Source organism: Dendropsophus ebraccatus, chromosome 6 (assembly GCF_027789765.1).
Source record: "Dendropsophus ebraccatus isolate aDenEbr1 chromosome 6, aDenEbr1.pat, whole genome shotgun sequence".
Taxonomy (NCBI): Eukaryota; Metazoa; Chordata; class Amphibia; order Anura; family Hylidae; genus Dendropsophus; species Dendropsophus ebraccatus.
Genome location: NC_091459.1, coordinates 149,853,188 through 149,975,083, shown reverse-complemented (window position 1 = coordinate 149,975,083; position 121,896 = coordinate 149,853,188). Strand labels below are relative to the sequence as shown.

Here is a 121,896-nt window from a genome sequence, read left to right as displayed (position 1 = left end):
ACAGATAGGGGGAGGAGCTATCATACTGTGGGCTGTACCACTATATACGGATAGGGGGAGGAGCTATCCTACTGTGGGCTGTACCTTTATATTCAGAAGGGGGAGGAGCTATCCTACTGTGGGCTGTACCATTATAGACAGAGAGGGGGAGGAGCTATCCTACTGTGGGCTGTACCATCATATACAGAAGGGGGAGGAGCTATCATGCTGTGGGATGTAGCGTTATAGACAGAGAGGGGAAGGAGCTATCATACTGTGGGTTGTACCATTATATACAGAGAGGGGGAGGAGCTATCATACTGTGGGCTGTACCATTATATACAGAGAGGGGGAGGAGCTATCATACTGTGGGCTGTACCATCATATACAGAGAGGGGGAGGAGCTATCATACTGTGGGCTGTACCATTATATACAGAGAGGGGAAGGAGCTATCCTGCTGTGGGCTGTACCATCATATACAGAGAGGGGAGGAGCTATCATACTGTGGCCTGTACCATTATATACAGGAAGGATACTTTGGGCTGTGCTATAGACATAGGCTGTACCATTGCTCAGTGATGGGGGGGGCTATCCTCAGACATCCTCTGATATGTAATGGAGTTACTCTGACTGGTCATTCCTCTTTCTGTCCCCAGGTGGAGCTGTTGGCCGCCCAGCATTGTCTTGGTTTCTCCACCGGGACCAGTCGGGTGTTAGAGGATGGACACTTTTCAGCGGGTAGGTTACCCGATGGTGGAGGACAGCCCCAATAACAGCTTCTGGAGACAACAACAGAGTCTGCTGGGCGGGGCTTATGTTCCTGTGTAGGTGTTGCTGGGCGGGGCTTGTGTTTCTGTGGTGTTGTCACTGGGTGGGGCTTGTGTTTCTGTGCTGTCACTGGGCGGGGCTTGTGTTTCTGTGCTGTCACTGGGCGGGGCTTGTGTTTCTGTGGTGTTGTCACTGGGTGGGGCTTGTGTTTCTGTGGTGTCACTGGGCGGGGCTTGTGTTTCTGTGGTGTCACTGGGCGGCACTTGTGTATCTGTGTTGTCGCTGGGCGGGGCTTGTGTTTCTGTCGTGTTGTCGCTGGGCGGGGCTTGTGTTTCTGTCGTGTTGCTGGGCGGTGCTTCTGTTTCTGTGGTGTTGTCACTGGGTGGGGCTTGTGTTTCTGTGGTGTTGTCACTGGGTGGGGCTTGTGTTTCTGTGGTGTCACTGGGTGGGGCTTGTGTTTCTGTGGTGTTGTCACTGGGCGGGGCTTGTGTTTCTGTGTTGTTGCTGGGCGGGGCTTGTGTTTCTGTGTTGTTGCTGGGCGGGGCTTGTGTTTCTGTGGTGTCACTGGGCGGGGCTTGTGTTTCTGTGGTGTCACTGGGCGGGGCTTGTGTTTCTGTGGTGTTGTCACTGGGCGGGGCTTGTGTTTCTGTGGTGTTGTCACTGGGCGGGGCTTGTGTTTCTGTGGTGTCACTGGGCGGGGCTTGTGTTTCTGTGTTGTCACTGGGCGGGGCTTGTGTTTCTGTGGTGTCACTGGGCGGGGCTTGTGTGTTCTGTGGTGTTGTCACTGGGTGGGGCTTGTGTTTCTGTGGTGTCACTGGGCAGGGCTTGTGTTTCTGTGTTGTCACTGGGCGGGGCTTGTGTTTCTGTGGTGTCACTGGGCAGGGCTTGTGTTTCTGTGGTGTCACTGGGCGGCACTTGTGTATCTGTGGTGTCACTGGGCGGGGCTTGTGTTTCTGTGGTGTCACTGGGCAGGGCTGTGTTTCTGTAGTGTCACTGGGCGGGGCTTGTGTTTCTGTGGTGTCACTGGGCGGGGCTTCTGTTTCTGTGGTGTCACTGGGCGGGGCTTCTGTTTCTGTGGTGTCACTGGGCGGGGCTTGTGTTTCTGTGGTGTCACTGGGCGGGGCTTCTGTTTCTGTGGTGTCACTGGGCGGGGCTTGTGTTTCTGTGGTGTCACTGGGCGGGGCTTGTGTTTCTGTGGTGTCACTGGGCGGGGCTTCTGTTTCTGTGGTGTCACTGGGCGGGGCTTCTGTTTCTGTGGTGTCACTGGGCGGGGCTTGTGTTTCTGTGGTGTTGTCGCTGGGCGGGGCTTGTGTTTCTGTGTCGGTGTCACTAAGCTTTATTAACACCCCTGACCAGACGCGCTTCTCTCTTCTCCAGGCCGCGGTGTCCTTCTCAGATGTGGCGGCCTCGTTCTCCTCAGAGCAGTGGGACGTCCTGGAGGAGTGGCAGCGTACGCTGTACGGGAACGTGATGCGGGACATCCACAATGTGCTGCATGATCTCGGTGGGTGCCATGTGGGGAGGGGCTTCCTGGAGCAGCCAATCAGATTAGTGCTTTAACTTAGATCAACAGACACATTTGAGAGTAGAGATGTTACTGGAGCATGCTGGGAGTTGTAGTTATCTACAGGTTGTTGCTCCTCTCATTATCTTCTTAGGGTATCACATCGAAAACTCTGAGGTCCTGATCCGAATCATCAGCCAGGAGGAAAGCGGCAAGAGAGGTCGCTGCCAGGAAGGTGATAGCATGTCCTGTGGGGGGAGGGGGCAGCTGCAGGGGGAGGGGGCAGCTGCAGGAGGAGGGGAGGGGGCAGCTGCAAGCGGGTGGGTGTAGAATCTGCTTCGGTTTTGGGGTGCCGTATTAATTGATCAAGGACAACTAGATCTTTAAGGGGTTTATTACAAAGAGGAAAACATAAATATCTATAAAGGGAAGACTAAGGGTGGTATTACACGGGCTGAGCAGGGCCCGATAATACCTGTAAACGAGCAGCGATCTGCTAGATCGTTGCTCGTTTACTGGGCCTATTACACGGCCCGATAATCGTTTGACAATAGCTGCAAGGACATCGTTAGCGATGTCCTTGCAGCCCTTGCTAAACTGGCATACATTACCCATCCACGTTCCAGGGCTGCTCCTGCGTCAGCTTCTCCCGGGGGTCCCGCGCGCTCTCTAGCGTCACAGCAGCCTGTCAGCTGGTAGGCCGCTCAGCCAATCACAGACCGGGACCGCCGCGGCCTGTGATTGGCTGAGCGGCCTATCAGCTGACAGGCCTCTGTGACGCTAGAGCGCGCGCGGGACGCAGGGAGAAGCGGATGGCAGGAGCAGCCCTGGAACGTGGATGGGTAATGTATATCGTTAGTCGCCGGCCACGCACCGCTATTACACGCAGCGGTGCGCGGTCGGCGCCCGACGAAAATAGGTTCTAACCTATATCAACGATCAGCCGATGATCGTTGTCATCGGCTGATCGTTGCATTTATTACACGGAGCGATAATCGGCCGAATCGGGCCAATTCGGCCGATTATCGTTCCGTGTAATACCACCCTAAGGGATAGGAATATAAGGGAAGGGAGAGGGGGGTAGGAAGAGATGGTGGGAGATAGGAAGTGCCTAACTATTCATCTGTGTACAACCTTATATACCAGTCACACAAACACTCATAGCCCACACATGGCCCCTCCCTGGAACTCCTCCAAATACTGTCTCAGCCAATCATCACAGTTCCTTTTATGTTTTAAAGACAATGATGCAGAGGTAAACATGTTCCTCTAGGTGGCGTCCTTTGGGTACAGTAAGGTCCTTGTCCTTCGGATGACTCTTTTGGGCGTGTTATGCCCATCCACAGGTGACGCTGATAAGGAGGCTTTGAAGTAGCCGCAGGGGCTGGTTTATGGCTTCACCACAGCAGGAAAGATCTCCTACTGTTTGCCGCCAGTGTTTTCACTTAAATGCAAGGATTGTCCAGTGTTGTCCAGCGTTGTCCAGCGTTGTCCAGCGTTGTCCAGCATTGTCCAGCATTGTCCAGCGTTGTCCAGCGTTGTCCAGCATTGTCCAGCGTTGTCCAGCGTTGTCCAGCGTTGTCCAGCATTCTCCAGCGTTGTCCAGCGTTGTCCAGCGTTGTCCAGCGTTGTCCAGCGTTGTCCAGCGTTGTCCAGCGTTGTCCAGCGTTGTCCAGCGTTGTCCAGCATTGTCCAGCATTGTCCAGCATTGTCCAGCATTGTCCAGCATTGTCCAGTGTTGTCCAGCGTTGTCCAGCATTGTCCAGCGTTGTCCAGCGTTGTCCAGCGTTGTCCAGTGTTGTCCAGCGTTGTCCAGCATTGTCCAGCATTGTCCAGTGTTGTCCAGCATTGTCCAGCGTTGTCCAGCATTGTCCAGTGTTGTCCAGCGTTGTCCAGCGTTGTCCAGTGTTGTCCAGCATTGTCCAGTGTTGTCCAGCGTTGTCCAGTGTTGTCCTGCATTTATGACTCTCCATTTCATTGTCTTTGGAAGGACCTTCATTTAAATCAGGGGTGGGGAACCTTTTCCATGTCGAGGGCCGGTCAGGCATTAATAAAATCATTCGAGGGCCGCATACCGTGTGCGGCAGTTAGTAGCGGGGGTTTGCAGCACCCAGGGCAAGGCACAGTATTGTTCCCCTAGTTCCCCTGCTATTGTAGTTAACCCCCCAGTGATGCCCCTTGTAGTCTAGTTAACCCCCAAGTCATGTCCCTGGTGGCCTAGTTAACCCCCATCAGTCATGTCCCTGGTGGCCTAGTTAACCCCCATCAGTCATGTCCCTGGTGGCCTAGTTAACCCCCATCAGTCATGTCCCTGGTGGCCTAGTTAACCCCCATCAGTCATGTCCCTGGTGGCCTAGTTAACCCCCGTCAGTCATGTCCCAGGTGGCCTAGTTAACCCCCATCAGTCATGTCCCTGGTAGCCTAGTTAACCCCCATCAGGCATGTCCCTGGTGGCCTAGTTAACCCCCATCAGGCATGTCCCTGGTAGGCCTAGTTAACCCCCATCAGTCATGTCCCTGGTAGCCTAGTTAACCCCCATCAGGCATGTCCCTGGTGGCCTAGTTAACCCCCATCAGGCATGTCCCTGGTGGCCTAGTTAACCCCAATCAGGCATGTCCCTGGTGGCCTAGTTAACCCCCATCAGGCATGTCCCTGGTAGGCCTAGTTAACCCCCATCAGTCATGTCCCTGGTGGCCTAGTTAACCCCCATCAGTCATGTCCCTGGTGGCCTAGTTAACCCCCATCAGTCATGTCCCTGGTGGCCTAGTTAACCCCCATCAGGCATGTCCCTGGTAGCCCTAGTTAACCCCCATCAGGCATCTCCCTGGTGGCCTAGTTAACCCCCATCTGTCATGTCCCTGGTGGCCTAGTTAACCCCCATCAGGCATGTCCCTGGTAGGCCTAGTTAACCCCCATCAGTCATGTCCCTGGTAGGCCTAGTTAACCCCCATCAGTCATGTCCCTGGTAGGCCTAGTTAACCCCCATCAGGCATATCCCTGGTAGCCTAGTTAACCCCCATCAGGCATGTCCCTGGTAGCCTAGTTAACCCCCATCAGGCATGTCCCTGGTGGCCTAGTTATCACCCCCATCTGTCATGTCCCTGGTGGCCTAGTTAACCCCCATCTGTCATGTCCCTGGTGGCCTAGTTAACCCCCAAATAAAAAAAATAAACATCCCTCTCACCTTTCCTCCGCTCCCACGCTGCCCATGTCCTCTTCTGTCCCAGGTCCTCTGTGCCGGTCTTTCTCCTGCAGGCGGCGCGCGATGAAATGACGTCATCGCGCACGGCCCGCAGGAGACTGAAGACACGCGCCGCTCTGCTGGGGAAGAAGCCGGTATAGACAGCATCCTCCTGTGTCCGCCAGCTGTCACAGACACAGGAGGATGCTGTGTATGCCGGCTCCTTCCTCCTCCAGAGCGGCGCGCATCACAGGGGAGCTGCGGGCCGCGGGCCGCATCGGGAGGTCTCAGGGGCCGGATGCGGCCCGCGGGCCGGAGGTTCCCCACCCCTGATTTAAATATACTCAGTCCATTCATCATCTTCTTTTTGCCTTCTGCCAGTGACCTGAGACCATGAAACTGTATCAGATTTATACAGGGTGTGGTCCATGTTGGTTCCAACAGTGGGGGGGGGGGGAGGGGGCAGCTGCAAGGGGGTTGGGGGGGGGGAGGGGGCAGCTGCAGGGCGGTGGGAGGGGGCAGCTGCAGGAGGGTGGGGGCAGCTGCAAGGGGGTGGGGGGGGGAGGATGCAGCTGCAGGGGGGGGCATCTGCAAGGGGGTGGGGGCAGCTGCAAGGGGGTGGGGGGTGGGGCAGCTGCAAGGGGGTGGGGGGGGGCAGCTGCAAGGGGGTGTGGGGGGGGAGGGGGCAGCTGCAGGGGGTGGGGGGACAGGGCTTTCCTTCTAGTATTCTCTGTTATCAGCCGTCACTTGTGTCTCATCATGTTGATGTCTCGCACTTTGCAGGACTTGGACCTGATATCATTCTGCAGATAAATTACCAGGGGCCGGGGGACGTGTGTGATGAGGGGAAGCAGAGGGCCAAAAAGACTGAGGCAGGTGAGTGTGGTGAGCGGGGCTCCTGTCTCTCTGATAGCTCTCAGCTGCAGCGGGGCTCCTGTCTCTCTCATAGCTCTCAGGTGCAGCGGGGCTCCTGTCTCTGATAGCTCTCAGGTGCAGCGGGGCTCCTGTCTCTCTGATGGCTCTCAGGTGCAGCGGGGCTCCTGTCTCTCTGATAGCTCTCAGGTGCAGCGGGGCTCCTGTCTCTCTGATGGCTCTCAGCTGCAGCGGGGCTCCTGTCTCTCTGATAGCTCTCAGGTGCAGCGGGGCTCCTGTCTCTCTGATGGCTCTCAGGTGCAGCGGGGCTCCTGTCTCTCTGATGGCTCTCAGGTGCAGCGGGGCTCCTGTCTCTCTGATGGCTCTCAGGTGCAGCGGGGCTCCTGTCTCTCTGATGGCTCTCAGGTGCAGCGGGGCTCCTGTCTCTCTCATAGCTCTCAGGTGCAGCGGGACTCCTGTCTCTCTGATGGCTCTCAGCTGCAGCGGGGCTCCTGTCTCTCTGATAGCTCTCCGGTGCAGCGGGGCTCCTGTCTCTCTGATAGCTCTCAGGTGCAGCGGGGCTCCTGTCTCTCTAATGGCTCTCAGGTGCAGCGGGGCTCCTGTCTCTCTGATGGCTCTCAGGTGCAGCGGGGCTCCTGTCTCTGATAGCTCTCAGGTGCAGCGGGGCTCCTGTCTCTCTCATAGCTCTCAGGTGCAGCGGGGCTCCTGTCTCTCTCATAGCTCTCAGGTGCAGCGGGGCTCCTGTCTCTCTCATAGCTCTCAGGTGCAGCGGGGCTCCTGTCTCTCTCATAGCTCTCAGGTGCAGCGGGGCTCCTGTCTCTCTCATAGCTCTCAGGTGCAGCGGGGCTCCTGTCTCTCTCATAGCTCTCAGCTGCAGCGAGGCTCCTGTCTCTCTGATAGCTCTCCGGTGCAGCGGGGCTCCTGTCTCTCTCATAGCTGTCAGGTGCAGCGGGGCTCCTGTCTCTCTGATAGCTCTCAGGTGCAGCGGGGCTCCTGTCTCTCTCATAGCTCTCAGGTGCAGCGGGGCTCCTGTCTCTCTCATAGCTGTCAGGTGCAGCAGGGCTCCTGTCTCTCTCATAGCTCTCAGGTGCAGCGGGGCTCCTGTCTCTCTGATGGCTCTCAGCTGCAGCGGGGCTCCTGTCTCTCTGATGGCTCTCAGGTGCAGCGGGGCTCCTGTCTCTCTGATAGCTCTCAGGTGCAGCGGGGCTCCTGTCTCTCTGATGGCTCTCAGCTGCAGCGGGGCCCCTGTCTCTCTGATAGCTCTCAGGTGCAGCGGGGCTCCTGTCTCTCTGATGGCTCTCAGGTGCAGCGGGGCTCCTGTCTCTCTCATAGCTGTCAGGTGCAGCGGGGCTCCTGTCTCTCTGATAGCTCTCAGGTGCAGCGGGGCTCCTGTCTCTCTGATGGCTCTCAGGTGCAGCGGGGCTCCTGTCTCTCTGATAGCTCTCAGGTGCAGCGGGGCTCCTGTCTCTCTGATGGCTCTCAGGTGCAGCGGGGCTCCTGTCTCTGATGGCTCTCAGGTGCAGCGGGGCTCCTGTCTCTCTCATAGCTCTCAGGTGCAGCGGGGCTCCTGTCTCTCTGATGGCTCTCAGGTGCAGCGTGGCTCCTGTCTCTCTCTCATAGCTCTCAGCTGCAGCGTGGCTCCTGTCTCTCTCTGATAGCACTCAGGTGCAGCGAGGCTCCTGTCTCTCTGATAGCTCTCAGCTGCAGCGGGGCTCCTGTCTCTCTGATAGCTCTCAGGTGCAGCGGGGCTCCTGTCTCTCTGATGGCTCTCAGCTGCAGCGGGGCTCCTGTCTCTCTGATAGCTCTCAGGTGCAGCGGGGCTCCTGTCTCTCTCTCATAGCTGTCAGCTGCAGCGGGGCTCCTGTCTCTCTGATAGCTCTCAGGTGCAGCGGGGCTCCTGTCTCTCTGATAGCTCTCAGCTGCAGCGGGGCTCCTGTCTCTCTGATGGCTCTCAGGTGCAGCGGGGCTCCTGTCTCTCTCATAGCTCTCAGGTGCAGCGGGGCTCCTGTCTCTCTCATAGCTCTCAGGTGCAGCGGGGCTCCTGTCTCTCTGATGGCTCTCAGGTGCAGCGGGGCTCCTGTCTCTCTGATGGCTCTCAGGTGCAGCGGGGCTCCTGTCTCTCTCATGGCTCTCAGGTGCAGCGGGGCTCCTGTCTCTCTCATAGCTCTCCGGTGCAGCGGGGCTCCTGTCTCTCTCATAGCTCTCAGGTGCAGCGGGGCTCCTGTCTCTCTGATGGCTCTCAGGTGCAGCGGGGCTCCTGTCTCTCTGATGGCTCTCAGCTGCAGCGGGGCTCCCGTCTCTCTGATAGCTCTCAGGTGCAGCGGGGCTCCTGTCTCTCTGATAGCTCTCAGGTGCAGCGGGGCTCCTGTCTCTCTCATAGCTCTCAGGTGCAGCGGGGCTCCTGTCTCTCTGATGGCTCTCAGCTGCAGCGGGGCTCCTGTCTCTCTGATGGCTCTCAGGTGCAGCGGGGCTCCTGTCTCTCTCATAGCTGTCAGGTGCAGCGGGGCTCCTGTCTCTCTGATAGCTCTCAGGTGCAGCGGGGCTCCTGTCTCTCTGATGGCTCTCAGCTGCAGCGGGGCTCCTGTCTCTCTCATAGCTCTCAGGTGCAGCGGGGCTCCTGTCTCTCTGATGGCTCTCAGCTGCAGCGGGGCTCCTGTCTCTCTGATTGCTCTCAGCTGCAGCGGGGCTCCTGTCTCTCTGATAGCTCTCAGGTGCAGCGGGGCTCCTGTCTCTCTGATAGCTCTCAGGTGCAGCGGGGCTCCTGTCTCTCTCATAGCTCTCAGGTGCAGCGGGGCTCCTGTCTCTCTGATAGCTCTCAGGTGCAGCGGGGCTCCTGTCTCTCTCATAGCTCTCAGGTGCAGCGGGGCTCCTGTCTCTCTGATAGCTCTCAGGTGCAGCGGGGCTCCTGTCTCTCTGATGGCTCTCAGGTGCAGCGGGGCTCCTGTCTCTCTCATAGCTCTCAGGTGCAGCGGGGCTCCTGTCTCTCTCATAGCTCTGACGTGCAGCGGGGCTCCTGTCTCTCTGATGGCTCTCTGCTGCAGCGGGGCTCCTGTCTCTCTAATAGCTCTCAGGTGCAGCGGGGCTCCTGTCTCTCTGATAGCTCTCAGCTGCAGCGGGGCTCCTGTCTCTCTGATAGCTCTCAGCTGCAGCGGGGCTCCTGTCTCTCTGATAGCTCTCAGCTGCAGCGGGGCTCCTGTCTCTCTGATAGCTCTCAGGTGCAGCGGGGCTCCTGTCTCTCTGATGGCTCTCAGCTGCAGCGGGGCTCCTGTCTCTCTGATAGCTCTCAGGTGCAGCGGGGCTCCTGTCTCTCTGATAGCTCTCAGGTGCAGCGGGGCTCCTGTCTCTCTGATAGCTCTCAGGTGCAGCGGGGCTCCTGTCTCTCTGATAGCTCTCAGGTGCAGCGGGGCTCCTGTCTCTCTGATAGCTCTCAGCTGCAGCGGGGCTCCTGTCTCTTTGATAGCTCTCAGGTGCAGCGGGGCTCCTGTCTCTCTGATAGCTCTCAGGTGCAGCGGGGCTACTGTCTCTCTGATAGCTCTCAGGTGCAGCGGGGCTCCTGTCTCTCTGATGGCTCTCAGCTGCAGCGGGGCTCCTGTCTCTCTGATAGCTCTCAGCTCTTTTGTGTTCTTACAGATTTCGTGCCCTGGATTAAGCAGGAGGAAAATGTAGATGACAGCAGGGTCTCCAGCACATCCCTTGGGCTGAACGGGAGACCCCACTGCCCCCCAGGTATGTGACAGCAGAAGACAGAGTTGTGCCCCTCGTCACCTGTATTCACCCACCCATGAGCACTCTCATTGCACCCAGCCCCCTCCTTACATTTGTACTCAGTTGTGATCTTTGCCCCCAGGTCTTGTGCTTGACCCGCTTTACCCTCTGACAGGGAAGAAGGAGGCAGAAAATGGTGGTGCCTTCAATCTGACAGGTAAGGCAATGGCAGCACCATATACAGTGTGATTTCAGCTCTGGGGCACTCAATGGTTACCGCTGCTCTGGACACTGAAAATTTTTTTGTTCTTTTCTTTTTACTTTCTATATCAGAAAACAACAGTGAGTGGACGATGAGTAAGTCCAGGCCTCTGTGTAATAGCTGGACCCCAGGACACGCCAACCCCGAGCAGCTCGGCATGGATCGGACCCACAGGAGGAAAGGAATCGCCCGACAGATCAAGTCTGTGTCAGCATTACACGATTCTGACCAAAACAAACAGACCGAACCCAAGGAGAACGAGGCCCCGCGACAGGCGCGCCTCTTCCGGGAGTGTGAGGCCAGCTTCCCAGGTATAAAGCCTCCGCATGTGGTGGAGGAGGAGGAGATCCGTCCCATCAGCGTCCGGCAGCAGGGGCAGACCTTCCTCATCTGTAGCGAGTGTGGTAAGACATTCTGCAATAACTCCAGCTTCCAGGCGCATATGAGGACGCACACGGGGGAGAGACCCTACAAGTGCACCCACTGTGACAAAACCTTCATCCGTGGCTCCCACCTCAAGATTCACCTACGGACACACACAGGAGAGCGGCCTTACAAGTGCTCCCAGTGCGACAAGAGCTTCCGGGACAACTCCTGCTTCGCTCGGCACCAGAGAATCCACACCGGGGAGAAACCATATCAGTGCACCACCTGCGGGAAGTATTTCCGGAAAAAGTCCAACCTGAAGGATCATCAGAGGACGCACACAGGGGAGCGGCCATACAAGTGCAAACACTGCGACAAGACCTTCCACCAGAGGTCCAACCACAGAGTCCATGAAAAGAACCATCACAGAGACTAGGGAAGAACCCATACAAGTGTAAGTACTGCGACAAGACCTTCCACCAGAGGTCCAACCACAGAGTCCATGAAAAGAACCATCACAGAGACTAGGGAAGAACCCATACAAGTGTAGGCACTGCGACAAGACCTTTCACCAGAGGTCCAACCACAGAGTCCATGAAAAGAACCATCACAGAGACTAGGGAAGAACCCATAGAAGTGTAAGCACTGCGACAAGACCTTCCACCAGAGGTCCAACCACAGAGTCCATGAAAAGAACCATCACAGAGACTAGGGGAGAACCCATACAAGTGTAGGCACTGCGACAAGACCTTCCACCAGAGGTCCAACCACAGAGTCCATGAAAAGAACCATCACAGAGACTAGGGGAGAACCCATACAAGTGTAAGCACTGCGACAAGACCTTTCACCAGAGGTCCAACCACAGAGTCCATGAAAAGAACCATCACAGAGACTAGGGGAGAACCCATACAAGTGTAAGCACTGCGACAAGACCTTCCACCAGAGGTCCAACCACAGAGTCCATGAAAAGAACCATCACAGAGACTAGGGGAGAACCCATACAAGTGTAAGCACTGCGACAAGACCTTCCACCAGAGGTCCAACCACAGAGTCCATGAAAAGAACCATCACAGAGACTAGGGGAGAACCCATAGAAGTGTAAGCACTGCGACAAGACCTTCCACCAGAGGTCCAACCACAGAGTCCATGAAAAGAACCATCACAGAGACTAGGGGAGAACCCATACAAGTGTAAGCACTGCGACAAGACCTTCCACCAGAGGTCCAACCACAGAGTCCATGAAAAGAACCATCACAGAGACTAGGGGAGAACCCATACAAGTGTAAGCACTGCGACAAGACCTTCCACCAGAGGTCCAACCACAGAGTCCATGAAAAGAACCATCACAGAGACTAGGGGAGAACCCATACAAGTGTAGGCACTGCGACAAGACCTTCCACCAGAGGTCCAACCACAGAGTCCATGAAAAGAACCATCACAGAGACTAGGGGAGAACCCATACAAGTGTAAGCACTGCGACAAGACCTTCCACCAGAGGTCCAACCACAGAGTCCATGAAAAGAACCATCACAGAGACTAGGGGAGAACCCATACAAGTGTAGGCACTGCGACAAGACCTTCCACCAGAGGTCCAACCACAGAGTCCATGAAAAGAACCATCACAGAGACTAGGGGAGAACCCATAGAAGTGTAAGCACTGCGACAAGACCTTCCACCAGAGGTCCAACCACAGAGTCCATGAAAAGAACCATCACAGAGACTAGGGAAGAACCCATACAAGTGTGAGCACTGCGACAAGACCTTCCACCAGAGGTCCAGACAACCCCTAGATCGTCCGGGTGGCCCATAGGAGATAGTCCGGCAGTCTGCTGCCACTGCTTCTATTACACAGAGCGTCGGCCAGCAGGCTATTGTTGTCATTTTAATAGAACATATTTTAAGACAACGATCAGCTGACATCATGAAAGTCGGCTGCTCGCTGCCTTTAACATCATCTATTACACCAAACGATTATTGGCCTGAACGGACGGTAATTGGCCAAATACGTCCGATGATGGTTTAGTCCAATTTCAGCACAGCGCATACTCCTCTCTGTCACACTATGACATATTGTTGGAGAAGGTGAACTGGACTGAACAGGCTGCACTGTGCTGGGGGGAACACCATGGTATTTGCTAAGAGGTCAGGTGCCCAGAGCTCTGTGGCTTTCTCCCTCTGATCTACCTGTTACTACCCACAAAGAGCCTAACAATAGGCAGCGGACAGCATGGAGGGGTATGAAGACTGTTTTCTAATCATCACCCAGTACCCCCATCCACCTCAGTTCCTGTACAAGTATAAACAGGTGCAAAATACAAATCTAACTACATGGTGTAAAAATAAATGTTTGCTCTTTTCCCTATCTACAGCCTGTGTGTACTCTTCTCCCTATATGCAGCCTGTGTGAGCTGCCTCCATGTATACTCTCCTTCCTGTGTGGGCTGCCCTCCATGTATACTCTCCTTCCTGTGTGGGCTCCCCTCCATGTATACTCTCCTTCCTGTGTGGGCTGCCTTCCATGTATACTCTCCTTCCTGTGTGAGCTGCCTCCATGTATACTCTCCTTCCTGTGTAGGCTGCCTCCATGTATACTCTCCTTCCTGTGTGGGCTGCCCTCCATGTATACTCTCCTTCCTGTGTGAGCTGCCTCCATGTATACTCTCCTTCCTGTGTGGGCTGCCCTCCATGTATACTCTCCTTCCTGTGTAGGCTGCCTCCATGTATACTCTCCTTCCTGTGTGGGCTGCCCTCCATGTATACTCTCCTTCCTGTGTGGGCTGCCTCCATGTATACTCTCCTTCCTGTGTGGGCTGCCTCCATGTATACTCTCCTTCCTGTGTGGGCTGCCCTCCATGTATACTCTCCTTCCTGTGTGGGCTGCCCTCCATGTATACTCTCCTTCCTGTGTGAGCTGCCTCCATGTATACTCTCCTTCCTGTGTGGGCTGCCCTCCATGTATACTCTCCTTCCTGTGTGGGCTGCCCTCCATGTATACTCTACTTCCTGTGTGGGCTGCCCTCCATGTATACTCTCCTTCCTGTGTGAGCTGCCTCCATGTATACTCTCCTTCCTGTGTAGGCTGCCTCCATGTATACTCTCCTTCCTGTGTGGGCTGCCCTCCATGTATACTCTCCTTCCTGTGTGGGCTGCCTCCATGTATACTCTCCTTCCTGTGTGGGCTGCCCTCCATGTATACTCTCCTTCCTGTGTGGGCTGCCCTCCATGTATACTCTCCTTCCTGTGTGGGCTGCCCTCCATGTATACTCTCCTTCCTGTGTGGGCTTCCCTCCATGTATACTCTCCTTCCTGTGTGGGCTGCCCTCCATGTATACTCTCCTTCCTGTGTGGGCTGCCTCCATGTATACTCCCCTTCCTGTGTGGGCTGCCCTCCATGTATACTCTCCTTCCTGTGTGGGCTGCCCTCCATGTATACTCTCCTTCCTGTGTAGGCTGCCTCCATGTATACTCTCCTTCCTGTGTGGGCTGCCCTCCATGTATACTCTCCTTCCTGTGTGGGCTGCCCTCCATGTATACTCTCCCCCCTATATACAGCAACTCAGGTGTGGCAGGATTCTCTCATATCCAATAATGGTGCGGAGCTTCCTTGGTATTACACGTGAGTGTCCACACAGGGGCGTCCTCCAGATGAGGTGTGATCCCGGGGCTGTAGGGGGCGCACTCCTGCCCATCCTCCTGGGCTCTGCGGCTGACACTCCTTCCCTGCATACAATGGCGCAGCACAACAATCATTCCTTGATATCCTGTGACTACAGCTGCAGTAACGCATCCAGCGCCGCCATTAACTGACAGCCGCTTCCAGGATCCGTAACCAGCAGTTACCATATGAAATGTTTCTGGGCAGATGATTGTATGTCATGGGATTACAGCTCCGGATGCTGCCGAATGTTTCCCTGAGCTATTAGACGCCCAGACATTGTGCGGATGGCAGAGGAAGCGGCTGTCCGAACAATCATTTGGATTATTTGTGCGTCCCCTCACTTTCATCCCCCATCGCTCCCCTATTACACAATACATGTATGAGCGACGGGCGATGGTCAAAACCAAGCAACCAAACAACGATATTACACGGGCCGATTATCGGTGTTTGGCTTAACAAACCGCTGATAGTCGCCCTGTGTAATAGGCCCCTAACTGTATTGATCACTGGTAATTGTCTCTGAAGCCACCAAATAAGGAAACAATGGATCCTAAAGAAGAATGAGCAGGTAAGTAACACAGATAAAGCAAATACATATAAGAAAGAGCTGCTGGAAGGTGGACATCAATGTGATGAAGCTGCAGGAGGGTCCTGATCAATGTGATGAAGCTGCAGGAGGGTCCTGATCAATGTGATGAAGCTGCAGGAGGGTCCTGCACAATGTGATGAAGCTGCAGGAGGGTCCTGATCAATGTGATGAAGCTGCAGGAGGGTCCTGCACAATGTGATGAAGCTGCAGGAGGGTCCTGCACAATGTGATGAAGCTGCAGGAGGGTCCTGCACAATGTGATGAAGCTGCAGGAGGGTCCTGCACAATGTGATGAAGCCGCAGGAGGGTCCTGATCAATGTGATGAAGCTGCAGGAGGGTCCTGCACAATGTGATGAAGCTGCAGGAGGGTCCTGCACAATGTGATGAAGCTGCAGGAGGGTCCTGATCAATGTGATGAAGCTGCAGGAGGGTCCTGATCAATGTGATGAAGCTGCAGGAGGGTTCAGTACACAGTGAGCCAGAAAAATAGCCACCCGTCCATCCAAGGAATTGACATGTCAATTCTTTGGGCGGACGGTGGAATCTGCCCGACAATAGAATGAAGTCTATGGCAGGACTTGAGCTGCATGCAAGTGGGGGCGAGCAACAGAATCCACAGCGGGTTATCTGCCCGGATTCCATAGTGTGAATGCACGCTAAAGTAACGCCCCCTAATGTGCCACCGTGTTCTAATGAACTGTTACTGACCTCCTCGTGTACTGTGCTGCTGCCTCCACCTCTTGCATTGTGTCCCCCTCATGTACTGTGCTGCTGCCTCCACCTCTTGCATTGTGTCACTGTGTCCCCCTCATGTACTGTGCTGCTGCCTCCACCTCTTGCATTGTGTCACTGTGTCCCCCTCATGTACTGTGCTGCTACTTCCACCTCTTGCATTGTGTCCTCCTCATGTACTGTGCTGCTGCCTCCACCTCTTGTATTGTGTCACTGTGTCCCCCTCATGTACTGTGCTGCTGCCTCCACCTCTTGTATTGTGTCACTGTGTCCCCCTCATGTACTGTGCTGCTGCCTCCACCTCTTGCATTGTGTCACTGTGTCCCCCTCATGTACTGTGCTGCTGCCTCCACCTCTTGCATTGTGTCACTGTGTCCCCCTCATGTACTGTGCTGCTGCCTCCACCTCTTGTATTGTGTCACTGTGTCCCCCTCATGTACTGTGCTGCTGCCTCCACCTCTTGTATTGTGTCACTGTGTCCCCCTCATGTACTGTGCTGCTGCCTCCACCTCTTGCATTGTGTCACTGTGTCCCCCTCATGTACTGTGCTGCTGCCTCCACCTCTTGTATTGTGTCACTGTGTCCCCCTCATGTACTGTGCTGCTGCCTCCACCTCTTGCATTGTGTCACTGTGTCCCCCTCATGTACTGTGCTGCTGCCTCCACCTCTTGCATTGTGTCACTGTGTCCCCCTCATGTACTGTGCTGCTACTTCCACCTCTTGCATTGTGTCCTCCTCATGTACTGTGCTGCTGCCTCCACCTCTTGTATTGTGTCACTGACCTCCTCATGTACTGTGCTGCTGCCTCCACCTCTTGTATTGTGTCACTGTGTCCCCCTCATGTACTGTGCTGCTGCCTCCACCTCTTGCATTGTGTCACTGTGTCCCCCTCATGTACTGTGCTGCTGCCTCCACCTCTTGCATTGTCACTGTGTCCCCCTCATGTACTGTGCTGCTGCCTCCACCTCTTGCATTGTGTCACTGTGTCCCCCTCATGTACTGGGCTGCTGCTTCCACCTCTTGCATTGTGTCACTGTGTCCCCCTCATGTACTGTGCTGCTGCCTCCACCTCTTGTATTGTGTCCTCCTCATGTACTGTGCTGCTGCCTCCACCTCTTGCATTGTGTCACTGTGTCCCCCTCATGTACTGTGCTGCTGCCTCCACCTCTTGTATTGTGTCCTCCTCATGTACTGTGCTGCTGCCTCCACCTCTTGCATTGTGTCACTGTGTCCCCCTCATGTACTGGGCTGCTGCTTCCACCTCTTGCATTGTGTCACTGTGTCCCCCTCATGTACTGTGCTGCTGCCTCCACCTCTTGCATTGTGTCACTGTGTCCCCCTCATGTACTGTGCTGCTACTTCCACCTCTTGTATTGTGTCACTGACCTCCTCATGTACTGTGCTGCTGCCTCCACCTCTTGTATTGTGTCACTGTGTCCCCCTCATGTACTGTGCTGCTGCCTCCACCTCTTGCATTGTCACTGTGTCCCCCTCATGTACTGTGCTGCTGCCGCCACCTCTTGCATTGTGTCCCCCTCATGTACTGGGCTGCTGCTTCCACCTCTTGCATTGTGTCCCCCTCATGTACTGTGCTGCTGCCTCCACCTCTTGCATTGTGTCACTGTGTCCCCCTCGTACTGTGCTGCTGCTGTGTCCCCCTCGCCATGTACTACTGCACCCACCATTATAGTTACTGCTGTGCCCCCTCCCTCATGTTCTACTGCACCCACCATTATACTGTACTGCACCCCTCCCTCATGTACTACTGCACCCACCATTATACTGTACTGCACCCCTCCCCCATATACTACTGCACCCACCATTATACTGTACTGCACCCCTCCCCCATATACTACACCCCCTCCCCCATGTACTACTGCACCCACCATTATACTGTACTGCAGCCCTCCCCATGTACTACTGCACCCACCATTATACTGTACTGCTGTGCCCCCTCGCCATGTACTACTGCACCCACCATTATACTGTGCTGCACCCCTCCCCCATGTACTACTGCACCCACCATTTTACTGTGCTGCACCCCTCCCCCATGTACTACTGCACCCACCATTATACTGTGCTGCACCCCTCCCCCATGTACTACTGCACCCACCATTATACTGTACTGCACCCCTCCCCCATGTACTACTGCAACCCACCATTATACTGTACTGCTGTGCCCCCTCCCCCATGTACTACTGCACCCACCATTATACTGTACTGCACCCCTCCCCCATGTACTACTGCACCCACCATTATACTGTACTGCACCCCTCCCCCATATACTACACCCCCTCCCCCATGTACTACTGCACCCACCATTATACTGTACTGCACCCCTCCCCCATGTACTACTGCACCCACCATTATGCTGTACTGCACCCCTCCCCCATGTACTACTGCACCCACCATTATACTGTACTGCACCCCTCCCCCATGTACTACTGCACCCACCATTATACTGTACTGCACCCCTCCCCCATGTACTACTGCACCCACCATTATACTGTACTGCACCCCTCCCCCATGTACTACTGCACCCACCATTATATTTAGTGCTCTGCCCCCTCCCCCCATGTACTACTGCACCCACCATTATATTTAGTGCTCTGCCCCCTCCCCCCATGTACTACTGCACCCACCATTATATTTAGTGCTGTGCCCCCTCGCCATGTACTACTGCACCCACCGTTATACTGTACTGCACCCCCTCCCCCATATACTGCACCCACCATTATACTGTACTGCACCCCCTCCCCCATATACTGCACCCACCATTATACTGTACTGCTGTGCCCCCTCACCATGTACTACTGCACCCCTCCCCCATGTACTACTGCACCCACCATTATACTGTACTGCTGTGCCCCCTCCCCCATGTACTACTGCACCCACCATTATACTGTACTGCACCCCTCCCCCATGTACTACTGCACCCACCATTATACTGTACTGCACCCCCTCCCCCATGTACTACTGCACCCACCATTATACTGTACTGCACCCCCTCCCCATGTACTACTGCACCCACCATTATACTGTACTGCAGCCCTCCCCATGTACTACTGCACCCACCATTACACTGTACTTCACCCCCTCCCCCATGTACTACTGCACCCACCATTATACTGTACTGCAGCCCTCCCCATGTACTACTGCACCCACCATTATACTGTACTGCACCCCCTCCCCATGTACTACTGCACCCACCATTATACTGTACTGCACCCCCTCCCCCAAATACTGCACCCACCATTATGCTGTACTGCACCCCTCCCCCATGTACTACTGCACCCACCATTACACTGTACTTCACCCCCTCCCCCATGTACTACTGCACCCACCATTATACTGTACTGCACCCCCTCCCCATGTACTACTGCACCCACCATTATATTTAGTGCTGTGCCCCCTCCCCCATGTACTACTGCACCCACCATTATACTGTACTGCACCCCTCCCCCATATACTGCACCCCTCCCTCATGTACTACTGCACCCACCATTATACTGTACTGCTCCCCTCCCCCCCATGTACTACTGCACCCACCATTATACTGTACTGCACCCCTCCCCCATGTACTACTGCACCCACCATTATATTTAGTGCTGTGCCCCCTCGCCATGTACTACTGCACCCACCATTATACTTTACTGCACCCCTCCCCCATATACTGCTCCCCCTCCCCCATATACTGCACCCACCATTATACTGTACTGCTGTGCCCCCTCACCATGTACTACTGCACCCCCTCCCCCATGTACTACTGCACCCACCATTATACTGTACTGCACCCCCTCCCCCATGTACTACTGCACCCACCATTATACTGTACTGCACCCCTCCCCCATGTACTACTGCACCCACCATTATATTTAGTGCTGTGCCCCCTCCCCCCATGTACTACTGCACCCACCATTATGCTGTACTGCACCCCTCCCCCATGTACTACTGCACCCACCATTATACTGTACTGCACCCCTCCCCCATGTACTACTGCACCCACCATTATACTGTACTGCACCCCTCCCCCATGTACTACTGCACCCACCATTATATTTAGTGCTGTGCCCCCTCCCCCCATGTACTACTGCACCCACCATTATATTTAGTGCTCTGCCCCCTCCCCCCATGTACTACTGCACCCACCATTATATTTAGTGCTGTGCCCCCTCGCCATGTACTACTGCACCCACCGTTATACTTTACTGCACCCCTCCCCCATATACTGCACCCACCATTATACTGTACTGCACCCCCTCCCCCATATACTGCACCCACCATTATACTGTACTGCTGTGCCCCCTCACCATGTACTACTGCACCCCTCCCCCATGTACTACTGCACCCACCATTATACTGTACTGCTGTGCCCCCTCCCCCATGTACTACTGCACCCACCATTATACTGTACTGCACCCCTCCCCCATGTACTACTGCACCCACCATTATACTGTACTGCACCCCTCCCTCATGTACTACTGCACCCATTATCCTGTACTGCTGTGCCCCCTCCCCCATGTACTACTGCACCCACCATTATACTGTACTGCACCCCCTCCCCATGTACTACTGCACCCACCATTATACTGTACTGCAGCCCTCCCCATGTACTACTGCACCCACCATTATACTGTACTTCACCCCCTCCCCCATGTACTACTGCACCCACCATTATACTGTACTGCACCCCTCCCCCATGTACTACTGCACCCACCATTATACTGTACTGCACCCCCTCCCCATGTACTACTGCACCCACCATTATACTGTACTGCACCCCCTCCCCCAAATACTGCACCCACCATTATGCTGTACTGCACCCCTCCCCCATGTACTACTGCACCCACCATTACACTGTACTTCACCCCCTCCCCCATGTACTACTGCACCCACCATTATACTGTACTGCACCCCCTCCCCATGTACTACTGCACCCACCATTATATTTAGTGCTGTGCCCCCTCCCCCATGTACTACTGCACCCACCATTATACTGTACTGCACCCCTCCCCCATGTACTACTGCACCCACCATTATATTTAGTGCTGTGCCCCCTCGCCATGTACTACTGCACCCACCATTATACTTTACTGCACCCCTCCCCCATATACTGCTCCCCCTCCCCCATATACTGCACCCACCATTATACTGTACTGCTGTGCCCCCTCCCCCATGTACTACTGCACCCACCATTATATTTAGTGCTGTGCCCCCTCCCCCATGTACTACTGCACCCACCATTATACTGTACTGCACCCCTCCCCCATATACTGCTCCCCCTCCCCCATATACTGCACCCACCATTATACTGTACTGCTGTGCCCCCTCCCCCATGTACTACTGCACCCACCATTATATTTAGTGCTGTGCCCCCTCCCCCCATGTACTACTGCACCCACCATTATATTTAGTGCTGTGCCCCCTCGCCATGTACTACTGCACCCACCGTTATACTTTACTGCACCCCTCCCCCATATACTGCTCCCCCTCCCCCATATACTGCTCCCCCTCCCCCATATACTGCACCCACCATTATACTGTACTGCTGTGCCCCCTCACCATGTACTACTGCACCCACCATTATACTGTACTGCTGTGCCCCCTCCCCCATGTACTACTGCACCCACCATTATACTGTACTGCACCCCTCCCCCATGTACTACTGCACCCACCATTATACTGTACTGCACCCCCTCCCCCAAATACTGCACCCACCATTATACTGTACTGCACCCCTCCCCCATGTACTACTGCACCCACCATTATACTGTACTGCAGCCCTCCCCATGTACTACTGCACCCACCATTACACTGTACTGCACCCCTCCCCCATGTACTACTGCACCCACCATTATATTTAGTGCTGTGCCCCCTCCCCCCATGTACTACTGCACCCACCATTATGCTGTACTGCACCCCTCCCCCATGTACTACTGCACCCACCATTATACTGTACTGCACCCCTCCCCCATGTACTACTGCACCCACCATTATACTGTACTGCACCCCTCCCCCATGTACTACTGCACCCACCATTATATTTAGTGCTGTGCCCCCTCCCCTCATGTACTACTGCACCCACCATTATACTGTACTGCTGTGCCCCCTCCCCCATGTACTACTGCACCCACCATTATACTGTACTGCACCCCCTCCCCCAAATACTGCACCCACCATTATAGTTACTGTTGTGCCCCCTCCCCCATGTACTACTGCACCCACCATTATACTGTACTGCACCCCTCCCCCATGTACTACTGCACCCACCATTATACTGTGCTGCACCCCTCCCCCATGTACTACTGCACCCACCATTATACTGTACTGCTGTGCCCCCTCCCCCATGTACTACTGCACCCACCATTATACTGTACTGCACCCCTCCCCCATGTACTACTGCACCCACCATTATACTGTACTGCACCCCCTCCCCCAAATACTGCACCCACCATTATACTGTACTGCACCCCTCCCTCATGTACTACTGCACCCATTATCCTGTACTGCTGTGCCCCCTCCCCATGTACTACTGCACCCACCATTATACTGTACTGCTGTGCCCCCTCCCCCATGTACTACTGCACCCACCATTATATTTAGTGCTGTGCCCCCTCGCCATGTACTACTGCACCCACCATTATACTTTACTGCACCCCTCCCCCATATACTGCTCCCCCTCCCCCATATACTGCTCCCCCTCCCCCATATACTGCACCCACCATTATACTGTACTGCTGTGCCCCCTCACCATGTACTACTGCACCCCTCCCCCATGTACTACTGCACCCACCATTATCCTGTACTGCTGTGCCCCCTCCCCCATGTACTACTGCACCCACCATTATACTGTACTGCACCCCCTCCCCCAAATACTGCACCCACCATTATAGTTACTGCTGTGCCCCCATTATAGCTACTGCTGTGCCCCCATTATAGTTACTGCTGTGCCCCCCATTATAGTTACTGCTGTGCCCCCCATTATAGTTACTGCTGTGCCCCCATTATAGTTACTGCTGTGCCCCCCATTATAGTTACTGCTGTGCCCCCCATTATAGTTACTGCTGTGCCCCCCATTATAGTTACTGCTGTGCCCCCATTATAGTTACTGCTGTGCCCCCATTATAGTTAGTGCTGTGCCCCCATTATAGTTACTGCTGTGCCCCCCATTATAGTTACTGCTGTGCCCCCCATTATAGTTACTGCTGTGCCCCCCATTATAGTTACTGCTGTGCCCCCCATTATAGTTACTGCTGTGCCCCCATTATAGTTACTGCTGTGCCCCCCATTATAGTTACTGCTGTGCCCCCATTATAGTTAGTGCTGTGCCCCCATTATAGTTACTGCAGTGCCCCCCATTATAGTTACTGCTGTGCCCCCATTATAGTTACTGCTGTGCCCCCCATTATAGCTACTGCTGTGCCCCCAATTATAGTTACTGCTGTGCCCCCATTATAGTTACTGCTGTGCCCCCCATTATAGTTACTGCTGTGCCCCCATTATAGTTACTGCTGTGCCCCCCATTATAGTTACTGCTGTGCCCCCATTATAGTTACTGCTGTGCCCCCATTATAGTTACTGTTGTGCCCCCATTATAGTTACTGCTGTGCCCCCCATTATAGCTACTGCTGTGCCCCCATTATAGCTACTGCTGTGCCCCCCATTATAGTTACTGCTGTGCCCCCCATTATAGTTACTGCTGTGCCCCCCCTTATAGTTACTGCTGTGCCCCCCATTATAGTTACTGCTGTGCCCCCATTATAGTTACTGCTGTGCCCCCATTATAGTTACTGCTGTGCCCCCCATTATAGTTACTGCTGTGCCCCCATTATAGTTACTGCTGTGCCCCCCATTATAGCTACTGCTGTGCCCCCCATTATAGTTACTGCTGTGCCCCCATTATAGTTACTGCTGTGCCCCCCATTATAGTTACTGCTGTGCCCCCATTATAGTTACTGCTGTGCCCCCCATTATAGTTACTGCTGTGCCCCCATTATAGTTAGTGCTGTGCCCCCATTATAGTTACTGCTGTGCCCCCCATTATAGCTACTGCTGTGCCCCCATTATAGCTACTGCTGTGCCCCCCATTATAGTTACTGCTGTGCCCCCATTATAGCTACTGCTGTGCCCCCCATTATAGTTACTGCTGTGCCCCCCATTATAGTTACTGCTGTGCCCCCCATTATAGTTACTGCTGTGCCCCCCATTATAGCTACTGCTGTGCCCCCATTATAGTTACTGCTGTGCCCCCATTATAGTTACTGCTGTGCCCCCATTATAGCTACTGCTGTGCCCCCATTATAGTTACTGCTGTGCCCCCATTATAGTTATTGCTGTGCCCCCATTATAGTTATTGCTGTGCCCCCATTATAGCTACTGCTGTGCCCCCCATTATAGTTACTGCTGTGCCCCCCATTATAGCTACTGCTGTGCCCCCATTATAGTTACTGCTGTGCCCCATTATAGTTACTGCTGTGCCCCCCATTATAGTTACTGCTGTGCCCCCATTATAGTTACTGCTGTGCCCCCATTATAGTTACTGCTGTGCCCCCCATTATAGTTACTGCTGTGCCCCCATTATAGTTACTGCTGTGCCCCCATTATAGTTACTGCTGTGCCCCCATGACATTTCCCTGCAGAGAGAAGCAAACTTGTGGCAGCCCTAGAGACCATCCAAGCGAAACGGAATAACAGTCACGTGACTTGAGGAAGTCATGTGACCTGGTGACGTTACAGTGTGGGCGGTGGACATTACCAGCCTCTTCTATCAGGTCCGGGCGGAAACAAGAGAGGCACCGCCCAGTACGGGCAGTCACGTGGTCGGTCCCCGGCTTCTCTAGTGTAATGCGCAGGCGCCAAATCCTGAGTGCATTTCCGGTTCCGATGTCAGGCGGAGAGGAGACGCCGGGGTCACCGCGAGCCGGGTGAGTGCAGGATTATACAGCCAGCGTTACATTACAGTGTGATACCGGGAGCTTGTCACAGGGGGCGCCACTTATCCTGGGGGAGGAGCTTGTCACAGGCGGTAAGGGGAGGGGCGCCACTTATCCTGGGGGAGGAGCTTGTCACAGGCGGTAAGGGGAGGGGCGCCACTTATCCTGGGGGAGGAGCTTGTCACAGGCGGTAAGGGGAGGGGCGCCACTTATCCTGGGGGAGGAGCTTGTCACAGGCGGTAAAGGGAGGAGCGCCACTTATCCTGGGGGAGGGGCTTGTCACGGAGTGAGGGGAGGGGCGCCACTTATCCTGGGGGAGGAGCTTGTCATAGAGGGTGAGGGGATATTGGGGGGGCACCACTTGTTATGGGGGGGTGATGGGGTATTGGGGGGCACCACCTATTATGGGGGGTGATGGGGTATTGGGGGGCACCACCTATTATGGGGGGGGGTGATGGGGTATTGGGGGCACCACCTATTATGGGGGGGTGATGGGGTATTGGGGGGCACCACCTATTATGGGGGGTGATGGGGTATTGGGGGGCACCACCTATTATGGGGGGGTGATGGGGTATTGGGGGCACCACCTATTATGGGGGGGTGATGGGGTATTGGGGGCACCACTTGTTATGGGGGGTGATGGGGTATTGGGGGCACCACCTATTATGGGGGGTGATGGGGTATTGGGGGCACCACCTATTATGGGGGGGTGATGGGGTATTGGGGGCACCACTTGTTATGGGGGGGTGATGGGATATTTTGGGGGTACCACTTGTTATGGGGGGGTGATGGGATATTTTGGGGGTACCACTTGTTATGGGGGATGATGGGGTATTGGGGGCACCACTTGTTGTTGGGGGGTGATGGGGTATTGGGGGGGCACCACTTGTTATGGGGGGTGATGAGATATTGGGGGGCACCACTTGTTATGGGGGTGATGAGGTATTGGGGGGCACCACGTGATGGGATATTGGGGGGGGCACCACTTGTTTTGGGGGTTGATGGGATATTGGGGGCACCACTTGTTATGGGGGGTGATGGGGTATTGGGGGGCACCACTTGTTATGGGGGGGGTGATGGGGTATTGGGGGGCACCACTTGTTATGGGGGGGTGATGGGGTATTGGGGGGCACCACTTGTTATGGGGGGGTGACGGGGTATTGGGGGACACCACTTGTTATGGGGGGTGATGAGGTATTGGGGGCACCACTTGTTATGGGGTATTGGGGGGCACCACTTGTTATGGGGGGGTGATGGGGTATTGGGGGGCACCACTTGTTATGGGGTATTGGGGGGCACCACTTGTTATGGGGGGGTGATGGGGTATTGGGGGGCACCACTTGTTATGGGGGGGTGATGAGGTATTGGGGGGCACCACTTGTTATGGGGGGTGATGAGGTATTTGGGGGCACCACTTGTTATGGGAGTGATGAGATATTGGGGGCACCACTTGTTATGGGGGGGTGATGAGGTATTGGGGGGCACCACTTGTTATGGGGGTGATGAGATATTGGGGGCACCACTTGTTATGGGGGGGTGATGAGGTATTGGGGGGCACCACTTGTTATGGGGGGGGGGGGTGATGGGTTATTGGGGCACCACTTGTTATGGGGGGTGATGGGGTATTGGGGGCACCACTTGTTATGGGGGTGATGAGATATTGGGGGCACCACTTGTTATGGGGGTTGATGGGGTATTGGGGGGCACCACTTGTTATGGGGGGTGATGAGGTATTGGGGGCACCACTTGTTATGGGGGGGGTAATGGGGTATTGGGGCACCACTTGTTATGGGGGGTGATGAGATATTGGGGGGCACCACTTGTTATGTGGGGATGATGAGGTATTGGGGGGCACCACTTGTTATGTGGGGATGATGAGGTATTGGGGGGCACCACCTATTATGGGGGGGTGATGGGGTATTGGGGGCACCACTTGTTATGGGGGTGATGAGATATTGGGGGCACCACTTGTTATGGGGGGGGTGATGGGGTATTGGGGGCACCACTTGTTATGGGGGTGATGAGATATTGGGGGCACCACTTGTTATGGGGGGGTGATGGGGTATTGGGGGGCACCACTTGTTATGTGGGGATGATGAGGTATTGGGGGGCACCACTTGTTATGTGGGGATGATGAGGTATTGGGGGGCACCACTTGTTATGTGGGGTGATGGGGTATTGGGGGCACCACTTGTTATGGGGGGTGATAGGATATTGGGGGGCACCACTTGTTATGAGGGGGTGATGTTGTATTGGGGGGGCACCCCTCTTAGTTGTGTCTCGGTTCATGTGTTGCCCAGAGGGGCGGGTGGCGCAGGAGCTGACACTCTCTTCTGTATTTTCAGGCCTCCTCCATGTGGAGATGGAGAAACCTAGAGAGCAGAGGACGGGCAGCTCCCTGTCTGCCATGGTACGCGGCGCCCGCTGAGTGTGCTGGGACTTGTAGTTCAGCAGCAGTGTGTGATGGTTGTTCTCCTTCGGTGTCTCTAGGTGGCGGTGACGTTCCGTGACGTAGCGGCATGCTTCGAGGAGGATGACTGGGCGGTGATGGAGGAGTGGCAGCGGGAGCTCTACCGGAGCGCCATGAAGGAAATCCACCGCGCCCTGCGGGACCTGGGTAAGAGACCCCTCACATCCGTGGCCCCCTGCTGACTGCCATGTGCTGCCTCAAATCACCACTACAACTCCCAGCATGATGAGAGCTGTGGTGTCCCATCCAGAGCGTCGCCGCCTTCTCGCGTCCCCCGGAGCAGCGCTGGCCTCTCCCCTCTCCCGTCCTCCGGAGCAGCGCTGGCCTCCCCCCTCTCCCGTCCTCCGGAGCAGCGCTGGCCTCTCCCCTCTTCCGTCCTCTGGAGCAGCGCTGGCCTCTCCCCTCTCCCGTTCTGCGGAGCAGCGCTGGCCTCTCCCATCCCCTGGAGCGGCGCTGGCCTTTCCCCTCTCCCGTCCTCCGGAGCGCCGCTGGCCCCTCCCGTCCTCCGGAGCGCCGCTGGCCCCTCCCCTCTCCCGTCCTCCAGAGCAGCGCTGGCCTCTCCCGTCCCCTGGAGCGCCGCTGGCCCCTCCCCTCTCCCGTCCTCCGGAGCAGCGCTGGCCTCTCCCGTCCCCCGGAGCGGCGCTGGCCTCTCCCGTCCCCCGGAGCGGCGCTGGCCTCACGCCTCTCCCGTCCTCCGGTGCAGCGCTGGCCTCTCCCGTCCTCCGGAGTGGCGCTGGCCTCTCCCGTTCCGCAGTCACATCCCTGACCCCGATTCTTCTTGTCTGCAGGTTACAGAATATTGAACCCTGAGTTGCTGGTGAAGTTAGAGAAGCCGGGCGAGCGCAGTAACGTTACTCCATCAACAAGTGAGTGGCAGCCGCATCCCCGCGGTCACAGTGTAGTGGAGACACGAGGAAACGTGGCCGGCCATGTGACCGCTTCATACAGGTGTCTCTCGTGTCGCACTGACAGGTGGCGGCGTCCTGGTCCCAGACATCCTGCTGAGGATCCAATGTAAAGACCTGGAGGAAAGAGAGACGGCAAGGAGACACCCAGCACGGGACTGCAGCCGAGGTGACCGCCATCATGTGACCTGAGGTCATCTCTGTGTCCCATCATGTGACCTGAGGTCATCTGTGTGTCCCGTCATGTGACCTGAGGTTATCTCTGCTGTGTCTCCCATCATGTGACCTGAGGCCATCTCTGCTGTGTGTCGCGTCATGTGACCCGATGTCATCCTCTTCCCGCAGGCAGTCGAGCGAGAAAACCAGAACATCCAATGAAAGTCGAACAGGAGAAGAATGTTTATTACTCCGAGACTGAGTCAGAGGACCGAGGTCAGTGGCGGCTGTCCAGTGGTCCCTGTCCCCCCTGTCTCTTGTACCTCTCTTTCCCTAATCTTCAGCCTCTCTCTCTCCGCACTCCCCCCCCCCCCCCCCCCCCCGCCTCTCTTCAGGCCCCGTCTCTGACCTTTCGGCACATTCCTTGTCGTGTTTATGTAGTGTCCTCTGCTCTCTGTTATCAGCCACATCACCGGCTTCCCAAGAACTTGTGGTTGTTGTGAAACAAGAGGAAGCGGAGGAGGATGAGGAGGAGGATGAGGAGGAGACGGCACCGACCCCCGAGAGTGACCGGCAGTCTGAAGATGACACAGAGCCACCCGATCCTGCTGCTGGTGAGTGATGTCATCAGTGCTTCTCCTCTTTATTGGGGGTCGGGATGTTACAGGGATCGTCCTGTTATACAGGGGTCACATGTCCTGCACAGGTCCCCCCTTCCCCCACCGGAACCCAGTCGAGGGCGGCTCTGGAGGTGGAGTCTGGCAGAATGGGGAGGGGGCTCTGGAGGTGGAGTCTTGCAGAATGGCGAGGGCGGCTCTGGAGGTGGAGTCTGGCAGAATGGCGAGGGCGGCTCTGGAGGTGGAGTCTGGCAGAATGGGGAGGGCGGCTCTGGAGGTGGAGTCTGGCAGAATGGGGAGGGGGCTCTGGAGGTGGAGTCTGGCAGAATGGCGAGGGCGGCTCTGGAGGTGGAGTCTGGCAGAATGGCGAGGGCGGCTCTGGAGGTGGAGTTTGGCAGAATGGCTAGGGCGGCTCTGGAGGTGGAGTCTGGCAGAATGGCGAGGGCGGCTCTGGAGGTGGAGTCTGGCAGAATGGGGAGGGGGCTCTGGAGGTGGAGTCTGGCAGAATGGCGAGGGCAGCTCTGGAGGTGGAGTCTGGCAGAATGGGGAGGGGGCTCTGGAGGTGGAGTCTGGCAGAATGGCGAGGGCGGCTCTGGAGGTGGAGTCTGGCAGAATGGGGAGGGGGCTCTGGAGGTGGAGTCTGGCAGAATGGCGAGGGCGGCTCTGGAGGTGGAGTTTGGCAGAATGGCAAGGGCAGCTCTGGAGGTGGAGTCTGGCAGAATGGCGAGGGCTGCTCTGGAGGTGGAGTTTGGCAGAATGGCGAGGGCGGCTCTGGAGGTGGAGTCTGGCAGAATGGCGAGGGCTGCTCTGGAGGTGGAGTTTGGCAGAATGGCGAGGGCGGCTCTAGAGGTGGAGTCTGGCAGAATGGCGAGGGCAGCTCTGGAGGTGGAGTTTGGCAGAATGGCGAGGGCGGCTCTGGAGGTGGAGTTTGGCAGAATGGCGAGGGCGGCTCTGGAGGTGGAGTCTGGCAGAATGGCGAGGGCAGCTCTGGAGGTGGAGTCTGGCAGAATGGGGAGGGGGCTCTGGAGGTGGAGTCTGGCAGAATGGCGAGGGCAGCTCTGGAGGTGGAGTCTGGCAGAATGGCGAGGGCGGCTCTGGAGGTGGAGTTTGGCAGAATGGCGAGGGCGGCTCTGGATGCGACTAGAGTAACATGACACCATTTTATTTTCCTATCATCAGGGATGGACCAGGAGAGGAGCCTTGAGGATCGGACCCCCGGAGACACGCCCAAGCTGCTTAGCCCCGCCCCGCTGATGAGCCCTGAGGGGGAGTTCCTGTTTTCGGAGGCGGGTCTGAGCAGGCCCCTCCCCTCGGCGTACTCTCTGGAGAACACTCTGGAGTTTGAGAAGTATCTGAGCAGCCTAACCCACCCCGCCCTCCTGATGCGGGAGCGCCCGGTGCGCAGCGAGTTTGACTGCGGTTTCTACGAGAATTACAGCGTCCACAGCAAACAGCGTCTGATGCTGATGGGGGAGAAGCGTTACCGCTGCGGCGAGTGCGGCAAAGGCTTCACCAGGAACTCCCACCTGAAGGCGCACCGGCGGATCCACACCGGGGAGAGGCCCTACCAGTGCTCCGAGTGCAGCAAGAGCTTCAGCGAGAACTCCCACCTGACCGTCCACCTGCGCGTCCACTCCGGGGAGAAGCGCTATAAGTGCACCATGTGCGACAAGAGCTTCAGCGAGAACTCCAACCTCATCGTCCACCAGCGGATCCACACCGGCGAGAAGCCCTACAAGTGCCCCGAGTGTGAGCTCTGCTTCAGCCAGCACTCCAGCCTGGTGCGGCACCGACGCAAACACTCAGGGGCCCGACCCTACAAGTGCGGCCACTGCGAGAAGACCTTCAGCCAGAAGGGGCACCTCAGCAACCACATCCGCACCCACACCGGCGAGCGCCCCTACAAGTGCCCCCAGTGCGCCAAGTGCTTCAGTGAGCATTCCCACCTGACCGGCCACCAGAAGATCCACACCGGGGAGAAGCCCTACACCTGCGACGTCTGCCACAAAGGCTTCAGCAAAATCTCCAACCTGAAGGCCCACCAGCAGATCCACACCGGCCACCGGCCCTACACCTGCCCCCAGTGTGGCAAGAGCTTCACCCAGCACTCCACCCTGGTCCGGCACCAGCGGGTTCATGATGGCAAACTGGACTCCTTCTGGAGGAAGCTCTACCAGGTGGAGGGGCCCGAGGAGCCCAGGAGGAACTGTCCTGCCCCCCCTGACCTTCTGGGGTCCCACTGTACTATGGCCTATGAATGTTAGGGGGCTCCCAACGGTCTGTCTGCTTGGGAAAGCTGGATGACAACTTCTATAGACATCACTACAGAGCATCCAGCTTCCCCAGGCTCCTGAATAGAAGCTTGTTCTCTACATTAGGGGAAAGCTGGATGACGACCTCTATAGACACCACTACAGAGCATCCAGCTTCCCCAGGCTCCTGAATAGAAGCTTGTTCTCTACATTAGGGGGAAGCTGGATGAGGACCTCTATAGACACCACTACAGAGCATCCAGCTTCCCCAGGCTCCTGTATAGAAGCTTGTTCTCTACATTAGGGGGAAGCTGGATGACGACCTCTATAGACACCACTACAGAGCATCCAGCTTCCCCAGGCTCCTGAATAGAAGCTTGTTCTCTACATTAGGGGGAAGCTGGATGACGACCTCTATAGACACCACTACAGAGCACTCAGCTTCCCCAGGCTCTTGTATAGAAGCTTGTTCTCTACATTAGGGGGAAGCTGGGTGACAACCTGTATAAGCATCACTGTAGGGCACCCTGCTTTCCCAGGCTCCTGACCAAAGAATATTTTGCTGACCTGACATTGGTGAAGAGTCACATGTTCACAATCCACTTAAGAAAGCCAGGTGCTGCCCCCTGGAGGCCACAGCCTTACCCAGCTTTCCTAAATGCAGATATAAGGGGGGGGGGGGGGCGCCTCCCAGATTCCTGATGGCGGGGGTGGGGTGGGCACTCTCTGTGTAAATGTGACTTTTCTGATTTCCTATTTATTTCAGTTTTTGTATTGAAGCCGCATTCTAATTTATTCATCATCCCGGGCGTTCTGAAGAGGGAGGGGCTAACTGGACGCCATGTATGTAGAGCCGCCGCCCACACTACATCAATATAACAATGTTTGGCTCTGCTGAATGTCTGGTGATTCCTGGGGGGGCGCACACTCTCTTCCTCTGAGCACTCTCTCCCTCTCCCTGCGCACTCTCTCCCTCTCCCTGTTCTCTGAGCACTCTCCCTCCATTCTCTCTCTTCCTCTGAGCACTCTCTCTCTCTCTCTCTCTTTGTTCTCTCTTCCTCTGAGCCTCTCTCCCTCCGTTCTCTCTCTTCCTCTGAGTCTCTCTCTTCCTCTGAGCCTCTCTCCCTCCGTTCTCTCCCTCTCCCTGCGCACTCTCTCCCTCTCCCTGTTCTCTGAGCACTCTCTCCCTCCATTTTCTCTCTTCCTCTGCGCACTCTCTGCCTCTGTTCTCTCTCTTCCTCTGAACACTCTCTCCCTCCGTTGTCTCTCTCTTCCTCTGAGCACTCTCTCTCTGTTCTCTCTCTTCCTCTGAACACTCTCTCCCTCCATTGTCTCTCTGCCTCTGAGCACTCGCTCTCCGTTCTCTCTTTCTCTGGGCACTCTCTCCCTCTGTTCTCTCTCTTCCTCTGAGCTCTCTCGCTCTCCGTTCTCTCTTCCTCTGAGCACTCTCTCCCTCCGTTCTCTTCCTCTGAGCACTCTCTCCCTCCATTGTCTCTCCCTCCGTTGTCTCACTCTCTCTCCGTTCTCTCTCTTCCTCTGAGCACTCTCTCCCTCCATTGTCTCTCTTCCTCTGAGCACTCTCTCCCTCCATTGTCTCTCCCTCCGTTGTCTCACTCTCTCTCCGTTCTCTCTCTTCCTCTGAGCACTCTCTCCCTCCATTGTCTCTCTTCTTCTGAGCACTCTCTCCCTGCTCTCTGGCTCTCTCTCCCGTTATTCTCTGGTGACGTATAACACATACTAGAGCTGCCGGCACTCAGCAGCATCTCGGTGTCTCCCTCCGATATAGACATCTGGTGTCAGCCTGGAGGACATTATAGAGCAGTACTGAGTAGTGTGTAACACCAGGTAGTGGAGTCTAAGTGCCATCTAGGTCTTTACCCTTTATCCCACTCCAGGATGTGGAAGCTGGACGTCTGCGGCCAGAGGTCACCAGGTCCTGTTGTCCCAGCGAGAACAGGACCTGGTGCCCAAGAACCAAAAAGGGGAACGGCCAAATAAGCCGTGTCAGCAAACCGGGCGCCAACAAGAGAGTCTGACCAGGACCAGAGGGGCAGGCGGCTTCAGAGGCAGGTCAGACATTCTGTGTCAGCCACCCGTACAGATGGGGATTGTGGGAAGTGTAAGCTCAGAGACAGGTCAGGATGTACGGGATCTCAGCACAGGAACACGAGGATCCGACAACACTCAGGGAAGCACAGTCACTGTAAATAGGATTAGTAGGGAGAAGGCGAGGCAAAGTCACACTGGCCCTTTAAATCCCAGACCAGAGGCAGTGCAGAGACCGGGAGGAGCGTGGACCCCGACCAGCAATGGGTGTGGGGAAGGGAGGGGGCAGAAACCTGGAGCATAATACAGAGAGCGTCACACCTTCTACTATTACTACTGACACCAGCCTGTATATCATGTATAGAGCGGTAGTCACAGCCCCGCCCCCTGGATGACATCACTGATACATGGGGACTGGCTGTAATGGATGGATTGTGAAGGCTTCTCCTCGGCCCCGCCCCCGAGTTACCCCTCCTGACCAATCACATAATAACGTCCCCACCACAAGGAGCAGCTGTATCATTTCTCTTTATTGATCAGTAGTTAACCCTCGAGGCTCGTCTCTGATCAGTCACATGATGATCAGCGGTTGTGCCCAGAGAGGCCGCACCTAGGATTCGACTTCTCGTTAGCTTGAGCTTAGATACAGGTAGATACGTCACCACAATGGAGGGAGACACCACTGACCTCCTGAGAGATACATGAGATCCCCTGGGGAGAACCAAGAAAATTACCTAAATAAACCATACAGTGAGTGCACGGAACGTGGGAGAACGGCCGTATACTCCAGTCACCTCCAGAGCTCCACCACACCCTCCTGTGATGCAACCTGGGAGCTGATGGGTCATGGCAGCCTATGACTGCAGCTCTGGATGTGACTGGAGGACATCATTACGTGTGGAGGTATCACTATTATGGGCACACTGGATGGTGCTATTATAGGGGCACTGATATAGTGACTGGCAATGTAATGGGGGCACTGCGGATGGCGGTGTTACAGGGATCTATGGATGACAATGTTATGGGGGCACTGCGGATGGCAATGTTATGGGGGCACTGTGAATGGCAGTGTTATGGGGGCACTGTGAATGGCAGTGTTATGGGGGCACTGTGAATGGCAGTGTTATGGGGCAATGTTATGGGGGCACTGTGAATGGCAGTGTTATGGGGCAATGTTATGGGGGCACTGTGAATGGCAGTGTTATGGGGCAATGTTATGGGGGCACTGTGAATGGCAGTGTTATGGGGCAATGTTATGGGGGCACTCCGGATGGCAGTGTAATGGGGGCAGTGTGGATGGTAGTGTTATGCGGCCACTGGATGGTAGTGTTATGGGGGCACTGGATGGCAGTGGTATGGGGGCACTTTGGATGGCAATGTTATGGGGGCACTGTGGATGGCAGTGTAATGGGGGCACTGTGAATGGCAGTGTAATGGGGGCAGTGTGGATGCTAGTGTTATGCGGGCACTGGATGGCAATGTTATGGGGCAATGTTATGGGGGCACTGTGGATGGCAGTGTAATGGGGGCACTGTGGATGGCAGTGTTATCAGGCAATGTTATGGGGGCACTGTGGATGGTAGTGTTATGGGGGCACTGGATGGCAGTGGTATGGGGGCACTGTGTGTGGCAATGTTATGGGGGGACTGCGGATGGTAGTGTTATGGGGCAATGTTATGGGAGCACTGTGTATGGCAGTGGTATGGGGGCACTGTTTATGGCAATGTTATGGGGGGACTGCGGATGGCAGTGGTATGGGGGCACTGGATGGCAGTGGTATGGGGGCACTGTGGATGGCAGTGTTATGGGGGCACTGGATGGCAGTGGTATGGGGGCACTGTGTATGGCAATGTTATGGGGGCACTGCGGATGGTAGTGTTATGGGGCAATGTTATGGGGGCACTGGATGGCATTGGTATGGGGGCACTGTGTATGGCAATGTTATGGGGGGACTGCGGATGGTAGTGATATGGGGCAATGTTATGGGGGCACTAGATGGCAGTGGTATGGGGGCACTTTGGATGGCAATGTTATGGGGGCACTGTGGATGGCAGTGTAATGGGGGCACTGTGAATGGCAGTGTAATGGGGGCAGTGGATGGCAATGTTATGGGGCAATGTTATGGGGGCACTGTGGATGGCAGTGTAATGGGGGCACTGTGGATGGCAGTGTTATCGGGCAATGTTATGGGGGCACTGTGGATGGTAGTGTTATGGGGGCACTGGATGGCAGTGGTATGGGGGCACTGTGTATGGCAATGTTATGGGGGGACTGCGGATGGTAGTGTTATGGGGCAATGTTATGGGAGCACTGTGTATGGCAGTGGTATGGGGGCACTGTGTATGGCAATGTTATGGGGGGACTGCGGATGGCAGTGGTATGGGGGCACTGTGGATGGCAGTGTTATGGGGGCACTGGATGGCAGTGGTATGGGGGCACTGTGTATGGCAATGTTATGGGGGGACTGCGGATGGTAGTGTTATGGGGCAATGTTATGGGAGCACTGTGTATGGCAGTGGTATGGGGGCACTGTGGATGGCAGTGTTATGGGGGCACTGGATGGCAGTGGTATGGGGGCACTGTGTATGGCAATGTTATGGGGGGACTGCGGACGGTAGTGTTATGGGGCATTGTTATGCGGGCACTGGATGGCAGTGGTATGGGGGCACTGTGTATGGCAATGTTATGGGGGGACTGCGGATGGTAGTGTTAAGGGGCAATGTTATGGGGGCACTGTGGATGGCAGTGTTATGGGGCAATGTTATGGGAGCACTGTGGATGGCAGTGTTATGGGGCAATGTTATGGGAGCACTGTGGATGGCACATTTTTCCAGGTTTAGGCGGTAAGAAGCGTCCTGCCTATGAATAGCAGAAGGAGTCCAGACCGAGCACTTACTGTACTGAGGACTCCTTGGCTGAGAAGATGAATGATGTTGGGAGTTTTCTGGCCCAAATCTCAGTGATGTCGCTGCCTGCTCTGTTGTTGCGAAAGGAGTTCAGCTCCGCCATGAAGATCCCTGCACTGAAATGTCCCAGCGGAACCCTGGACCTTCACTGAACAACCTGCACAGCCCCTCCTAGTATCACTGCTCGCAGGTAATAATCGTCTTCACAACGCTCCCACCAACAATGGCGGCACCGACCACATACTCCTGGAACGTTGCCGGACATTTCGGGATATCACGGAACCTAAAGGCAAACCTGGAACCACAACATCCATATGCTGATCAGAACAACCACCCCCCAAGTGACCACATTACCATTAGGACGATTGAGGGTATGTTCACACAATAGGATAGGTTGAAATTCCTCACCTATAAATGTCTTTCCACAGAATGACACATAAAGTGAGGACTTTTACTCTCTGGGGGTCTTGTAGGAGCTTTAGACATCTGGTGCTCACTCAGAACTGCAGTTTATAAATTCACTGACGGATGAGATGGTTCCGCAGTAATGTCCGCCCATAAGGACAGGATCTCTTCACAGTTCTAGACGCACATTAGACAGAGGATCTGACCTGTTCCGAACAGCCCCGTTCTACTTCAGATATGTCTAGAGGATTAAGATCTGAGTAATATTAGGCCAGGGAAGGTAGAAAACTCACTGCCATGTTCCTGTAGCCCAGATATCAGAGGAGCCAGGGTGCACCAATAAAACCTCCCCCCCCCCCCAACTAGTACACCTCCTTAACCAACCTAAACTGTTCACACCTCTCAGAAATGTTAGCCAAATCCCAACCCAGCACAGCGCCACAAAGATCTGGTGAAGACATTCATCTAACCAGGCAACATTTCTCAAAAGAGATCTGGATCCATCTGACCATCTATTTTTCTCCAAAGAGATCTAGATCCACTTGACCATCCATATTTACCCACAGAGATCTGGATCCATCTGACCGACCATGTTTCTCCACTGAGATCTAAATCCATCTGACCCGCCATGTTTCTACACAGGGATCTGGATCCTTCTGACCGACCATGTTTCTACACAGGGATCTGGATCCATCTGACCGCCCATGTTTCTACACAGGGATCTGGATCTATGTGACTGGGCCATGTTTCTACACAGGGATCTGGATCTTTCTGACCGCCCATGTTTCTACACAGGGATCTGGATCTATGTGACTGGGCCATGTTTCTCGATCCATCTGACCTACCATGTTTTGAGCAGTTGACGTTTCTTCACAGAGATCTAGAATCATCTGTCCAGTAGATTTTTCTCCACAAAGATCTGAATCCATCTGGCCGGCCAGGTTTCTCCACAGAGATCTGCATCTATCTGGCTGTTCAATCACCCCCCCCCATCCCCTCCAAATACTCTGGACCACACAAGGTTGGCAGTGAGATCCGACCTGGCTAGCCTAGCCCCAAAGACCAGAATTTGTTATGATTGATGAATTTTCCCATTATTTGTCAAGAGACTCAGAAAATCATCCACAGAAAACTGATCACTGGATTTTATGTGGCTCTTTAGGGTCATGGATGTGGAGAAGAGAGGGCTGCGGGCTCTGATAAAGGGGACATTCAGTGTATGACTAGTTGCCCACCAGACCATAGTCAGACATTATTACTGTCGTGTATCAACCAGGTGCCAAACATTGTAATAAGACCAGATTGGAAACTGTTCCAACTAGGGGGATACATTTCTACTGGTTGTGTCTAATCCCCTAAACATGTTAATGGTTCTTAATGGTTACGGGGTGTAGTTACAATCCCTAGTTTTGGTATATTACAGGTGATCACTCCTCCTCTTCATGATCTTTGGCTTTGGAATCCTTCATCCTATCTCAAATTAAGGAACCTCCTATTCACTTAATGTTTCCATCACCCCCATCCCCTCAGAAGTCTGGTAGTCATGATGCCCATCTAGAAGTTCTGCATCCTGCCGCCAAGGTGCGTCCGCTGGTGAGTCTTCAGATGATGGGACTGGACAAAGCTCTTGGAGCAGTGGGTGCACTTGTAGGGTCGCTCTCCTGTATGAATGCGTTGATGGACCTTCAGGATTGAGTTCTTGATGAACTTTTTGCCGCACACGTTGCACTGGTATGGCTTCTCCCCCGTGTGAACTCTCTGATGCACCATGAGCTCATAGGGTTGTCTGAAGGTCTTCACGCAGTGTCGGCAGTGGTATGGTCTCCCCCCGGTGTGACCAATCTGGTGTCTAAGAAAACGGGACACATCTGAGAAGGTTTTAAAGCATTCGTTGCACTGGTATGGACGGTCTCTTCTGTGCTGGGGCAGAGGTGACAGGATACCAACATGATTGTGCCAGTTGTTCCATCTATACAGTGAGCCGTTAAGGAGGCACTGTGCCCCCGCTGAGCTGTCGGCCGCTGCCATCTCTCGTCTATTCTCTGTAAAATGAACGAAAGTAAGATAGTGTTACAGAAGAGACACTCACACCATGGGGACCCCTACTCAGGACCCTTAGGCTACCAAAGACCTAGCTAGTAGCATTGTTGGGTACATATAGGTAAAACTGATCACAGTGTAAGCATATTATGGCACAGTATGGTTAGTAAAAAAGAATCAAGGGCATGGTTAGGACAGACTCGGACATGCTATGGGCAAATATGGGCTGAAATAGTCAGGTCTACCACTTATGGCCAGACCCGTCCATGGGTTAAACCATTCCTAAACGCTGCCTGGAATTCTCTCATGTTGGTTGGTGTGAAGTCTCTCCATTCACCTTGGTTGGAGCGCTCAATGGTTTCCGTATCTCCAGTCGTCTGGTTTATCCACATTTCCTCTTGTATCCTGGATGCTGCAGAACTGTCTGTTTAGCGAGAGAGAAGAGGAGACGGTGAATTATCTGCAGTGTTCTGTGTCCTGTTATTTGTACCACTTCACCGGGCACTGCCAAATCAATACAATCTCATTCCTATATGTAAAAGGTCGGCACGGTTTAACCTGATTAAGGGTATGTGCACACTAAGGAAAACACACAGAGGCCGCAGATGGCGGAATCTGCCTGACCATAGAATGGAGTCTAAAGGCCCTATTCCACGGAACGATTATCGGCCGATATCAGACGTTACAGCCAATAATCTTGCCGTGGAATAGAAGGCAATGATCAGTCGACATCGTTCATGTCGACTGATCGCTGCGTCGTTTGTCTTTCAAACATGTTGAAAAACAAATGACTGTGTTAGCAGCGATCTGCTGCTGTCGCTCCGTGGAATGGGAGGCAGCAGACCGCCACTAGCCTCTATGGGCTGCCTGGACGATCTAGCAATCACCCGGGCAGCTCCAAGCGGCCCTCCCGCACTTATCCGCTCGCTGCCTCCACATGGAATAGCAGTGAGCAGGGAACGGACGCAAACATGATGCGCTGATAGCGCTCGTTTGCTCCTCACTGTTGCCCCGTGGACAGAGCCTTAAAGGGGTAGTACGGCGGTAAAGAATTACTCACAGAATAACACACATTACAAAGTTATACAACTTTGTAATGTATGTTATGTCTGTGAATGGCCCCCTTCCCCGTGTCCCACCACCCCCACCCGTGTACCCGGAAGTGTGGTGCGCTATACATACCTGTCACGTGCCGACTCGTCTCCGATCTTCAGTCAGTGATGTCGTCTTTGGATGGCCGGGCCGAATCCCTCCGACCGTCCCAAGTGCCGGCCGCCCTCTTCAGCGTCATCAGATGCTTAGCCGCGATTGGCTGAGCACAGTTTGGCTCAGCCAATCGCGGCTGAGCAGCTGATGACGCGGCCGCACCACACTTCCGGGTACACGGGTGGGGGTGGTGGGACACGGGGAAGGGGGCCATTCACAGACATAACATACATTACAAGGTTGTATAACTTTGTAATGTGTGTTATTCTGTGAATAATTCTTTACCGCCGCACTACCCCTTTAAGGCACAGGTGGAGAGTGAAGTGGGAGTGCGTGGGCACGAGTGGTGGAATCTGCGGCAAGTCCTCTGCGTGTTTTCCTCAGTGTGCACATACCCTTACAGGAACTCTCCTGCCTTCTCATTTTATATCACTAAACATTTAGGAGATCTGAAGACTGTTGTCACCCATCGATGTCGCAAACACAGGGTCTGCCATCTGCTTCCACAATAGTGGAATAGTAGTAGGATAGTAAAGTTGCCGAAACGTTATACAAACACCTTTATGTAAACAATTTTCAGACCTTCTTCACAATATACCGAGGCACAACCCACCAACTATTGCAGTTTATATGTGAAGCCACTGAACCACATCCCAAAGGTTATAAACTCCATCCCATGAAGAATCATACCCAGTAAGGGTTCAAACCTCACCCTCTAAAAACGTATGTCCATTTCAAGAGGACTCGAGATGAGCACAGCTGGAGTATACCTGAGTCTGATCATTCTGCAATACAATATCGGTGGCTAAAGACGTTCGATACGACCTTAGGGAGTCCGGAAAAAAATAGATATAGCCATAGGCTGTACCCATGTTTTTCAGACAGCAATTGGACTTGAGCCACTACGAGTGGCGTTTATCTCTGAGGACCTCACTCAGTGAGGGACAACTCAACTTCAAATGCCACCCATAAGGAACAAACATAATGAAGAACTAATCTGTACCCCAAGTGGAAATAAACCTCACCCATAAAGAACTACACCCAATGAGGATTCAACCCCCACCACATCTAGCCGGGCTTCACAGTTCCAGTCCTCATGGCCCACCAAGTCATGTTTTGAGGATATCCCTTACAATGATGCACTGATTATAACTATATCACCTGTGATAATACCTGATGCACTGAGTATAACTATATCACCTGTGATAATACCTGATGCACTGAGTATAACTATATCACCTGTGATAATACCTGATGCACTGAGTATAACTATATCACCTGTGATAATACCTGATGCACTGATAATAATTATATCACCTGTGATAATACCTGATGCACTGAGTATAACTATATTACCTGTGATAATACCTGATGCACTGAGTATAACTATATCACCTGTGATAATACCTGATGCACTGAGTATAATTATATCACCTGTGATAATACCTGATGCACTGATAATAATTATATCACCTGTGATAATACCTGATGCACGGAGTATAACTATATCACCTGTGATAATACCTGATGCACTGATAATAATTATATCACCTGTGCTAATACCTGATGCACTGAGTATAACTATATCACCTGTGATAATACCTGATGCACTGAGTATAATTATATCACCTGTGATACTACCTGATGCACTGATAATAATTATATCACCTGTGATAATACCTGATGCACTGAGTATAACTATATCACCTGTGATAATACCTGATGCACTGATAATAATTATATCACCTGTGCTAATACATGATGTACAGAGTATAATTCTATCACCTGTGCTAATACCTGATGCACTGAGTATAATTATATCACCTGTGATAATACCTGATGCACTGAGTATAATTATATCACCTGTGATAATACCTGATGCACTGATAATAATTATATCACCTGTGCTAATACCTGATGTACAGAGTATAATTCTATCACCTGTGCTAATACCTGATGCACTGAGTATAATTATATCACCTGTGATAATACCTGATGTACAGAGTATAATTATATCACCTGTGCTAATACCTGATGCACTGAGTATAATTATATCACCTGTGATAATACCTGATGCACTGAGTATAATTATATCACCTGTGATAATACCTGATGCACTGATAATAATTATATCACCTGTGCTAATACCTGATGTACAGAGTATAATTCTATCACCTGTGCTAATACCTGATGCACTGAGTATAATTATATCACCTGTGATAATACCTGATGCACTGAGTATAATTATATCACCTGTGATAATACCTGATGCACTGAGTATAATTATATCACCTGTGATAATACCTGATGCACTGATAATAATTATATCACCTGTGCTAATACCTGATGTACAGAGTATAATTCTATCACCTGTGCTAATACCTGATGCACTGAGTATAATTATATCACCTGTGATAATACCTGATGCACTGAGTATAATTATATCACCTGTGATAATACCTGATGCACTGAGTATAATTATATCACCTGTGATAATACCTGATGCACTGATAATAATTATATCACCTGTGATAATACCTGATGCACGGAGTATAACTATATCACCTGTGATACTACCTGATGCACTGAGTATAATTATATCACCTGTGATAATACCTGATGCACGGAGTATAACTATATCACCTGTGAAATACTAAGGAAATCCCTAATATGATCGCTTGGTGACCACGAGGACTGGAATTGAGAAGCACTCAGAAACAGAACTTAGCTCCATCTCGTGAACAAACAATCTCCACCCCATTAGGAAATAAACATAACCATACGGAACCGGACTACATCACATTAAAAAACAAACTTTTTTTTTAACCATTTCAGTGCTCCACCTTAATTAGTGAACAGTCATAGGATAAATGTTGAATATCTTGGAATGTCCTAGACTCGCTGTGCACCAGCTCTGGGCGCTCAGCGGATCATCATCACCTCGATTGGCTTATATTGTGAGGACTGAGCAGAGATTCATCAGAATTTGGACTATGGGTGGGCCCAGGCTACGGAATTCTCGCTGATAAATTCTGCCGAATTCCGTTGCCTGTACGCGCTCACAGCCTCGCGCCATAGACACCATTCTATGCACGGGCGGATTCCGCATTCCGTCACTTCTTTCGGCGGATAGCGAAATCAGCCGGCCCATAGAATGGTGTCTATGGAGCCGGCGGAAAGGCGCGCGGTCATGAGCGCATACAGGCAACGGAATTCAGCTGAATTTATCCACGAGAATTCCGTAGTCTGAACCCGCCCTATAGCTGTAACCCAGGCTTGGCAATTTCCATTTACCATCTCCATCCCCATCCATGGGCCAAACACTATCCATGGTGAAGCAGGGAACAATCATGGTACCTGGAGAGGAATTTGGGGGACTTGTCGGCACAGTATAGGGGGGATCAGGTGCCCAACTGGGGAGGAATTCGGAGAACACGTCATATCGGTCTGCACATGATCCACAGTACAGCAAGAAACACATAACCAACATCCCAGTATCAAGAAAGCAATTTGGGGGTTTGATGGCTCAGCCCACACATCATCTACAGTATAGAAGAGAACAGGAGTCTACCATCATAGTCACTGGGGAGGAGTTTAGAAGAGAACAGGAGTCTACCATCATAGTCACTGGGGAGGAGTTTAGAAGAGAACAGGAGTCTACCATCATAGTCACTGGGGAGGAGTTTAGAAGAGAACAGGAGTCTACCATCATAGTCACTGGGGAGGAGTTTAGAAGAGAACAGGAGTCTACCATCATAGTCACTGGGGAGGAGTTTAGAAGAGAACAGGAGTCTACCATCATAGTCACTGGGGAGGAGTTTAGAAGAGAACAGGAGTCTACCATCATAGTCACTGGGGAGGAGTTTAGAAGAGAACAGGAATCTACCATCATAGTCACTGGGGAGGAGTTTAGAAGAGAACAGGAATCTACCATCATAGTCACTGGGGAGGAGTTTAGAAGAGAACAGGAGTCTACCATCATAGTCACTGGGGAGGAGTTTGAGAGACTCATCCGCTTGGCCCTCACACCATCAGCAGTAAAGTGATGAACGCACGTCTAACACCCTAGTATCTGGAGGAATTTGGGGGTCGCCAGCTGGATCCACTGTACAGGTGGTCAGATGTGGGGAACATACGTATCATCACGTTACTGTCGGAGAAATGTGTACAGAGTATAACAGGTCACAGCATCCGGGGAGGAACATGGGGGACGTGTCAGCTCATCCATCACCCTAAGCTTAGCGGGAAACGGGTCTAACGTCAAGAATATGCTGTGGGGGTCTAGACAGCTCACTCACCATCTACAGTACAGTAGAGAACAAGTGTTAACCATCATATTAGAGTTTGCCAGACTCATCGGCCCTCACACCATTGTCCGGACAAATAATCTCTGTGGGTAATCCCAATACTGTATACCTCCCCCCCTCTGCAGTTAGGCCTCCCATACTGTATACCTCCCCCCCTCTGCAGTTAGGCCTCCCAATACTGTATACCTCCCCCCTCTGTAGTTGTTCCCCCATACTGTATACCTCCCTTCCCCTCTGCAGTTAGGCCCCCCATACTGTATACCTCCCTCCCAATACTGTATACCTCCCCCCCTCTGCAGTTAGGCCCCCCATACTGTATACCTCCCTCCCAATACTGTATACCTCCCCCCCTCTGCAGTTAGGCCTCCCATACTGTATACCTCCCCCCCTCTGCAGTTAGGCCTCCCAATACTGTATACCTCCCCCCTCTGTAGTTGTTCCCCCATACTGTATACCTCCCTTCCCCTCTGCAGTTAGGCCCCCCATACTGTATACCTCCCTCCCAATACTGTATACCTCCCCCCCCTCTGCAGTTAGGCCCCCCATACTGTATACCTCCCTCCCAATACTGTATACCTCCCCCCCTCTGCAGTTAGGCCTCCCATACTGTATACCTCCCCCCCCTCTGCAGTTAGGCCCCCCATACTGTATACCTCCCCCCCCTCTGCAGTTAGGCCCCCATACTGTATAACTCCCCCCCCCTTTGCAGTTAGGCCTCCCAATACTGTATACCTCCCCCCTCTGTAGTTGTTCCCCCATACTGTATACCTCCCCCCCCTCTGCAGTTAGGCCCCCCATACTGTATACCTCCCCCCCTCTGCAGTTAGGCCCCCCATACTGTATACCTCCCTTCCCCTCTGCAGTTAGGCCCCCATACTGTATACCTCCCCCCTCTGTAGTTGTTCCCCCATACTGTATACCTCCCTCCACGTCTGGCCTAATTGGCTGATGTTTAACCCCCCATTGTCAGGGATCTGGTCAGCTGATGGTAACTAGGGATTATTATTGGGGTAGGGCTTATTATTGGGGTAGGGCTTATTACTGGGGTAGGGCTTATTATAGGGTTAGGGCTTATTACAGGGGTAGGGCTTATTATAGGGGTAGGGTTTATTATTGGGGTAGGGCTTATTATTGGGGTAGGGCTTATTATAGGGGGTAGGGCTTATTATTGGGGTAGGGCTTATTATAGGGGTAGGGCTAATTATTGGGGTAGGGCTTATTATAGGGTTAGGGCTTATTATTGGGGTAGGGCTTATTATTGGGGTGGGGCTTATTATTGGGGTAGGGCTTATTATAGGGTTAGGGCTTATTATTGGGGTAGGGCTTATTATAGGGTTAGGGCTTATTATTGGGGTAGGGTTTATTATTGGGGTAGGGTTTATTATTGGGGTAGGGCTTATTATAGGGTTAGGGCTTATTATTGGGGTAGGGCTTATTATAGGGGTAGGGCTTATTATTGGGGTAGGGCTTATTATTGGGGTAGGGCTTATTATTGGGGTAGGGCTTATTATTGGGGTAGGGCTTATTATATTTTAAACTTACTCCAAAAAGCCTGAAAAATGACGCCAGGTCTTATTTTGTGAGAAGCGCAGGAACCCGTGTGTAACGCTTTATGTGGGATTGTTGGCCCATCCAGCAGAATCCGCACAGATCTACCATCACGGTGTCGGGGGAGGAACGGCTTGGGGTCACCCAACATTTTTTCTCACATTTGTTCCTCACAAAAAAGAAAAAGTCTCGAGTTGTTTGAAAACTTTTTTTTCTTTATTTAAAATAATATTCAAATATTTTATACTAAGAGACGATTTCTAAAAAATAAAAATTACCAGGACCCAAAAACTCAATAGAAGCCGCACAGATGTAAGTCATGGGGGGGGGGGGACTATGTTATTTTTCTTTTCGGAGGGACCGGCTGATCGGCATCGCTCACACTCTTCACCTGCCGCCGCAGTCCTGTGTGGACGTTGGGGGTCTCGGTGGTCCGATCATTGGGTGTCATACCCGAGTGAGGACGGATGACCTCGATGCCCCTCTGGATGATGCTGCCCAGGGTGGCCAGTCCATCTGTCTGCTGGATCTGCAGCAGGTTGAGAGAGTACGCGATCTGAGACAAGATGGCGTTCTGCTCCTGCATGAGAAGGTTGGACTCGCGCTGGTGTGAGGAGAGGCTGTGCAGGGTGCTGCTTATGGCAGAGAACTGGTGCTGCTGGCTGGACGGCTCGGAATCAGACTCCGGAGCCGCCTCTCTTTCTTCTGTGACGTCTGAGGGATGAGGCCGCCTGTCGGGTGAGATGATGGACGGTTCTTCTGAGGAGTCTTTGCTGGAATCCTCGGCTGCGTCCTGGCAGAAGCTGACGGCCGCCTCTCGGTGGCCGCACTCCGTGGACTCTAAACACAGGAAAATACGCATGTTAATGGCGGTAATGTTACATCAATCTACACAATTACTGGCTCCGACATACAGTCCTCGAATCTCCAACATACAGTCCTCAAATCTGCCAGGATCAGACGCCACTGCATGATTAGAAAACCTCCCTGGCTGTTCCTATAATCCTCCACCAATCCACCCCCTTCCCTCCTCTCAGATCCCAGTAACACAGACCGTGAGATATCTGGGTGCGGCACACCACCTCCCATCAGACCCGTAATCCCGGCTCTCCTGACTCCTTCCGTGGACTCACAGTCCTGACTCCTTCCGTGGACTCACATTCCTGACTCCTTCCGTGGACTCACAGGCCACGTTTACTGGGCGTGACAACCAAGTACGGGAGACTGGCCGATGAATCAGAAGAGTCAGAGAACTCATCACCAGTGAATGAAGAGGACCTGAGAGGAGACTGCAGTGCTGCCCCCCGTCATCATCTATTGGATTCCTCACAGATTCTTCCATTACCCAATAATTACCAATAATATCTTGTATATCCTGCATCTTATAATCCACAGACAGAGCAGCCGACAGTGTCCGACCACCCCGACTCCTTCGCTGGTGGTCGGGCACACTGCTGGGTGGTCTCCTCTGTGTGTGTGATGTGATATAGCAGAGCTGTGTGTATGATGCAGAAGAACTGGGTATGTATGATGCAGCAGAGCTGTGTGTGTATGATGCAGTAGAGCTGTGTGTGTATGATGCAGCAGAGCTGTGTGTATGATGCAGAAGAACTGGGTATGTATGATGCAGTAGAGCTGTGTGTGTATGATGCAGCAGAGCTGTGTGTGTATGATGCAGCAGAGCTGTGTGTGTATGATGCAGAAGAACTGGGTATGTATGATGCAGTAGAGCTGTGTGTGTATGATGCAGTAGAGCTGTGTGTGTATGATGCAGCAGAGCTGTGTGTGTATGATGCAGAAGAACTGGGTATGTATGATGCAGTAGAGCTGTGTGTGTATGATGCAGCAGAGCTGTGTGTGTATGATGCAGTAGAGCTGTGTGTGTATGATGCAGCAGAGCTGTGTGTGATGGAGCAGAGCTGTGTGTATGATGCAGAAGAACTGGGTATGTATGATGCAGCAAAGCTGTATTTTTCAATGTAGCAGAGCTGTGTGTGTGATGGAGCAGAGCTGTGTATGTGATGGAGCAGAGCTGTGTGTGTGATGGAGCAGAGCTGTGTGTGATGGAGCAGAGCTGTGTGTGATGGAGCAGAGCTGTGTGTGATGGAGCAGAGCTGTGTGTGTGATGGAGCAGAGCTGGGTGTGTATTGTGCATGCAGCAGAGCTGTGTGTGATGGAGCAGAGATGTGTGTGTGATGGAGCAGAGCTGTGTGTGATGGAGCAGAGCTGTGTGTGATGGAGCAGAGCTGTGTGTGATGGAGCAGAGCTGTGTGTGTGATGGAGCAGAGCTGTGTGTGTGATGGAGCAGAGCTGTGTGTGTGATGGAGCAGAGCTGTATATGTGATGGAGCAGAGCTGTATATGTGTGTTAACTTGGCCCTGTCATTTCAACAAACTTTGATCCCTTCACTGCATTAACCCCTTCACTGCCATAGACCACCTGAGAAGTTTATTAACATTGTTTTCCTGTTTTCAGTTGCCAGGAATTATTCTTATAAAGCGAATAATACCAAACAAAAAACAACAACTCTAAAGTCTTGGTCATTAAATGTTTTCATTCTATGCAATCTGCTGTCTCCTGCCTGTTGTTAAGGGAAATCTGTCTCTAGTAACAGACACAGTATGACGTGGGGGTGGAGCTTAGCATGTGCAATGAGGAGAACATGATCATGATGCACACTGTACCTTAAAGGTAAATCAAGGCTGCCCTCTGACCTATCACCACTCATAAAGCTCAGAACAGCTGTCCCTTAAATACCAGTGTAGCTACGGCCGCACCCCTCTCCCCCCCCCCCCCCCCAGCTGCAGTGTAATCGCTCCCCTTGTGTCGCTGTCGTTATAACTTTCAAAATCTAAATCAACAGTAGATGAGATATAAAGTAAGTCTGCAATTTACTATTTATTGTTTATTTTTTTACTTATCAGAACAGTTATTGAGCTGTGACTCTCTGTACTGGACGGATTTCCTGGGTTTAGTCTGTTTTTTTCAACCAGCACAAGTCAAAAAATCTGCCTTCAGGAGACTGGACCTGGATACAGTAAGTATAGCTGGTATATAGTTGCCTTCAGGAGACTGGACCTGGATACAGTAAGTATAGCTGTTATATAGCAGCCTTCAGGAGACTGGACCTGGATACAGTAAGTATAGCTGTTATATAGCAGGAGACTGGACCGGGATACAGTAAGTATAGCTGTTATATAGCTGCCTTCAGGACACTGGACCTGGATACAGTAAGTATAGCTGTTATATAGCAGGAGACTGGACCTGGATACAGTAAGTATAGCTGGTATATAGCAGCCTTCAGGAGACTGGACCTGGATACAGTAAGTATAGCTGGTATATAGCAGCCTTCAGGAGACTGGACCTGGAGACAGTAAGTATAGCTGTTATATAGCTGCCTTCAGGAGACTGGACCTGGATACAGTAAGTATAGCTGTTATATAGCAGCCTTCAGGAGACTGGACCTGGAGACAGTAAGTATAGCTGTTATATAGCTGCCTTCAGGAGACTGGACCTGGATACAGTAAGTATAGCTGTTATATAGCAGTCAGGAGACTGGACCTGGATACAGTAAGTATAGCTGTTATATAGCTGCCTTCAGGAGACTGGACCTGGATACAGTAAGTATAGCTGTTATATAGCTGCCTTCAGGAGACTGGACCTGGATAGAGTAAGTATAGCTGTTATATAGCTGCCTTCAGGAGACTGGACCTGGATACAGTAAGTATAGCTGATATATAGCTGCCTTCAGGAAACTGGACCTGGATACAGTAAGTATAGCTGATATAAAGCTGCCTTCAGGAGACTGGACCTGGATACAGTAAGTATAGCTGGTATATAGCAGTCAGGAGACTGGACCTGGATACACTAAGTATAGCTGATATAAAGCTGCCTTCAGGAGACTGGGCCTGGATACAGTAAGTATAGCTGTTATATAGCTGCCTTCAGGAGACTGGACCTGGATAGAGTAAGTATAGCTGTTATATAGCTGCCTTTAGGAGACTGGACCTGGATACAGTAAGTATAGCTGGTATATAGCTGCCTTCAGGAGACTGGACCTGGATATAGTAAGTATAGCTGGTATATAGCAGCCTTCAGGAGACTGGACCTGGATATAGTAAGTATAGCTGTTATATAGCAAGAGACTTGACCTGGATATAGTAAGTATAGCTGGTATATAGCAGCCTTCAGAAGACTGGACCTGGATACAGTAAGTATAGCTGTTATATAGCAAGAGACTTGACCTGGATATAGCTCGAATTTACTCACCGAAATTTCTTCTTTCCATGAGTCCGTAGGCAGCACAGAGACATAAGGGTTAACTAGATTATCCCATACTGCTAGGCAGAAGAAACAAGATTAATTAATCATGGTAATTAACTCATTAAACCATTAGGCCAACATCATAAAACCCCACCACAGACAAGGAATAGACGTGTAAGTACTGCAGCAATAACATAATTTATTAGGGTGGGATGCTGTGCTGCCTACGGACTCATGGAAAGAAGAAATTTCGGTGAGTAAATTCGAGCTTTCCATTTCGTCCTACGGCAGCACAGAGACATAAGGGAAAGCAAAGCAATGCCAACACAAGGGAGGGTAATATTAGCCAGAGAACGCTTTTTCCAGCACCTTTCTGCCGAAGGCCACCCTATCATTGGAGAGAACATCCAACTTGTAGTGTCTCATAAACGTAGTAGGGGAGGACCACGTAGCAGCTGAACAAATCTGTTGCAAGGAGACTTGAGCCAGTTCAGCCCAGGATGTGGATGTAGAGCGTGTAGAATGGGCCCTGATTCCCATTGGTGGAGTTAAGCTTTTTAACTTATAACACTCTGCGATGACATCCTTGATCCATCTTGAAAGGGAGGCTTTGGAAGCTGCTCTACCTTTATTTGGACCCTGAAATTGTAGAAAGAGAGAGTCTGATGATCTTATCTCTTCTGTACGAGACAGGTAGGTCAAAACTGATCTTTTAACATCCAACAGCTGGAGTCTGTCCTGGTCGCTATCCTGAGGTTGGAGACTTGGGAGAATTATCTCCTGGTTAAGATTAGCAATAGAAGGCACTTTTGGGAGGAAACCTGGTCTGGTACGTAGAATGAGACAGTCATGCTTAATAGAAAGATATGGCTCTCTGCATGAGAGAGCTTGCATCTCACCGACCCGCTTGGCTGAGACTATGGCCACCAAAAAAAGTGTTTTCCATGATAAAAACTTCAGGGAAATTTCATTCAGAGGTTCGAACGGAGGACCAGACAAGACTTCGAGAACTATGGAAAGGTCCCATGTGGCTACTGGACTTTTGACTGGAGGGCGAAGGTTCCTAATAGCTTTGAAAAATCTTCTTACTAAAGGTTGATTTGAAAACTTCCCTTCAAACACATAATTAATTGCCGAGAAATGTACCTTGAGGGTATTGAATTTTAGCCCTTTAGCGAATCCTTCTTGAAGGAATTTTAGCACATCTGGAAGAGAAGGCACGGACACCGACTGAGATCCACACCAAGATCTAAAAACCTTCGCCACTCTGTTATAAACTTTCATAGTTGCTGGTCTTCTTGAAGACAATAGGATATCGGCCACATCGTCCGAAAACCCTTTTTCCAGAAGGTTTAACCTGTCAGCTTCCAAGCTGTTAAATGTAGATTCTGGGGGCAAGGATGAAGAAATCCCGCTTGGGTGAGAAGGTCCGGGCGGACTGGAAGATTCCTGTAGCAACCCTTCGAAAGCCATAACGCGAGCGGGAACCAGGCCCTTCTGGGCCAAAACGGGAGAACTGCTATGACCGAGGCATGATCGTCCAGAATCTTCTTGAGAATTCTCGGGATCATCGGAAACGGAGGAAAGAGATAAATCAATCTGTTCTTCCAGCTGATGGATAGCCCGTCTATGTAATCCGGATGGTCTTGTTTGTAGATTGAACAGAAAGCTCTCACCTTCCTGTTCTCTCTTGTTGCCATCACATCGATGTCCGGATGACCAAAGATGCTGGTTATCCATGAAAAAACCTCTGGATGGAGACTCCATTCTGATTGACATAGCTGATTCCTGCTCAGCCAGTCCGCTGCTGTATTCAGGACTCCCCTGATATGGACTGCTCTCAACTCCTGCAGATTCTCCTCTGCCCATGTCATCAGACACCGACATTCCTTGATCAGCAAGGGGGATCTGGTACCCCCCTGCTTGTTTAGATAGAACACGGTTGCTGAATTGTCCGACTGGATCAGGACGTGTCGGCTTTGGACATGATGTGAGAACGAGACCAGGGCACGATGCACTGCTCGTAGTTCCCTCAGGTTCGATGAACTCTGACCCTCCTCTGTGGTCCACGCCTGCTGGACCCACAGTTCTCCCATATGTGCTCCCCAACCCACCTTGGAGGCATCGGTGGTGATCAATACCTGGGGGGCACTGAAAAGTGATCTCCCCCTGCAAACTTTGTCCCGTCTCAACCACCACAAGAGGTCCTGCCGGGTAGCACTGAGGAGAGACAGAGGCTGGTCTAAGCCTGATTGGAGGCGGTTCCACCTGGAGAGAATGTTCTGTTGGAGCAATCTCATGTGTGCCCGAGCCCATGGCACGGCCTCCAGTGAGGCAGTCATCGACCCTAGAACTCGCATGCCCATTCTGATTGTTATTTGGGGACAGGAGAGGAGAGACTGGACCTCTGACATCAGCTTGGATGTTCTTTCTTCCGTCAGGTAGAGCTTCATTGCCAGTGAGTCCACGATGAAGCCTAGGAACTTGCATACTTGGGAAGGGACTAGGTTTGATTTGTCCAGGTTCAGGATAAATCCATGACTCTCCAGAACTTGTCTGGTCATCTGGATATGAATCAGAAGACTCTCTCTGGATGAGGCTTTGACGAACCAGTCGTCCAGGTAGGGGACGATAAAAACTCCTTGAAGCCTTAGGTGTGCTGCCAGGATGACGATGATTTTTGTGAAAACCCTTGGTGCTGTAGATAGGCCGAAAGGAAGGCATCTGAACTGGTAGTGGAGAGTCTTTTTCCCTTTGCGTATAGCCACCCGAAGGAACCTGCGATGGGACGGCAGGATGGGGATGTGGAGATACGCATCTTTTAAGTCTATGGTGGCAGCAAAATCGTTTTCTTGGAGAATGGCGATAACTGATTTGATTGTTTCCATTTTGAATCTTTTGCAGGTGATAAAACGGTTCAGAAAAGACAGATCTATCACTAGACGCCAGTTGCCTTCCTTCTTCGGTACTGCAAAGATTCTGGAGTAGACCCCTCGGCCCTGTTGGTGAAGAGGAACTCTCTCCAATGCATTCTTCTGTAAGAACTCTGATAGAAGCGCATGAAGTTTTGGGCTGTCTTTGTTGCGCAAGAACACATTCGGGGGAAAGTGAGAGAATTCTATGGAGTATCCTCTCGAGATTACCGAGTTGGCCCATGCGTCCGAGGTAGTTTTTTCCCATACTGATGCGAAGAGGCTGAGCCTTGCCCCTACCGCTGTGGGAAAACATCTGGCGTCATTGTTTTTTATCTTTGTCTTCAGGAAATGGCTTTTTCTTAAAGCTGGAATTATCTCCTCGTGGCCTGAATCTGTTTTGTCTCCCTTGGGGAGCGGTTCTCTTGCCTGCCGGTGATCTTCGGAATGTTTTACGAAAGGAACGATTTTGCCTTCCTTTAGGATATGGAAAGGAAATTCCCTTGGATTCATTGAGGGATTTCAATATGTCCTCCAACTGTGGCCCGAATAGGCCTTCTGGCTGGAATGGAAGGGAACAGAAATGAGTCTTGGATGACAAATCTCCAGGCCAGTCTTTCAACCACAAACTTCTTCTGGCAGTAGTGGCCATAGCCATGACTTTAGAATTCAAACGCAGAGAATCTAAAGGAAAGTCTGCCAGAAAATCCGAAGCCAACTTCATGGTTTGAACGTCCTTCAGCAGATCCTCCCTTTTAACGCCTCGTTCAATATCTCTTGATAACTCACTAAGCCAGACTCTTAGAGCTCTTCCTACTGATACTGCAGACAATGCCGCTTTAGCATTAAAAGTTGATGTAGAATAAATCTTTTTGAGAGTAGAGTCCGTCTTGCGATCTAGAGGGTCTTTAAGTAAAGCGGCTTCCTCAGTGGGATACAGAGCTTTTTTAGAAAGTCGGGCAACCGCCAGATCTATTTTTGGTGGGCTATCCCATGACTTGGAAGCTTCTGCTGAAAGACTGTATGCTGCCTTGAAACGTGAACTTGGATCAAACCTTTTCTCAGGCTTTTGCCAATCTTGCTCCATAAAGTCCTTCAGGAGCTGATGGGAAGGAAGCACCGTGTGATCGGTCTTAGGAAAAAAGAAAAGAGCTTCTTTCTTTGGTAAACTGGAAGAAGAGGGTTCTCCTTCCAAAGTGCTTTTTACTGACTTAATGAGTTTCCTGGTGCCTCTTGCAAGATGGCGCTGGCACTTCCGGTCCGGCTAGCGTGCACACGAGATGCTGGACGGGAGATTCGGGACCCCAGTGAGGCCCGCGAGCTACCGTGCGCCATACCAGGAGTGAATAATCTGCAACTCCCCCTGGTAGGCAGCCATAACGGAGGACACACAGAACCCTGTGGTCAGTGCCGTTCGGCCTCCCTGCAGACGAGGTAAAAAATAGAGCAGGGGATGAGGCTGACTACCTCATAGAATCATGGAACAGTCTTTGTAGAAAAAAAGCAACTTCTGCCTGCAGAAGAAACAAAACACGTCTATTCCTTGTCTGTGGTGGGGTTTTATGATGTTGGCCTAATGGTTTAATGAGTTAATTACCATGATTAATTAATCTTGTTTCTTCTGCCTAGCAGTATGGGATAATCTAGTTAACCCTTATGTCTCTGTGCTGCCGTAGGACGAAATGGAAAGTAAGTATAGCTGGTATATAGCTGCCTTCAGAAGACTGGACCGGGATTTCTGGCAAGTTCAGCTTTGTTTTACAGCATGATAACAACAAAAAAAATATTGAATATATATTGTGAACTTGAGTTATATCACATCTACTGTTGATTTAGATTTTGAAAGTTATTACGACAGAAACACTTTAACTTCACAGCAGAATCAGCAGCCCCTTCATTGCCTTTTGCTTCTCCTCCCCAGGTCATCTATAGTACTGTGTAAATTATCAGCCCAGCACCAGCCCTATGTCATGGCGTTGCAGAGAGGAGTATGTAAGTGAAGGACCTGTGCGTCTCTCTGTCCGAAACGGACAGAGAGACCAGTAGTTGTGCATCATGGACAATCGGGGGCCTTAAAAACAGCAGCGAGAGCCACAAGATACCAGGGAGATTATTACTAACCACAAGATACCAGGGAGATTATTAGTAACCACTAGATACCAGGGAGATTATTAGTAACCACTAGATACCAGGGAGATTATTAGTAACCAGTAGATACCAGGGAGATTATTACTAACCACTAGATACCAGGGAGATTATTACTAACCACTAGATACCAGGGAGATTATTAGTAACCACTAGATACCAGGGAGATTATTACTAACCACTAGATACCAGGGAGATTATTACTAACCACTAGATACCAGGGAGATTATTACTAACCACTAGATACCAGGGAGATTATTACTAACCACTAGATACCAGGGAGATTATTACTAACCACTAGATACCAGGGAGATTATTACTAACCACTAGATACCAGGGAGATTATTAGTAACCAGTAGATACCAGGGAGATTATTAGTAACCACTAGATACCAGGGAGATTATTAGTAACCACTAGATACAGGGAGATTATTAGTAACCAGTAGATACCAGGGAGATTATTAGTAACCACTAGATACAGGGACATTATTAGTAACCACTAGATACCAGGGACATTATTAGTAACCACTAGATACAGGGAGATTATTAGTAACCAGTAGATACCAGGGAGATTATTAGTAACCACTAGATACAGGGACATTATTAGTAACCACTAGATACCAGGGACATTATTAGTAACCACTAGATACCAGGGAGATTATTAGTAACCACTAGATACAGGGACATTATTAGTAACCACTAGATACCAGGGACATTATTAGTAACCACTAGATACCAGGGAGATTATTAGTAACCACTAGATACCAGGGAGATTATTAGTAACCACTAGATACAGGGAGATTATTAACCCTTTAGAGACTAGGTGTCTTGTTTTTAAACAATCTGGCTCACGACTTGTGGAAACTGGCGAGATGGGGCCATACAGTAAGCCACTAATCAGTGTGTGTCACCCCGGCGTCTACAATAACAATTTACACAATACACAAATAAGACTATTTACCGGCTTCCACCTCTTCGGGGACGTCTTCTTTGTCTTGGTTCCAGTCAACCTCTTTGCTGTATTCAGGCTTGAAGAAATCTCTCAGCCTCTGCTCATACGGTGCCAGCCTAAGGTGTGGTGGCGGCCGGCGGCCCGTCTCAGCAACATGAGCCGCAGCTTCACTCAGCTTCTCATTCATTTTGCGCTTGGCATCCTTCCACCTCTTCTTGACTTTGTCGCTGGTACGTGAGGCCACTCCCACCGCGCTCACCTCATTGGCTATGGCCTGCCACATGGAGTTCTTGGCCACACTGGGAGTAATGTCTGCTTCATTGCCAAACAGTTTAGAGTAATTCTCGATCACCAGGTCAACCAGGACATCGAGTTCTTTCTCGGTGAACTTTACGATTCGCAGGCGCGGGACTCCAGGAGAGGGGGATGAAGTAGACTGAGATCCGAGAGAGTTAGAGACCTGAGTCACGGGAAATTGCGAGGGCGACGCGGTATCACAGATATGTACGATCGGCTCACCCGTATCTGTTATTATGGCACAGAACAAAGTAAAGTTTAGAGGTGGCAGTCACGCTGTGTCGGCACAGAGGACAATCACTACAGAGACCACCGATACAAGAAATGTAAACCGAGGGAGGTGGCAAGGGTTAAATCTGTGACCAGAGAACAGACCCCCTTCTAGTCATCCTGTAAGGTCAGATAGGCGGAGGTCACACAGTGGTAACACAAGGATGGAACAACTCTCCGACCCCCTTCTAGTCATCCTGTAAGGTCAGATAGGCGGAGGTCACACAGTGGTAACACAAGGATGCAACAACTCTCCGACCCCCTTCTAGTCATCCTGTAAGGTCAGATAGGCGGAGGTCACACAGTGGTAACACAAGGATGCAACAACTCTCCGACCCCCTTCTAGTCATCCTGTAAGGTCAGATAGGCGGAGGTCACACAGTGGTAACACAAGGATGCAACAACTCTCCGACCCCCTTCTAGTCATGCTGTAAGGTCAGATAGGCGGAGGTCACACAGTGGTAACACAAGGATGCAACAACTCTCCGACCCCCTTCTAGTCATCCTGTAAGGTCAGATAGGCGGAGGTCACACAGTGGTAACACAAGGATGCAACAACTCTCCGACCCCCTTCTAGTCATCCTGTAAGGTCAGATAGGCGGAGGTCACACAGTGGTAACACAAGGATGCAACAACTCTCCGACCCCCTTCTACTCATCCTGTAAGGTCAGATAGGCAGAGGTCACACAGTGGTAACACGAGGGACACCACTGGGCCCTCTCCCCTGTATGGGGGACACAATACAACAACACAATACAAGTCATAGGTTCACGTTGACCAGGAAAACAATTAAAGGGGTACTCCAGTCCAGTGTTGCTGCCCATGGTGAGACTAACAATTCCTTCCATACTTATTACTATTGATTCAGTCTCCCCCAGTTTTCAGCTGCTCCCTTCTGCTGAAGACACAAAAATTTGTGTATAAGCTTCCCTTTCTGTCTCCCCCTCCTCCCTCCTGAGACAGCTGATGTAAACGAGTCCCTGGCCGGCTGTATCTGCAACTTTGTAGCTTCTTTGTAATGCTGGGAGGGTTAATCTAAGGTCAAGTTGGCAATGAACTCGCTGTGAATAACCCTCCCAGCATTATAAAGAAGCTACAATGTTGCAGATACAGCCTGCTAGAGACTTGTTTACATCAACTGTCTCAGAAGGGAGGGGGAGGAGGGCAAGACAGAGAGAAAAGCTCACACACAGATTTCAGCAGAACTGGGGGAAGGAGACTGAATAGATAATAACAAGTATGGAAGGAATTGTTCGTCTCAACATGGGCAGCAACATATTAAAAGTTAAAGGGGTATTCCGGGAAAAATTTACTTTTCCTCAATCCACAGAATAGGGAAAAAGTAGGAGTAGGTGATCTCAGTTATGAATAGAGCCCTGGGTCGGCACATGACCCGCGGCTCTATTCATTCCTATGGAGCGACAGAAAGTGCCGACAATATCGTTCCCGGAGTTTAGCGACTCCTACAAGAAGTAAGCCATCAGCTCTAGAGCCTGACGGGAGGGGGGTCTGTCCCCAGGCTCGTCCCGCCACACTTATTGTAGAGAGAAGCGCTCGCACACCACGTCCCGACACAACGTACCGACACAACACACACTGGTTCCTACCGCTTTGACGCTACAAGAAGAGCTCTATCCCCTGTGCTGGACAAGTCACCGTAAGAGTAGCTACTTTTAGGGTTAATGAAGAACACTGGTGACAATTTTTTTTTTCTTTCAAATCAACTGATGTCAAAAAGTTATACAAATCTGTAAATTACTTCTATAATATTCTCCAGTACTGCTCCAGCCTTTCAGTACTTATCAGCTGCTGTAGGTCCTGCAGGAAGTGGTGTATTCTCTCCAGTCTGACACACTGCTCTCTGCTGCCACCTCTGTCCATGTCAGGAACTGTCCAGAGCAGCAGCAAATCCTCATAGAAAACCTCTACTGTTTTTTTCTTTTTGCTTATATTTTATGTTTTTGTTATGTGTTTATGATGTTTTACTGCTTAGAGATCTCTGGATTCTGACCCCTATAGCTTCTATAGTTCTCCATCTACACAGCTGGGTCACATCTTGTTATTTGCTCTGTAGTTCTTCTAAAACCATGTTGGGGTACACAAAGCGGTGACAAAAACAGCAAATTTGGCCTTATTTTTGTTTTTGCTTATATTTTATATTGATTTCATAGAATAGCGCCCCCCATGGGACCACTGTACCGCAGTAATGCCATTGCCAGCTGCCATTGTAACCATACTGCATGTTGGGAAGGGTAATGCCGAGGAAACCCGCTGAAGCTGCCGACCATCTAATGTCTATAAGACCGGCGGCTGAGGAAAGGATCGGGGCAAATGGATTCTAGCACAACAGATTATTTAGTTCTCAAGGACGATAAGTAGGAGAGGGAGGGGTCTGGAGGAGGAGGAGGAGGAGGAGGAGGAGAAGGACAGAGGGAGGGGTCTGGAGGAGGAGGAGGAGGAGGAGGAGGAGAAGGACAGAGGGAGGGGTCTGGAGGAGGAGGAGGAGGAGGAGGAGGAGAAGGACAGAGGGAGGGGTCTGGAGGAGGAGGAGGAGGAGGAGGAGGAGAAGGACAGAGGGAGGGGTCTGGAGGAGGAGGAGGAGGAGGAGGAGGAGAAGGACAGAGGGAGGGGTCTGGAGGAGGAGGAGGAGGAGGAGGAGGAGGAGAAGGACAGAGGGAGGGGTCTGGAGGAGGAGGAGGAGGAGGAGGAGGAGGAGAAGGACAGAGGGAGGGGTCTGGAGGAGGAGGAGGAGGAGGAGGAGGAGAAGGACAGAGGGAGGGGTCTGGAGGAGGAGGAGGAGGAGGAGGAGGAGAAGGACAGAGGGAGGGGTCTGGAGGAGGAGGAGGAGGAGGAGGAGGAGAAGGACAGAGGGAGGGGTCTGGAGGAGGAGGAGGAGGAGGAGGAGGAGAAGGACAGAGGGAGGGGTCTGGAGGAGGAGGAGGAGGAGGAGGGGTCTGGAGGAGGACGGCAGAGGGAGGGGTCTGGAGGAGGACGGCAGAGGGAGGGGTCTGGAGGAGGACGGCAGAGGGAGGGGTCTGGAGGAGGACGGCAGAGGGAGGGGTCTGGAGGAGGACGGCAGAGGGAGGGGTCTGGAGGAGGACGGCAGAGGGAGGGGTCTGGAGGAGGACGGCAGAGGGAGGGGTCTGGAGGAGGACGGCAGAGGGAGGGGTCTGGAGGAGGACGGCAGAGGGAGGGGTCTGGAGGAGGACGGCAGAGGGAGGGGTCTGGAGGAGGACGGCAGAGGGAGGGGTCTGGAGGAGGACGGCAGAGGGAGGGGTCTGGAGGAGGACGGCAGAGGGAGGGGTCTGGAGGAGGACGGCAGAGGGAGGGGTCTGGAGGAGGACGGCAGAGGGAGGGGTCTGGAGGAGGACGGCAGAGGGAGGGGTCTGGAGGAGGACGGCAGAGGGAGGGGTCTGGAGGAGGACGGCAGAGGGAGGGGTCTGGAGGAGGACGGCAGAGGGAGGGGTCTGGAGGAGGACGGCAGAGGGAGGGGTCTGGAGGAGGACGGCAGAGGGAGGGGTCTGGAGGAGGACGGCAGAGGGAGGGGTCTGGAGGAGGACGGCAGAGGGAGGGGTCTGGAGGAGGACGGCAGAGGGAGGGGTCTGGAGGAGGACGGCAGAGGGAGGGGTCTGGAGGAGGACGGCAGAGGGAGGGGTCTGGAGGAGGACGGCAGAGGGAGGGGTCTGGAGGAGGACGGCAGAGGGAGGGGTCTGGAGGAGGACGGCAGAGGGAGGGGTCTGGAGGAGGACGGCAGAGGGAGGGGTCTGGAGGAGGACGGCAGAGGGAGGGGTCTGGAGGAGGACGGCAGAGGGAGGGGTCTGGAGGAGGACGGCAGAGGGAGGGGTCTGGAGGAGGACGGCAGAGGGAGGGGTCTGGAGGAGGACGGCAGAGGGAGGGGTCTGGAGGAGGACGGCAGAGGGAGGGGTCTGGAGGAGGACGGCAGAGGGAGGGGTCTGGAGGAGGACGGCAGAGGGAGGGGTCTGGAGGAGGACGGCAGAGGGAGGGGTCTGGAGGAGGACGGCAGAGGGAGGGGTCTGGAGGAGGACGGCAGAGGGAGGGGTCTGGAGGAGGACGGCAGAGGGAGGGGTCTGGAGGAGGACGGCAGAGGGAGGGGTCTGGAGGAGGACGGCAGAGGGAGGGGTCTGGAGGAGGACGGCAGAGGGAGGGGTCTGGAGGAGGACAGAGGGAGGGGTCTGGAGGAGGACAGAGGGAGGGGTCTGGAGGAGGACAGAGGGAGGGGTCTGGAGGAGGACAGAGGGAGGGGTCTGGAGGAGGACAGAGGGAGGGGTCTGGAGGAGGACAGAGGGAGGGGTCTGGAGGAGGACAGAGGGAGGGGTCTGGAGGAGGGGGGCAGAGGGAGGGGTCTGGAGGAGGACAGAGGGAGGGGTCCGGAGAAGGGGGACAGAGGGAGGGGTCTGAAGGAGGACAGAGGGAGGGGTCTGAAGGAGGAAGCCGTCCTATCATAGTGAATCATTTGGACACTGTAATATCGCTTTCACTATAACTATAGTAATGGAGAATGATGTGTGAACGGGACCTGAAGTCACAGTAACATGTCACTAACCTCTGAAGTCCACGATCTGTGGCCCTCACCTCACCCGGGGCCCCAATACTAATGTAAGAGAGCCCCACTGAGATAGTCCTGGTGGTCTCTTACCTCTGGACAGTGCTGTAGTGGTGACCGGACCATGACCTCCCACTGACACCTTGATGTACTCCGGCTCCTCTTGTTTGATCAGCTTGGTGGTCACCTGACCTGGAATCAAACAATACGTCAGGGGAGGCAAACACTGATGAGGGTCTACATCACTGGGGAGGGGGGTACACACTGATGAGGGTCTACATGACTGGGGAGGGGGCACACACTGATGGGGGTCTACATCACTGGGGAGGGGGGTACATACTGATGAGGGTCTACATCACTGGGGAGGGGGGTACACACTGATGAGGGTCTACATCACTGGGGAGGGGGGTACACACTGATGAGGGTCTACATCACTGGGGAGGGGGGTACACACTGATGGGGGTCTACATCACTGGGGAGGGGGGTACACACTGATGAGGGTCTACATCACTGGGGAGGGGGGTACACACTGATGAGGGTCTACATCACTGGGGAGGGGGGTACACACTGATGAGGGTCTACATCACTGGGGAGGGGGGTACACACTGATGGGGGTCTACATCACTGGGGGGCCACACACTGATAGGGGTCTACATGACTGGGGAGGGGGCACACACTGATGGGGGTCTACATGACTGGGGAGGGGTACACACTGATGGGGGTCTACATGACTGGGGAGGGGGAACACACTGATGGGGTCTACATGACTGGGGAGGGGGCACACACTGATGGGGGTCTACATGACTGGGGACGGGTACACACTGATGGAAGTATACATCACTGGGGAGGGGGGTACACACTGATGGGGGTCTACATGACTGGGGAGGGGGGTACACACTGATGGGGGTCTACATGACTGGGGACGGGTACACACTGATGGAAGTATACATCACTGGGGAGGGGGGTACACACTGATGGGGGTCTACATGACTGGGGAGGGGGTACACACTGATGGGAGTATACATCTCTGGGGAGGGGGGTACACACTGATGGAGGTCTACATGAATGGGGAGGGGGTTACACACTGATGGAGGTCTACATGAATGGGGAGGGGGTATACACTGATGGGGGCCTACATGAATGGGGAGGGGGTATACACTGATGGGGGTCTACATCACTGGGGGGCCACACACTGATGGAAGTATACATCTCTGAGGAGGGGGGTACACACTGATGGGGGTCTGTGTACAGAGAAGGGGGGCTGTAGGGTGCTATCTACACATATCACAATTTTACTGTTTGCCCCTTGGAAGAAGCCTCAGCTATAACAGAGATATCTGGCCTGATGACATCACCGCCTGTCTGTAATAACATCACTATGTAACCAGACAAGTATATTTGACATCACACATCTCTATGTAACCAGACGAGTATATATGACATCACACATCTCTATGTAACCAGACGAGTATATATGACATCACACATCTCTATGTAACCAGACAAGTATATTTGACATCACACATCTCTATGTAACCAGACGAGTATATATGACATCACACATCTCTATGTAACCAGACTATGTATGACATCACTCATCTCTATGTAACCAGACAAGTATATTTGACATCACACATCTCTATGTAACCAGACGAGTATATTTGACATCACACATCTCTATGTAACCAGACAAGTATATTTGACATCACACATATCTATGTAACCAGACGAGTATATATGACATCACACATCTCTATGTAACCAGACAAGTATATTTGACATCACACATCTCTATGTAACCAGACGAGTATATATGACATCACACATCTCTATGTAACCAGACGAGTATATATGACATCACACATCTCTATGTAACCAGACGAGTATATATGACATCACACATCTCTATGTAACCAGACGAGTATATATGACATCACACATCTCTATGTAACCAGACGAGTATATATGACATCACACATCTCTATGTAACCAGACGAGTATATATGACATCACGTCTTCTGCTGATCCCCCAGATGTCACATGCTCCACTCTACCACAGCGGGGTCTCCCTGCCATCACTGTAAGGGGGACCACCGGACAGAACAGACAGCAGCAGCAGGGCGCGCAGCGGATCTTACCTCTACATGTGGCTCCTGTGCTGTCTGACCCCACCGACACCTTCATGTAGTCCGGCTCCTCGTACCTCATCAGCTGGGAAGACGAGCGGACTGTAAGAAGAGCAGAAGGGGGAGTCCTACAGTGCACCCCAACCTAACAGTGGCAGCAGGGGATGATGGGAGTGATGATACACTGTGTGTGATAGGAGATTAGAGTGTCAGCTCCTGGGGTCAGGGAGGATGATGGGAGTGATGATACACTGTGTGTGATAGGAGATTAGAGTGTCAGCTCCTGGGGTCAGGGAGGATGATGGGAGTGATGATACACTGTGTGTGATAGGAGATTAGAGTGTCAGCTCCTGGGGTCAGGGAGGATGATGGGAGTGATGATACACTGTGTGTGATAGGAGATTAGAGTGTCAGCTCCGGGGGTCAGGGATGATGGGAGTGATGATACACTGTGTGTGATAGGAGATTAGAGTGTCAGCTCCGGGGGTCAGGGATGATGGGAGTGATGAAACACTGTGTGTGATAGGAGATTAGAGTGTCAGCTCCTGGGGCCGGGGAGGATGATGGGAGTGATGATACACTGTGTGTGATAGGGGATTAGAGTGTCAGCTCCTGGGGTCAGGGAATTGGCTATCACCTGACATTGTGTCCGCTTTGCATCACCAGCCCTCACCTGTAGGTGTCACCGCCGCACCCTCTGACCCATGGCCACCAACAGACACATTGACGTATTCCGCCTTCTCTTGTTTGATTGTCTGCGAGACGACCCGCCCTGAAAGGAGAAGCAAAACAAAGAACCAATCACAGGGAGGAGCCAATCAAGGAACCAATCACAGGGAGGAGCAAAACAAAGAACCAATCACAGGGAGGAGCAAAATAAGGAACCAATCACAGGGAGGAGCAAAACAAAGAACCAATCACAGGGAGGAGCCAATCAAGGAACCAATCACAGGGAGGAGCAAAACAAAGAACCAATCACAGGGAGGAGCAAAACAAAGAACCAATCACAGGGAGGAGCAAAATAAGGAACCAATCACAGGGAGGAGCAAAACAAAGAACCAATCACAGGGAGGAGCAAAACAAAGAACCAATCACAGGGAGGAGCAAAATAAGGAACCAATCACAGGGAGGAGCAAAACAAAGAACCAATCACAGGGAGGAGCAAAACAAAGAACCAATCACAGGGAGGAGCAAAACAAGGAACCAATCACAGGGAGGAGCAAAACAAAGAACCAATCACAGGGAGGAGCAAAACAAAGAACCAATCACAGGGAGGAGCAAAATAAGGAACCAATCACAGGGAGGAGCAAAACAAAGAACCAATCACAGGGAGGAGCAAAATAAGGAACCAATCACAGGGAGGAGCAAAACAAAGAACCAATCACAGGGAGGAGCAAAACAAAGAACCAATCACAGGGAGGAGCAAAACAAAGAACCAATCACAGGGAGGAGCAAAATAAGGAACCAATCACAGGGAGGAGCAAAACAAAGAACCAATCACAGGGAGGAGCAAAACAAGGAACCAATCACAGGGAGGAGCAAAACAAAGAACCAATCACAGGGAGGAGCAAAACAAAGAACCAATCACAGGGAGGAGCAAAATAAGGAACCAATCACAGGGAGGAGCAAAACAAAGAACCAATCACAGGGAGGAGCAAAATAAGGAACCAATCACAGGAAGAAGCAAAACAAAGAACCAATCACAGGGAGGAGCAAAATAAGGAACCAATCACAGGGAGGAGCAAAACAAAGAACCAATCACAGGGAGGAGCAAAACAAGGAACCAATCACAGGGAGGAGCAAAACAAAGAACCAATCACAGGGAGGAGCAAAACAAGGAACCAATCACAGGGAGGAGCAAAACAAAGAACCAATCACAGGGAGGAGCAAAACAAAGAACCAATCACAGGGAGGAGCAAAACAAAGAACCAATCACAGGGAGGAGCAAAACAAAGAACCAATCACAGGGAGGAGCAAAATAAGGAACCAATCACAGGGAGGAGCAAAACAAAGAACCAATCACGGGGAGGAGCAAAACAAGGAACCAATCACAGGGAGGAGCCAATCAAGGAACCAATCACAGGGAGGAGCAAAACAAAGAACCAATCACAGGGAGGAGCAAAATAAGGAACCAATCACAGGGAGGAGCAAAACAAAGAACCAATCACAGGGAGGAGCAAAACAAGGAACCAATCACAGGGAGGAGCAAAACAAAGAACCAATCACAGGGAGGATCAAAACAAAGACCAATCACAGGGAGGAGCAAAACAAAGAACCAATCACAGGGAGGAGCAAAATAAGGAACCAATCACAGGGAGGAGCAAAACAAAGAACCAATCACAGGGAGGAGCAAAATAAGGAACCAATCACAGGGAGGAGCAAAACAAAGAACCAATCACAGGGAGGAGCAAAATAAGGAACCAATCACAGGGAGGATCAAAACAAAGACCAATCACAGAGAGGAGCAAAACAAGGAACCAATCACAGGGAGGAGCAAAATAAAGACCAATCACAGGGAGGAGCAAAACAAGGAACCAATCACAGGGAGGAGCAAACAAAGAGCCAATCAGAAGGCGGGGCAGTCCCATGTAACACATACACACATTATATGTAACTATGTGTTAGCTGATGTTCAGCTCTGAAGGTATGAAGAAGTAAATACAGAAGTCGCAGTCCTGGGCTGGATCTATAGTTATTATCAGCTGGTGTTGTGGCCCCTGAGGGTCGGCTCTGTGCTGATGTCACTTCTATATACAGACTAGACAGGAACACACGAGGGAGGTCTCAGGAAGGTCTGGGGCCAGCCCTCCTCCTAGCGCTTAGGCCCTAGATGCCACCCCCTCTCTCCCGGGTGTTTAGACTTCAGCTGCCCCCTCCCCCCGGGTTGTAAAGCTCTGAGATAATAAGTGATAAATACACCCTTGAGAAAACTGCAAAAATATCCGTACAGCAAATGACATCTCTGATAATACCGGCTGTGCTGTGTTACATTATAGGTTGTGTCTCATGTTACACCATAGGATATATCACACTACACCGTATCCCACTACACCATAGGATATATCACACTACACCGTATCCCACTACACCATAGGATATATCACACTACACCGTATCCCACTACACCATAGGATATATCACACTACACCATAGTATACATTATGGTATATAAAATAGAAAATATCACCATATCACACTACACCAAAGGATATATCACACTACACTATAGTACACATTATGGTGTATAAAATAGAAAATAAGTCCAAGCACTCACCGGATAAAGTGATCTCTTTGTGCGTTTATTCAGACATCACAGTGAGAAGCGGTGGCAAGGGTGCGGGAGCGTGTAGCAGACAACAGTTGTCTGCTACACGCTCCCGCACCCTTGCCACCGCTCCCTCACTGTGATGTCTGAATAAACGCACAAAGAGATCACTTTACCCACTGCTGTCACTCGTGCCGCTCACCCGTGGCACCCCCGCGGGTCACTCTATCTCCACCGACAGCATCTAAGCTTACCAACCCCGCCACCCACCCACTGGGCTCATCTGCAGCACCTCCCGTAGCCGCTTACCAACGGAGCTTACCGGCGGCACCCCAAATCCCCCCACACCCTGCTGGGCTCAATCGTGGAACCGGCACCCCCCTCCCCTTATGGTTGTGCTTACCCGCGGCACCACCGAACCCCCCCCTCCCTATCACCTGCTGCCCCCCAACACCCCTGCAGCTCACCCATGCATGGCGCTCATCTCAGTTCTGCTATACCATCTCAGCTCTGCTACACCATCTCAGCTCTGCTACACCATCTCAGTTCTGCTATACCATCTCACCTCTGCTATACCATCTCACCTCTGCTATACCATCTCACCATCTCAGCTCTGCTATACCATCTCACCTCTGCTATACCATCTCAGCTCTGCTATACCATCTCAGCTCTGCTATACCATCTCACCATCTCAGCTCTGCTATACCATCTCACCATCTCAGCTCTGCTATACCATCTCACCTCTGCTATACCATCTCAGCTTTGCTATACCATCTCACCTCTGCTATACCATCTCACCATCTCAGCTCTGCTATACCATCTCACCTCTGCTATACCATCTCAGCTCTGCTATACCATCTCACCTCTGCTATACCATCTCACCATCTCAGCTCTGCTATACCATCTCACCTCTGCTATACCATCTCAGCTCTGCTATACCATCTCACCTCTGCTATACCATCTCACCATCTCAGCTCTGCTATACCATCTCACCTCTGCTATACCATCTCACCATCTCAGCTCTGCTATACCATCTCACCTCTGCTATACCATCTCACCATCTCAGCTCTGCTATACCATCTCACCTCTGCTATACCATCTCACCATCTCAGCTCTGCTACACCATCATCATCAGGCATAAGCATTGCATGATGGGAGATGTAGTTTTCTATCTTGATAATAGACCATCTTTTAGAAAAACTTGTAACTCAGGAACGGCAGCAGCTAGAAAGATGGGAGACAGCTCAAAATACTCAAGGGGACTTGGTAAGAAAGACCAGATTTGGGAGCATTAAATTTTTTTGGTTTTGGGGGAAATACCCCTTTAACCCCTTAAGGACAGAGCCAATTTCGATTTTTGTGTTTTCGGGTTTTTCCTCCTTGTGCTTAAAAGGCCATACATAGCACTTGCATTTTTCCACCTAGAGACCCACATGAGCCCTTATTTTTTGCGTCACTAATTGTACTTTGCAATGACGGCTGAATTTTTGCATAAAGTACACTGCGAAACCAGAAAAAAATTCAAAGTATGGTGAAATTGAAAAAAAAAAACGCATTTTGTTTATTTGGGGGAAATGTGTTTTTACGCCATTCGCCCTGGGGTAAAACTGACTTGTTATATATGTTCCTCAAGTCGTTACGATTAAAACGATATGTAACATGTATAACTTATATTGTATCTGATGTAAACCATTGTCAACAAATATACGTTACTTAAAACCGCTCCATTCCCCGGCTTATAGCGCTTTTATCCTTTGGTCTATGGGGCTGTGTCAGGTGTCATTTTTTGCGCCATGATGTGTTCTTTCTATCGGTACAGTGATTGCGCATATACGACTTTTTGATCGCTTTTTATTACAATTTTTCTGGATTTGATGCGACCAAAAATGCGCAATTTTTTTGTGCTGACGCAGTTTACCATGCGAGATCAGGAATGTGATTAATTAATAGTTTGGGCGATTACGCACGCGGCGATACCAAACATGTTTATTTATTTATTTACTTTTATTTATAACCTGGGAAAAGGGGGGTGATTCAGACTTTTATTAGGGGAGGGGGCTTTTTACTAATAATGACACTTTTTTTTTTACTTTTACACTTATACTAGAAGCCCCCCTGGGGTTAGGGTTATTTCCCCTGGGGTTAGGGTTATTCCTCCTGGGGTTAGAGTTATTCCCCACTGGGGTTAGGGTTATTCCCCCCTGGGGTTAGAGTTATTCCCCCCTGGGGTTAGAGTTATTCCCCCCTGGGGTTAGGGTTATTCCCCCCCTGGGGTTAGGGTTATTCCCCCCCTGGGGTTAGGGTTATTCCCCCCCTGGGGTTAGGGTTATTCCCCCCCTGGGGTTAGGGTTATTCCCCCCCTGGGGTTAGGGTTATTCCCCCCCTGGGGTTAGGGTTATTCCCCCCCTGGGGTTAGGGTTATCCCCCCTGGGGTTAGGGTTATTCCCCCCCTGGGGTTAGGGTTAGTCCCCCTGGGGTTAGGGTTAGTCCCCCCCTGGGTTAGGGTTAGTCCCCCCCTGGGTTAGGGTTAGTCCCCCCCTGGGTTAGGGTTAGTCCCCCCCTGGGTTAGGGTTAGTCCCCCCCTGGGGTTAGGGTTAGTCCCCCCCTGGGGTTAGGGTTATTCCCCCTGGGGTTAGGGTTATTCCCCCCCTGGGGTTAGGGTTATTCTCCCTAGGGGACTTCTAGTATAAGTGCTTTGATCTCTCAGAGATCTCTGCAGCATAGATATGCTGCAGAGATCCATGAGATCGGCACTCGTTTGCTTTCGGCTGCTGCAGCCGGAAACAAACGAGTGCCGAGCCGGGGACGGCGCCATCTTGGAGCGGTCCCCGGCCGGCTTCAGAAACGGATATCGCTCCTCGGGGATAACATCCCGGAGGAGCGATCTCCCCACTAGACACCAGGGATGACGCTGCGTCCGGTAATCGGATGCAGCTGTCATGTTTGACAGCTGCATCTGATTACTGTATTAGCGGGCACGGCGATCGGACAGTGCCCGCTAATACCTACGGTCCCGGGCAACAAGTGGCACCCGGGACCGCCGCGGTTCAGAGCGGGGTCGCCGCGCGGCCCCGCTCTAAACTCCCTTACCGGCATCAGGGCGTAAATTTACGTCCGATGTCGTTAAGGGGTTAAATAAAGCAAGTTCAAACTGAGAAAAAAATAAAATTCACAAAGCTGCAGGTTACGGTCTGTAAGATTATTAAACTGTTTAAATTTAAATTATTTCAAATATTAAAAATTCTTCAAAAAGGGTCAAATCAAAGTCTCCCCTACATTTATAAGGGGAAGGGGGGGACTCCGGCTCTCGCACATCATATGTTACCGTGTGTGCATGAGGCCTCCTTTATGCATAATAAGGGCGTATAGGGTCTCTCTTTCCTGCAGATTTCTGGCAGCCCTTAGGGTCCTATTACACAGAGCGATTTTTAACGATTAACGGCTAACGATAAATGATCGCAAACAAGACTGTTTATCGTTAACCTGAAATCATTCACCATATTACACAGGACTCCGCCCACTGGACTCCTTAACACAGAATGAGCAGGGATTCCAATAATCTTGTTAAAAATGTTTTAGAAAGTTAAATATCAATCTGCTCAGCTCTTCCTGATGGTGATAGATTACATATAGATTACATACATTACATATAGATTACATACATTACATAAAGATTACATACATTTCATATAGATTACATACATTTCATATAGATTATATATCAATCTGCTCAGCTCTTCCTGATGGTGATAGATTACATAAAGATTACATACATTACATAAAGATTACATACATTACATATAGATTACATACATTACATATAGATTACATACATTAGATAAAGATTATATATCAATCTGCTCAGCTCCTCCTGATGGTGATAGATTACATATAGATTACATACATTACATAAAGATTACATAGCATTGTCAGGGGACATGTTCTATTAGGTTGGGTGCCCAATATTGTCAGTCTGTAAAAGTGGTGTAATACAGTGATCAGGGAGTCTATACTGCGTCCCCGCTCCCCCCGCTCTGCCACTTCCATCTTTGTGCTGTTTCCATCGCTTTCTTGGTTTTTCAGGTGACAAGACCCCCCGCCCCATTAATTTTAATGGGGTTTGTTATTAGAACTGAGGAGTCATAGTACTCAACTCCAGTTCTATCACCTGACACTATAGGTTACGGCCCTCATCTACCCTGCAGGGGACAGGACTCACTGTGTGCGGGGACGGCTCGGCCCTCATCTACCCTGCAGGGGACAGGACTCACTGTGTGCGGGGACGGCTCGGCCCTCATCTACCCTGCAGGGGACAGGACTCACTGTGCGGGGACGGCTCGGCCCTCATCTACCCTGCAGGGGACAGGACTCACTGTGTGCCGGGACGGCTCACCCCTCATCTACCCTGCAGGGGACAGGACTCACTGTGTGCCGGGACGGCTCGGCCCTCATCTACCCTGCAGGGGACAGGACTCACTGTGTGCCGGGACGGCTTGGCCCTCGGTGCTGTCCGCCGGGTGAGGCTCCTCTTTATCCTTCTGTAGTGAGAAGACGGAGGTGACGATGGGATCAGCTGTGTACAGAGGAGACACTGTGTTACTGCGCAGGATCTACGGCCACTTCATATAAGGCAGCAAGTATACCAGTACAGCGCCACCTCTGGGAAGGTGAATTATTACATGGAGCCTGTTAAACACCCCCATTATCTGTGTATAGTAATGTCCTGTATACACCCCATTATCTGTGTATAGTAATGTCCTGTATACACCCCATTATCTGTGTATAGTAATGTACACTACTGTTCAAAAGTTTGGGGTCACCCTGATGTATGTACACTACCGTTATAAAGTTTGGGGTCACCCAAACAATTTAGTGTTTTCCATGAAAAGTCACACTTCTTCACCACCAGACGTTGTGAAATGAATAGAAAATAGAGACAAGACATTGACAAGGTTAGAAATACTGATTTGTATGTGAAATAACATTGTTCTTCCATCACACTTTGCTTCCGTCCCAGAATCCTCCTTGTGCAGCAATTCCAGCATTGCCCACCTTTGGCATTCTAGCTATTAATCTGTTGGGGTAAGCTGGAGAAATTGCCCCCCACGCTTCTAGAAGCAGCTCCCACAAGTTGGATTGGTTGGATGCACTTCTGGCGTACCATACGGTCCAGCTGCTCCCACAATGGGGTGGTGATCTGGTGACTGCGCTGGCCCCTCCATTCCCTATGATAGAATACCAGCTGCTGCTTCTGCTGGAAATAGTTCTTGCACAATTTGGAGGTGTTTAGGGTCATTGTCCTGTTGTAGGATGAAATTGGCTTTAACCAAGCGCTGCCCACTGGGTATGGCATGGCGGTGCAGAGTGATGGCCTTCCTTATTCACAATCCCTTTTACCCTGTACAAATCTCCCACCTTACCAGCACCAACCCCAGACCATCACATGACCTCCACCATGTATAACAGATGGCGTCAGGCATTCTTCCAGCATCTTCTCATTTCTTCTGCGTCTCACAAACCTTCTTCTTTGTCATCCAAACACCTCAAACTTGGATTCATCCATCGTCCACAACACTTTTTTCCAGTCTTCCTCTGTCCAATGTCTGTGTTCTTTTGCCCATCTTAATCTTTTTCTTTTATTGGCCAGTCTCAGATATGGCTTTTTCTTTGCCACTCTGCCCTGAAGCCCAAAATCCTGCAGCCGCCTCTTCACTGTAGATGGTGACGCTGGTGTTTTGCGGGTACTATGTAATGAAGATGCCAGTTGGGGACCTGTGAGGCGTCTGTTTCTCAAACTAGAGACTCTAATGTGCTTATCTTCTTGCTTAGTTGTGCAACGCGGCCTCCCACTTCTTTTTCTAGTCTGGTTAGAGCCTGTTTGTGCTGTCCTCTGAAGGGAGTAGTACACACCGTTGTAGGAAATCTTCAATTTCTTAGCAATTTCTCGCATGGAATAGCCTTCATTTCTAAGAACAAGAATAGACTGTCGAGTTTTAGATGAAAGTTCTCTTTTTCTGGCCATTTTGAGCGTTTGACCCCACAAATGTGATGCTCCAGAAACTCAATCTGCTCAAAGGAAGGTCAGTTTTGGGGCTCGTTCACACAGAGCAAAAGCAGCTGAATTTCTGCGCTGAAATTTCAGCCGTTAAAATAGGTGCAGAGCTAATTTCCATTGTGTTGAATGGAAATTCTGCTCTGCAGTTCACACGGTGGAATTTCTGCACTGAACGTTCCGCGGCTAATCCGCTGTCTGCCAGAAGAATGAACATGTTCATTCTTCCGCTAGCGGAAACCTATACAAACCAATGGGGCTCTGATTTTCTGTTTCAGCGCGGAATACAAGAGTAATACAAGCGAAATGGGGTAAAAAGGGGGGGAGGAGGATTCTAGTATGTATTCTGGTATAGTCTAGTTTACTCGCCGAATACTCGCTGAATTTCAGCGCTGAATGCATGCGGAATCAGCGTGGATTCCTCGAGTATTCCGCGCTGAATTTGTCAAGAGCTGATTACAAGCTGAACACTTTCCTAGCGGAATACTCAGGGATTCCGCTTACATTCTGCTTATATTCTGCTCGGAATTCAGCGTCAGTTGATTTCAGGCGGAAATATTTCCTTGCGTAATCCGCCCCTTTTGCTCTGTGTGAACGTAGCCTTGTAGCTTCTGTAACGAGCTAGACTGTTTTCAGATGTGTGAACATGATTGCACAAGGGTTTTCTAATCATCAATTATCCTTCTGAGCCAATGAGCAAACACATTGTACCATTAGAAGACTGGAGTGACAGTTGCTGGAAATGGGCCTCTATACACCTATGTAGATATTGCACCAAACACCAGACATTTGCAGCTAGAATAGTCAGTTACCACATTAGCAATGTATAGAGGGGATTGGTTTAAAGTTAGGACTAGTTTAAAGTTATCTTCATTGAGAAGTACAGTGCTTTTCCTTCAAAAATAAGGACATTTCAATCTAACCCCAAACTTTTGAACTGTAGTGTACCTGTATACACCCCATTATCTGTGTATAGTAATGTTCCTGTATACACCCCATTATCTGTGTATAGTAATGTCCTGTATACACCCCATTATCTGTGTATAGTAATGTCCTGTATACACCCCATTATCTGTGTATAGTAATGTACCTGTATACACCCCATTATCTGTGTATAGTAATGTCCTGTATACACCCCATTATCTGTGTATAGTAATGTCCTGTATACACCCCATTATCTGTGTATAGTAATGTCCTGTATACACCCCATTATCTGTGTATAGTAATGTACCTGTATACACCCCCATTATCTGTGTATAGTAATGTACCTGTATACACCCCATTATCTGTGTATAGTAATGTACCTGTATACACCCCATTATCTGTGTATAGTAATGTACCTGTATACACCCCATTATCTGTGTATAGTAATGTCCTGTATACACCCCCATTATCTGTGTATAGTAATGTCCTGTATACACCCCATTATCTGTGTATAGTAATGTACCTGTATACACCCCCATTATCTGTGTATAGTTATATACCTGTATACACCCCATTATCTGTGTATAGTAATGTCCTGTATACACCCCATTATCTGTGTATAGTTATATATCTGTATACACCCCATTATCTGTGTATAGTTATATATCTGTATACACCCCATTATCTGTGTATAGTAATGTCCTGTATACACCCCCATTATCTGTGTATAGTAATGTCCTGTATACACCCCATTATCTGTGTATAGTAATGTACCTGTATACACCCCATTATCTGTGTATAGTAATGTCCTGTATACACCCCATTATCTGTGTATAGTAATGTCCTGTATACACCCCATTATCTGTGTATAGTAATGTACCTGTATACACCCCCATTATCTGTGTATAGTAATGTACCTGTATACACCCCATTATCTGTGTATAGTAATGTACCTGTATACACCCCATTATCTGTGTATAGTAATGTACCTGTATACACCCCATTATCTGTGTATAGTAATGTCCTGTATACACCCCCATTATCTGTGTATAGTAATGTCCTGTATACACCCCATTATCTGTGTATAGTAATGTACCTGTATACACCCCCATTATCTGTGTATAGTTATATACCTGTATACACCCCATTATCTGTGTATAGTAATGTCCTGTATACACCCCATTATCTGTGTATAGTTATATATCTGTATACACCCCATTATCTGTGTATAGTTATATATCTGTATACACCCCATTATCTGTGTATAGTAATGTCCTGTATACACCCCCATTATCTGTGTATAGTAACGTTACTATACACAGATAATGGGGTGTATACAGGACATTACTATACACAGATAATGGGGTGTATACAGGACATTACTATACACAGATAATAGGGTGTATACAGGACATTACTATACACAGATAATCTGAGAATTGCGCCCCCTCACCCCAGGGAGCCCACTCACCGCGTGCCGGACTCTGCTGGGCCGGAACATCCTGCTTGATCCTCAGAAGTAAATCAGGATTACATACTGTTAAAGAACAAGGATAACATCTTAGGCAGGGTTCATACTTGCAATCAGTTTTTTCATCCGTTTTTGTAAAAAACTGATGAAAAAAACAATGCAACTGTGTGCATCCGTTGTGATCAGTTTTTCCATTGACTTCCATTATAAAAAAAATGGATAAAAACGGATCTATTTTTTTGACGGACACAACCTCATTTTTTTGTCTGTCCAAAAAAAGAATCCATTTTGATCCATTTTTTTTTATAATGGAAAACCGGATCAAAATGGATGCACACAGTTTTTCATCATTTTTTCATCAGTTTTTTTGCAAAAAAAAGAATGCAAAAACGTCGTCTGAACTCAGCCTTAGACATCCGCCCATACAGGAGACATATATAATCTCCCGGACATCTGTATATACAGGAGACATATATAATCTCCCGGACATCTGTATATACAGGAGACATATATAATCTCCCGGACATCTGTATATACAGGAGACATATATAATCTCCCGGACATCTGTATATGCAGGAGACATATATAATCTCCCGGACATCTGTATATACAGGAGACATATATAATCTCCCGGACATCTGTATATACAGGAGACATATATAATCTCCCGGACATCTGTATATGCAGGAGACATATATAATCTCCCGGACATCTGTATATACAGGAGACATATATAATCTCCCGGACATCTGTATATACAGGAGACATATATAATCTCCCGGACATCTGTATATACCGGAGACATATATAATCTCCCGGACATCTGTATATACAGGAGACATATATAATCTCCCGGACATCTGTATATACAGGAGACATATATAATCTCCCGGACATCTGTATATACAGGAGACATATATAATCTCCCGGACATCTGTATATGCAGGAGACATATATAATCTCCCGGACATCTGTATATGCAGGAGACATATATAATCTCCCGGACATCTGTATATACAGGAGACATATATAATCTCCCGGACATCTGTATATACAGGAGACATATATAATCTCCCGGACATCTGTATATACAGGAGACATATATAATCTACCGGACATCTGTATATGCAGGAGACATATATAATCTCCCGGACATCTGTATATACCGGAGACATATATAATCTACCGGACATCTGTATATGCAGGAGACATATATAATCTCCCGGACATCTGTATATACAGGAGACATATATAATCTCCCGGACATCTGTATATACAGGAGACATATATAATCTCCCGGACATCTGTATATACAGGAGACATATATAATCTCCCGGACATCTGTATATACAGGAGACATATATAATCTCCCGGACATCTGTATATACAGGAGACATATATAATCTCCCGGACATCTGTATATACAGGAGACATATATAATCTCCCGGACATCTGTATATACAGGAGACATATATAATCTCCCGGACATCTGTATATACAGGAGACATATATAATCTCCCGGACATCTGTATATACAGGAGACATATATAATCTCCCGGACATCTGTATATACAGGAGACATATATAATCTCCCGGACATCTGTATATACAGGAGACATATATAATCTCCCGGACATCTGTATATGCAGGAGACATATATAATCTCCCGGACATCTGTATATACCGGAGACATATATAATCTACCGGACATCTGTATATGCAGGAGACATATATAATCTCCCGGACATCTGTATATACAGGAGACATATATAATCTCCCGGACATCTGTATATACAGGAGACATATATAATCTCCCGGACATCTGTATATGCAGGAGACATATATAATCTCCCGGACATCTGTATATACAGGAGACATATATAATCTCCCGGACATCTGTATATACCGGAGACATATATAATCTCCCGGACATCTGTATATACAGGAGACATATATAATCTCCCGGACATCTGTATATACAGGAGACATATATAATCTCCCGGACATCTGTATATACAGGAGACATATATAATCTCCCGGACATCTGTATATACAGGAGACATATATAATCTCCCGGACATCTGTATATACAGGAGACATATATAATCTCCCGGACATCTGTATATACAGGAGACATATATAATCTCCCGGACATCTGTATATACAGGAGACATATATAATCTCCCGGACATCTGTATATACAGGAGACATATATAATCTCCCGGACATCTGTATATACAGGAGACATATATAATCTCCCGGACATCTGTATATACAGGAGACATATATAATCTCCCGGACATCTGTATATACAGGAGACATATATAATCTCCCGGACATCTGTATATACAGGAGACATATATAATCTCCCGGACATCTGTATATACAGGAGACATATATAATCTCCCGGACATCTGTATATACAGGAGACATATATAATCTCCCGGACATCTGTATATACAGGAGACATGTATAATCTCCCGGACATCTGTATATACAGGAGACATGTATAATCTCCCGGACATCTGTATATACAGGAGACATATATAATCTCCCGGACATCTGTATATACCGGAGACATATATAATCTCCCGGACATCTGTATATACAGGAGACATATATAATCTCCCGGACATCTGTATATACCGGAGACATATATAATCTCCCGGACATCTGTATATACAGGAGACATATATAATCTCCCGGACATCTGTATATACAGGAGACATATATAATCTCCCGGACATCTGTATATACAGGAGACATATATAATCTCCCGGACATCTGTATATACAGGAGACATATATAATCTCCTGGACAGTCCTGGGTCCAATCCTGTCTCCGTATCCTCATCATCTTCTCACCATGGTGGTTGGGGCCCTTGGCTCCCTTCTTCTGGCAGGAGTCCAGGCGGGGGCCCCGCTCCTGCTTCAGACTTGGAGTCCTGGCTGGCTCTCTGGGGCAGGAGGCTGCAGGAGACACAACACACATTATCACCTAGAGGACACCTCCTCCCGCCATCCTCAAGGCCTGAGACTGCACTACTGAGACGCTGAAGATATCACACCCTGGTCTCAGTGGTGCAGCCCCAGGATTTCGGCCTATGATCAGAAGATAGAGATATCAATAATGACAGTTAACCCCATCTTTACCCTGACTTTTGGGTTGTGTGTACATTACTGTGGACAGCAGAGGCGGCCATGATGTCTAATCCCGGACACCCCCTTTAAGTTTCCCTTCTCACCCTGGCTGCTGATGGCTCGGTTGCTCTCACAGATGTCGATGTACAGGTCCTTCACCTTCTTTATGCAGAACAAGACATCACGGTTAAGGATCTCAAAGCCTAAGAGAGTGGGAGACGGGTGAGTGATGTGACATGGGGCCCGACCACACACCGCTGCACTTTATATACAAAAAATATTGTGTCTTCTTTATGGTGTTGACTGGGTAAGGTAACATGATGATGTGGTGTGGGTCCTGACGGACTCCATTACTATGTTTTAATAATAGTGCTATGCCGGATGGGATCACTGTGGAGCTCACCCATGGCTTCCAGCGCAGAGTGGATCTCCAGCATCACATTCTTATACAGATCCTTCTGCCAGTCCTCCAGGACCCCCCACTCCTCAGCCGAGAAACAGGCCGCCACGTCATGGAATGTCACCGATACCTGGAGGAGAAGGGCAACAGAGTCATATACATGTCACTAAATGCCCCCACCCACCCTAGAGAAAGCCTGGGAGTCCTGCTTCCCCCACCACTCATAGAGAAAGCCTGTGAGTCCTGCTTCCCCCACCGCTCATAGAGAGAGCCTGTGAGTCCTGCTTCCCCCACCACTCATAGAGAAGCCTGTGAGTCCTGCTTCCCCCACCACTCATAGAGAAGCCTGTGAGTCCTGCTTCCCCCACCACTCATAGAGAAGCCTGTGAGTCCTGCTTCCCCCACCACTCATAGAGAAGCCTGTGAGTCCTGCTTCCCCCACCACTCATAGAGAAAGACTGTGAGTCCTGCTTCCCCCACCACTCATAGAGAAAGCCTGTGAGTCCTGCTTCCCCCACCACTCATAGAGAAAGCCTGTGAGTCCTGCCTCGCCCACCACTCATAGAGAGAGCCTGTGAGTCCTGCTTCCCCCACCACTCATAGAGAAGCCTGTGAGTCCTGCTTCCCCCACCACTCATAGAGAGAGCCTGTGAGTCCTGCTTCCCCCACCACTCATAGAGAAAGCCTGTGAGTCCTGCTTCCCCCACCACTCATAGAGAAAGCCTGTGAGTCCTGCCTCGCCCACCACTCATAGAGAGAGCCTGTGAGTCCTGCTTCCCCCACCACTCATATAGAGAGCCTGTGAGTCCTGCTTCCCCCACCACTCAGAGAAAGCCTGTGAGTCCTGCTTCCCCCACCACTCATAGAGAAAGCCTGTGAGTCCTGCTTCCCCCACCACTGATAGAGAGCCTGTGAGTCCTGCTTCCCCCACCACTCATAGAGAGAGCCTGTGAGTCCTGCTTCCCCCCCCCCCCACACACACACACACACACACTCATAGAGAAAGCCTGCGAGTCCTGCTTCCCCCACCACCATTCATAGAGAGAGCGTGTGAGTCCTGCTTCCCCGACCACTCATAGAGAAAGCCTGTGAGTCCTGCTTCCCCCCACACACACACACACTCAGAGAAAGCCTGCGAGTCCTGCTTCCCCCACCACCTTTCATAGAGAGAGCGTGTGAGTCCTGCTTCCCCCCCCACACACACACACACTCATAGACAAAGCCTGTGAGTCCTGTATCCCCCACCATTTATAGAGAAAGCCTGCGAGTCCTGCTTCCCCCACCACTCATAGAGAAAGCCTGTGAGTCCTGCTTCCCCCAACACTTATAGAGAAAGCCTGTGAGTCCTGCTGTCCCATCCTGATTGACGTTTGGAAGGTGATTTACAGCTGACAGATTCCCTTTAAGAACATATTAGAAGGCCCAAGCTGCACTGTTTTAAAACAGGTTTTAAAAAACGATTACGACAGTGATGATCTGCTGGCAGTCGCTCTGTGTAATGCGATTGGTGGCAGCAGACTGCCACAATCTAAAGATCGTCCAGGCAGCCCCCGCGGGGAACAAGCGGGCCTTAGTGTGGAAAGATTAATGTACTCACAGGGTAAGTATGAGCGGACATCTTGTCTTCAGGATGGACGATTGCGGTGTCTTCAGAGGTGGCGTCTTCGCAATAACCTGCAGGAGGAGAGCACAGATTACTCGTACATTCACCTCAGAATCCAGAGGCTGCACCAGATATGAGGACCACCCTGTACAAGGAAGAAGAGTCGACCATGAACTGGAGGAAGAGAGGACAGCTATGGGCATGTGAGATGTCACATGAGCTGCTATATGGGGGGATGGGATCATGCAAAAAGATAAGCAAGAGGGATGTCAACCAAGAGCTGATCATGGCATCCGACCAAGAGCTGATCATGGCATCCGACCAAGAGCTGATCATGGGATCTGTCCAAGAGCTGATCATGGGATCCCACCAAGAGCGGATCATGGGATCCCACCAAGAGCTGATCATGGCATCCGACCAAGAGCTGATCATGGCATCCCACCAAGAGCTGATCATGGCATCCCACCAAGAGCTGATCATGGCATCCCACCAAGAGCTGATCATGGCATCCCACCAAGAGCTGATCATGGCATCCCACCAAGAGCTGATCATGGCATCCCACCAAGAGCTGATCATGGCATCCCACCAAGAGCTGATCATGGGATCCCACCAAGAGCTGATCATGGCATCCCACCAAGAGCTGATCATGGGATCTGTGCAAGAGCTGATGCCAGGATCTGACCAAAAGATGATCGATCCCCAGATTCAGACTAAAAACTGATCCTAGGATCTGACCAAGAGCTGATCCTGGGATCCAAACCAACCAGTTAATACGGGACCCAACAAAGTGCTATTTATGGGATCCAACTGAGCTGATTCCCTAGGAGGACTAAAAAATTTAATACCAGAACTGTAGGTTTTTTGGTCACATCACAATATAGGAAAAACAGAATGCCTTATCTATCCTACAATGGCGCCAAACAAAACTACAGATCACAGCGCAGAAGATGACCCATCACACCACTCCGAAGCGGGAAGAATAAAGCAGTTACACAGGGCACAAGAACCATTGGAGTACTTACATTTTTATTATTTTTTTTACATACTAAAGCAAAAGAAGAACTTAATCTGATATTGCAGCAGTTTACCCCACCTGATAAATACACCGCGTGTTACCACACAGCGAACGGCATGCAAACAAAACACCAAAAAAAGTGTGGGCTATTTCAGATACATCCCACGAATGTACATACATCATATTATAAAAAGAAATAGTCCTGTAAAAACCACCGCCCAACACCCAATTACCGACATCCCACCCCATGTCCAGCCCCAATATAGACATAACCACCCTTCGATCAGACAGACCAGGCACCGGACAGCCCCATACCCCAGCACCTAACCAACCACCGATCAGACAGACCAGGCACCGGACAGCCCCATACCCCAGCACCTAACCAACCACCGATCAGACAGACCAGGCACCGGACAGACCCATACCCCGGCACGTCACCAACCACCGATCAGACAGACCAGGCACCGGACAGCCCCATACCCCAGCACCTAACCAACCACCGATCAGACAGACCAGGAACCGGAGAGCGCCATACCCCAGCACCTAACCAACCACCGATCAGACAGACCAGGCACCGGACAGCCCCATACACCGGCACGTCACCAACCACCGATCAGACAGACCAGGCACCGGACAGCCCCATACCCCAGCACCTAACCAACCACCGATCAGACAGACCAGGCACCGGACAGCCCCATACCCCAGCACCTAACCAACCACCGATCAGACAGACCAGGAACCGGACAGCCCCATACCCCAGCACCTGGACAGCCCCATACCCCAGCACGTCACCAACCACCGATCAGACAGACCAGGCACCGGACAGCCCCATATCCCGGCACCTCAGCAACCACCAATCAGACAGACCAGGTACCGGACAGCCCCATACCCCAGCACGTCACCAACCACCGATCAGACAGACCAGGAACCGGACAGCGCCATACCCCAGCACCTAACCAACCACCGATCAGACAGACCAGGCACCGGACAGCCCCATACCCCAGCACGTCACCAACCACCGATCAGACAGACCAGGCACCGGACAGCCCCATATCCCGGGAACCTCAGCAACCACCGATCAGACAGACCAGGCACCGGACAGCCCCATACCCCAGCACCTAACCAACCACCGATCAGACAGACCAGGCACTAGACAGCCCCATACCCCAGCACGTCACCAACCACCGATCAGACAGACCAGGCACCGAACAGCCCCATACCCCAGCACCTAACCAACCACCGATCAGACAGACCAGGCACCGAACAGCCCCATACCCCAGCACCTAACCAACCACCGATCAGACAGACCAGGAACCGGACAGCCCCATACCCCAGCACCTGGACAGCCCCATACCCCAGCACGTCACCAACCACCGATCAGACAGACCAGGCACCGGACAGCCCCATATCCCGGCACCTCAGCAACCACCAATCAGACAGACCAGGTACCGGACAGCCCCATACCCCAGCACGTCACCAACCACCGATCAGACAGACCAGGAACCGGACAGCGCCATACCCCAGCACCTAACCAACCACCGATCAGACAGACCAGGCACCGGACAGCCCCATACCCCAGCACGTCACCAACCACCGATCAGACAGACCAGGCACCGGACAGCCCCATACCCCAGCACGTCACCAACCACCGATCAGACAGACCAGGCACCGGACAGTGCCATACCCCAGCACCTAACCAACCACCGATCAGACAGACCAGGCACCGGACAGTGCCATACCCCAGCACCTAACCAACCACCGATCAGACAGACCAGGCACCGGACAGCCCCATACCCCAGCACGTCACCAACCACCGATCAGACAGACCAGGAACCGGACAGCGCCATACCCCAGCACCTAACCAACCACCGATCAGACAGACCAGGCACCAGACAGCCCCATATCCCGGCACCTCACCAACCACCGATCAGACAGACCAGGGACCGGACAGCGCCATACCCCAGCACCTAACCAACCACCGATCAGACAGACCAGGAACCGGACAGCCCCATACCCCAGCACCTAACCAACCACCGATCAGACAGACCAGGGACCGGACAGCCCCATACCCCAGCACCTCACGAACCACCGATCAGACAGAGATCAGGCAGCTAATCCCTCTAAAAGAAGTTGACATCTACGGGAAGAAGAAGTAGTTCTGGCTCTATGAATAATAGTTCAGTGCTTAGCTTCCTGGCATCCTCAGCCCTGTGCACCCTCCTCTGTCCTCTCAGGCCCCCTGCACCCTCTTATTTCCTCCCCCACCTGCAGCCTCCTATGTCCTCTCGGGCCCCCCTGCCGCTTCCTATGTCCTCGGCCCCCTCTGCCGCCTCCTATGTCGTCTAGGACCCCCCTGCACCCTCCTATGTCCCCCCCCCCCTGCACCCTCCTATGTCCTCCCCCCCCCCCCCCTGCACCCTCCTATGTCCTCCCCCCCTGAAGCCTCCTATGTCCTCTAGGACCCCCCTGCACCCTCCTATGTCCCCCCCCTCGCAGCCTCTTATGTCCACTCGGGGCCCCCCTGCACCATTCTATGTCGTCTCGGGCCCCCTGCACCGTCCTATGTCCTCTCAGGCCCCCTGCACCCTATGTCCTCTCGGGCCCCCCTGCACCCTCCTATGTCCTCTTGGGGCCCCCTGCACCCTCCTATGTCCTCTCAGGCCCCCCTGCACCCTCCTATGTCCCCTCGGGGCCCCCCTGCACCCTCCTATGTCCCCTCGGGGCCCCCCTGCACCCTCCTATGTCCTCGGGGCCCCCCTGCACCCTCCTATGTCCTCTTGTGGCCCCCCTGCACCCTCCTATGTCCTCTTGTGGCCCCCCTGCACCCTCCTATGTCCTCTTGTGGCCCCCTGCACCCTCCTATGTCCCCTCGGGGCCCCCCTGCACCCTCCTATGTCCCCTCGGGGCCCCCCTGCACCCTCCTATGTCCTCTCGGGGCCCCCTGCACCCTCCTATGTCCTCTCAGGCCCCCCTGCACCCTCCTATGTCCCCTCGGGGCCCCCCTGCACCCTCCTATGTCCTCGGGGCCCCCCTGCACCCTCCTATGTCCTCGGGGCCCCCCTGCACCCTCCTATGTCCTCGGGGCCCCCCTGCACCCTCCTATGTCCTCTTGTGGCCCCCTGCACCCTCCTATGTCCCCTCGGGGCCCCCCTGCACCCTCCTATGTCCCCTCGGGGCCCCCCTGCACCCTCCTATGTCCTCTTGTGGCCCCCTGCACCCTCCTATGTCCCCTCGGGGCCCCCCTGCACCCTCCTATGTCCCCTCGGGCCCCCCTGCACCCTCCTATGTCCTCTTGTGGCCCCCTGCACCCTCCTATGTCCCCTTGTGGCCCCCTTCACCCTCCTATGTCCCCTCGGGGCCCCCCTGCACCCTCCTATGTCCTCGGGGCCCCCCTGCACCCTCCTATGTCCTCTTGGGGCCCCCTGCACCCTCCTATGTCCTCTCGGGCCCCCCGGCACCCTCTTATGTCCTCTCGGGCCCCCCGGCACCCTCTTATGTCCTCGGGGCCCCCCTGCACCCTTCTATGTCCCCTCGGGCCCCCCTGCACCCTTCTATGTCCCCTCGGGCCCCCCTGCACCCTCCTTTGTTCTCAGGGCCCCCTGCACCCTGCTATGTCCTCTTGGGGCCCCCCTGCACCCTCCTTTGTTTTCGGGGCCCCCTGCACCCTCAGCCCTCTGTATGAGGGGAGGAGTCACAGATTGGCTCCTCCTCCTCTGACCACCAGCAGAGAGTATAATACTCTGCACAGTGTATAGGGGTCACGTGACATGGGCCCTCGGGGGCCTCAGCAGCAGGAGCCATATTAAATTACACCCTTTATGCCGATGACAGGATTGAAATTAGGGTCGTTGTTGCTAGGTTACTACTTCACATGTCAATGACCGAAGGGGCGGGGCTATACACAAACATGGCGCCTCCTCTTTCCAGGCACCCTGCGCCATTTCCCATCTAATTCCCGCAGAGCGCCTCCTTATAGCGCAGGCAGCAGGTGTGTGATGTACAGAGCTCAGAGGCCGTATACCCATACAGCACACAGGGCGATGTATAGAAGGGGCGGGGCCTCCATACAGTCCATACACCGTGACGTCACCTATGTCCACAGGACATGACGCCCGTGACAGCACGCTGAGGGCTATTACGTACCTGACTGACAGATCACACCGCTGCCCTCATGGCGGCTCCGGGATCTCCGGCACAGGTGATGGTTTCCGGCCGTTCCGGCGGATCACTTCAATCGGCTCTCCGTACAATGGGCGCCGCCATGACAGACTCACCACGCATGCGCATCAGTAGAACGATGAAAACAACGTCATGCTGCGTGCTCGGAACCACGCCCACTGCTGTCAACCGCAGCGGAGGAGGATGAGGTCTCCTGTGATTGGCCGAAGTACTCAGGAACCGCGGAGGGGGCGGAGTTCAACAGCTTGGCGCCAAAGTGCTCAATATACGTTCGAATTTAAACGATAATCGTTCTGTGTAATTGATCGAAAAATCGTTCATATATCGTTAATCATTGATTTAGATCTGAACCTAAAATAATCGTTAGTCGTTCGCTGTAATTCCACGTTCGTTCGCTTAAGTTCCGCGTCTTTTTACTAATCGCTCAGTGCAATTGCGCATTGTCCGTTGTTTTTCTGGGATCAGAAGGAATAAACGATCAGTGTAACGGTCGCTATAACGATTATCGTTCTGTGTAATATGGTGAACGATTTCAGGTTAATGGCCCTATTCCACGGGCCGTTTTAGAGGAGCAAACGAGCGCTATTAGCGCTCGTTTGCTCCTCGTTCGCCGCTCGCTGCCGTCGCTATTCAACGCGGCTGCAGCGAGCGGGGTGAGTGCGGGAGGGGCGGCGGGGAGCTACGGGGGGGCTGCTCGGAGGATCGCTGATCGTCCGGGCAGCCCATAGGATATAGCAGCGTCTGCTGCCGATGCTCCTATTCAACGGAGGGACGGCAGCAGATCGCTGCTATATCAGTCGCTTGTTTTTCAACATGTTGAAAAACAAGCGACTGCAACGATCAGCCGACATGAACGATGTCGGCTGATCGTTGCACTCTATTCCACGGACGATTATCGTCCGTAGCGGTCGATATCGTCCGAAAACGAACGATAATCGTTCCGTGGAATAGGGCCATAACGATAAACACTCTCGTTTGCGATATATAGTATATACCCCTACTCCTCCATAGTATATACCCCTACTCCTCCATAGTATATACCCCTACTCCTCCATAGTATATATACCCCTACTCCTCCATAGTATATACCCCTACTCCTCCATAGTATATACCCCTACTCCTCCATAGTATATACCCCCTACTCCTCCATAGTATATACCCCTAACTCCTCCATAGTATATACCCCTACTCCTCCATAGTATATACCCCTACTCCTCCATAGTATATACCCCTACTCCTCCATAGTATATACCCCTACTCCTCCATAGTATATACCCCTACTCCTCCATAGTATATACCCCTACTCCTCCATAGTATCTACCCCTACTCCTCCATAGTATATACCCCTACTCCTCCATAGTATATACCCCTACTCCTCCATAGTATATACCCCTACTCCTCCATAGTATATACCCCTACTCCTCCATAGTATATATACCCCTACTCCTCCATAGTATATACCCCTACTCCTCCATAGTATATACCCCTACTCCTCCATAGTATATACCCCTACTCCTCCATAGTATATATACCCCTACTCCTCCATAGTATATACCCCTACTCCTCCATAGTATATACCCCTACTCCTCCATAGTATATATACCCCTACTCCTCCATAGTATATACCCCCTACTCCTCCATAGTATATACCCCTACTCCTCCATAGTATATACCCTTACTCCTCCATAGTATATACCCCTACTCCTCCATAGTATATATCCCTACTCCTCCATAGTATATACCCCTACTCCTCCATAGTATATACCCTTACTCCTCCATAGTATATATACCCCTACTCCTCCATAGTATATACCCCTACTCCTCCATAGTATATACCCTTACTCCTCCATAGTATATATACCCTACTCCTCCATAGTATATACCCCTACTCCTCCATAGTATATACCCCTACTCCTCCATAGTATATACCTCTCCTCTATAGTATATACCCCTTACTCCTCCATAGTATATACCCCTACTCCTCCATAGTATATATACCCCTACTCCTCCATAGTATATACCCCTACTCCTCCATAGTATATACCCCTACTCCTCCATAGTATATACCCCTACTCCTCCATAGTATATACCCCTACTCCTCCATAGTATATACCCCTACTCCTCCATAGTATATATACCCCTACTCCTCCATAGTATATACCCCTACTCCTCCATAGTATATATACCCCTACTCCTCCATAGTATATACCCCTAATCCTCCATAGTATATACCCCTACTCCTCCATAGTATATACCCCTACTCCTCCATAGTATATACCCCTTACTCCTCCATAGTATATATACCCCTACTCCTCCATAGTATATACCCCTACTCCTCCATAGTATATACCCCTACTCCTCCATAGTATATACCCCTACTCCTCCATAGTATATACCCCTACTCCTCCATAGTATATACCCCTACTCCTCCATAGTATATACCCCTACTCCTCCATAGTATATATACCCCTACTCCTCCATAGTATATACCCCTACTCCTCCATAGTATATACCCCTACTCCTCCATAGTAACAATACCCCTACTCCTCCATAGTATTACACCCTACTCCGCCATAGTATATACCACCCTAACTCCTCTCCATAGTATATACCCCTACTCCTCCATAGTATATACCCTACTCCTCCATAGTATATACCCCTAACTCCTCCATAGTAATACCCTACTCCTCCCTAGTATATACCCCTACTCCTCCATAGTATATACCCCTACTCCTCCATAGTATATACCCCTACTCCTCCATAGTATATATACCCCTACTCCTCCATAGTATATACCCCTACTCCTCCATAGTATATACCCCTACTCCTCCATAGTATATATACCCCTACTCCTCCATAGTATATACCCCTACTCCTCCATAGTATATACCCCTACTCCTCCATAGTATATACCCCTACTCCTCCATAGTATATACCCCTACTCCTCCATAGTATATACCCCTACTCCTCCATAGTATATACCCCTACTCCTCCATAGTATATACCCCTACTCCTCCATAGTATATACCCCTACTCCTCCATAGTATATACCCCTACTCCTCCATAGTATATACCCCTACTCCTCCATAGTATATACCCCTACTCCTCCATAGTATATACCCCTACTCCTCCATAGTATATACCCCTACTCCTCCATAGTATATACCCCTACTCCTCCATAGTATATACCCCTACTCCTCCATAGTATATACCCCTACTCCTCCATAGTATATACCCCTACTCCTCCATAGTATATACCCCTACTCCTCCATAGTATATACCCCTACTCCTCCATAGTATATACCCCTACTCCTCCATAGTATATACCCCTACTCCTCCATAGTATATATACCCCTACTCCTCCATAGTATATACCCCTACTCCTCCATAGTATATACCCCTACTCCTCCATAGTATATACCCCTACTCCTCCATAGTATATATACCCCTACTCCTCCATAGTATATACCCCTACTCCTCCATAGTATATACCCCTACTCCTCCATAGTATATATACCCCTACTCCTCCATAGTATATACCCCTACTCCTCCATAGTATATACCCCTACTCCTCCATAGTATATACCCCTACTCCTCCATAGTATATACCCCTACTCCTCCATAGTATATATCCCTACTCCTCCATAGTATATACCCCTACTCCTCCATAGTATATACCCCTACTCCTCCATAGTATATATACCCCTACTCCTCCATAGTATATACCCCTACTCCTCCATAGTATATACCCTTACTCCTCCATAGTATATATACCCCTACTCCTCCATAGTATATACCCCTACTCCTCCATAGTATATACCCCTACTCCTCCATAGTATATACCCCTACTCCTCCATAGTATATACCCCTACTCCTCCATAGTATATACCCCTACTCCTCCATAGTATATACCCCTACTCCTCCATAGTATATATACCCCTACTCCTCCATAGTATATACCCCTACTCCTCCATAGTATATACCCCTACTCCTCCATAGTATATATACCCCTACTCCTCCATAGTATATACCCCTACTCCTCCATAGTATATACCCCTACTCCTCCATAGTATATACCCTTACTCCTCCATAGTATATACCCCTACTCCTCCATAGTATATATCCCTACTCCTCCATAGTATATACCCCTACTCCTCCATAGTATATACCCTTACTCCTCCATAGTATATATACCCCTACTCCTCCATAGTATATACCCCTACTCCTCCATAGTATATACCCCTACTCCTCCATAGTATATATACCCCTACTCCTCCATAGTATATACCCCTACTCCTCCATAGTATATATACCCCTACTCCTCCATAGTATATACCCCCTACTCCTCCATAGTATATACCCCTACTCCTCCATAGTATATTACCCCTTACTCCTCCATAGTATATACCCCTACTCCTCCATAGTATATACCTACTCTCCATAGTAATAACCTACTCCTCCATAGTATATACTCCTACTCCTCCATAGTATATACCCTACTCCTCCATAGTATATACCCCTACTCCTCCATAGTATATATACCCCTACTCCTCCATAGTATATATACCCCTACTCCTCCATAGTATATACCCCTACTCCTCCATAGTATATATATACCCCTACTCCTCCATAGTATATATACCCCTACTCCTCCATAGTATATATACCCCTACTCCTCCATAGTATATACCCCTACTCCTCCATAGTATATACCCCTACTCCTCCATAGTATATATACCCTTACTCCTCCATAGTATATATAACCCCTACTCCTCCATAGTATATACCCCTACTCCTCCATAGTATATACCCCTAACTCCCCATAGTAATATACCCCTACTCCTCCATAGTATATACCCCTACTCCTCCATAGTATATACCCCTACTCCTCCATAGTATATACCCCTAACTCCTCCATAGTATATACCCTACTCCTCCATAGTATATACCCTTACTCCTCCATAGTATATACCCCTACTCCTCCATAGTATATACTCCTACTCCTCCATATTATATATACCCCTACTCCTCCATAGTATATATACCCTACTCCTCCATAGTATTATACCCCTACTCCTCCATAGTATATACCCCTACTCCTCCATAGTATATTACCCCTACTCCTCCATAGTATATATACCCCTACTCCTCCATAGTATATACCCTTACTCCTCATAGTATATTACCCCTACTCCTCCATAGTATATACTCCTACTCCTCCATAGTATATATACCCCTACTCCTCCATAGTATATACCCCTACTCCCTCCATAGTATATACCCTTTACTCCTCCATAGTATATACCCCTACTCCTCCATAGTATATACCCCTACTCCTCCATAGTATATATACCCTACTCCGCCATAGTATATACCCCTAATCCTCCATAGTAGATACTCCTACTCCTCCATAGTATATACCCTACTCCTCCATACGTCTATATCCCTACTCCTCCATAGTATATACCCCTACTCCTCCATAGTATATATATACCCCTACTCCTCCATAGTATATACCCCTACTCCTCCATAGTATATATACCCCTACTCCTCCATAGTATATATACCCCTACTCCTCCATAGTATATATACCCCTACTCCTCCATAGTATATACCCCTACTCCTCCATAGTATATATCCCTACTCCTCCATAGTATATATCCCTACTCCTCCATAGTATATACCCCTACTCCTCCATAGTATATACCCCTACTCCTCCATAGTATATACCCCTACTCCTCCATAGTATATACCCCTACTCCTCCATAGTATATACCCCTACTCCTCCATAGTATATACCCCTACTCCTCCATAGTATATATACCCCTACTCCTCCATAGTATATACCCCTACTCCTCCATAGTATATACCCCTACTCCTCCATAGTATATATACCCCTACTCCTCCATAGTATATACCCCTACTCCTCCATAGTATATACCCCTACTCCTCCATATTATATACCCCTACTCCTCCATAGTATATAACCCCTACTCCTCCATAGTATATACCCCTACTCCTCCATAGTATATACCCCCTACTCCTCCATAGTATATACCCTTACTCCTCCATAGTATATATACCCTACTCACTCCATAGTATATATCCCTACTCCTCCATAGTATATACCCCTACTCCTCCATAGTATAATACCCTACTCCTCATAGTATATACCCCTACTCCTCCATAGTATATACCCTACTCCTCAATAGTTATCTATACCCTACTCCTCCATAGTTATATATACCCCTACTCCTCCATAGTATATACCCCTACTCCTCCATAGTATATACTCCTACTCCTCATGATATATTACTACTCCCATAGACATACCCTACTCCTCCATAGTATTATACCCCTACTCCTCCATAGTAATATACCCTACTCCTACCATAGTATATACCCCTACTCCTCCATAGTCATATACCCTACTCCTCCATAGTATATACCCCTACTCCTCCATAGTATATACCCCTACATCCTCCATAGTATATACCCCTACTCCTCCATAGTATATACCCCTACTCCTCAATAGTATATACCCCTACTCCTCCATAGTATATATACCCCTACTCCTCCATATTATATACCCCTACTCCTCCATAGTATAGTATCCCCTACTCCTCCTAGTATATACCCCTACTCCTCCATAGTATATATACCCCTACTCCTCCATAGTATAATACCCCTACTCCTCCATAGTAATATACCCTACTCTCCATAGTATAGATACCCCTACTCCTCCATAGTATATCCCCCTACTCCTCCATAGTATATACCCCTACTCCTCCATAGTATATATACCCCTACTCCTCCATAGTATATACCCCTACTCCTCCATAGTATATACCCCTACTCCTCCATAGTATATACCCCTACTCCTCCATAGTATATATACCCCTACTCCTCCATAGTATATACCCCTACTCCTCCATAGTATATACCCCTACTCCTCCATAGTATATACCCCTACTCCTCCATAGTATATATACCCCTACTCCTCCATAGTATATACCCCTACTCCTCCATAGTATATACCCTTACTCCTCCATAGTATATACCCCTACTCCTCCATAGTATATACCCCTACTCCTCCATAGTATATATACCCCTACTCCTCCATAGTATATACCCTTACTCCTCCATAGTATATACCCCTACTCCTCCATAGTATATACTCCTACTCCTCCATAGTATATATACCCCTACTCCTCCATAGTATATACCCCTACTCCTCCATAGTATATACCCTTACTCCTCCATAGTATATACCCCTACTCCTCGTATATACCCCTACTCCTCCATAGTATATATACCCCTACTCCTCCATAGTATATACCCCTACTCCTCCATAGTATATACTCCTACTCCTCCATAGTATATATACCCCTACTCCTCCATAGTATATACCCCTTCTCCTCCATAGTATATACCCCTACTCCTCCATAGTATATACCCCTACTCCTCCATAGTATATACCCTTACTCCTCCATAGTATATACTCCTACTCCTCCATAGTATATATACCCCTACTCCTTCATAGTATATATACCCCTACTCCTCCATAGTATATACCCCTACTCCTCCATAGTATATATACCCCTACTCCTCCATAGTATATACCCCTACTCCTCCATAGTATATACCCTTACTCCTCCATAGTATATATACCCTACTCCTCCATAGTATATATACCACCTACTCTCCATAGTATATACCCCTTACTCCTCCATAGTATATACCCTACTCCTCCATAGTATTACCCCTACTCCTCCATAGTATATATACCCTTACTCCTCCATAGTATATAATACCCCTACTCCTCCATAGTAATATACCACTACTCCTCCATAGTATATACCCCTACTCCTCCATAGTAATATAACCCCTACTCCTCCCATAGTATATACCCCTACTCCTCCATAGTATATACCCTACTCCTCCATAGTATATACCCCTACTCCTTCCAGAGTATATACCCCTACTCCTCCATAGTATATATACCCCTACTCCTCCATAGTATATACCCTTACTCCTCCATAGTATATACCCCTACTCCTCCATAGTATATACTCCTACTCCTCCATAGTATATATACCCCTACTCCTCCATAGTATATACCCCTACTCCTCCATAGTATATACCCCTACTCCTCCATAGTATATACCCCTACTCCTCCATAGTATATACCCCTACTCCTCCATAGTATATATACCCCTACTCCTCCATAGTATATACCCTTACTCCTCCATAGTATATACCCCTACTCCTCCATAGTATATACTCCTACTCCTCCATAGTATATATACCCCTACTCCTCCATAGTATATACCCCTACTCCTCCATAGTATATACCCTTACTCCTCCATAGTATATACCCCTACTCCTCCATAGTATATACCCCTACTCCTCCATAGTATATATACCCCTACTCCTCCATAGTATATACCCCTACTCCTCCATAGTATATACTCCTACTCCTCCATAGTATATATCCCTACTCCTCCATAGTATATACCCTTACTCCTCCATAGTATATATCCCTACTCCTCCATAGTATATATATACCCCTACTCCTCCATAGTATATACCCCTACTCCTCCATAGTATATACCCCTACTCCTCCATAGTATATACCCCTACTCCTCCATAGTATATACCCCTACTCCTCCATAGTATATACTCCTACTCCTCCATAGTATATACCCTTACTCCTCCATAGTATATACCCCTACTCCTCCATAGTATATATATACCCCTACTCCTCCATAGTATATACCCCTACTCCTCCATAGTATATACCCCTACTCCTCCATAGTATATACCCCTACTCCTCCATAGTATATACCCCTACACCTCCATAGTATATACCCTTACTCCTCCATAGTATATACCCCTACTCCTCCATAGTATATACCCCTACTCCTCCATAGTATATATACCCCTACTCCTCCATAGTATATACCCCTACTCCTCCATAGTATATACCCCTACTCCTCCATAGTATATACCCCTACTCCTCCATAGTATATATACCCCTACTCCTCCATAGTATATACCCCTACTCCTCCATAGTATATACCCCTACTCCTCCATAGTATATATACCCCTACTCCTCCATAGTATATACCCCTACTCCTCCATAGTATATACCCCTACTCCTCCATAGTATATACCCTTACTCCTCCATAGTATATACCCCTACTCCTCCATAGTATATATCCCTACTCCTCCATAGTATATACCCCTACTCCTCCATAGTATATACCCTTACTCCTCCATAGTATATATACCCCTACTCCTCCATAGTATATACCCCTACTCCTCCATAGTATATACCCTTACTCCTCCATAGTATATATACCCCTACTCCTCCATAGTATATACCCCTACTCCTCCATAGTATATACCCCTACTCCTCCATAGTATATACTCCTACTCCTCCATAGTATATACCCTTACTCCTCCATAGTATATACCCCTACTCCTCCATAGTATATATATACCCCTACTCCTCCATAGTATATACCCCTACTCCTCCATAGTATATACCCCTACTCCTCCATAGTATATACCCCTACTCCTCCATAGTATATACCCCTACTCCTCCATAGTATATACCCTTACTCCTCCATAGTATATATACCCCTACTCCTCCATAGTATATACCCCTACTCCTCCATAGTATATATATACCCCTACTCCTCCATAGTATATACCCTTACTCCTCCATAGTATATATACCCCTACTCCTCCATAGTATATACCCCTACTCCTCCATAGTATATACCCTTACTCCTCCATAGTATATATACCCCTACTCCTCCATAGTATATACCCCTACTCCTCCATAGTATATACCCCTACTCCTCCATAGTATATACCCCTACTCCTCCATAGTATATACCCCTACTCCTCCATAGTATATACCCCTACTCCTCCATAGTATATACCCCTACTCCTCCATAGTATATATACCCCTACTCCTCCATAGTATATACCCCTACTCCTCCATAGTATATACCCCTACTCCTCCATAGTATATATACCCCTACTCCTCCATAGTATATACCCCTACTCCTCCATAGTATATACCCCTACTCCTCCATAGTATATACCCTTACTCCTCCATAGTATATACCCCTACTCCTCCATAGTATATATCCCTACTCCTCCATAGTATATACCCCTACTCCTCCATAGTATATACCCCTACTCCTCCATAGTATATACCCCTACTCCTCCATAGTATATATACCCCTACTCCTCCATAGTATATACCCCTACTCCTCCATAGTATATACCCCTACTCCTCCATAGTATATATACCCCTACTCCTCCATAGTATATACCCCTACTCCTCCATAGTATATACCCCTACTCCTCCATAGTATATACCCCTACTCCTCCATAGTATATACCCCTACTCCTCCATAGTATATACCCCTACTCCTCCATAGTATATACCCCTACTCCTCCATAGTATATACCCCTACTCCTCCATAGTATATACCCCTACTCCTCCATAGTATATACCCCTACTCCTCCATAGTATATACCCCTACTCCTCCATAGTATATACCCCTACTCCTCCATAGTATATACCCCTACTCCTCCATAGTATATACCCCTACTCCTCCATAGTATATACCCCTACTCCTCCATAGTATATACCCCTACTCCTCCATAGTATATACCCCTACTCCTCCATAGTATATACCCTACTCCTCCATAGTATATACCCCTACTCCTCCATAGTATATACCCCTACTCCTCCATAGTATATACCCCTACTCCTCCATAGTATATACCCCTACTCCTCCATAGTATATACCCCTACTCCTCCATAGTATATATACCCCTACTCCTCCATAGTATATACCCCTACTCCTCCATAGTATATACCCCTACTCCTCCATAGTATATACCCCTACTCCTCCATAGTATATATACCCCTACTCCTCCATAGTATATACCCCTACTCCTCCATAGTATATACCCCTACTCCTCCATAGTATATATACCCCTACTCCTCCATAGTATATACCCCTACTCCTCCATAGTATATACCCCTACTCCTCCATAGTATATACCCTTACTCCTCCATAGTATATACCCCTACTCCTCCATAGTATATATCCCTACTCCTCCATAGTATATACCCCTACTCCTCCATAGTATATACCCTTACTCCTCCATAGTATATATACCCCTACTCCTCCATAGTATATACCCCTACTCCTCCATAGTATATACCCTTACTCCTCCATAGTATATATACCCCTACTCCTCCATAGTATATACCCCTACTCCTCCATAGTATATACCCCTACTCCTCCATAGTATATACCCCTACTCCTCCATAGTATATACCCCTACTCCTCCATAGTATATACCCCTACTCCTCCATAGTATATACCCCTACTCCTCCATAGTATATATACCCCTACTCCTCCATAGTATATACCCCTACTCCTCCATAGTATATACCCCTACTCCTCCATAGTATATATACCCCTACTCCTCCATAGTATATACCCCTACTCCTCCATAGTATATACCCCTACTCCTCCATAGTATATACCCTTACTCCTCCATAGTATATACCCCTACTCCTCCATAGTATATATCCCTACTCCTCCATAGTATATACCCCTACTCCTCCATAGTATATACCCTTACTCCTCCATAGTATATATACCCCTACTCCTCCATAGTATATACCCCTACTCCTCCATAGTATATACCCCTACTCCTCCATAGTATATATACCCCTACTCCTCCATAGTATATACCCCTACTCCTCCATAGTATATACCCCTACTCCTCCATAGTATATACCCCTACTCCTCCATAGTATATACCCCTACTCCTCCATAGTATATACCCCTACTCCTCCATAGTATATACCCCTACTCCTCCATAGTATATACCCCTACTCCTCCATAGTATATACCCCTACTCCTCCATAGTATATACCCCTACTCCTCCATAGTATATACCCCTACTCCTCCATAGTATATACCCCTACTCCTCCATAGTATATACCCCTACTCCTCCATAGTATATACCCCTACTCCTCCATAGTATATATACCCCTACTCCTCCATAGTATATACCCCTACTCCTCCATAGTATATACCCCTACTCCTCCATAGTATATACCCCTACTCCTCCATAGTATATACCCCTACTCCTCCATAGTATATACCCCTACTCCTCCATAGTATATACCCCTACTCCTCCATAGTATATACCCCTACTCCTCCATAGTATATATCCCTACTCCTCCATAGTATATATCCCTACTCCTCCATAGTATATATACCCCTACTCCTCCATAGTATATATACCCCTACTCCTCCATAGTATATACCCCTCCTCCTCCATAGTATATACCCCTACTCCTCCATAGTATATATATACCCCTACTCCTCCATAGTATATACCCCTACTCCTCCATAGTATATACCCCTACTCCTCCATAGTATATATATACCCCTACTCCTCCATAGTATATACCCCTACTCCTCCATAGTATATACCCCTACTCCTCCATAGTATATACCCCTACTCCTCCATAGTATATATACCCCTACTCCTCCATAGTATATACCCCTACTCCTCCATAGTATATACCCCTACTCCTCCATAGTATATATACCCCTACTCCTCCATAGTATATACCCCTACTCCTCCATAGTATATATCCCTACTCCTCCATAGTATATATCCCTACTCCTCCATAGTATATACCCCTACTCCTCCATAGTATATATATACCCCTACTCCTCCATAGTATATACCCCTACTCCTCCATAGTATATATACCCCTACTCCTCCATAGTATATATACCCCTACTCCTCCATAGTATATATACCCCTACTCCTCCATAGTATATACCCCTACTCCTCCATAGTATATATCCCTACTCCTCCATAGTATATATCCCTACTCCTCCATAGTATATACCCCTACTCCTCCATAGTATATACCCCCTACTCCTCCCTTGTATATACCCCTACTCCTCAATAGTATATACCCCTACTCCTCCATAGTATATACCCCCTACCTCTCCATAGTATATACCCCTACTCCTCCATAGTATATATACCCCTACTCCTACCATAGTATATACCCCTACTCCTCCATAGTATATACCCTACTCCTCCATAGTATATATACCCCTACTCCTCCATAGTATATACCCCCTACTCCTCCAAGTATATACCCCCCTACTCCTCCATAGTATATACCCTTACTCCTCCATAGTATATACCCCTACTCCTCCATAGTATATATCCCTACTCCTCCATATATATACCCCTACTCCTCCAATAGTATATACCCTTACTCCTCCATAGTATATATACCCCCTACTACTCCATAGTATATTACCACTACTCCTCCATAGTATATACCCCTACTCCTCCATAGTATATATACCCCTAATCCTCCATAGTATATACCCCTACTCCTCCATAGTATATACCCCTACTCCTCCATAGTATATATACCCCTACTCCTCCATAGTATATACCCCTACTCCTCCATAGTATATACCCCTACTCCTCCATAGTATATATCCCTACTCCTCCATAGTATATATCCCTACTCCTCCATAGTATATATACCCCTACTCCTCCATAGTATATATACCCCTACTCCTCCATAGTATATACCCCTACTCCTCCATAGTATATACCCCTACTCCTCCATAGTATATATATACCCCTACTCCTCCATAGTATATACCCCTACTCCTCCATAGTATATACCCCTACTCCTCCATAGTATATACCCCTACTCCTCCATAGTATATACCCCTACTCCTCCATAGTATATATACCCCTACTCCTCCATAGTATATACCCCTACTCCTCCATAGTATATACCCCTACTCCTCCATAGTATATACCCTTACTCCTCCATAGTATATATACCCCTACTCCTCCATAGTATATACCCCTACTCCTCCATAGTATATAATCCTACTCCTCCATAGTAATATATTACCCCTACTCCTCCATAGTATATACCCCTACTCCTCCATAGTATATACCCCTACTCCTCCATAGTATATATACCCACTACTCCTCCATAGTATATACCCCTACTCCTCCATAGTAATATACCCCTACTCCTCCATAGTATATACCCCCTACTCCTCCATAGTATATATACCCCTACTCCTCCATAGTATATACCCTTACTCCTCCATAGTATATACCCCTACTCCTCCATAGTATATACACCTAATCCTCCCATAGTATATATACCCCTACTCCTCCATAGTATATACCCCTACTCCTCCATAGTATATACCCTTACTCCTCCATAGTATATACCCCTACTCCTCCATAGTATATACCCCCTACTCCTCCATAGTAATATTACCCCTACTCCTCCATAGTATATATACCCTTACTCCTCCATAGTATATACCCCTACTCCTCCATAGTATATACTCCTACTCCTCCATAGTATATATACCCCTACTCCTCCATAGTATATACCCCTACTCCTCCATAGTATATACCCTTACTCCTCCATAGTATATACCCCTACTCCTCGTATATACCCCTACTCCTCCATAGTAGATATACCCCTACTCCTCCATAGTATATACCCTACTCCTCCATAGTATATACTCCCTACTCCTCCATAGTAGATATACCCCTACTCCCTCCATAGTATATACCCCTTCTCCTCCATAGTATATACCCTACTCCTCCATAGATATATACCCCTACTCCTCCATAGTATATACCTTACTCCTCCATGTATATACTCCTACTCCTCCATAGTATATATACCCCTACTCCTTCATAGTATATATACCCCTACTCCTCCATAGGATATACCCCTACTCCTCCATAGTATATATACCCCTACTCCTCCATAGTATATACCCCTACTCCTCCATAGTATATACCCTTACTCCTCCATAGTATATATACCCTTACTCCTCCATAGTATATATACCCCTACTCCTCCATAGTATATACCCCTACTCCTCCATAGTATATACCCCTACTCCTCCATAGTATATACTCACCCTTACCTCCTCCATAGTATCTATACCCCTACTCCCTCCATAGTATATACCCCTACTCCTCCATAGTATATACCCCTACTCCATAGTATATACCCCCTACTCCTCCATAGTATATATACCCCTACTCCTCCATAGTACTATACCCATACTACTCCTCCATAGTATATACCCCTACTCCTCCATAGTATATTACCCCTACTCCTCCATAGTATATATACCCCTACTCCTCCATAGTATATACCCTACTCCTCAATAGTATATACCCCTACTCCCTCCATAGTATATATACTCCCTACTCCTCCATAGTATATATACCCCTACTCCTCCATAGTATATACCCCTACTCCTCCATAGTATATACCCCTTACTCCTCCATAGTATATACCCCTACTCCTCCATAGTATATACCCCTACTCCTCCATAGTATATATACCCCTACTCCTCCATAGTATATACCCTTAACTCCTCCATAGTATATACCCCCTACTCCTCCATAGTATATACTCCTACTCCTCCCATAGTATATATACCCCTATCCTCCATAGTATATACCCCTACTCCTTCCATAGTATATACCCTTACTCCTCCATAGTATATACCCCTACTCCTCCATCAGTATATACCCCCCTACTCCTCCATAGTATATATCCCCTACTCCTCCATAGTATATACCCACTACTCCTCCATAGTATATCTCCTACTCCTCCATAGTATATATCCCTACTCCTCCATAGTATATACCCTTACTCCTCCATAGTATATATCCCTACTCCTCCATAGTATATATATACCCCTACTCCTCCATAGTATATACCCCTACTCCTCCATAGTATATACCCCTACTCCTCCATAGTATATACCCCTACTCCTCCATAGTATATACCCCTACTCCTCCATAGTATATACTCCTACTCCTCCATAGTATATACCCTTACTCCTCCATAGTATATACCACATACTCCTCCATAGTATATATATACCACCTACTCCTCCATAGTATATACCCCTACTCCTCCATAGTATATACCCCTACTCCTCCATAGTATATACCCCTACTCCTCCATAGTATATACCCCTACACCTCCATAGGTATATACCCCTTACTCCCTCCATAGTATATACCCCTACTTCCTCCCTAGTTTATATACCCCTACTCCTCCATAGTATATACCCTACTCCTCCATAGTATATATACCCCTACTCCTCCATAGTATATACCCCTACTCCTCCATAGTATATACCCCTACTCCTCCATAGTATATATACCCCTACTCCTCCATAGTATATACCCCTACTCCTCCATAGTATATATCCCTACTCCTCCATAGTATATATCCCTACTCCTCCATAGTATATACCCCTACTCCTCCATAGTATATATATAACCCTACTCCTCCATAGTATATTCCACCTACTCCTCCATAGTATATATACCCCTACTCCTCCATAGTATATATAACCCCTACTCCTCCATAGTATATATACCCCTACTCCTCCATAGTATATACCCCTACTCCTCCATAGTATATACCCCTACTCCTCCATAGTATATACCCCTACTCCTCCATAGTATATACCCCTACTCCTCCATAGTATATATACCCCTACTCCTCCATAGTATATATACCCCTACTCCTCCATAGTATATACCCCTACTCCTCCATAGTATATACCCCTACTCCTCCATAGTATATATACCCCTACTCCTCCATAGTATATACCCCTACTCCTCCATAGTATATACCCCTACTCCTCCATAGTATATACCCTTACTCCTCCATAGTATATATACCCCTACTCCTCCATAGTATATACCCCTACTCCTCCATAGTATATACTCCTACTCCTCCATAGTATATATACCCCTACTCCTCCATAGTATATACCCCTACTCCTCCATAGTATATACCCCTACTCCTCCATAGTATATATACCCCTACTCCTCCATAGTATATACCCCTACTCCTCCATAGTATATACCCCTACTCCTCCATAGTATATACCCCTACTCCTCCATAGTATATATACCCCTACTCCTCCATAGTATATACCCTTACTCCTCCATAGTATATACCCCTACTCCTCCATAGTATATACTCCTACTCCTCCATAGTATATATACCCCTACTCCTCCATAGTATATACCCCTACTCCTCCATAGTATATACCCTTACTCCTCCATAGTATATACCCCTACTCCTCCATAGTATATACCCCTACTCCTCCATAGTATATATACCCCTACTCCTCCATAGTATATACCCTTACTCCTCCATAGTATATACCCCTACTCCTCCATAGTATATACTCCTACTCCTCCATAGTATATATACCCCTACTCCTCCATAGTATATACCCCTACTCCTCCATAGTATATACCCTTACTCCTCCATAGTATATACCCCTACTCCTCGTATATACCCCTACTCCTCCATAGTATATATACCCCTACTCCTCCATAGTATATACCCCTACTCCTCCATAGTATATACTCCTACTCCTCCATAGTATATATACCCCTACTCCTCCATAGTATATACCCCTTCTCCTCCATAGTATATACCCCTACTCCTCCATAGTATATACCCCTACTCCTCCATAGTATATACCCTTACTCCTCCATAGTATATACTCCTACTCCTCCATAGTATATATACCCCTACTCCTCCATAGTATATATACCCCTACTCCTCCATAGTATATACCCCTACTCCTCCATAGTATATATACCCCTACTCCTCCATAGTATATACCCCTACTCCTCCATAGTATATACCCTTACTCCTCCATAGTATATATACCCTTACTCCTCCATAGTATATATACCCCTACTCCTCCATAGTATATACCCCTACTCCTCCATAGTATATACCCCTACTCCTCCATAGTATATATACCCTTACTCCTCCATAGTATATATACCCCTACTCCTCCATAGTATATACCCCTACTCCTCCATAGTATATACCCCTACTCCATAGTATATACCCCTACTCCTCCATAGTATATACCCCTACTCCTCCATAGTATATACCCCTACTCCTCCATAGTATATACCCCTACTCCTCCATAGTATATACCCCTACTCCTCCATAGTATATATACCCCTACTCCTCCATAGTATATACCTCTCCTCCATAGTATATACCCCTACTCCTCCATAGTATATACTCCTACTCCTCCATAGTATATATACCCCTACTCCTCCATAGTATATACCCCTACTCCTCCATAGTATATACCCCTACTCCTCCATAGTATATACCCCTACTCCTCCATAGTATATATACCCCTACTCCTCCATAGTATATACCCTTACTCCTCCATAGTATATACCCCTACTCCTCCATAGTATATACTCCTACTCCTCCATAGTATATATACCCCTACTCCTCCATAGTATATATACCCCTACTCCTCATAGTATATACCCTTACTCCTCCATAGTATATACCCCTACTCCTCCATAGTATATACCCCTACTCCTCCATAGTATATATACCCCTACTCCTCCATAGTATATACCCCTACTCCTCCATAGTATATACTCCTACTCCTCCATAGTATATATCCCTACTCCTCCATAGTATATACCCTTACTCCTCCATAGTATATACCCTTACTCCGCCATAGTATATACCCCTACTCCTCCATAGTATATACCCCTACTCCTCCATAGTATATACCCCTACTCCCCCATAGTATATATACCCCTACTCCTCCATAGTATATACCCCTACTCCTCCATAGTATATATCCCTACTCCTCCATAGTATATATATACCCCTACTCCTCCATAGTATATACCCCTACTCCTCCATAGTATATACCCCTACTCCTCCATAGTATATACCCCTACTCCTCCATAGTATATACCCCTACTCCTCCATAGTATATACTCCTACTCCTCCATAGTATATACCCCTACTCCTCCATAGTATATACCCCTACTCCTCCATAGTATATATATACCCTACTCCTCCCATAGTATATACCCCTACTCCTCCATAGTATATACCCTACTCCTCCATAGTATATACCCCTACTCCTCCATAGTATATACCCCTACACCTCCATAGTATATACCCTTACTCCTCCATAGTATATACCCCTACTCCTCCATAGTATATACCCCTACTCCTCCATAGTATATACCCCTACTCCTCCATAGTATATATACCCCTACTCCTCCATAGTATATACCCCTACTCCTCCATAGTATATATACCCCTACTCCTCCATAGTATATACCCCTACTCCTCCATAGTATATATACCCCTACTCCTCCATAGTATATACCCCTACTCCTCCATAGTATATACCCCTACTCCTCCATAGTATATATACCCCTACTCCTCCATAGTATATACCCCTACTCCTCCATAGTATATATACCCCTACTCCTCCATAGTATATATACCCCTACTCCTCCATAGTATATACCCCTACTCCTCCATAGTATATACCCCTACTCCTCCATAGTATATACCCCTACTCCTCCATAGTATATACCCCTACTCCTCCATAGTATATATACCCCTACTCCTCCATAGTATATACCCCTACTCCTCCATAGTATATACCCCTACTCCTCCATAGTATATATACCCCTACTCCTCCATAGTATATACCCCTACTCCTCCATAGTATATACCCCTACTCCTCCATAGTATATACCCTTACTCCTCCATAGTATATACCCCTACTCCTCCATAGAATATACCCCTACTCCTCCATAGTATATACACCTACTCCTCCATAGTATATACCCCTACTCCTCCATAGTATATATACCCCTACTCCTCCATAGTATATATACCCCTACTCCTCCATAGTATATACCCCTACTCCTCCATAGTATATACTCCTACTCCGCCATAGTATATACCCCTACTCCTCCATAGTATATACCCTTACTCCTCCATAGTATATACCCCTACTCCTCCATAGTATATACCCCTACTCCTCCATAGTATATACCCTTACTCCTCCATAGTATATACCCCTACTCCTCCATAGTATATATACCCCTACTCCTCCATAGTATATACCCTTACTCCGCCATAGTATATACCCCTACTCCTCCATAGTATATACCCTTACTCCTCCATAGTATATACCCCTACTCCTCCATAGTATATACCCCTACTCCTCCATAGTATATATACCCCTACTCCTCCATAGTATATACCCTTACTCCGCCATAGTATATACCCCTACTCCTCCATAGTATATACCCTTACTCCTCCATAGTATATACCCCTACTCCTCCATAGTATATACCCCTACTCCTCCATAGTATATACCCTTACTCCTCCATAGTATATACCCCTACTCCTCCATAGTATATACCCTTACTCCTCCATAGTATATACCCCTACTCCTCCATAGTATATACTCCTACTCCTCCATAGTATATACCCCTACTCCTCCATAGTATATACCCTTACTCCTCCATAGTATATACCCCTACTCCTCCATAGTATATACCCCTACTCCTCCATAGTATATACCCCTACTCCTCCATAGTATATACCCCTACTCCTCCATAGTATATACCCCTACTCCTCCATAGTATATACCCCTACTCCTCCATAGTATATACCCCTACTCCTCCATAGTATATACCCCTACTCCTCCATAGTATATATACCCCTACTCCTCCATAGTATATACCCCTACTCCTCCATAGTATATATACCCCTACTCCTCCATAGTATATATACCCCTACTCCTCCATAGTATATACTCCTACTCCTCCATAGTATATATACCCCTACTCCTCCATAGTATATATACCCCTACTCCTCCATAGTATATACCCCTACTCCTCCATAGTATATACCCCTACTCCTCCATAGTATATACCCCTACTCCTCCATAGTATATACCCCTACTCCTCCATAGTATATACCCCTACTCCTCCATAGTATATATACCCTTACTCCTCCATAGTATATATACCCCTACTCTTCCATAGTATATACCCCTACTCCTCCATAGTATATACTCCTACTCCTTCATAGTATATATACCCCTACTCCTCCATAGTATATACCCCTACTCCTCCATAGTATATACCCCTACTCCTCCATAGTATATACCCCTACTCCTCCATAGTATATACCCCTACTCCTCCATAGTATATACCCCTACTCCTCCATAGTATATATACCCCTACTCCTCCATAGTATATACCCTTACTCCTCCATAGTATATACCCCTACTCCTCCATAGTATATACTCCTACTCCTCCATAGTATATATACCCCTACTCCTCCATAGTATATACCCCTACTCCTCCATAGTATATACCCCTACTCCTCCATAGTATATACCCCTACTCCTCCATAGTATATACCCCTACTCCTCCATAGTATATATACCCCTACTCCTCCATAGTATATACCCCTACTCCTCCATAGTATATACCCCTACTCCTCCATAGTATATACTCCTACTCCTCCATAGTATATATACCCCTACTCCTCCATAGTATATACCCCTACTCCTCCATAGTATATACCCTTACTCCTCCATAGTATATACCCCTACTCCTCCATAGTATATACCCCTACTCCTCCATAGTATATATACCCCTACTCCTCCATAGTATATACCCCTACTCCTCCATAGTATATACTCCTACTCCTCCATAGTATATATACCCCTACTCCTCCATAGTATATACCCCTTCTCCTCCATAGTATATACCCCTACTCCTCCATAGTATATACCCCTACTCCTCCATAGTATATACCCTTACTCCTCCATAGTATATACTCCTACTCCTCCATAGTATATATACCCCTACTCCTCCATAGTATATATACCCCTACTCCTCCATAGTATATACCCCTACTCCTCCATAGTATATATACCCCTACTCCTCCATAGTATATACCCCTACTCCTCCATAGTATATACCCTTACTCCTCCATAGTATATATACCCTTACTCCTCCATAGTATATATACCCCTACTCCTCCATAGTATATACCCCTACTCCTCCATAGTATATACCCCTACTCCTCCATAGTATATATACCCTTACTCCTCCATAGTATATATACCCCTACTCCTCCATAGTATATACCCCTACTCCTCCATAGTATATACCCCTACTCCATAGTATATACCCCTACTCCTCCATAGTATATACCCCTACTCCTCCATAGTATATACCCCTACTCCTCCATAGTATATACCCCTACTCCTCCATAGTATATACCCCTACTCCTCCATAGTATATACCCCTACTCCCCCATAGTATATATACCCCTACTCCTCCATAGTATATATACCCCTACTCCTCCATAGTATATACCCCTACTCCTCCATAGTATATACCCCTACTCCCCCATAGTATATACTCCTACTCCTCCATAGTATATACCCCTACTCCTCCATAGTATATACCCCTACTCCCCCATAGTATATATACCCCTACTCCTCCATAGTATATACCCCTACTCCTCCATAGTATATACCCCTACTCCTCCATAGTATATATACCCTACTCCTCCATAGTATATACCCCTACTCCTCCATAGTATATACCCCTACTCCTCCATAGTATATACCCCTACTCCTCCATAGTATATATACCCCTACTCCTCATAGTATATACCCCTACTCCTCCATAGTATATACCCCTACTCCTCCATAGTATATACCCCTACTCCCCCATAGTATATATACCCCTACTCCTCCATAGTATATATACCCCTACTCCTCCATAGTATATACCCCTACTCCTCCATAGTATATACCCCTACTCCCCCATAGTATATACTCCTACTCCTCCATAGTATATACCCCTACTCCTCCATAGTATATACCCCTACTCCCCCATAGTATATATACCCCTACTCCTCCATAGTATATACCCCTACTCCTCCATAGTATATACCCCTACTCCTCCATAGTATATATACCCCTACTCCTCCATAGTATATACTCCTACTCCTCCATAGTATATACCCCTACTCCTCCATAGTATATACCCTTACTCCTCCATAGTATATACTCCTACTCCTCCATAGTATATATACCCCTACTCCTCCATAGTATATACCCCTACTCCTCCATAGTATATACCCCTACTCCTCCATAGTATATACCCTTACTCCTCCATAGTATATACTCCTACTCCTCCATAGTATATATACCCCTACTCCTCCATAGTATATATACCCCTACTCCTCCATAGTATATACCCCTACTCCTCCATAGTATATACCCTTACTCCTCCATAGTATATACTCCTACTCCTCCATAGTATATATACCCCTACTCCTCCATAGTATATACCCCTACTCCTCCATCATATATACCTCTCCTCCATAGTATATACCCCTCACCTTCCTACTCCTCCACCATATATATATATACCTCTCCTCCATAGTATATACCCCTCACCTCCCTACTCCTCCATCGTATATACCTCTCCTCTATAGTATATACCCCTCACCTCCCTACTCCTCCATCATATATACCTCTCCTCCAAAGTATATACTCCTCACCTCCCTACTCCTCCATCGTATATACCTCTCCTCTATAGTATATACCCCTCACCTCCCTACTCCTCCATCATATATACCGCTCCTCCAAAGTATATACTCCTCACCTCCCTACTCCTCCATCATATATATATATATATATATATATATATATATATATATATATATATATACCTCTCCTCTATAGTATATACCCCTCACCTCCCTACTCCTCCATCATATATACCTCTCCTCTATAGTATATACCCTCACCTCCCTACTCCTCCATCATATATACCTCTCCTCTATAGTATATACTCCTCACCTCCCTACTCCTCCATCATATATACCTCTCCTCTATAGTATATACTCCTCACCTCCCTACTCCTCCATCATATATACCTCTCCTCCATAGTATATATCCCTCACCTCCCTACTCCTCCATCATATATACCGCTCCTCCATAGTATATACCCCTCACCTCCCTACTCCTCCATCGTATATATATATATATATATATATATATATATACCTCTCCTCTATAGTATATACCCCTCACCTCCCTACTCCTCCATCATATATACCGCTCCTCCAAAGTATATACTCCTCACCTCCCTACTCCTCCATCATATATATATATATATATATATATATATATACCTCTCCTCTATAGTATATACCCCTCACCTCCCTACTCCTCCATCATATATACCTCTCCTCTATAGTATATACTCCTCACCTCCCTACTCCTCCATCATATATACCTCTCCTCTATAGTATATACTCCTCACCTCCCTACTCCTCCATCATATATACCTCTCCTCCATAGTATATATCCCTCACCTCCCTACTCCTCCATCATATATACCTCTCCTCCATAGTATATATCCCTCACCTCCCTACTCCTCCATCATATATACCGCTCCTCCAAAGTATATACCGCTCACCTCCCTACTCCTCCATCATATATACCGCTCCTCCAAAGTATATACCGCTCACCTCCCTACTCCTCCATCATATATACCTCTCCTCTATAGTATATACTCCTCACCTCCCTACTCCTCCATCATATATACCGCTCCTCCAAAGTATATACTCCTCACCTCCCTACTCCTCTGTAGTATATACCCCTCACCTCCCTACTCCTCCATCATATATATACACCGCTCCTCTATAGTATATACCCCTCACCTCCCTACTCCTCCATCATATACACCTCTCCTCTATAGTATATACTCCTCACCTCCCTACTCCTCCATCATATATACCTCTGCTCTATAGTATATAGCCCTCACCTCCCTACTTTTCCATCATATATACAGCTCCTCCAAAAAATATATAGCTCACCTCCCTACTCCTCCACCATATATACCTCTCCTCCATAGTATATACCCCTCACCTCCCTACTCCTCCATCATATATATATACCGCTCCTCTATAGTATATACCCCTCACCTCCCTACTCCTCCATCATATATATATATATATATATATATATATATATACCTCTCCTCTATAGTATATACCCCTCACCTCCCTACTCCTCCATCATATATACCTCTCCTCTATAGTATATACCCCTCACCTCCCTACTCCTCCATCATATATACCTCTCCTCTATAGTATATACCCCTCACCTCCATCATATATACCTCTCCTCTATAGTATATACCCCTCACCTCCCTACTCCTCCACCATATATATATACCTCTCCTCTATAGTATATACCCCTCACCTCCCTACTCCTCCATCATATATACCTCTCCTCTATAGTATATACCCCTCACCTCCCTACTCCTCCATCATATATATATACCTCTCCTCTATAGCATATACCCTTTACCTCCCTACTCCTCCATCATATATACCTCTCCTCCATAGTATATACCCCTCACCTCCCTACTCCTCCATCATATATATATACCTCTCCTCTATAGTATATACCCCTCACCTCCCTACTCCTCCATCATATATACCTCTCCTCTATAGTATATACTCCTCACCTCCCTACTCCTCCATCATATATACCTCTCACCTCCCTACTCCTCCACCATATATATACACCGCTCCTCTATAGTATATACTCCTCACCTCCCTACTCCTCCATCATATATATACACCGCTCCTCTATAGTATATACTCCTCACCTCCCTACTCCTCCATCATATATATACCTCTCCTCTATAGTATATACTCCTCACCTCCCTACTCCTCCATCATATATACCTCTCACCTCCCTACTCCTCCACCATATATACCAGTCCTCCATAATATATATCCCTCACCCTTCTACTCCTCCTCCATCATATATACCTCTCCTCCATGGTCCCTTTAACATGTTCAATTAGTCTTGTTGAACAGGTATACCTGTTTCTCTTTACTTCTTGCACACACACTTCTCACCCACTCACTGCACGCCTTACACATGCTGTAGGAAGGAAGTCACATGGGTAGAGGAAGTGCAGGTTCTTTTGCCTTGGATTCTGTAGAGGAAGGACACAAGATAGGACGCCCCTACAGCAGTCAAGTTGGGCCCTGGCTCCTGCCAGCTCTCCAGTTCAGTGAGCAGAGCAAATATATCTAGACTCAATTTCTCTTCAAGCAACCTTATTACACACTATGCAGTGTTAAGTCACTACTAGAGAGGACAAGTCAGGGACCATCCTAACCCACGCCGTGGACAAGAGGAACACAGTGCAGGAGAGTATCCATACGAAGTAAAGGAACTGATCTGGATAGAGCAAAGTTGCTAGAAGCCTATGCACTCTATCTCGCAGCGCAGGTGTAATCAGAGAACTCTGACCCTCTGCTCATCCCAGGTAACAAGGTCTTGGGCTTGACCACTCTAAGACAGGTCACCCGCCACTGGTGGGGAATTGGTGGTGCAAAGACCAAAGAGTCAAAACACGGGCACAAGTATTCCCTCTACTCTCAAGTATTCTTCTATTTCTACCTCTGAAGTTCCGGCAGAGCACAGTACTACTTGGGTTGGGACTCTCTCGACATCCTCCTCTCTATTTCTCTGATTCTTTTCTACCCCTCAGCACACAACTCAGCACGGCTGTGTCACTCTCTATTCTCAGTACAGATCTGGACTCTAAAATATTATTCTCCTGTATTGAGTATCTTCACAGTAAACAAGATTATATTACTTTTAAAGGGGTAGGTTGTTGTGATGCCAGTGCTGATCTGGCACACCTGCTTTTAGTTTTTTTGTGGCTGGCTATACTTTTCTCCAATGGTCGGTGACCTGCCGGGTTGTGATAGGTCCCTTGGGCGCTTATCACGGTGGTCCAGAGTGGAGATATGACCCACCCCGACTGTCGGTACCGCCACCCACAGAAAGGGGAGTTGACCCAAGGATGGTGTGACTTCCGTGTAGGTGCTTTTGCAATGATCACTGAGTCCCGGTAAAATAAATAAACTCTTCTTTACTGAAGGAATACTTTAACATAAAAGCAGACAATAGACCAAGGACTTGACTGGACTAGATCTGTGCTGAGAACTGTAGAAGTAGAATAGCAGTGCTGACTTGGTCGCATTCTGAGAAGTAGAGTAAGTTCAGAGAAGTTTGTCCCAACCCAATTTAGGACTGTGCTCTGCCAGTAGAATACTTAAGAGTACTTGAGAGAAGAAGAATACTTGTGCCCGTGTTTTGACCTTTGTCGCTATACCACTTTTTGCCCTGCAGTGTCGGGTGACCCGTCGTAACAAGGTGACACAAGCCCCAGTCCTTGTTACCTGAGTTCAGCAAAGTGTCCGAGGGTGTCCCGGTGTCACCTGCGTTGACACATAGAGTATGTAGGCTTGTAGCAACTTTGCTCTATCTGGATCAGTTCCTCTAGCTGGTAGGATACTGTCCTGCACCTTTAGAGATGTTCACGGCATGGGTTGGGGTGATCCCTGCCTTGTCCTCTCTTTAGTGGTTTAGCATTGCATGGTAAGAATAAGTGTTGCTTTTAAGAAAAGAGTCTCTGTGTTTTCTATGACACTACACATTCTGTACACTACAGCTGATCTGTCCTGGAAGGAGAACCTGGCAAAGCCCTGGCCAAACTCTACAGGAGACTCTGGTCTGTGTGTCTTGCCTCAACGAAAACTAGCAATGAACTCCCTAAGTGTGAGTCTACACTTCCTCTCCCTATGTGACAACTTCCTACAGGGTGTGTAACAGCTATTGTGAGTGGTGGAGAAGAAACTGTAAAGAGAGAAGAGGATAGAGATAGGTGGAAGGGAAGAATAGTTCTCATTGGTGCGCAGATTGCAAAAAACCAATAACCTTTTGTTCACTACAGCTGTGCAATATACAAATACAGATATACATACTAGCGACACCTAGTAGCAAAACTGAGACATGACTTCATTACCACTTGACTTTTGCGAGGGGTGTACAGGCTTTTGCAAGGGGTGTCCAAAGTAGCAACACCCGTGATGGGACACCACAGAAAAGTCCAGCCGGAAGAACAAGAGAGATGCTGCTACTACTGTATGTCCAGAGGGAGAGATCTCCAACCAGAGCAGTCAGTGACACATAGGACAACCCCTGCTACACGCTGTAAAATAATATAATCTATTATAGCACGGTGGACCTCCTCTTATAGAGAACCATATGACTGGACGGCACATTGCATTATGGACTATCAGGCTGCTCGGCACTGTACATTGCTCTAACATACTCTATACCGGTATTATAGAGTGATACTGGTACTGGTATACAGGGACTCTTGCCCACAATTTGTCCACCATGCTCTTACCCACAATTATAAGGAGGGTCACCGTACTAATGGGTGACACTGGCCCCAGAACTCTTTACCTGTGTTGAGCGGAATGCTGAGTGTTCCCTGCTGACACCCGTGCTACAAGGCAGAGTTCCTAGGCTACTGCAACTTTGCTCTGTCTGGACTAGTTCCTGGCTTTGTGGCTCTATAGTGGATACTGTCCTGCACTGTGACTTCTCCTTGTCCACAGCGTGGGTTGAGGTTATCTTTTGGCTAGTCTTCTCCTGAGAGGTTTAACACTGCATAGTGCTTGGTGTAGGTACTTGTGAGAAGGTTGGTAGCAGTGTACTGTCTTGCGTCCTACCCATGTGGGGTACTGGCTAAGACTGACCACTTGGGGACCTGGCAGAGGGCCAGGGCCCGGACGAGACCGCTGTGGAGAGTTATCTAGTCTGCGTCCTTCCTCCACGGTCCCGAACGGAAGACTCTTGCTCCACCTCCACGCATGGGACTAACTTCCTCTACAGTGTGTATAGTGCGCTGTGATTGGGTGAAAAGAGTGCAATAGGAAAACAGAGAGGAGAGGTGATAGGAAAGAAGAAAGAAATCCTACTGCTCTACAGATTCTGGTAAAACATGAACACAATAACCCTTTACAATCCTTCAGCTGTGCAGCTTCCATACACTAATACGCAATACAGCGACATCTAGTGGCCAACTCTTAATACTACTTTCACCATAACAAGACCACAAAAAGTACAGACTTTTGTGAAGGGTGTATGTAACAATAACACCCTTAGTGGGACACCACAAGGGAACACTCAAACATGCAGTTTCTTCTAGAAGACCTTTTCACCGGCCAGGAGGAATTATACCATTGGAGATTAGGAGCTAATGGCAAATAAATTGGCCCTAGAAGAGCGGCGTCACCTCCTGGAAGAGGCGAAGCATCCAGTAACATGGACCACAAGAATCTCCTTTGTCATCAGTCAGGCCAGTGACTTAATCTCAGGCAGGCCAGGTTATTATTTTTATTATCAACATTATTTTTATTTATTTTATTTGTACTGTCCGGTTCTGCTTAAAACTTATTGTTTGTTATATTAACCAGAGAAAACCAAGGCGGCCAAAAGATTAAAGAGAACCCATCAGCAGGGTGACACACGTGGTACCAGGCTGGTTAGGCAGATTTTACAGGTAAAGTTATAATCAGTTATGGAGCACTGGGGGCATTCCCCAACCGCAAGTGCATCGGTCCACCCACCCACAGGCCACGCCTCCTAATGAATATTCAGTTTGTTCCCCTGTTGTATAAGCGGTCGGGCAGTGTTACCGCACCTGCACCAGTCTGTCCCTGTATCCGGCAGCGGAGAGACAGCAGCAACATCTGGACCACCGGCAGCTGTGACAAGATAAGCGCCTGCAATCCTGAGACAGACTGCTGTATGTGGGATAACACTGCCCGACTGCCCAATACTGCGCTTACACAGATGCTTATGTGACGACAGGAGTAGTGGATCCGCTGAACTGCCGCTAGCAATGGCGTAAGCCCCACCAGGGAGCAAAGTCTATGGGCCTAGGCCTTCTCCAGGCAGGCAGGAGTACAACAGGACTCACGGCTGGAACCAGGACAGCAGTCACAGGCTGGGACCACAGGCAGCAGGAATCATGGCAAAAGCTGGGAGCACACACTTAGGAAGCACGCAGAGGCTCCAACGACTAAGGCTGCAATTCATAGGGGAAGGCTGCTATGCAGTAGCCAATCAGAAGCATGCTGGCCCTTTAAAGGGAATCTGTCAATAGGTATATGATGCCTTATATGAGGGCGGCATAAACTAGTGACAGAAATGCTGGACAGATCGGTGTATTACTGACATCATTCTGCTCAGCTGTTCTCCTAATATGCAGGAGAATAGGATTCTTGCCGCACCACCCCTCCCCCGCCCCCAGCTGCTGATTGACAGGTGACTGCCTATACACAGCATGGATAAATAGTGGCCAATCAGCAGCTGTTGGGCGGAGTTTTTCTGCTTCTCATGAATATCCAGGACTACTGAGCTCATGCACATAATGGAGAGGACTACTTATTGTCCATGTTATTCAGGAGGAGATCTCTGGATCAGCTGCACAGAGCAATGTAAGTGATCCATCATCCTGCTCGGCTTCTCTGTCACTAGTGTATGTTACTCTTAGGGTATGTTCACACTGAGCAAACGTGGCGGAACTTTCCGCTGCAGAATCCCGCCTGCCTTAGTGTCAAACGGCATCTCTATGGGAGGGCTCGCACGCCTCCGCTCAAAGAATTGACATGATAATGGAGGCGCAAGCCCATAAACCTGCTGACAGAGAAAAGAGAAAGCCGGCAGACAGGGGAAGGGGGATGACAGCGCGGCCGTGGTGGAAGGTATTGGCCGTGGCTGTAACAGTAGTATCTCCACCTCACAGCAGGGAAGCCGAATGGATATTCATTAGGAGGCGTGGCTTACCAGGTGGACGAGGTCGGGAACGCCCCCAGTGCTCCACACAATCTCATTTGCATATAACCAGGGCCGTATTTGCCACTAGGCACCCGCAGGGAACACTTTTTTTTATTATAAAAAAAAAACCTCCATAGACACGGGCCCACGGGTGCTTAGTCCGCGCCGGGGGGGGTTGTGACGGAGCGGCCGGGAGCAGGATAGGCAGGCAGGCTGGAAGCTCACCCCCGGCCCCGGACCCCGGCGCTGCATAGGGGGAGGGAACCAGCCTGCCTGCCCATCCTGCTCCTGGCCGCCCCATCTCCCCCGCAGCCTCTGCCCCCCAGCGTCTGCCCGGTCCCCCTGCATCCTCAGCTGCTCCCCTGCTGGGGGGCAGCCTCCTTCCCTACCCTCAGCCTCTCCCCTGCCCCCCAGCCTCTAACCCTCAGCCTCTCCCCTGCCCCCCAGCCTCTCCCCCTGCCCCCCAGACTCTCCACCTAACCCTCAGCCTCTCCCCTGCCCCCCAGCCTCTAACCCTCAGCCTCTCCCCTGCCCCCCAGCCTCTCCCCCTGCCCCCCAGACTCTCCACCTAACCCTCAGCCTCTCCCCCTGCCCCCCAGCCTCTCCCCCTGCCCCCCCAGACTCTCCCCTGCCCCCCCAGCCTCTCCCCTGCCCCCAGCCTCTCCCCTGCCCCCCAGCCTCTCACCTGCCCCCCAGCCTCTCCCCCTGCCCCCCCAGCTGCCTCCCTTCCCCAGTCACCCCCAGCTGCCTCCCTTCCCCTGTCACCCCCAGCTGCCTCCCTTCCCCAGTCACCCCCAGCTGCTCCTCCTGCCCCCCGTCACCCCCAGCTGCCTCCCTTCCCCAGTCACCCCCAGCTACCTCCCTTCCCCTGTCACCCCCAGCTGCCTCCCTTCCCCAGTCACCCCCAGCTGCCTCCCTTCCCCAGTCACCCCCAGCTGCCTCCCTTCCCCAGTCACCCCCAGCTGCCTCCCTTCCCCAGTCACCCCCAGCTGCCTCCCTTCCCCAGTCACCCCCAGCTGCCTCCCTTCCCCAGTCACCCCCAGCTGCCTCCCTTCCCCAGTCACCCTCAGCTGCTCCCCCTGTTCCCCAGCTGCCTCCCTTCCCCAGTCACCCCCAGCTGCCTCCCTTCCCCAGTCACCCCCAGCTACCTCCCTTCCCCTGTCACCCCCAGCTGCCTCCCTTCCCCTGTCACCCCCAGCTGCCTCCCTTCCCCAGTCACCCCCAGCTGCCTCCCTTCCCCAGTCACCCCCAGCTGCCTCCCTTCCCCAGTCACCCCCAGCTGCCTCCCTTCCCCAGTCACCCCCAGCTGCCTCCCTTCCCCAGTCACCCCCAGCTGCCTCCCTTCCCCAGTCACCCCCAGCTGCCTCCCTTCCCCTGTCACCCCCAGCTGCTTCCCTTCCCCAGTCACCCCCAGCTGCCTCCCTTTCCCAGTCACCCCCAGCTGCCTCCCTTCCCCAGTCACCCCCAGCTGCCTCCCTTCCCCAGTCACCCCCAGCTGCCTCCCTTCCCCTGTCACCCCCAGCTGCTTCCCTTCTCCTGTCACCCCCAGCTGCCTCACTTCCCCAGTCACCCCCAGCTGCCTCCCTTCCCCAGTCACCCCCAGCTGCCTCCCTTCCCCTGTCACCCCCAGCTGCCTCCCTTCCCCAGTCACCCCCAGCTGCCTCCCTTCCCCAGTCACCCCCAGCTGCCTCCCTTCCCCAGTCACCCCCAGCTGCCTCCCTTCCCCTGTCACCCCCAGCTGCCTCCCTTCCCCTGTCACCCCCAGCTGCCTCCCTTCCCCAGTCACCCCCAGCTGCCTCCCTTCCCCTGTCACCCCCAGCTGCTTCCCTTCCCCAGTCACCCCCAGCTGCCTCCCTTCCCCAGTCACCCCCAGCTGCCTCCCTTCCCCAGTCACCCCCAGCTGCCTCCCTTCCCCAGTCACCCCCAGCTGCCTCCCTTCCCCAGTCACCCCCAGCTGCCTCCCTTCCCCTGTCACCCCCAGCTGCTTCCCTTCTCCTGTCACCCCCAGCTGCCTCCCTTCCCCAGTCACCCCCAGCTGCCTCCCTTCCCCAGTCACCCCCAGCTGCCCGCCTGAAGATGAGGTGTGGTCGGAGAAGTCTTCATGATGCTGCCCCTAATGGAGAAGAAAGCAAAAAGTTAGCGATGGCAATTGGAGAAGACGTCACCTGTGAGTCATTAGTAACTGCACTGTAATCACTTCTATAGTGTGCAGAGCCTGTGTACCATTGGGGTCTCAATGGGTCAGTGTATTGTTTGCGGTAGTGTACTGACACAGCCCTGCGGTCACTACAGTACACTAACCCAAACTTTTAAACTAGAACCCAACTACAAGAGCTGCAGGCACTACAACTTCCAGCATATCCTGAGAGCTGTAGACTGTCAGTAAATGCTGGGAGTTGTAGTGCCTGCAGCTGTTCTAGTTGGGTCCTAGGTGCATTATACGACATATAGGAATACATAGATCTGTGGGGGCTCAGTGCAGGGAAGTGACCCCAGAACATCACTAATAGGGGATAGAACAAAAACATCTCCCCCTATCCCCTATTAGTGATGTTCTGGGGTCACTTCCCTGCACTGAGCCCCCACAGATCTATGTATTCTTATATGCCACAAAGCCTCCAGTGTATAGGACCCAACTACAACAGCTGCAGGCACTACAACTCCCAGCATGTACTGACAGTCTGCAGCCCTCAGAGTATGCTGGGAGTTGTAGTACAGTGTAGACAGATGTATTGCTGGACCTTCAGGGCTGATGGTTGTCACCCACAGATTGCAGCCACCAGGAGCCTCTGCACACAGTGATTTATTACAGGGTTGTCCTCTCAGAGACTACAACTCCCAGCATAGCCTGAGAGCTGTATAAATGGAGGGTGTTCTGAGATTTGTCACAAATACAGATGAATCCAGGAAAGGACGGGGTCAGCATGTCGTGTCTCACTGGTTGTATATTGGTGGCTCCAGGTCCCCCAGTCCGACACTGGACAGAACCGGTCCCCAAACTAAGACGTCCCCGGCCTCCTTCCTTCCTCCATCACGTCTGGTGAGAACAGCGGGCATCAAGCAGAGCGGCACCCAAGTGCCAGGGTATATGCCATGCATGTACAGTAATGGGGGGGGGGGGAGCGCCTCAGCGTGCAAAGTGCCTAGGGCAGCATGAACTCTAAATACAGGCCTGCATATAACCATTTATAACTTTGTCTGAAGAACCTTGCGGCGCATCAGCAAACTAAATCTGTCCGAGCGTCCGGGCACCGCGCGTGTCTCCCTGCTGATGGTTTCCCTCTAATGTGTCTGTAACGCCGTCACTTACCGCCCCCCCGCGGCTTACACTACCCGCCCAACGCATTCTGTCCTATATGGGTCACAGGCAGCTGCGCTTTCTGATTTAAAGGGCCGGCGCACACAACTCTAAGCGTTTCTGTGAAGGTGTGCGACCTGACATTCCTGGATCCAGGTTTGTGCCTGATCATTCCGGAACCTTTGGGATTCTTCCGCTCCCGTCCTGCATTAATGATAACCTGTCTGTAAACAAGGGATCCAGGGTGAGAAGAACAGTGACGTCACAAAAACATGACGTCTGAATCTCCTACAATGTGCAGCGCTTCCATGACTGACCGTTAGGTGGCGCCGCCGCACTGACTGTGTTAGAGATTCCACACGGAGGCGGCAGATGGCGCTGTGAGCACAGGAAGTGGAGCCGCGACGTCCCGAAGATGGGAGCAGTAAGATGGCGGCGCACGGGTTGGGCGGAGCTAATACAGGAAGTTCCGGCCTTGCACCAGAAACGGAAGCACATATAGTGACGTGTCTACGGAGAGGGCAGACTGAGCCGCAGCATCTGCACTGACAGGTACCGGCAATGTGTGACGGGGGACGGCGGCATCTGCTCCAGACACCGGGGAGGAGGGGTGTATGCAGGAGGGGGGTACAGGGGGAGGGGTGTATGGAGGGGGGTACAGGGGGAGGAGAGGTGTGTATGGAGGGGGGGAGGAGAGGTGTGTATGTAGGAGGGGGGTACAGGGGGAGGGGAGGGGTGTATGCAGGAGGGGGGTACAGGGGGAGAGGAGGAGAGGTGTACAGAGGGGAGGAGGGGGGTGTATGTAGGAGGGGGGTACAGGGGGAGGGGAGGGGTATATGGAGGGGGGTACAGGGGGGAGGAGAGGGGTGTATGGAGGGGGGTACAGGGGGGAGGAGAGGGGTGTATGGAGGGGGGTACAGGGGGAGGGGTGTATGTAGGAGGGGGGTACAGGGGGAGGGGAGGGGTGTATGTAGGAGGGGGGGTACAGGGGGGGGAGGGGGGTGTATGTAGGAGGGGGTTACAGGGGGAGGGGAGGGGTGTATGTAGGAGGGGGGTACAGGGGGAGGGGTGTATGCAGGAGGGGGGTACAGGGGGAGGGGTGTATGTAGGAGGGGGGTACAGGGGGAGGGGTGTATGCAGGAGGGGGGTACAGGGGGAGGGGAGGGGTGTATGTAGGAGGGGGGTACAGGGGGAGTGTATGGAGGAGGGGGGTACAGAGGGGAGGAGGGGGGAGGGGGGAGTATGGAGGAGGGGGGTACAGGGGGGAGTATGGAGGAGGGGGTACAGGGGGGAGGAGGGGGGTGTATGGAGGAGGGGGGTGTATGGAGGAGGGGGGTACAGGGGGAGTGTATGGAGGAGGGGGGTACAGAGGGGAGGAGGGGGGTACAGAGGGGAGGAGGGGGGTACAGGGGGGAGGAGGGGGGTACAGGGGGGAGGGGGGAGTATGGAGGAGGGGGTACAGGGGGGAGGAGGGGGGTGTATGGAGGAGGGGGTAAAGGGGGGAGGAGGGGGGTACAGGGGGGAGTATGGAGGAGGGGGGTACAGGGGGGAGGAGGGGGGAGTATGGAGGAGGGGGGTACAGGGGGAGGGGTGTATGTAGGAGGGGGGTACAGGGGGAGGGGTGTATGCAGGAGGGGGGTACAGGGGGAGGGGAGGGGTGTATGCAGGAGGGGGGTACAGGGGGAGGGGTGTATGTAGGAGGGGGGTACAGGGGGAGGGGTGTATGCAGGAGGGGGGTACAGGGGGAGGGGTGTATGTAGGAGGGGGGTACAGGGGGAGGGGTGTATGCAGGAGGGGGGTACAGGGGGAGGGGTGTATGCAGGAGGGGGGTACAGGGGGAGGGGTGTATGTAGGAGGGGGGTACAGGGGGAGGGGTGTATGCAGGAGGGGGGTACAGGGGGAGGGGTGTATGTAGGAGGGGGGTACAGGGGGAGTGTATGGAGGAGGGGGGTACAGAGGGGAGGAGGGGGGTACAGGGGGGAGTGGGGAGTATGGAGGAGGTGGGTACAGGGGGGAGGAGGGGGGTACAGGGGGGAGGGGGGAGTATGGAGGAGGGGGGTACAGGGGGGAGGAGGGGGGTGTATGGAGGAGGAGGGGGGTGTATGGAGGAGGGGGGTACAGAGGGGAGTGTATGGAGGAGGGGGGTACAGAGGGGAGGAGGGGGGTACAGGGGGGTACAGGGGGGAGGAGGGGGGTACAGGGGGGAGGGGGGAGTATGGAGGAGGGGGGTACAGGGGGGAGGAGGGGGGTGTATGGAGGAGGGGGTAAAGGGGGGAGGAGGGGGGTACAGGGGGGAGTATGGAGGAGGGGGGTACAGGGGGGAGGAGGGGGGAGTATGTAGGAGGGGGGTACAGGGGGAGGGGTGTATGTAGGAGGGGGGTACAGGGGGAGGGGTGTATGCAGGAGGGGGGTACAGGGGGAGGGGAGGGGTGTATGCAGGAGGGGGGTACAGGGGGAGGGGTGTATGTAGGAGGGGGGTACAGGGGGAGGGGTGTATGTAGGAGGGGGGTACAGGGGGAGGGGTGTATGCAGGAGGGGGGTACAGGGGGAGGGGTGTATGTAGGAGGGGGGTACAGGGGGAGGGGTGTATGCAGGAGGGGGGTACAGGGGGAGGGGTGTATGCAGGAGGGGGGTACAGGGGGAGGGGTGTATGTAGGAGGGGGGTACAGGGGGAGTGTATGGAGGAGGGGGGTACAGAGGGGAGGAGGGGGTACAGGGGGGAGGGGGGAGTATGGAGGAGGGGGGTACAGGGGGGAGGAGGGGGGTACAGGGGGGAGGGGGGAGTATGGAGGAGGGGGGTACAGGGGGGAGGAGGGGGGTGTATGGAGGAGGAGGGGGGTGTATGGAGGAGGGGGG

General features: G+C 50.0%; 2 protein-coding genes and 1 pseudogene across 6 annotated transcripts in view; 2 read left to right on the top strand and 1 right to left on the bottom strand.

Annotated features, from left to right (window-relative positions):
- Positions 1-410: 410 nt before the first annotated feature.
- On the top strand, positions 411-31,621 carry LOC138795361 (zinc finger protein 271-like; annotated as a pseudogene).
- A 1,895-nt stretch (positions 31,622-33,516) lies between these two features.
- LOC138794541 (zinc finger protein 34-like) lies at positions 33,517-85,114 on the bottom strand. Of its 5 annotated transcripts, none has more exons than XM_069973262.1 (12): positions 84,952-85,111; positions 79,788-79,864; positions 78,194-78,320; positions 77,895-77,993; positions 77,515-77,619; positions 74,651-74,716; positions 70,681-70,776; positions 63,612-63,710; positions 62,951-63,040; positions 60,906-61,004; positions 38,687-38,773; positions 33,517-38,351 (listed from the first exon to the last, which is right to left on the bottom strand). In XM_069973262.1, exons 2-12 carry the CDS (start codon positions 79,806-79,808, stop codon positions 37,864-37,866), a joined length of 1,377 nt encoding a protein of 458 aa, XP_069829363.1. In that variant the 5' UTR covers positions 79,809-79,864; positions 84,952-85,111; the 3' UTR covers positions 33,517-37,863. The 5 variants fall into 5 exon arrangements, with proteins under 5 accessions (XP_069829363.1, XP_069829360.1, XP_069829361.1 ...); XM_069973259.1 differs by lacking the exons at positions 33,517-38,351; positions 38,687-38,773 and adding exons at positions 45,642-46,250; positions 55,691-56,206; XM_069973260.1 differs by lacking the exons at positions 33,517-38,351; positions 38,687-38,773; positions 63,612-63,710 and adding exons at positions 45,642-46,250; positions 55,691-56,206 and having other exon boundaries at positions 84,952-85,112.
- A 34,376-nt stretch (positions 85,115-119,490) lies between these two features.
- The window catches only part of OST4 (oligosaccharyltransferase complex subunit 4, non-catalytic), a 5,376-nt gene continuing 2,970 nt past the window's right edge, over positions 119,491-121,896 (top strand). Inside the window, exon 1 of the mRNA XM_069974145.1 lies at positions 119,491-119,592. The gene's annotated coding sequence lies outside the window, so the exon portion shown is untranslated. The remainder of the gene's footprint in view (positions 119,593-121,896) is intronic.

Bases quoted from the DNA above. Each gene is read 5' to 3' on its own strand.
- LOC138794541 (XM_069973259.1), bottom strand. From the start codon at position 79,808: ATGTCCGCTCATACTTACCCT. The intron at 78,321-79,787 runs GTGAGTACATTA...CTTCTCCTCCAG, and splicing joins TGTCCGCTCATACTTACCCT to GTATCGGTGACATTCCATGA. The intron at 46,251-55,690 runs GTAAATAGTCTT...TCCTGTGTTTAG, and splicing joins CCCCGAAGAGGTGGAAGCCG to AGTCCACGGAGTGCGGCCAC.